This window comes from Larimichthys crocea, unplaced genomic scaffold (assembly GCF_000972845.2).
Source record: "Larimichthys crocea isolate SSNF unplaced genomic scaffold, L_crocea_2.0 scaffold408, whole genome shotgun sequence".
Lineage (NCBI taxonomy): Eukaryota > Metazoa > Chordata > Actinopteri > Sciaenidae > Larimichthys > Larimichthys crocea.
The window spans coordinates 60,604-185,940 of record NW_020855331.1 but is presented as its reverse complement, the minus strand read 5'-3'; the positions used below and the strand labels follow the sequence as shown (position 1 = coordinate 185,940).

General features: G+C 40.5%; 3 protein-coding genes across 8 annotated transcripts; 1 reads left to right on the top strand and 2 right to left on the bottom strand.

Moving 5' to 3' along the window:
• The first annotated feature begins 15,646 nt into the window (after positions 1 to 15,646).
• On the top strand, positions 15,647 to 53,061 carry efhd1 (EF-hand domain family, member D1). 6 transcript variants are annotated; one of them, XM_027276513.1, is made up of 8 exons: positions 17,780 to 19,298; positions 19,471 to 19,561; positions 20,160 to 20,512; positions 20,610 to 20,804; positions 20,948 to 21,109; positions 21,306 to 21,497; positions 21,721 to 21,941; positions 22,113 to 22,260. In XM_027276513.1, exons 2-8 carry the CDS (start codon positions 19,537 to 19,539, stop codon positions 22,138 to 22,140), a joined length of 1,176 nt encoding a protein of 391 aa, XP_027132314.1. In that variant the 5' UTR covers positions 17,780 to 19,298; positions 19,471 to 19,536; the 3' UTR covers positions 22,141 to 22,260. The 6 variants fall into 6 exon arrangements, with proteins under 6 accessions (XP_019109940.2, XP_027132313.1, XP_027132314.1 ...); XM_027276512.1 differs by having other exon boundaries at positions 17,778 to 19,561; XM_019254395.2 differs by lacking the exons at positions 17,780 to 19,298; positions 19,471 to 19,561; positions 20,160 to 20,512; ... (3 more) ...; positions 21,721 to 21,941; positions 22,113 to 22,260 and adding exons at positions 15,647 to 15,930; positions 48,869 to 49,016; positions 49,303 to 49,437; positions 52,433 to 53,061.
• A 13,675-nt stretch (positions 53,062 to 66,736) lies between these two features.
• Positions 66,737 to 76,418, bottom strand: kcnj13 (potassium inwardly rectifying channel subfamily J member 13). The gene is made up of 3 exons (XM_010755068.3): positions 76,240 to 76,418; positions 71,162 to 71,724; positions 66,737 to 67,614 (listed from the first exon to the last, which is right to left on the bottom strand). Exons 2-3 carry the CDS (start codon positions 71,676 to 71,678, stop codon positions 67,040 to 67,042), a joined length of 1,092 nt encoding a protein of 363 aa, XP_010753370.1. The 5' UTR covers positions 71,679 to 71,724; positions 76,240 to 76,418; the 3' UTR covers positions 66,737 to 67,039.
• A 26,946-nt stretch (positions 76,419 to 103,364) lies between these two features.
• LOC113745071 (uncharacterized protein K02A2.6-like) lies at positions 103,365 to 107,017 on the bottom strand. Its single transcript, XM_027276511.1, has 5 exons — positions 106,501 to 107,017; positions 105,849 to 106,129; positions 104,582 to 105,798; positions 104,374 to 104,410; positions 103,365 to 103,433 (listed from the first exon to the last, which is right to left on the bottom strand). The coding sequence occupies exons 1-5, from the start codon at positions 107,015 to 107,017 to the stop codon at positions 103,365 to 103,367; spliced, it is 2,121 nt and encodes a 706-aa protein (XP_027132312.1).
• Positions 107,018 to 125,337: the final 18,320 nt, after the last annotated feature.

The window sequence follows — 125,337 nt, the reverse complement described above, 5'->3', positions numbered from 1 at the left end:
AATTTATTAAAATATCTCAAAATATTGTTTAAATGTGCAAAAATCAGTGCTCTCAAAAAATTCAAACAGTTTTTTAAAACATTGTTTTCTGCGCTACACGTGACCAAAATGTTGCTGTTATTTTCAGCGCAGCACGCTTTACAAACGGCACCCCATATATATATAGTTACACACACACACACACACCCCACCCACCACACACACACACACACACACAACATATTATATATTCAGGAAAACCCTCATTGTCACCTCTACATTTCAGGATCTGTTATTATTGACACAGATTAATTGTTAAAATATAATATTTCATAATTTATATCATCAGTAACGTGTGCACTCATTTGTAGCTGTAAAACACTCAGCATTAGAAATAAATACTCGTGGTTTGGTGCTTACATAAGGCTGTAAACATTTTATATCATCACTTTAAAAATTTATATACGTTGTTTTTGGTGCCTGTTTGTTTCCCAGATATATTGTGTGTTGATGAGGGTGTATACGAGACATTAAATTAAAGAAATTGTTAGAAAGGCGCTTTATTGAAGTTCAGTCCATTCCTTTAGACATAGACATAGACATATATACATAGACGCCGCATTGAGGCGGTTGGTCGTTGGTGCGCGATACGTCAAGGGTCCGCCTATATAGAAAGGCAGGTCTGCCCGTAAACTATCAAGGAAATGGACGAGACTTATATAAGCGCCTTTCTACAAAGTTCTTTAAGTAATGTCTCTTATACACCCATTCACACACAATCGTCGGTTTAGACGACAAAAACTTGGGAAGAAAATTAAATAAACATGTATGATACATGACGCGTTAGGATTTCCATATAAAACAGACAAAAGTGAAACAAATGAACTCCGTCGCATATTTACACATGTAGAAGAGTTTTTGGGAGCACATAAACCAGGAAAATGACCACATTGAGCCAAGAAACGCCACTGTGCGTCTGTAAGCACGTAACAGTTGTGTATGTTAGTGATTTGGTGGTTTTGTTATTTATATTATTTTTATATGAACTTATTAATGGGACATCACATCACAGAGGACTGTCTACTCCTTGCCCCTCCACAAATAGACCCTCTTGTTGATGTATTACGGCTCATTACGACAACTCTAACTCTATTGCACCTCTGAAAAAGGAGACAATTAAACAAGAAGGCTAGCACCATGGTATACCCAGCCAGACTACTAATTCAAGGGCAAGGCACGTAAATCTGAACGCAATATGGCTGTTCGCACTAAACTGGAAGAAGTAAATCCAAATGTTAAATGTAAAATCTAAATGCTAAATCTAAATCTAAATGCTAAACTAAATGTTAAATATAAATCTAAATGTTTAAATATAAATCTAAATCTAATGTTAAATCTAATCTAAATGTTAAATCTAAATCTAAATGTTAATCTAAAGCTAAATCTAAATGTTAAATCTAAATGTTAAGATAAATCTAAATGTTAAATATAAATATAAATGTTAAATCTAAATGTTAAATATAAATCTAAATGTTAAATATAAATCTAAATCTAAATGTTGACGCTAAATGTTTTGGGTGAAACTAAATATTTAGCTAAAATGCAAATTCAAATGCTGGTAACAGGAAGTGCCAAAATAAAAGCTCGAGGAGGTCAGAGCGTGTTTATAGTGGCAAATAACGAATAAACCCATCTTATCCGGGGAAATGGACTCTGGACATGGATTATCGTGATAATAACTGCCTAGATGAACAAACATGTTTTGGAGAAAGTTTATTTGAAGAGTACTTGAGTTTTTATTGTCACTTTTATGAAGGGTGCGGGACTATGACCTGTAGCCACTATAGCCAGCCACAAGGGGGCTCACTTTGGCTGATCTGTCATTTATTGACATGTTTGCAGAGGTATGTCCGACAGTACAGTTTACAGGGGTGAAGGCGGGCGGGTGTAGACGATCCTACACCGCGAAAATACAGACAGTCAAAGTGTTATTAGTTATTATCATGATAATACTTGTCCAAGAGTCCATTTCCCCGGATAAGATGGGTTTTATTCGTTATTTGCTACTATAACACGCTCTGACCTCCTCGAGCTTTTATTTGGCACGTCCTTACCGGCATGTGAATTGCATTTTAGCTAAATATTTGTTTCACCCGAAACATTTAGCTTCAACATTTAGATTTAGTATTTAGATTTAACATTAGATTTATATTAACATTTAGATTTAACATTAATTTATATTTACATTTATATTTATATTTAATTTAACATTTAGAGATATTTAAATTTAATTATATGAACATTTAAGATTATATTCAACATTTAGATTTAGATTTAGCATTTAGATTAGCATTTAGATTTTACATTTAACATTTGGATTTAAATATTTAAAATATCTCTAAGTTCACAAATATTGGTTCTAAATGTGCAAAAAAGTGACTCTCAAAAATCAAACCAGTTTTTTAAACATTGTTTTTGCTAAATGTGACAAAATGTTGCTGTTATTTTCAGAGCGAGACGCTTAACAAACGGCACCCCCATAATAATATATATATATATATATGTGTTGGTGTGTGTGTGTGTGTGGTGTGTGTGTGTGTGTTGGGTTGGGTGTGTGCATCACAGTAACAGTAACTCTAACACTCAGCATTAGGAAAAATACATATGTTGGTTTGGTGCTTACATAAGGAATAAACATTTATACATCACTTTAAAGTTACATAACGTTTTTTTGGTGCCTGTTTGTTTCCCAGATAGATTAGTGTGTGGGATGTGAATGGGTGTATAAGAGACATTAATTCAAAGAAATTATGTAGAAAGGCGCTTTATGAAGTTAGTCCATTTCCTTGATTAGTTTACCGGCAGATCCCCGACGCCAATATGGCGGCGCCGTTTACGTTATCCGACCAACGACCCAACCCGCTCAATGCCGGCGTCTATGTATATATGCTATGGTAGCGTCTGCTCAGACGGAAGGATGTCCGCCCTGCGCTTAAATTACTATGTTTCACCAGCCAATAGGGAGACACTAGAGGGTGGCCCAATCTTTTTCAGCGGCCGCAGGGGCGAGTATGGCTGTTTTTCCTGCGGAATTGGAGAGAGTGTTGTGTCGCGGACTAGGAGGAGCAGACGTCGTAATAAAAACGGAGAGTAAAAGTTGATTTGAACAGTGTATTTTAAGTACTGTCATTGGATCAGTAGATGGTGGGGGTATCGGCCGACGGCCTGTATAGGTCCGGTAGCGGTACCCTAGCGCTGCTGTTTCGGTACGCGGGTGTAAAATGGAGGGAAGGAGGTAGACGGAGACAGGCTACAACAGTAGGAGATGAGTGAAGAGGACTATGAGTTGATAGAGGGGAAGTGAATGGGCAGCACGTTGGGAGAGGAGGAAGGAGTAGAAGGGCAAAGTGGGAGAAAGAGAAAAAGGAAGATAAAGATAGTGTGGACGGCACGGAGAGTGAGGGGCAGGAGATGAGGTAAAGAGTGGGAAAGAGAGTTCACTTAATGTAGTGGTGAGATTTGAGGGAGAGGGGGAATAAAGAAAATGGATCCATTAAAAATCACAAAAATAATCAGAGCACAAGTAGAAGTTAAGTATGCTAAAGTGTTAGGAGATGGGACTTGCTAATTGGGTGTAACACCGAAACACAAGTAGAAAAAGCTCAGAAAATGGTGATGTGGGAAAAATGAAGGTTACAAAACAGTGAAAGTTGGAGGAGAAGAGAAATGGTCGGATTAAGGGAGTGATAACAGGGGTTCCCCTGGTATCAGTGTTAAAAGATCTAGTGGGAAATCTAAGAAGAGAAATACTACAGTTAAAGATGCTAAAAGAATGACGAGGACCTGGAGAAAAAGAATCTGAAACAGTAGTGGTAGATTTTGATGCAAGAGATATCCCAGAGAACTTATTTTGGATTTGTAAAATATAATGTGAGAGAATTGTGCCAAAACCAACGAGGTGCTTCAATGTCAGGAAATGGACAATATTGCTAATCGATGCAAGGGAAAAGAAGGTGTGGCTAGGTGTGGAGGGGACCATGAATATGGGAAATGTGGGACGGGTGTGAAACCAAATGCTGTAACTGTGGAGGGAACATAGTGTAGCATACTGGGGATGTGAGGCTTATGAAGAGAGAAATATGGTGCAACAGATAAAAGTAAATGAAAAAGTATCCTATCTGAAGCTGCCAAGAGAGCGGGACAGGGGAATTCAGTGGCAAGCAACAGAATAAAGAGAACAGAGTGATTTGAAGTGACAAGTATTGTACAAGAAGTTAAAAGAAAATGTTGGAGGAAAAAGAGGTTGGTGACATTCATAGCAGGAGTCATTAAGCGACCGCAGATGTTAATCTAAACAGAAAGATACAGATTATATCCAAAGCACAATACATCATCTGGATATTAGAGGTATAGTGGGAAGGGTGAGTTGTGAGTGTTCCAGGCCAGTCAGAAACATCATTATTGGGTAATAGTATTAATGATAATCCTTCAGTGGAAATGCAAGAAGCTTAATTGGCTAATGGTCAGGAGTTTAAAACAATTCATCTATAGTCAGCAGGAAAAACCAGACATATTGTGCATCCGGAATCTGGTTAAAACCAAACTTAGATTTCATATTAAAAGGATATGTGGCAATCAGAAGAGACAGGAGAGAAGGGACAGGAGGTGGATGTATCACGTTTGTAAAAGAGGCATTCCACAGGGTTATTGATATTGGAATGAGATGGAGAGTATTATAATAGAAGTATGGATAGGAAAGAGGAACTGGCAATAACAAATTTTATAACCCATGCAGACAGTTGGACATTGTAAATTGGAAGAAATGGAAGTAAAGCAATGGGAACACAGTGTGGTGTGGGAGTTTTAATGCTCATAATACACTATGGGGGAGTGAGAAGAATGACCGCAAGGGGAGATAGGTGAGGAATTGTTGGATGGGAAGAATCTGGTTTGTGTGAATGATGGGAAGAGGGACGAGGATAGATGTAAATACTGGGAAGGAGTCGGTTTTTAGATCGGACAATGACCAATGCATTAGCTCCAATATGTGAATGGAATGTATACAAAAAGGGACTATAGGAAGTGAACCATTATCCTAATATATAATAGAATAAATATAACAACAGTACAGGTCAGAGAAGAGAAAAGGGGGTAGATGGTTAGTAGATAAGGCTAATTGGGATGAATTCATGAAGGAAGGGGAGGAAAATCTGTCTCAGATTAGTGATAATATGGAAGTGGAAAGGATTAAATATTTAAAATATCTCACCAAAATTGTTTCTAAATGTGCCAAAAAAGTGCCGCTCAAAAATTCAAACCATTTTTTTAACATTGTTTTTAGTACAATGTGACAAAATGTTGCTGTTATTTTCAGAGCGAGACGCTTTACAAACGGCACCCCATAATATATATAGTACACACACACACACACACACACACACACACACACACATATATATATATTCAGAAAACCCTCATGTCACATCTACATTTCAGGATCTGGTTATTATAGACACAGATTAAATGTTAAATATAAATATTTCAATATTTATCATCACAGTAACAGTGTTACACTCATTTGTAGCTGTAAACACTCAGCATTAGAAAAATACATACGTTGGTTTGGTGCTTACATAAGGAGTAAACATTTATAATCATCACTTTAAAAGTTATATACGTTGTTTTTGGTGCCTGTTTGTTTCCCAGATATATTAGTGTGTGTGTGAATGGGTGTATAAGAGACATTAACTTAAAGAACTTTGTAGAAAGGCGCTTTATGAAGTTCAGTCCATTTCCTTTTAGACATAGACATAGACATATATACATAGACGCCGCATTGAGCGGGTTGGTCGTTGGTCGCGATACGTCAACGGGTCCGCCATATTAGAAATGGCAGGTCTGCCCGTAAACTAATACAAGGAAATGGACTGAACTTCATAAAGCGCCTTTCTACAAAGTTCTTTAAGTTAATGTCTCTTATACACCCATTCACACACATCGTCGGTTTAGAGCACAGAAACTCTGGGGAAGAAATTAAATAAAATGTATGAATACATGACCGCTTAGGATTTCCATATAAAACAGACAAAAGTGAAACAAATGAACTCCGTAGCATATTTACACATGTAGAAGAGTGTTTGGAAGCACATAAACCAGGAAAATGACCAAATCTGAGCAAGAAACGCCACTGTGCGTCTGTAAATGCAGTAACATGTTGATTGTATGTTAGTGATTTGGTGGTTTTGTTATTTATTTATTTTTATATGAACTTTATTAATGGGACACTCACATCACAGAGGACTTGTCTACTTCCTTTAGCCCCTCACAAATAGACCATCTTGTTGATAGTATTACAGGCTCATTACAGACAACTCTAGACTCTATTGCACCTCTGAAAAAGGAGACAATTAAACAAAGAAGGCTAGCACCATGGTATAGCCAGCAGACTCGTAAATTAAAGCAGAGGCACGTAAATCTGAACGCAAATGTGCCACTAAACTGGAAGAATTTCATCTAGTCTGGCAAGATAATCTCAAAACATACAGGAAGGCTCTCTGTAATGCCAGAGCAGCCTACTACTCTTCATTAATAGGGAGAATAAGAACAACCCCAGGTTCTCTTCAGCACTGTAGCCAGGCTAACAGAGAATCACAGCTCTACTGAACCATCTATTCCTTTAGGTCTAAGTAGCAATGATCATGAGCTTCTTTAATGATAAAAGTTAACTATTAGAGACAAAATCCATCACCTCTGCCTTTAACAGTCATTGATCTGCATTCCGATACAGCAAGTTTGGAAACAGCTGTAAACCCTGATATGTATTTAGACTCTTTTTCTCCATCGACCTTCATCAAATAACTTTAATATTCTGCAGCTAAGCCGTCAACCTGCCTCTTAGACCCCATCCCAACCAGGCTGCTCAAGGATGTTTTACCTCTAGTCAGTCATTATTTATTGGATACGTTAATCTGTCTTTTTATCAGGATATGTACCACAGTCCTTTAAGGTAGCTGTATTAAACCTCTTCTTAAAAAGCCCATCTGACCCAGAGGTGTTAGCCAACTACAGACCGATATCAAACCTTCCCTTTCTGTCTAAGATACTTGAGAAAGCTGTAGCTAATCAGCTGTGTGACTTTCTCCATAACAACAGTCTATTTGAGGATTTTCAGCCAGGATTTAGAGTGCATCATAGCACAGAGACCGCATTAGTCAAAGTTACAAATGACCTCCTAATGGCATCAGACAAAGGACTCATCTCTGTACTTGTCCTGTTAGATCTTAGTGCTGCATTTGACACCATTGACCATCAAATTCTTTTACAGAGACTGGAACATCAAATTGGCATCAAAGGAACCGCCCTAAGCTGTTTAAATCGTATTTCTTAGATCGATCTCAGTTTATTCACGTCAATGATGATCCTCCATGCATACCAAAGTTTGTCATGGAGTCCCACAAGGTTCTGTACTCGGACCACTTCTATTAGGTTATAGATGCTTCCTTTAGGGAACATTATTAGGAATCACTCTATCAATTTTCATTGTTATGCTGACGACACCCAATTATATTTATCGATCAAGCCTGATGCAACCAATCAGTTAACTAAACTCCAAGCATGCCTTAAGGATATAAAAATTGGATGACCTACAATTTTTTGATGTTAAATTCAGACAAAACTGAGTTCTTGTAATTGGACCCAAACACCTCAGAAATCTCTTTCTAGAGACTTAGTTACTTTAGATGGGATCACCCTGGCTCCACTGTAAAAAATCTTGGAGTTGTTTTTGATCAGGATTTGTCCTTTAACGTCCATATAAAACAAGTTTCGAGGACTGCATTCTTCCACTCACGTAACATCGCTAAATCAGACGCATTGTCTCTTCAAGCGGATGCAGAAAAACTGTCCATGCATTTGTTACTTCAGGGCTGGACTATTGTAACTCTTGTTATCAGGCTGCTCTAATAAGTCTCTTAGGACTTTGCAGTTAATTCGAATGCTGCTGCACGTGTTCTGACACGAAACAAGATCAGCGATCACATCTCTCCCATTTTGGCTTCCTTGCATTGGCTACCTATTAATCTAGAATAGAATTTAAAATTCTTCTCCTTACTTATAAAGCTCTTCATGGTCAGGCACCATCATATCTAAAAGAGCTCATAATACCTTACTACCCCTCTCAGGATGCTGGGTTCCTTGTGGTTCCTATAGTCTCCAAAAGTAGATTGGGAGCCAGAGCTTTCAGCTATCAGGCTCCTCTTCTGTGGAACAAACTACCATTCTGGGTTCGGGAGGCAGACACGGTCAACACTTTTAAGAGTAGACTTTCCTCTTTGATAAAGCCTATAGTTAGGGCTGGCTCAGGTCATCCCTTAGTTATGCTGAAAATGCAGTCACATCTACCCCCCCCCCCCCCCCCCCCCATGTCTCATGTTACTAACCAAACTTCCCCGGAGTTTCTGTGCTCGTCGTCCAGCAGGTTCTCGTGGATCATGGCTGCTGCTGGGATCCTGCACGACGTCCACTACGCATATTATTACTGTCATTATTGCTACCATATCTGCTACTGTGGTCATTTTATCATTCATTGTAATTCATTGTCATTTTGTCAGTTATTGTAATTGTACAATATGTTTGTGTTAATTTGTCCTGTACACGTGACATCCATTGCACGTCTGTCCGTCCTGGGAGAGGGATCCCTCCTCTGTGGCTCTTCCTGAGGTTTCTTCCACATTTTTTCCCTGTTAAAAGGGTTTATTTGTGGGCAAGTTTTTCCTCACTCGAACCGAGGGTCTAAGGACAGAGGGTGTCACTCCCTGTACAGATTGTAAAGCCCTCTGAGGCAAATGTACTTTGTGACTTTGGGCTATACAAATAAAATTGATTTGATTTGATTTGATCAGCCAAATAATAAAAAAGGTAAATAAATATATGAGCTGTGCAAAGAGCATCTGCCTTACATCAAGCTAACTGCTCGCCTGACTGCAGGTCAAAAGAAGGTGGTTCCCCCAGGCTGAGGCTCAGGCCTAACTCTGACCTTAAATTCTATGATGACATGATAAATGAAACAAGTGAATGTCTGACAAAACACATTTAATGAATTATTATATAACATAAAATGAAACACTGTTTACCTGTTTGCCAGGCTGTTGGCCTCGTCAGGCTGTTTACTTGAGGCACAAGCTGTCCAATCAGGTTAAGAGAAGTGAAATAGAGTGGAAACCAGAACTGTGCAGAGCACCCAAAAATGAGGCAATCTGCTGACCTTCAAGACATTTAACTGTTCACACCTGTTTACAAAAACATTCATAACAAGGTCATAACAAACTGGAAAGCTACAGAGAAAAAGTCAAAGAACAATTGGTGGCAGTGGTTCGATCTCATACGCTGTGAAGAGTCAGCGGAACCCTGAGTAAATGAAAGGTGTAGGACGTGGAAGAGCCTGTTCGGCAAGAAAAGCCACCCTGGCAGACATGGAGGAAAAGACAATGGAGTTTGGGCCACCACCAGATGGAGCCACAGCTGCAGAAGGGGGAGAAGAACCAGTGGTACGACCTAAGGTGGATATGGTCACTGGTGACAGTGAAGAGCTCTCAGAACTAAATTTTTTTGGAGAAATGAGAGAATTCATGCGTTGTTCTAAACAGACTGAAGCAGTTCAGCATCAAGAACATGCTCCCCCACCAACCGATGCTGCAGGATGCCATGTTGGTGATCCGAGAATAGCTGATTTTAAAGAAGGTGAAGACCCAGAGAGTTTCTTTGTTCGGGAATGGATGAAGAACTGTATCCTATGAAGCTATTAAATCTGCAGTGTTAATGAAGTACAATGTAACCGAAGAAACCTACAAACAACATTTTTGGAGCACTGCTGTGCCGGTGGGAGAGACAGTCAGAGAAACATACAACTGGATTAAGGAACTTTATATATGATGGATGCGACCTCAGAGCCGCACAAAGGAGCAGATTGGTGAAGTCATCATCTTGGAGCAGTACCTCCGGGTGCTACATCCTGATATCCGCACCTGGGTTAAGGAACACAATCCCCAGACTGGAGAAGAGGCGGCGGACCTGGCAGAACGCTACACAGCTGATCACCGGGAGCCCTTGAAGAAAAGAATGACTATTGGTAAGCCAAGGTTTGGAGAGTGCAAACCTTGCAGTTTCTCTGTTATGGACAGTGTGGACACTGGGGCCGGTAAGAATACTGCTCATTCCAACTTAAAACCCAACTACTTGGTATGTTTTTACTGTCAGCAACCGGGCCACAAAGCTTCAGTATGTCCTTTGAAAAAATTTAATCTGTTGAATTGTGTGCTGTACCTCGTCCTGACAATGATAAAAGTAATGTTAATGGTACTGGTATGACTCCACACAAACATGTAGTGGAAGTGACAGTTAATGGGAATGTGGCAAAGGCTTTTGCTGACACCGGTAGCTCCCAAACTTTGGTAAAATCCAACTTACTAAACAATGCACATGCTAACTTTGAGCGAAGTGTAAATATCACGTGTGTCCATGGATGTTAGAAAGATTATCCAACTGCAGATGTGGTCACTGAGGTTGAAGGCCAGGCTTTCCTGTTAACTGTTGGAGTCCTAGATCACCTAGTCTATGATGTGATCCTTGGTGAAGATTTGCCCATCTTAGACAACTTAGTCCAACAAAACTCTGTAGCATACGCCTGTGCTGTAGTTACCCGCTCTGCAACCAAATGGTTAGAACCACTTCCAGATGCAGATGATGGTTTGTATGAAGAGGTGGGTAGGGTTAAGAAAACAAAGCGACAACGACGCCAGGAGAAGAACAGACATATTGGCAAAAGTAAATGTCCTGAACCTGCTCTCCCTGTAACCCCGCTAATAGAACCTCCCTGGCAAATCCCAGACAACTTCAGAGAAAGCCAGATGAATGACTCGTCTCTAAAACCTCTTTTTGCTAAGGCACGTGCACTAGAAGAGAACTGAGGGGGTTGAGTAGTGTTATTGGGGATCTATTTGTCATAAAAGACAATCTTTTGTATTTGGCTGACATTGACAAACCCAGACTTGTTGTTCCAAGAGAGTATCGTCAGATAATCTTACATTTGGGCCATACTGTTCCGTGGGCTGGGCATTTAGGGCAGGCCAAGACGTACGACCACACTGTTCAACGTTTCTATTGGCCAGGTTTGTACAAAGAAGTACTGAAGTACTGTAAAACGTGCCATGAATGCCAGATTGTAGCACCCATCAAAGTTTCAGACAGAGGCCAGTTACAGCCATTACCCATCATGAGTGTGCCATATGAGAGGATAGCAATGGATATAATTGGTCCCTTGCCAAAAAGTAGTAGTGGACATAAATTTTCCCTCGTCATATGTGATTATGCGACCCGATATCCTGATGTCTATCCTCTGCGATCCATTCAAGTCAAACATATAGTTCGGTGTTTAGTGGAGTTGTTCTCTAGAGTTGGCATCCCAAATGAGATCTTAACAGACCAGGGTACAAACTTTATGTCACACCTTATGAAGTCACTGTATTCTCAACTCCACCACCCTGAAACTGATGGTCTTGTTGAAAGGTTCAATGGTACACTGAAACAAATGTTAAGGAAGTTTATTGATGACACTGGCAAAGACTGGGATAAATGGTTGCCTTTTCTTTTGTTTGCGTACAGAGAAGTACCCCAGGAAGTACCTATGGCAGACAGGTCAGAGGCCCCTTGGACATGCTGAAGGACAACTGGGTGGCTGGTAAGGCGACATCAAAGACAACCAACATCATCTCCTAAATTCTGCAGATGAGACAAACTGGAAAGCTACAGAGAAAAAGTCAAAGAACACATGCAAGATGCTCAACATAAACAGAAGGTATGGTACGACAAACATGCTCGTGACAGAGAACTGAAAATTGGACAAAATGTTTTGCTACTGCTTCCTACAGGACCCAGTAAGCTACTGGCTAAGTGGCAAGGCCCTTATTCTGTTGCCAGAAAGGTGGGACCTGTAACATATGAAATCTTCTGTCCTGACAAACTTAAACACAGAAAATTGCTTCATGTAAACCTGTTAAAGGAGTACCAGGAAACAACCAAGACACAGGTCGAGAGCGTGTTCTGATGCTCTGATGATCAGTGGCGTCAACTGGGTGAGCTTAAACAACTTTTCCCTTCACTATTCTCAGAAAAACCTGGATGTACTGATGTGATAACGCACTAAATTGTTCTGAAGGACCCTAAACCTGTCCGCCTGAAGCCTTACAGAGTTCCAGAACGAATGATGGAACCACTGAGAAAGGAGGTCCAGATGATGCTTGACATGGGAGTCATCTAGAAGTGAATGGTCAAACCCTATTGTGCTTGTTCCCAAGAAAAATTCCACTCAACCATGGTTCTGTTCTGACATGAGGAAACTGAACAGTATTTCCTGTTTTGACACCTATCCTATGCCACGTATTGATGAGCTGTTGGAAAGACTAGGGAAAGCCAAATATATCACAACCTTGGATCTATGTAAAGTAGGGCTGCTCGATTATGGAAAGAATCAATATCACGATTATTTTGGTCAATATTGAAATTACGATTATTCAAATGATTAATTTTGAGTTTCACAATGCATTTATCCAGCATTTCTCTCTATTTCAAAAAAACACTGTTATAGATTCTTTATGCAAAATATTCAAAATGAAAATACATTTTGGCTACAAATATGTACTTTACAGCTGTTTTGCGATGTATAAATCATTAAATCAATAAAATAAATATACTTCATGGAACATTAAATAAGGCATAGAAAAACATAAATGTATCCAAAATAAACTATGGATCCAGCTGCTCTGCAAATTCTCTGTATTTATAGAACAAAATAAATATAATAATAAGCATAAGCATCAATAAGCAATAAGCATCTTTATGAAACCCTCACCCTCGACTGTATTAATGGGTTGCATATCTTTAGCTAAGAAATATCCAATGGCAGCTGTTAGGCCCTGTTTACACGTACACAGGTATTTTAAAAAACTGAGACATTTCCCTTCGTTTGTATCGATCTTTTACACTCAAACGGTGAATTCGCCTCTGAAAACAAATTGAGTGTTAGGCAGCTGATGCGCCAAAAGTGTGACCAATGTTTACCTTTTGCTATGACGATGATCATGGAAGCAGCCGCCCATAGGCTTGGCGTAGTTATGATGGCGCTCGATGGCGTATTTATGCGGGTTGATGTAAACGAAAACATTTTTGAAAACGATGCTATGTGCACGATGTTATTTTGGAAAATGGAGGGAGGGAAATATTCGTTTCTCAACATTCCCGGCTATGTGTAAACATAGCCTAATATCTTGTGCCTCTCTGAACTTGTCAGATAAGGAGTCGTATTAAACAATGTGTCTGTGATCGATGACTGAGTTTGCGTTGACGTCTTGCTGGTTGTGGCACTGGCTTTGTCTTTTTGTTTCTTTACTAATTCATTGTGAGTGACTTTGTGCTTTTGTTTGAGATGGTTGAATAAATTTGTAGTGTTACCAAGAGGAGCAGCTATTACTTTGTAGCAAATCTTACACATTATGTGCTGCTGCTTCTCGTCGGATTCTTCTCATTCGCTTTCAGTCTCACTCACTGTTTTTGAACACCAAACGACACACCTCTTCACTTTTCAGCTGCGTGAGGGAGTATGGGCTATCCTGTCAGTCAGTGGGGCCGCGTGATATGGAATATATTGCGCATGCACGTCTCTCAAAAATTGTGTAATGAAAAGTGGAAAATAAATCGTTTAAACTCGATTATATGATTTTTGAGATCGTTTGACAACAAAATCGAAATCGTGATCAAAATTCGATTAATTGCACAGCCCTAATGTAAAAGTTACTGGCAAGTGCCTCTTGACCCAGCTTGTAAAGAATACACAGCTTTCCAGATTCCAGGAATTGGTTTGTACCATTACACCGTGCTACCTTTTGGTCTTCATGGGGCACCTTCAACCTTTCAAAGATTAATAGACATTGTGCTTAATGATTGCTCCAGGTTTGCAGCTGCCTATCTTGATGATGTTGTGATTTACAGTGAATCGTGGGAGTAGCACCTGCAGCATCTTGAGGTTGTCCTGACCAAGATCCAGGGAGCTGGACTGACCCTGAACATGAACAAGTGCTCTTGGGCCCAAGAGGAGGTGAAATACCTTGGATATTTGGTTGGCCACGGACAAATAAAACCGCAAGTAGAAAAGGTAAAGGCCATACAGCTGATTCCAAGACCGCTGACCAAAAGCAGGTGAGATCCTTTTTGGGACTTGTGGGATGGTACAGAAGATTTGTTCCTCATTTTGCTACACTGGCAGCACCACTCACTGAACTAACAAAAAAATCAGTCTCTAAAGTAATTTGGAATGATGAATGTGAGAATTCCTTCCAGACCTTGAAGCGACAGATCTGTCAAGCTCCTGTGTTGCAGACCCCTGACTTCACAAAACAATTCCTTGTGCAAGTTGATGCCTCTGGTGTGGGATTAGGAGCTGTGTTAGCCCAGGGAAGGCCAGGTGAGGAAAAACCTGTCCTTTTCCTAAGTAAGAAGCTGTTCGACTGGGAGAAAAATTACTCAACAGTGGAAAAGGAGGGACTAGCTATAAAATGGGCTATTGATTCACTGAAATATTATCTTCTGGGAAGAGAATTTGTGTTGCAGACGGACCATAGACCCTTGAAATGGATGCACTCAAAACAGCATCAGAATTCAAGAATCCTGCGTTGGTGTCTAGCCCGCCAGCCATACCAGTTTACCATACAGCATTGTCCGGGTAAGAGAAACCTTATTGCTGATTATCTGTCACATTTGCCTGACCTGTGCAAACCAGAGGGGGAGGAGGTGTGAAATGTGAGGAAGTGCTAACTCCCTCACTGTTTGCTATATACATTTTCATCGCTCACAACTAAACAATGGTTTGTTTGTCACCTGGTTCCAATCCTCTGTGCTTCTGGGCATGGGAGTAAAGAGGGAGCAGGCCTCTATAGGTACCCTTTTATGGAGACCGTTTTGGAACTATATAATTATATATATATATATATATATATGTTGAGAATGATTTTTGGGTTGGTTAGTAGTTTTTTTTGTGGAATGGTATGAGCAGAGTAGCACCTCATTTGTCTTTGTTAAAAGACCTACTTTGTTTAATACAAGAATAAAAGTCAACCTGTCCTGTCCAGCGTGATGTTTTTGTGATCCTGCATCTCCAATCAATCAATCAATCAATCAATCAATCAATCAATCAATCAATCAATCAATCAATCAATCAATCAATCAATTTGCACATAAGGATGTGATAAAATACGTTTTTTAAGCTGAACGTTTTTTATTGTTCTTTGTCTTTTCAGCAGCTCCCATGTTATAGAGAATTAGCGCCACCTTCTGGATGAACCTCAATCCCACAGTTTGCTGCTTTTCCATCTTCTTGAACTGTGAAAGAAAAAAAAAGCTGCACACTGAAAATCAAATGGCGATCACAGATCTAGAAATAAAACAAAACATAATACTACAGAGAATGTGTGCGCTGCTTTTATTCTGAAAAAGGGAGACCGGAAGCACCATTCCCTGGGTCGTGGGTGTATCGCAGGCAGTTTGACTTGGAGCGGCTGTCATCCTCCTGTCAGGCTCCATTCTCCCCGCCAGCCTCCGTGAGCATCGTCGCATCCTCAGCATGGCATCTGAAGAGCTAGCTAAGAAGCTGCAGTCGCGGCTAGCCGCTACGCAGGAGGCTGAGCCGAGGCCGGAGCCCGAACAGAGCCCGGTCCGACCCAAACCGCAGGAGCCCGAGGCAGCCTGCGGCGATTCGTCCTCCGAGTTGTCAGCTAAACTGACCCGCAGGCTGGACATCAACGAGGGCAACGCTGCCCCTCGACCGACCCGCGTCTTCAACCCGTACACGGAGTTCAAGGAGTTTTCCCGCAAACAGATAAAGGACATGGAGACGATGTTCAAACGGTAAGGCTGAAGCCAAGCTCTCCTTTGTCTGTCCATTTGGACAAAGGTCCGACATGTTTACGTGTAGTCGTGGAAATTGGGACTGAATGAAGCTCATGATGAGATTAAAGTGTTCAGGTGGACGCACTTGCTGTCCTCAGCACAGCTGACTGAGTCAAGCTGACCCACTCATTGCTCACTGCAGGCCCTCTGAACGATCAGCTGGCATTGTGTTCTTTTCTTTGTACACTTCGACCGTCTAGTGTTGAGTTGTGATCCGGGGAGAACCCTCAGGGCTGTGCTGCAGCTGAAGTAGGAAGACTGAACCGTACAGGCCAGCATCAGCAGTGAGACTGAGGTGTTTGGGTTTATTGACAACCTCAGCTGTCCAATATAATCTGAGCACTTCACTGGAAATATTCTATGGAGTCCCAGATAAGTCATTAAAAGACTAAATATGAGTACATACCACAACACTTTCTAGATCTACAATATTCATCTAGAATATTTAATGATGCCGGTCACATGATGACTTTTAATAAAGCATATAATAACTTTAAGATGTTTTGCTAAACAAGTGAATGTTTGGCAAATCAAATTGAATAAAATATTAAATAAATATAAATAATAAATAATGTGTTATTGAAATAATTCAGTTTGATGAAAGATGACATATTGTCATAGACTGAGGGTTATGCACATCCCAGTAAACAATGCAGTAAAGAATAGTCTGTCTATTTGCAGTGAAGCAATTAATGAATCATTTAATTATTATATAATATAAAAAAAAAAAACAAATGAAACAAAACACTGTTCCACTGTTGCTGTACCACCACTGTTTGCCAGGAAACCACTCCCACCAGTAAAGTGCACGTCCAGTTTTGGAGAGCACCCAGAAATGAGACAATCTGCTGACCTGCGTGTGTGTTGTAGGTAGGTCCAGCTGGACTTGGTAAACAACATTTAGTGCAGGTTGAAGTAACTCTCTTTTTCAAATATTTCTGTACGTGTGGACTGAGTTGATGTTCAAAATGATCAGCAATACAAGAGGAGCTTGACTCAGTTACGGTATCTCTGAGTCAGCATTAATGAAGTGACTCGTAGTTGCAATGATCACGATTATGGCCAAAATGATAATCACAATTGTTTTGATCAATATTAAGATCACAATTAATCGTTGATGTTCAACATTCTAACATTTATTTTGTTATGTCACAAATCACACTCTTTAATGCAATCTGTCATGTATGAGTTACGTCAGAATATGAGATTTTGGGCATTTGTGTGCTACATTCCTGCTGATGTACAATTTTTTGCATTAAAATTACAGGTCAATTTAGGTGATTAAACAAGTGAAGTGTGTTGCTTTTAGCCGTGGTGACTGGCTGTTAGTTTTCAGAGTGCTTGATCTGAAGTGGAGTTTTCGATGTACTCACATTTTAAACGTCAATATTACAGTCAGTCATGTTCATTTCATTGCAGGAAGCCAAAATATTAAATTCATTGTGCAGCCCTAGTTTTGATGAAGTGTTTGTTTATGAGTTGTCCAGGAGTCAGGTCAGTGCTCGGTGCTGGCTAGCTTGACTTATGCCTTGTCCTTTTTTTCCCCAAAGTGATGTCACATAATAGAGAGTGATGTCACATGATCACAAGGAGTACTGCTGTATTGAATATCAGCACGTCTGTAATTTATTTGTAACAAGGCCACATGCTGACGTTTACGACAGCTGTGGTTAACAGTTAGTTAACAGTAACTAGTGACAACAGATTATGATTATTCTTTGTTTAATTCATTATTTATTTGGCTCCACTGCAATGCAGCGATTAGTCCACTAGATGCAACTAAATTCTACACACTGGACCTTTTTAATATGAAATATGTTCATCTTTGTGGTGCAAAGTCTGTGAAAATCTAAGATAGATGATGACCATTAATGTAATGGTCATTAGAACATCTGTAAAACAAAGTAGTTTAAAGTCCCAGTGCTGTTGTACTCTATATCAGCACTCATTGAATGCCTCTTGTGCAAGAGTCTTGTGTTCAGATTACTTGGTAGGAACTAACTGGCGCCTAACTATTGATTAGTCAGAGTAGCTCTCGATAGTGTAACATACCAGCTATTTGAATCCCTCACCCTTACAACAGTGATTGACAGCATATCAGTCTTAATCATTGGGCACAGGGCAAACTAACTGGGTGATTGCCCTAGACCAGCACGCATAACACTTTCTATTCCAGGCTAGCAACAAGTTTGGCTGTGAGCCATCCTCAGACATGGTACAGCTCAATGCTAGCACTACTACTAGACTAGAGTGTAGCACATAATTTACAGCTGCAATCAAAATGATTCAACCCCCATTGCAAATTAGGTTTATTGGTAAAATTTTTAAAGCTGTGTGCAATAATGAACAGTTTAAGTAATTCAATAAAACTACATTATTACAAGGGTTTGCTCCAAATTCATGACTACTGCAGTCTTAACCTGCAGCGTGTGGAGGGCAAGATGGATTCAATAAAGTACAGGGTTCTCGCCAGCGCTTTATATGGTTGCGGCCCGCTACGCTAAAATTTCAGACCGCAACGGCAATTTCCCCCCCGTTACGTTATTTTTAATATAGCGTAACGGCTGTTTTCAGTTTTCGTCACCATCGTCAAAAGTTTTTTTTTTTTCCTGCGCACTTCAGCAGTTTTCAAGGTGTCAAAATCAGCTGACGTTTGCTTGGTGCTGTCTTCCTACAATGGTGTAGCCGACGTTTGATGAACCTACACATGCGTACTCTGCGCTGTTGATTTTAGGTTGCTAGGAGACAGATGCCTGGAAATCAGTTCCCCGAGAGAATGAGAGGGAAAAAAACGACAACTGAACTCCCGCTCGATTCCCAGTGATAGCTTTCTTTTGAGCTGGACTTTGAGCTGGACTTCGGTGAATGTCATAATTATAACAATGAATGACGGACCCCCTCGCAAAAAAAGAGACATTCGTTCTTTCTTCATGGTCAGAAATGTAAGTGCACCAGTTATACATGCTTTCCATCACGCTTGAAAACTTAACCAACACTTTGATGAATGGAAACGTCTACCTTGTAGGCAGGTTTAGCAATGACAGGACGTAGGCCCTATCGGATGATTTTTAGTGCTAATTTAGGCTACTGGATCCCACTGTGGCTGACATTAACACACTAGTAATCTGCCTGCATGCCATCCATCATTATATTTCTATAAGGAGACAGACACAAGAGAGGTTGGAGCAGATGAAGGAGGACAGGTCATAGAAGGTAGTGGAAAGGAGATAGGCGGAGATAAACGAACAGAGGATAGCGGAGGAGAACCCGCTGTTGGAGATAGAGGAGGAGATGGAGGAAGACAAGCAGAGGCTGGAAATTCACAGGTGAGAATGAGGTTAATGAAAGATATTTTAGTCATGGGAATCAGCTCCAATGTGGCAAACGTGATCAAGCCCAGGGCGCAAATGTGGCCAGGACCGGCGCTGATCAAGCCCATATGGCTTTTAATCGGAGAATTAACAGTGGTTACAATCAAAGTTACTCCCGTGTAAACAGAAGACGGCGAACCAAAAAAGGAGAAAATCGGGAATCGACCCGTTGTGGAAACAAGAATTTCCCTGGATGGAAGTGTCGTCGGATGGAACCGGTATGTTAAAGTTTATTTTATAAACCTTTGAAGGGTACTTTAAAAAGTGATGGGTGGGCCTTATAAGGTAGCCTACAACACGTTAATGCTAGATAAAATCGATTGGACAAGGATTGACAATTATATGATGAAATCATTTGTTTACCTGTTATGTGTTGTGTGGTTCAAACACGCGACGGCTGGAGTACAAACTAAGCCTACTGTGGAAACTGCACTGTGCGCATCAAACGGAACTCGCATTGATCTACCTTGACCAAAGGAACGTGCGCTTCCCCTAGTGGCATAGATCGGTATGGTCACCCATAAATGTAAACACATTGGATCACACCACATAGTTTACCCATTCATATGCCCTCGTTAAGCTTTGTACCAGCCACAATAAATAAATAAATAACAACAAAAAACTATGAAATGCAATTTATGGGAATAGGTTTTCTCGGTTTATAAAAAAAAACATCAATATTTCAGTCTCTGAAGCACACAATAGCATAACATAAATTAAATTTTAAAGCTAAGACCCTCATCTTGCACTTGAACATTCTTTAACGTTCAGCTCTAACATACCAACATTTTAAATAATACTTCCTTTTGTTGTTAGGGATGTTTTGCACCTACTGTCAAGACCATCCGCCACCAAAGACAAGAGGTGTAAGTGTCTGGATGGATGTGCCATGCACAACTATCATCAAGCACAGTCTGGTCAGGCATGAGACCTTACAGGGTCACACGGAGGCCAAGGCCAGGTTTGACTCTGCCAAGGCTGCAGAGAGGACTGGTGGCATCGCCCAGGCCATGAAGAAGCAGGTGAATCTGGAGAGGTCGGCATTCTTGGCAGCATTAAGGGCCATGTATTGGCTAACAACAAATGAGATCCCACACACCACTAACTTCTCCAGCCTTCTCGACATGATGAGAGGACTTGGGCTATCTTATCTTTCTCATCTGAACAAGGTACTTTAAGTTTGTAACAATATTTGAGCCCTAAGCCCTATCTTATGCATTATAATATGTATCATAACTGTTGAAGTTGTCATTATTTTTCTTCTAGGCTGGAAATGCACATTATACATCAGAGGAGATCATGCAAGAGATGGTGCAAGTTCTATCTGATGAGCCCAGACAGCACATCTTCAATTCGATGAGAAAAAGCCGGTACTTTAGTCTTCTAATCGACGAGACAACTGACATCGCAGTTGCAAAGCAACTAATTATCTATGGTCGATACCTCACAGAGACACACGAGGTTAGCCCAGTGCTCTTGCCAGTAAAACCATATGTTTTGATAACATATTATGAAGACATCCATAGCTTTTAATCATTCAGTTTGGAATTTAAAAAGTCTCCTCATAATGAAATATAATTTTCCGTTTGTAACTTATTCATTAGGTGAGAACGTCATTCCTAGCCATCCAAGACATTGCTGATGGCCAAGCAATCACAATTGTGGCTGCCATCAAGGCGTTCCTGAGCTCTGCGGACTTGGACATCAACAAGATGGCAGGGTTTGGTTCGGATGGTGCAGCTGTCATGGTTGGCCGAAGAAATGGAGTAAGTGTCTGCAACATTTATATGATGCTACTCTCCACACAGTAAAACAGCAGTGTTAATTCTACACTTGGAGAGTCAATTTAACACAATAGAGTGGATTTTGTCCCACAGTACTCTGTAAGTGATGATTTAACACTGATTTTTTTCCTAGATGTCTTCAGTATGCATGCTGACATACAATAACTTTTGTTGATAGGTTGCTGCAAAACTAAGAGGTGACAACCAGAAATTGGTTAACATCCATTGTATAGCACACCGGCTGGCTCTGGCATCTGCGCAGGCAGCAGATGGAATAACGTACCTCATGAAATTTAAGGACCTCATAGGACAACTCTACAGATTCTACGAATTCTCCCCTGTGCGGACCGCTGGGCTTAAGAATATTCAGGTAGGCAGCATACTTAGCAGCAATCTTTCAAACAAAGAAGTAAGCTTCTTCCCCATCTTTGATTATAGTCCAACCGTATATGCATACCAGCAATAAGTAGGACTTTTGTAACCACTATCTGCTGTTAAAGTTTTCATACATCTTAAGCTGGAACAAAAATCAGAGGCACACAAATAATGCTGCATGTACTTATCCCATTAATGAAATCTGCTGTTTCTTTTAGGATGTCCTCAACTCCCGGGTGAAGTTGGTGCAGGCAAAGGATGTGCGCTGGTTGTCACATAACCAAGCAGTGATTGCCCTGAAGAGGACATATGCGGCCGTGGTAACAAGCCTGGAGCACGAGGCAACGGAGAGGAACGAAGCCACGGCAAGGGGGCTGGCAACATTCCTCACGACGTTCCAGTTCACCGCCACATTACTCATGCTATGCGACTGTTTCAGGTACATTTCTTCTCTGTTACTTACTCACCCATTTTAAGAAGACATGAACTTCATTCATTACTTCATAAAACCAAAAAACAACCATGTTGATTGATTGTTAAATTGAGTGAGTAAATCACATTATTGAAATTGAACAGAATGTTAATGAAAGATCTGTAACTTTTTCTGCAGAGAACTGAAGTTGACTTCACTCATATAGATGCCAATGTAACTGCCACCATTGAGGCCTTGAGGACGCTGAAATCAACACCTGGCAGCAACTTCAGGGACCTGGACCAGTTTTTGAAGGACAGCTCCACCGTTGCCAACATCCGATACAGCCACGCACAGATGGATCAGTTCATGAAGAGTGTAAGTGGCTAGTTAATTTGGAAATAAAAACTGATGGCATGGTTCAATATGTTTGCAAAATTATTTCTAATATTGAAATTCTAACAATTCTAAATTCTAGATCCACCTGCCTTTCCTGGACAACATTATTAAAAACCTACAGGAAAGATTCCCTGATGTCATGCTGCTGTCTGCCTTCAATATATTTAACCCCATTGAGGCAGACATGGACCAACAGCATAACCTGCAGGTATACCTGGTCCTGTTTAAATAATTATAAAAAGCACCTTTAAAGGTTACATTCTTGATCTTGTCAAGTTTTGGGCATTAGGCACCATAGCTGCTAGTCATCCGGCTTATCTGCAATGTTTATTTTTCAGCTACTCTGTGAGCACTACACAACAGAAGTTGCAGGCCTGGAAGAGGTCAAAAAGGAATATAGCATGCTGACCACTCTGCTCGAGTCCCAGTACAATGCCTTGACAACAACACAGGTGCTACAAACGGTACAGAAGGTTCATGGTGACACCATGCCAAACCTGGCCAAGTTGGCAGCAGCCATGGCTGTTCTGCCAGTGTCAACAGCTGGTATGTACATGACTGGCTTGTCCAATGTTCTAACTGCATTGTCTAACTGTTTGCACTGTTATAACATTTGTCCTTTTGAATTTTCAGATTGTGAGAGGGGCTTTTCCTCAATGAAGAGGGTGAAAACTTCTCTGAGGAATCGTATGAAGGAGAGCACTTTAAACAACCTCCTCATGATTTCGATGGAGGGCCCTCCAGCAGAGGAATTCAATTTTCATGCAGCCTGTGATTCCTGGGCGGGAATGGCTAGGAGGAGATTAAATGTCGTTTAATAGTTTTCATGCCATTGTTTTTCATCCTTAAGTTTACATTACAGTTGATATTATATATTAATTATTTATTAAGGGGGCTGGGTGTTTGGCGCCATGGGTCCCAATGGATTGCATCAAGTGGAGCTGTTTTCTTGTTGGCTGGCTGTTTTATCCACTTGCATTTATCTGTTCTGTTGTTGACACAATTTAGGACAATCTTTTGTCTCATGTCTCTAATAATTGGTTGGTAGGTTATGCTCCCGAAATAACATGATGCTCACGCATTTCTTAATTTCTTAATAGAATAAAACGTGTATTATCTCTATTGTTTGTGTCTGAGTTTACATATCTTTTGACAACACCCTTTGCAGGTAACACAACGCCAAGATCCAAAGATGTAACAATTTTCCACTAAGTATATACAACATAAAAAATGCAATTTATTCCCTCCAGGTACCTCAAATATGGCCCATTTTGGGCACAATTTTTCAAAATTTTCGCATCAAGGAGGGGGGGTCGGCACCATCCCCCCGCTCGGTCGCTACGCTCCCTCGCCTTACCCCATTACTCTAAAATAAAATCCTGGTGAGAACCCTGAAGTATCATGAGGTCCTAGAAGGAAACGTCAAGGCATCTGTGAGGAACTGTATGTAATAAACAGTAGGTTTCATCTTCTAGTCCAGTATCCTGGAAAAGTCCATATATAGTGTTGACTTATTAGATGTTGGTGGCATGAGCTGATTCTGGGACTTCATATTTACAGTTATCACGTGTTGGAGTGCCTTTCAACCAGAGGATAAGACAACTGTTCTCTTTGGCAGTTTCCTCAGGGGCTGACCCTGCTCCATGTGACAATAGTATTTTTTTGTGCATACTGCTGGAATCTCAGATCAAGGCTCTTTTGTTTCAGTCCAAACTGATCACTCATGTTTTTTCATGCTTGTTCAAAATAAATCTGGACGTGTCATTGGAGCAAAAAATTCTTACAAACTAACAAAGTACAAGTTTCCTATTCATTTAAATGGGTGTATTGTGTTTAGGCTGCAGTGCTGTGGGGCACAATGTATGTGGTGTAGAAAGTTGAACCAGAATCAATGTTTGGAGAGACACAGCTCAACATCACACTGCAGTGGCCAATCCTACTACAGACCAGTCAAACTGCTTCATAGTCAGCCGGAAATGTCACTGAAACCTGGCTTGCAACCCAGTTTTATTCTGGCAACCCTGGTTTAATTCATGTACCTAGCTTCTTCATATGTCCAACATTGATCAGCAATCTGCCTGTAAACATGCCAACAACATTCCATCCTACCTTTTATTCTGGAATACCCAAAAAACTCCTTCTTGAACTTGGGGAAGCTGAAAGTCAATGTTAAATGTTATCAGGTCACCCATCACTGTTCACTTTCTAGTTCCATTTTGATTCACAGTGAAGTCACATGAGAGATTTGGAGACCTCTTCTGTGAACGGCTGTGAACAGCAATTCAGTTACTCAAACTATAAATCAAAATCTTTGTCTCATTTATATTTCAATATTTTTCAATTATCATCCTGATCCTGAAAATGATTATGGTCAATATTATTTTAGTTTATTTCTAGTTTGTTTTGGCATCATGTGGCATGTAACTGGTTTCTGTTTACTGTCCACTATCTGCACAGGTCACTCATTCAATTTAATTTAGTAAAACAAAAGATCTGATGACTGTGCTTTAGATATCTGGGGCCCTCAAGCTTCTTGTCCTTTGACCTTTGCCCCATTAGATTTGGGTTGGTGGTTTGTCAGATGATGGTGTCGTTTCCTGAGACTGTCCTCATTAAGTGTGCCTGAAAGCGCACACTATATGTTATCCACCGCGCTTATTCTGCTTATTGAGTGTGCCTGAAAGAGCACATTCTTTAAAACCTCTTGGGCTTATTCTTCTTCCGCTTATTCGTCTTCCGTTTCTTCCGTGTTTTTTTCGGTTCGCTACTCTTCCCAGGGTTTTGTTGCACATACACAAAACGGGTATCAAAACGACCGGCTTGGCCGGGAATCGATTGCTATGACTTTTTTAAGCGTTTCGGCAAACGGTTCTGCCAAAAATGGCCAAAAATCACGCCAAAAAATGAATGGGTGTGTATGTTGTCCTCACTGCAGTGTAGCAACTGCAGCTATACAACTAGCTAAACTCTTCCTTATTAATGAAGACGTGAGTCGTAGTAAGCTTTTGTTGCTCTTTACTGTGGCTCTTTCTCTCATTGTACAAGGTCAAGTGAAAGGAGTGAAAACTGTAACAAAGACAAATACAAAATTACCATTTAGCTCTGTAACCTGCTTTTCTCATGTAAATAAATGTAAATAAAATGTTTTAGTTACAAACAAATCAAATGCATTTTTTATGTAAAGAGTACTTTTTAAAGTAACTTATGAATGTAACTATGAAATTATTCACTTACGACGTTGCCTCTGTGGCGTTTACAGTGATGAAACACATGCGGTTGAACACAGAAATGTAGCTGTGCACATTCAGCTAGCCTCCTCAAATTATTGACCCAAACAACCTGAAAACCCGGAACATCCCAGCTCAAAAATGGCCCTTCAAAATAAAAGATCCTTCAAAATAAAAGTTCATTCAAATTTATGCCTGAAAGGCAACACAGTGTGTATTGCGAGAACTTTCGAGAGCTGGAGTGCGTGATGTCATTACTAGAGTGGAGAGGAGCGACAACGATCAGTGAAAAAATAAAACGTATTCGACTACCGTGGCCTCAAATGCACCACTACAGACACGATTTATACATAGAAACGTAGGAAAATTTGTCGTCTCACTCACATTCGCCTGCTAAAGCTGTCAGATATATCGTTTTGGCAGGAGACGCAAATATGCGGCAGCAGCACCCATTGGCAGCCTTATACGCTCCCATGTTAAAAAGGTGGGAAATTTTCTGGAGGAAAGCAGAAGTAACCTTTCTCTGATTGCTAATTGCTAGCGCGTCAGCGCATCAGTGATAACATGCTAATGTTAACATGCTAATGGTAACATGCCAATGTTAACTGCTAACATGTTAGCGCATCACCCGCTAGCAATTAACATGTTAATGTTAATTGCTAACATGCATAAGCCACTAAGAATGAAATACATGTTAATGTTAACATGCTAATGTTAACATGTTAATGGTAACATGCAAATTGATAGCGCATCAGCGCTAACATGGTAATGCTAACATGCTAATGATAATTGCGGCCGCGTAAGCGCTAGCTGCTGCTGTGTCTAAATAAACATGTTAAAAATGACTATTTGAGGTGTGCTTTTTGAATACAGACCCCCAGCAACAGCCCACTCGTCAGTCTCAAAATTTCTGCGGAAATTTTCTAGTATTGAATTTGCTGAGCAGTGTCAGTAATAATGTATGGGGGTGACGGGGCCAGAGTCATGCACACTCAAAATTTCTTTAGAAGTTTTCTAGTTGAGTGTGTGTGTGTAAGGCGCACACTATATGTTATCCACCGCGCTTATTGAGTGTGCCTGAAAGCGCACACTATATGTTATCCACCATAAGCTCTTTATTATCTCTCGGGCTTATTCTTATTATTGAGTGTGCCTGAAGGAGCACACTCTTTAAAACCTCTCGGGCTTATTCTTCCGCTTATTCGTCTTCCGTTTCTTCTGTGGTTTTTTCGGTTCGCTTCTCCTCCCAGAGTTTTTGTCGCACATACACAAAACGGGTATCAAAACGACCGGCTCGGCCGGGAATCGATGGCTATGTCTTTTCTAAGAGTTTCGGCAAACGGTTTTGCAAAAATCCAGAAAAACGAAGCCAAAAAATGAATGGGTGTGTATTGCGAGAACTTTCCAGAGCTAGAGTGAGTGATGTCATCGCTAGAGTGGAGAGGGGAGAGAACAATCAGTGAAAAAATAAAACGGATTTGACTACCGTGGCCTCAAATGCCCCACTACAGACACGATTTCTACATAGAAACGTAGCAAAATTTGTTGTATCACTCACATTCGCCTGCCAAAGCTGTCAGACATATAGTTTTGGCTCCATACAGGTTAATTGATCGACTACTCCCCACCAAAGCCTCATATACTCCCATGTTTGAGCCGAGAATTTTCTAGAAGACGCAGGGAGAAATTGTGCTTTCTCTGATTCCTACGGCCAAAGTTTATACAATTTTCGCCTGAAACTTGGAACAGACATTATACACAAGACGAGCATTCTTCTGGTCATTTCAGATTTAGGTTTGATGCATACCTTATAGGTTTTTTTTGGCCACCTTCGAGGGGGATCATTCAGACATATACTGTGCATCTCAGTGGGACAGACAGGCTGCAAGCAGCACCTGTGACTAATTACTCTGACCTGCAGCTCACCCTGGTTGCTTGGCAACATCAAGCATGCATCTCTCACAAACACAAACACATAGATAGAGAGACAGACACACCACACACAGGCAGACAGACAGGCAGACACGCGCACACACACACACACACACACACACACACACACACACACACACACAGACAGAACAAGCACACATGCAGACACATGCACGCACACAACAACACACACACAACACACACACACACCACAACACACACAGCAAGAACAAGCAGTCTCTAACTGACATTCTAACTGCTATCAACTGCTCCCCTGATTAGGCTGCTTGAAGGAAGAGAGGGGGGAGGGGCCACCAGAAGCCGACCGGCAGCCATTTTAGTAGTTCTTGGCACTTAATTTGAACTTGTCTGTCTAAAATGGCAGACAGAGAGACAGCAGAGCAGCTAGCTCGTTAACATGCTAATGATAATTCCATTAGCCACTAGGAAATACATGCTAATGTTAACATGGTAATGCCAACATGGTAATGGTAATTGCTAGCGCATCACGTTAACTGCTAATGCTAACATGCTAATGTAACACTAATGCTAACATGCATGTTAACATGCTAATGCTAACATGCTAATGTTAACAGGTTTAAATGCTGACATAGTAATGCTAACATGCTAGCACATCAGCGTTAACATGCTAATGTTAACATGTTAATGTTTAACATGTTAACATGTTAAGCTAACATGCTAATGCTAACTGCTATCCCATCAACGCTAAAATGCTAATGCTAACATGCTAATGCTAACTGCTAATGCTAACTGCTAGTCCCATCGTTAACATGCTTAGCTAAATGCAAATGTTAATGTTAACTGCTAGCTAAAACTGCTAATGGTAATTGCTAGCACGTAAGCACTAGCTGCTCCTGTGTCTAAATAAACATGTTAAAAATGACTGTTTGAGGTGTGCTTTTTGAATACAGACCCCCTGCAACAGCCCACTCGTCAGTCTCAAAATTTCTTTTCTAGTACTGAATTTGCTGAGCAGTGTCAGTAATAATGTATGGGGACGACGGGGCCAGAGTCAGGCACACTCAAAATTTCTTTTTAGAAATTTTCTAGTGTGCCTGAAGGAGCACACTCTATTATCTCTCGGGCTTATTGGAGTTGCCTGAGCACACTCTTTAAAACCTCTCGGGCTTATTCTTTATATCGTCTTCCGTTTCTTCCGTGTTTTTTTCGGTTCGCTTCTCCTCCCAGAGTATTTGTCGCACATACACAAAACGGGTATCAAAACGACCGGCTCGGTCGGGAATCGATGGCTATGTCTTTTCTAAGAGTTTCGGCAAACGGTTTTGCCAAAAATCCAGAAAAACGAAGCCAAAAAATGAATGGGTGTGTATTGCGAGAACTTTCCAGAGCTAGAGTGAGTGATGTCATCGCTAGAGTGGAGAGGGGGGAGAAAAATCAGTGAAAAAATAAAACGTATTCGACTACCGTGGACTCAAATGCCCCACTACAGACACGATTTCTAAATAGAAACGCTGTCTGACATATAGTTTTGGCTCCATACAGGCTAATTGATTGACTACTCCCCACCAAAGCCTCATAGACTCCATGTTATTTTGAGCCGAAATAGAGAGACAACACACCACACACAGACAGGCAGACAGGCAGACACGCGCACACACACACACACACACACACCACCACACACACACACACACACACACACACACACCACAGACAGAACAAGCAACCATGCACGCACACACACACACACACACACCAGCAGTTGGAGAGCAGACGCAGTCTGTAATCCCACCTGACGCAGGTTCACTTTTCGCTAAAGCTCTAAAGGAGCAAGAGGAAGCATGTTCTGGACACGGTCTTAATGTCAGGACGGAGAAAACAGAAAAGTGGATAAACTGGGAAAAAAGTGATTAAAAACTCGAAAAAACCAAAGGAGGAATCTCCCGGACGACCACGACCTGCAGGAGTGCAGTTGAGGATTCGCTCGGGTGAAGAATCGCAGCGGTGAGAGATCGCCTGCTGTGCTAATGCTAAATGCTAAAACGCTAATGCTACAAGCTAAACGGCTAAGTCCGTGAGCTAACCACTAGCCTCAATGCTAATATCGGAGCGCTAGCTCCGGGGTTAATCAGCACTGCTAGTCACACAAAGTATTGATGAATAAGCCTGAGTGTAACAATTTTGTCTAGCTTTTTACTTGAGTTATGGTGTGCTATGTGTGTGACTGTGACCATATTTTGTTTATTTTAAACCATTAAGTTATGGTTTCTTATGTGAACATTAAAGAGTTTACATTGGTGGTATTGTGTAATAATAATGTAATTGCTATGTAAATAGCATATATATATGTGATGGTACTGTTAGAAAAATAATCATTTGGTATCATAGTATACTTATAATTATTTACCTTTTGCTACTGAGAAATTGTGATCTTATTTTGCAATACAAGTTTAGTTAAAGCACTTATTCTCTAAAGAATATAGAGACAATTTAAAGTGATTCATAGTTTAAGATCTGAGAAATTTAAGTAATATGTTCTGATCCTACTTATGTCACACACCAAGTATTGATGAATAGCTCTGATGTAACATTTTGTCTACTTTTACTTGAGTTAGGGTGTGCTATGTGTGTGACTGTGACCATATTTGTTATTTTAAGCACATTAAGTTATGGTTTCTTACTGTGAACATTACAAGAGTTACATTTTGGTTATTTTTGATAATTAATATGTTAATTGCTATGTAAAAGCATATATATATAATATAATAAAATATATAATGTATAGTATGTGATGGTACTGTTAGAAAAATAATCATTTGTATCATAATACTTAAATATTTACCTTTTGCTACTGAGAAATTGTGATCTTTTTGCAATACAAGTTTAGTTAAAGCACTTATTCTCTAAAGAATATAGAGACAATTTAAAGTGATTCAAGTTTAAGATCTGAGAAATGTAAGAAATATGTTCTGATCCTACTTATTGTAGGTCAGGTCGTTTGAGGAACCCTGGATTTCGATAGAGCCTGTCTGAGGACGGGCCAGAGAGGACGGTGATGGCGACCGGACCCTGGAGGACGTAGATGTTACACCGCGGAATTGAATCTTTTTGCTCACTTTCACATACACACACACCCACACATCGTGTGGCTGGACTGACACCTAAGGTGCAGATTATAGTGAAGTGAACAGAACAATAAGAAAAAACATGCGCAGCTGCGAAAAACTTTTTATATTTTTGTTTATTATCTTCTATACCTACCCGGTAAGGCTGTTGTATGTATTTATGTGGTTTATTATTCTCCCCAGCTTCATATTAAAATGGGGAGCATTGTTCTCATTACAAAAAGAGCCCAGTGTCGTGTCGTTCATATGTGCATCGGTTGGTTACACCTCGGCTTTGTAGCCGAATTTAAATCTTCTTGTTTTCTTATTGGCCATTAGTCCAAGTTATTATTATATTCACTAATACTTTTTCTGCTTCAGAAGGGTTAACTAATATTAACTGTTAGCCCCATCAGCGTTAAATGCTAATGCTAACATGTTAATGCTAACAGCTAGTGCTAACAATAGTAATGCTAACATGCTAGCACATCAGCGCTAACATGCTAATGTTAACATGTTACAGCTAACATGCTAATGCGAAAATGGTAATGTTAACATGCTAATGTTAAACTGCTAGCGCATCAGCGCTAACATGCTAATGCTAAAATGCTAATGTTAACATGCTTATGGCTAAAATGCTAATGCTAACATGCTAATGGTAACTGCTATCCTCCCATCAACGCTAAAATGTTAAGTTAACAGCTAATGCTAACATGCTAATGTTAACTGCTAGTCATCAGACGTAACATGCTAATGCTAAAATGCTAATGCTAACTGCTAGCTAAAACTGCTAATGCTAATTGCTAGCACGTAAGCACTAGCTGCTCCTGTGTCTAAATAAACATGTTAAAAATGACTGTTTGAGGTGTGCTTTTTGAATACAGACCCCCTGCAACAGCCCACTCGTCACTCTCAAAATTCTTTTCTAGTACTGAATTGCGAGCAGTGTCAGTAATAATGTATGGGGACGACGGGGCCAGAGTCAGGCACACTCAAAATTTTTTAGAATTTTCTAGTTATTCGTTATTCGACCCGTTTTTTGTCACGCTACTCTCCCCCAGAGTTTTTGTCGCACATACACAAACAGTATCAAAACGACCGGCTCGGCGGGAATCGATTGCTATGTGTCTTTTTGCTAAGAGTGTTCGCAATGTTTTTTCGCGGATTTCTGGAAATTTATTGCGAAAAAATTTCCCAGGGAATGAATGAGGAGGCCCGCAAAAATTATACATTTCAACCGCATTTTCCAATCACAATGAACTTCTGCTTGGCATACTTTCACAGAGGTATCTTCGTTAATACTTAAAACGTAGGTATGCTTCCCCTTATTCTTCCAGGTATTCACTAAACACCTCATCGACAGCTTTTACCGTTTTTAAAATATCAAGGCCTCAAAGTTGAGCCGGTTGTTTTAGTCAAATTTCTGGGTTTTTAATGGGTGTGTATGTGGCCAGAAATGTTTGTGCTAGAGTGGGTTGGCTTCATCAAGCTGATGTGAGGAGCAGGGAGAAAAAATCAGTGAAAAAATAAATGGATTCGGACTACCGTGGCCTCAAATGAGCCATACAGACAACGATTTTACATAGAACCGTTAGCCAAATTTGTTGTATCACTCTCATTTGCCTGCCAAAGCTGTCAGACATATAGTTTTTTGGCTCCGTACGCCGCTCATTTGATGACTACTCCCCCCAACAGCCTCATAGACTCCATGTTAAAAAAGGAGGGAATTTTCTGAAGAAGGCAGAAGTAACGTTTCTCTCTCTTGCTCCTGAGGGCACATTTCTTCATTTATCGACACAAAACGAATATGTAAAACGATCAGGAAGGTCTCATCGTGCCTCAGGTTAAGCCGGTTCAATGATTGGAATTACGGTTTGGCCAGAAGTCCTTCCTTTTCGAGAGGAGTTCTCAGCATTTTCTCTCAGTCTCTAAGTGACATTCTAACAGGTGCAAACTGCTCCCCTGATTACAGTTGGTCCTGGTTGCTTGGCAACCTCAGGCTGCTTGAAGGAAGAGAGGGGGGAGGGGCCACCAGAAGCAGAGCGGCAGCCATTTTAGTAGTTCTTGGCACTTAATTTGAACTTGTCTGTCTAAAATGGCAGACAGAGACAGCAGAGCAGCTAGCTGCTAATGATAATTACCATTAGCCACTAGGAATTAAATACATGCTAATGTTAACATGGTAATGCCAACATGGTAATGTTAATTGCCAGTGCATCAGCGTTAACATGCTAATGTTAACATGTTAATGTTATCATGCTAATGGTAATTGCTAGCGCAACAGCGTTAACATGCTAATGCTAAAATGCTAATGTTAACATGCTAATGCTAACATGCTAATGATAACATGCTAATGCTAACATGCTAGCGCATCAGCGCTAACATGCTAATGCCAACATGTTAATGCCAACATGCTAATGCTAACGTGCCAATGATAAATGTTAGCGCATGAGCGCTAACATGCTAATGTTAACATGCTAATGTTAACATCCTAATGTTAACATGCTAATGTTAACATGCTAATGTTAACATGCTAATGTTAACGTCATAATGAATACATGCTAATGGTAACATGCTAATGTTAACTGCTAGCGCATCAGCGCTAACATGCTAATGTTAACATGTTAATGTTAACATGCTCATGCTAACTGCTAGAGCATCAGCGTTAACATGCTAATTCTAACATATTAATGCTAACATGCTCATGCTAACTGCTAGAGCATCAGCGTTAACATGCTAATGCTAATATGCTAATGTTAACTGCTAGCGCATCAGCGCTAACATGTTAATGCTAACATACTAATGGTAACATGTTAATGCAAACATGCTAATGGTAACTGCTAGCCCATCAGCGCTAACATGCTAATGATAACATGCTAATGTTAACATGCTAATGCTAAAATGCTAATGCTAACATGCCAATGCTAACTGCTAGTCTATCATCGTTAACATGCTAATGATAAAATGCTAATGTTAACATGCTAATGCTAACTGCTAGCTAAAAATGGTAATGGTAATTGCTAGCACGTAAGCGCTAGCTGCTCCTGTGTCTAAATAAACATGTTAAAAATGACTGTTTGAGGTGTGCTTTTTGAATACAGACCCCCAGCAACAGCCCACTCGTTACTCTCAAAATTTCTTTTCTAGTACTGAATTTGCTGAGCAGTGTCAGTAATAATGTATGGGGACGACGGGGCCAGAGTCAAGTACACTCAAAATTTCTTTAGAAATTTTTCTAGTTATTCTTCCGCCCTTTTTTTGTCACGCTACTCCTCCCAGAGTTTTTGTCGCACATACACAAAACGGGTATCAAAATGACCGGAACATGTGTGCTATGACTTTTCTAAGAGTTTCGGTTTTGCCAAAAATCGCCAAAAACCACGGCAAAAAATGAATGGGTGTGTATTGCGAGAACTTTCCAAAGCTAGAGTGAGTGATGTCATCACTACAGTAGAGAGGGAGAGAAATAAGTCGTGGAAAAATTAATTTGTAAACTGCGACTGTGGCCGCAAATGTGAAGCTACAGAAATCATTTATAGCTAGAAATGTAGGAAAATTCAAGTGATAACACTGTTGAAGCTGTCAGATATATAGTTTTGGCTCAAGACGCGAAGATTCGGCAGCAGCACCCATCGACACCCTCATAGACTCCCATGTTAAAAAGGTGGGAAATTTTCTGGAGGAAAGCAGAAGTAACGTTTCTCTGAATTGCTCCTAAGGACACATTTCTTCATTTATCGACACAACGACTATATACATGTTCAGGAAGGGCTCAGCCTGCTTCAGGTTAAGCCGGTTCAATGATTGGAAATACGGTTTGGTCAGAGATCCTTCCTCTTCGAGGGAAGGTCTCAGCATTTTCTCTCTGTCTCTGTCAGGATTTCCAACTGACATTCTAACAGGTGCAGATCAGCTGCTGCTGATTAGGTCCTGGTTGCTTGGTTGCTAATGTTAATTGCTAGTGCATCAACGCTAACATGCTAATGTTAAAATGCTAATGCTAACATGTTAATGTTAATTGCTAGCGTATCAACGCAAACATGCTAATGGTAACATGCTAATGCTAACAGGATCTAAGGACAGAGTGTGTCACTCCCTGTACAGATTGTAAAGCCCTCCGAGGCAAATGTACTTTGTGACAAATAAAATTGATTTGATTTGATTTAACATGCTAATTGCTAATGTTAACATGCTCATGTTAACATGTTAATGTTAATTGCTAGCACATCACAGCTAACATGCTAATGTTAACATGCTAATGTTAATTGCTGGTGCATCAGTGCTAACATGCTAATGCCAACATGTTAATGTTAACATGCTAATGCTAATTGCTAGCGCGTCAGCGCATCAGCGTTAACATGCTAATGCTAACATGCCAATGCTGACATGCTAATGTTAACATGCTAATGTTAATTAACATTAGCCACTAAGAATTAAAAACATGCTAATGTTAACATGCTAATGTTAACATACTAATGCTAACATTCTAATGTTAATTACTAGCGCATTAACGCTAACATGCTAATGCTAAAATGCTAATGTTAACTTGTTAATGTTAATTGCTTGCGTGTAACCGCTAGCTGCTCCTGTGTCTAAATAAACATGTTAAAAATGACTATTTGAGGTGTGCAGGAATTTTCTAGTACTGAATTTTCTAAACAGTGTCAGTAATAATGTATGGGGGCGATGGGGCCAGAGTCAGGCACACTCAAAATTTCTTTAGAAATTTTCTAGTTGTTTCTGTTTTTACTGGATTTCCCCCAGAAAAAGAATCTAGACATGCTTGGATTGGATCTGGCTGCCATGAAGCAGTAGGAAGTGTCGTTCTGCAGTTCATCTTCTGCATTTCAACACAACCTGGTTTTTAACCTCCAAACTTGTTTGTCATGTAGGAGGTCCAGTTACCCCTGTCTCAAATCTCTTTAGTTTCACTTCTTTTTCTGTACTGATCCCATTCACACAATTCACATTCCCATGGGGGATCCACCACCTGGTGACCCAGTTTTCCTCCTGTCAAAGGTTTTGGCTTAAAGGCATAGCCTATTTCAGCTTTCAACATATCATTTACTTTAACTGATGAAGAATTTTGAATCATTAAGATTAAGTGACAAACCTTTTTGATGGGTTTATGTTGATAGGTATTTGAGAAATAGAAGCCTCTTTTTTCACGCATTTCGAATCTACAATGTGTGGCTTTGTTGCAGTTCACATCAGAGAGCTATCCGAGCTAAGCTCAACTAAATGGGCCATACTGGGGGAGATGCAGAAGAATACTAGCAGAGAAAGTGAGTTCCCTCGTGCCAAAAGCTCAGGCATCTATAATTAACAAGGAAGCTGCAGAACAATGAGGCTCAGTTTAGACTGTTGCAAGCAACGTGGCATCCATTCCTTCTCAAATAAAGTACTAAACCTCTTGATTGATTTGTGTTTTTCACGTCTTGTCTCATAGTGTCTTATAGTGACCCATTTATTGACTGTAGACATATCTGTATTGGTGTAGGTGTTATCTGATTCATGTTAATATGAAAACCGTTTTTCTTTGAGAATGTAAGTACAATGCAGAAAAAAATGCTTGTGGTAGCATAAGTTGTGCTTTACAGCAGCAGAGTAAGAAGCAGCTGTCAGGCTTAGCAGTGTCAACTGGTGGTGTCAACATTATGAAATTATTTAAAATGGTAATGAATATTTGACTTAAATATTTGTTTAACGAAGCTTCTGACCTTTTACATAATCAGGTGAAAAATTGGTGCACATTGAAAATGTACTATATTGGACACCATATTGATAATCTGTGAATATTTAAATGTGTGCAAGCAAGTTGCCAAATGTCTTTATGAGAAATTTTCTTCATTTGAATATGTTGCTCCTGCCCAGCTGTATTTTCAAGCATCTACAGTACAGGCCACCTAGTGGCTAAATTCCACCGCAAGGATGTGACTTGCTCTGTGTGTGCCAAGGCCACCTGTGCTAATCATGGCCATTGAAACCCTACCAGAAGCACAGTGGTCCATTTCAGAACAGGCCCAGATCGGGCCTCTGCTCTGCTCTGCCGAGAATACGTGGCTGTTCTATTTTTGACGGACGCCACGAGCAGCTCAAGCTAGCTGGATGTCAGGCACAGAAACAACATAGAGAACCTGGGTCAATTTTCAAGATAAAACACCCTCTGCAAACTTCTGACCATAAAAAAGCAAAAAAATGAAACATTTAACTATGTAAGATATTTACATAGTTATCAGAACATAAAGTAAGAAAAATTACCAAATGCTTCTGAAACAGTTCAAACAGTGTTGCATCCGCAACTTGACAGAGACGTGCCTGGTGGGGTTCCTCCATAAATACGGTGCAAACTTTGTTAATCAGCATGTTAATCAGAAAATTAGTTGAATTATTCATTCAGACGCTTGTTAAATTTTAAATGTTTTTTACTCACTAAGTAAGTCTCAAGCAAGAAAAAAAGAATGACACAGATACTGTATCAGATTATTCAGGGCTAATGAACAGAACAAGGGTTCATAAATATATGAAATAAAAAAGGTTGAGGCATGTAAATGACCCGTATGTAGTAAAGAGCCTTCCTCTGTGGCCAAGACAGTAAAGCCAGATAAGCTAACTGCAGCAGGGAAAAACCCTGCTTTAGTGTGCCTGGAATTCCCGCGCCCCAAGAGCCAAACTTGTCCATGGATGCTTTGTGTTCCGAGGACTGGAATGCTGTGGCAGGATAGGAGGCTCTCACAGTATCTATAATTTGTCCATAATGCAAATAAAGGATTGATTTGATCACTTCCAACAAGGATACATTTGGTTACAATAATTACAATTTCAATTAGTTAATAGAATTCAACATTTAGGCCCTAGTATTTAAATTCAGTACAACTTTTGGCCCATCGTGTATTTAGGAATGTCAAAGGCAGATGATGAGTTGTTGGTGCAGTTGTAACATCGCTGACACAAACACACTAATCAGATGGTAATGTCATGATGGCTGCAACAAAAAGTCTCTTCATATACTGTGAGTTTCAGCTGTTTACACAAAAGAATGGAGTGTAATGTTAGCATAGTGAAAAATGTGACTTTAAGAGTGAGGTTCACATCTCTTTCACTTTTTCAATATTTATACATGACCACAACCTTCAACCTCAACCTGTACTTTACTTGTGCCAATATGATGTGATTCCATGACCACCATGTTTCCTAACCTTAGTTTAGATTGGTTCAGACAGTCAGAGCAGATTTGCTTTACATTTATGCAATACATTTAGTCTGATAAGTCTAGTACGACAGCCTCTTTTAACAGAGAATAACATGGAAGAAACCACAGGCAGACAGACAGACATTGTGTGTACAGAATAGACTACCATACCAAAAATTACAGTATATACAAAATATGTTGACAAAACTACAGATACAGGGTCTCATCTCAATCTATTGCCCTCCAGAAAAAATCTTTTAATTGATGAGCAAGCAGCTGACAGAAACACATGTCCAAATAAATCTCTCTTCCTCTCTAAACCTGTTTGTAGACCTCTTTGACTCTTTAACATACACTTATGTCAGGATACTTTTCATATTATTTACAGAGACTACCCCTCAAGAACACTGCGCTCTCAGAATGCTGGGTTCCTTGTGGTTCCTATAATTTCCAAAAGTAGATTGGGAGCCAGAGCTTTCAGCTATCAGGCTCCTCTTCTGTGGAACAAACTACCATTCTGGGTTTGGGAGGCACAGTCAACACCTTTAAGAGTAGACTTAAGACTTTACTTTTTGATAGAGCTTATAGTTGGGGCTGGCTCAGGTCATCCCTTAGTTATGCTGCCATAACTATTAGACTGCCGGGGGACACTCTCTCTCTCTCTCTCTCTCTATCTCTCTCTCTCCTATGCAGCACTTTCTCCCTCCTTTAAATATGGTTGTAAGAGCCAATTTGAGATTATTTATTGTACAAAATTTATATTTTGTTCATTTTCTTAGTGTGTTTGCTCGGTGTTAGATGAAAATGTAACAACTGGAGCTGGTAAGGTATACATATATCATATTTTGTTTGTTTTTTCTGGATAGAACACACACACACAAACACACGCACACACACACACACACACACACACACATACCTATATGGGATGGCTTAGAGGGGAAATTATGAGTTGATTGGGTTTTATTTTCTGTGCAGAGACCATCTAGAAATGTCATATGCACAAACGGAAATATTTTCTGCAGCACTCGCATTTGACCACTAGATGGCAATGGAGTAGCTAATTCACTTCAAGCTAGCAAAGCCATGTGACTGACTTACATGTGGAAAGGTAAATTATTAACTATTTCACTACGGTTAACACCCTTAATTTTGTGGAATCCTTGTTGATACATTTTTATATAATTCAGAATTATTAAAGTTAACAGAGGAGTAACTAGTCTAATAAGATGTATAGGTATAGATTTATATCTCAGTAGATATTGCTGCAGTTGCATTCTTTTGTATGAAGTTGTTGTGTATTGTTGCAAGGAAATATCTGCTATAATAAGACAGCTGAATGATCTGAGGTTTATATCAATGTAGGTTATAATTTTTTTTCAGTATTATTCAAGTGTAGGATAAGGAATTAAATGGTGTTAGCTAAACCAGATATAAAAGTTAAAAGTCGGTCCCTAATGACAAAATAAAAGCTTAGTGAACAATGTGTACTAATCTAATCTAATCTAATCTAATCTAATCTAATCTAATCTAGTTCATCAGCATGCTTTACTATGAAATATCAACTTTAACAGTACATTGGGCCTGTGTGTTGTACTGTATACAAACTCTTTGCAGGTCACTGTTTAGAGTTGAAACATGGAATAACTTTGTCTTTAATACCATTGCATCATTTCAGAATGCAGAGGACATGGACACATGTCTGATGAGACCAACAATGTCATACTCAAGGCACTAAAGGAGGAATTTAATGTTCCTGTAGCAGAGAGATCCAAGACCCAGCGCTCTGCACTTTTTCAACTGTGGCAGAATAGGAAGCATTACTCACACAGGAGACGTAAGCGCCACGTAACGGCTGCAGCGCGGTTTAGCTCCGTCCTCTGCCCGGCGGCAACTCACACCAGGTCACACGAGAATCCTGGACGTATGCAAGACCCCGCGATAAACGGTGTATAAAGTAAACAACAACAACCAACAGCTGACTTTGCTTCTCCGACGTGGAAGAGATTATGAGTGATGTGTGAGTGCGCTCATTGACTTGTCTGGCAGCGATCAGCTCCGGTGACCGCGGCGCAGCCTCCTTAGTGAGGATGGTCAGTCAATTACATTTAATGGAAAATTGGTACCAAGTAAGTCAACTATCTCTGCACTTGTAAATAAGGCTCTTAAAAAACAAAAGGCTCTAGTGTAAGAAAATTAAACCTATACCTTCGGGAACAGTACTTGGGAATCAGCCGAGCAAGTGTGAAAGACATCTTGGACAGATCAAGATGTTACCAGCTCCATAAGGCAACAATCCGGAACAAACCCTCACCAAAATCTATCATGGCCAAAGCAGTTCAAGATCGACACCGGGTAGACCTTGTTGACATGGATTAATGGAGGGTAAAGTATGGCTGAGTCACATTTAGGAGTTCAAAGGTGCTGTAAGAAAACTTATGGAGTCCTTACAAGTAAAAAACATTCAGAGCTCTCCATACCATCCCCAGAGCCAGGGTAGTGTGGAGAGAAGCCACTGTGTCCTAAGGAAAAAAATGATGTATGACTTTGTCCAATATCAAGAAGGAGGAGTGAACTGGGTTAAGCGGATTTATTATGGAAGACAAAGTCACGCATTGTCCAATCGCTTAACTTCTTCCCAAGAAGATCTTGAAGAACACTGCTCACCAGGCAACAAAACACAGCCCACCCAAAAGCAGAGGCGCTTGAGGATGAACGAAACAGGATCAGGAAAAGGGCACAAAAAGCAACACAATGCTGCATACGTCGACAGAATCAGTCTCTGTGTACAGGCTACGTGATAATGTGTTGGTCAGGGTCAAGAGTGTCCATCACAGAGTCTCACAGAAACTATTTGTGATACCAGGTGTTGTGGCAAGGAACCTTAAGTTGCACAAATACAAGTTTGGGTTTAAAATGCCAAATAGCCCCACTCTACCACACAAAAGTGGTTCTCCATTTGTGATGTGACCAGTATGACAAGACTAGAAGAAAATCAGCACTTAAAGTCTCAGCCCAAATCAGTTCAACAAATGAAACTGCGAATACCTTACACACACGAGGACAGATTGGAGGAGTTTGAATCCTCAAACCTGAACATTCACTTTGACCCGATCCTTGATGGAAACCAATTTGCTGCAATTTCCGATCAATTGGCCACTATTGGAATTTTCTGTTCTGCAGAAACATTGCATGAAGAAATAGTTGCCGGCCTAACATTTAATCCATATGGAGTGGATAGGACACCCCTTTCGGAGTATGTTAAAGGGACATGGGGGGAATATTTACAGAGGATGGCACCACATGGTACATACAGTGACCACCTAACTCTTCAGAGAGCATCCCAGATTTTGAATGTTCAGTTCCTTATTGTGTCAACTCTTGGTTTGGATGCCACCTTGGTAATATCACCATCTGGTGATTACTGTGAAAACCTGCCTCTTTTAGTTCTTGGACATTTTGCTGAGGGACAGGGGGAACATTATGTAAGTTTAGAAGGATCTATTCCGGCTTACATGTTTTAAGTGAGAACTGAATCGTTTTCCCTTGAGAAATGTTTGAATGAAATGTTTTCCAAGAAATAAATGTGGTAAATTAATTTGACATGGCAGCATCCAACAGAGACACTGACATGAAATTTAGAATTTACATATCTAAGCAAATGATCAAAATTCTAAATATAGATTTTGTACAACAAATTCTTAAATTGGCTCTTAGAATATTTAAGGAGCGAGAGAGTGCTATCCACCATATCTACTTTTGATGAGCAAACTGCACAAAAAATGCAGTCCTATTTATGTATTATTACATTATCGGCTGCATTTTTTACATTTCAAAGGATTTTTTTTATTGCTGTGCCAATAACATAATAACCAGCCAATAACGTAATAACTTATTACATTATTGGCAAAATGTTATTATCTTACTGGCTCAAAAACTTTATTACATTATTGGCAAGTTATTACATTTAAAATGGCCAAAATTATTACGTTATTGGCCATTATTACATTATCGGTTGCTACATGAACCCTTTCATGATTGATTAAACTTTTTGCAGTATTTCTCCAGGCACTATGAATTTTGGATGGGTTTCAAAATGTGCTGATGTTATATTAGGCTGATTGTTAATAGAACTATGTATATGTACATACATGTACATTTTCAAGAGCTGCAATCAAACAGTGACTTGGTTCCTGGCCTGAACAGATCAGTCTCACTCACGGGTCAGCTGGCCTGATACTTCAGTATGTATTCTCTCTCTCTCTCTCTCTCTCTCTCTCTCTCTCTCTCTCTCTTTCTCTTTCTCTTTCTCTTTCTCTCACTCTCTCTCTCTCTCACTCTCTCTCTCTCTCACACACACACACACACACACACACACACATACACACACACACACACACAGCTTCTATAAATAAATGTCCTATAAGACATAAGCCTCTGTGGGCATCGCCATTGGCTCATCCAGTTGGTGATTACAGCTGTCTGACTGGCTGTTTGAATATCTCACAGTCACATGCAGTCATGACTTAGGTGAGTTTTAAAGGGGAAATATTTTTCTCTTTGTGTTGTTGTTTGGCAGTGATAGACAATGTAATACAGTCAGAGATTTGACCAAGATGACATGAAGGTGGAAAAAATGCATGAGTACATACAGACAGATCACAAAGAATGGTTGGAAGATATCCTGGGTATATTGAAGCTGCTGTATAGTACAGACCTGGGTGGACTAGGGTCTGTTGTGTGCACTGTGAGTATTAGATGTATGGAGCTATTTTTGTCTCAAAAATAACCGTAAACGCACAGAGAGTGATCTACAAATGTTCCTTGATTTGCACACGTGTTTTGCTATCCACAAATACAAATTTCTAATTCGTAACTTGTATTTGTAGAATATATTTCCTATTTGTAAAAACAAAAAAGCCATTTGTGAAACTGAAAATTCTGTTTGTGAAGCGTGATTCTGCATTTGTGGATCACCATTCACACACACGCTTCTCTATTCACACACACGCATCTCTTTCCTCAGTTAAGCTTTTTTGAGACATTCCTGCCGAGATCCGCAAAGATCCACAAACAAATATTCGGGATTCACAAATGGCTGCCCTCCTCACCACTAGGTGGCAGCGTTGTTCTATGTTGTTCTATGTGTACATTGAACGTTATATTTATTCAGCTTTCTGGCCGTAAAAACAACATTTCAAGATATATCTGGCATTGTCTGAGGACATTTCTAGCGAGAAATGTGCGTTTTACTCTCTAAATCTATGTTGAATGAAAGCAAATTGTGTTTTATTAGTCCTCTAGCGATAATTTATCGTCATGGTTACCATAGTGTAGCAGCTAAATGCTTTCCGGAGCATGGATCGATTACATCCATGTTCTGAGTCTAAATCCCTGAGGCCGATCGACCGTGATGAGTTCTGTATTTACCTGCTACACTATGCAGCCTAACCCTGTTACATCCAGAACATGGACGGAGGAGTCTGCCGTCGTTGTTATGGTAACCATGATGATAAATTATCACTAGAAGACAAATAAAACACAATTTGCTTTCATTCAGCATAGATTTAGAAAGTAAAACATTTACACTAAAACATTTCTCGCTAGAAATGTCCTCAGACAATGCCAGATATATCTTGAAATGTTGTTTTTACGGCCAGAAAGCTGAATAAATATAACGTTCAATGTACACAGAGAACAACACTGCCACCTAGCGGTGAGGAGGGCGGCCATTTGTGAATCCCGAATATTTGTTTGTGGATCTGTGTGGATCTCGGCAGGAATGTCTCAAAAATGCGTAACTGAGGAAAGAGATGCAGATTGCAGAATCACGCTTCACAAACAGAATTTTCAGTTTTACACATGGATTTTTTGTTTTTACAAATGTGAAATTATTTTACAAATACACGTATATTTGTAAAAACCAAAATACAAGTTATAAATTAGAAATTTGTATTTGTGGATAGCAAAACACGTGTGCAAATCAAGGAACATTTGTAGATCACTCTCTGTGCGTATACGGTTATTTTTGAGACAAAAATAACTCCATATAGATGTGACATGATAGATTTGAAAAGCTACTTGAATTCTGGAAGAGCTGTCCTTTGATATGTAATTGATCATGTTTGTTGTCTGTGTTGTTTCATGATGGGTGTGACTTTGTGTTGGAACCAAGTGATTTGGTGTTCAAATCAAATCAAATCAAATCAAATCAAATCAAATCAAATCAGATTTTTATTTGTATAGCCCAAAGTCACAAAGTACATTTGCCTCAAAGGGCTTTACAATCTGTACAGGGAGTGACACCCTCTGTCCTTAGACCCTCGGTTCGAGTGAGGAAAAACTTGCCCACAAAAAACCTTTTAACAGGGAAAAAAGGTGGAAGAAACCTCAGGAAGAGCCACAGAGGAGGGATCCCTCTCCCAGGACGGACAGACGTGCAATGGATGTCACATGTACAGAACAAATCAACAGAGACATATTCTACAATATACAATTAAAATGACTGACAAAATGACAGTGAATCACAATAAATGATGAAATGATTACAGTAGCAATATCGTAGTAATAATGACAGTAATAATATGTGTAGTGGACGTCATGCAGGACCACAGCAGCAGCCACGATCCACGAGCTGCTGGACGACCGGGGAAGTTTGGTTAGTAACATGCATTAATGAGACATGTATGTTTATAGATGGTAAGAGGGAGGGAGAGGGAGAGGGAGAGAGGGAGAGAAAGAAGGGAAGGAAGGGAAGGAGAGTCCCCCGGCAGTCTAATCCTATGGCAGCATAACTAAGAGATGACCTGAACCAGCCCTAACTATAAGCTTTATCAAAAAGTAAAGTCTTAAGTCTACTCTTAAAAGTGTTGACCGTGTCTGCCTCCCGAACCCAGAATGGTAGTTTGTCCCACAGAAGAGGAGCTTGATAGCTGAAAGCTCTGGCTCCCAATCTACTTTTGGAGACTATAGGAACCACAAGGAACCCAGCATCCTGAGAGCGCAGTGTTCTAGAGGGGTAATAAGGTATTATGAGCTCTTTTAGATAAGATGGTGCCTGACCATGAAGAGCTTTGTAAGTAAGGAGAAGAATTTTAAATTCTATTCTAGATTTAATAGGTAGCCAATGCAAGGAAGCCAAAATGGTAGAGATGTGATCTCTGATCTTGGTTCCTGTCAGAAACACGTGCAGCAGCATTCTGTATTAACTGCAAAGTCCTGAGAGACTTACTGGAGCAGCCTGATAACAAAGAGTTACAATAGTCCAGCCTTGAAGTAACAAATGCGTGGACTAGTTTTTCTGCATCCGCCTGAGAGACAATGCGTCTGATTTTAGCGATGTTACGTAAGTGGAAGAATGCAGTCCTCGAAATTTGTTTTATGTGGACGTTAAAGGACAAATCCTGATCAAAAACAACTCCAAGATTCTTTACAGTGGAGCTGGAGGCCAGGGTGATCCCATCTAAAGTAACTAAGTAAGTAAGTCTCTAGAAAGAGAGTTTCTGAGGTGTTTGGGTCCAATTACAAGAACTTCAGTTTTGTCTGAATTTAACATCAAAAAATTGTAGGTCATCCAACTTTTTATATCCTTAAGGCATGCTTGGAGTTTAGTTAACTGATTGGTTGCATCAGGCTTGATCGATAAATATAATTGGGTGTCGTCAGCATAACAATGAAAATTGATAGAGTGATTCCTAATAATGTTCCCTAAAGGAAGCATATATAAACTAAATAGAAGTGGTCCTAGTACAGAACCTTGTGGGACTCCATGACAAACTTTGGTATGCATGGAGGATTCATCATTGACGTGAACAAACTGGGATCGATCTAATAAATACGACTTAAACCAGCTTAGGGCGGTTCCTTTGATGCCAATTTGATGTTCCAGTCTCTGTAAAAGAATTTGATGGTCAATGGTGTCAAATGCAGCACTAAGATCTAACAGAACAAGTACAGAGATTGTCTGGTGCTCTTTGTCTGGTGCCATTAGCAGGTCATTTGTAGCTTTGACTAATGCGGTCTCTGTGCTATGATGCACTCTATATCCTGACTGAAAATCCTCAAATAGACTATTGTTGGAGAACTGGAGAAAGTCACACAGCTGATTAGCTACAGCTTTCTCAGTATCTTAGACAGAAAGGGAAGGTTTGATGGTTGGGATGGGGTCTAAGAGACAGGTTGATGGCTTAGATGCAGAAATTATTAAAGTTATTTGATTAAGGCCGATGGGAGAAAAAGAGTCTAAATACATATCAGGTTTTACAGCTGTTTCCAAACTTGCTGTATCAGAATGCAGATGAATGCCTGTTGAGGGCAAGAGGTGATGGATTTTGTCTCTAATAGTTTTATTTATCATTAAAGAAGCTCATGAAGTCAATGCTACTTAGTCCTAAAAGAATTGATGTTTCAGTAGAGCTGTGATTCTCTGTTAGCCTGGCTACAGTGCTGAAGAGAAACCTGGGGTTATTCTTATTCTCCTCTATTAATGAAGAGTAGTAGGCTGCTCTGGCATTACGGAGAGCCTTCCTGTGTGTTTTGAGATTATCTTGCCAGACTAGACGAGATTCTTCCAGTTTAGTGGCACGCCATTTGCGTTCAGATTTACGCGTCTCTTGCTTTAATTTACGAGTCTGCTGACTATACCATGGTGCTAACCTTCTTTGTTTAATTGTCTTCTTTTTCAGTGGTGCAATAGAGTCTAGAGCTGTCAATAATGAGCCTGTAGTATTATCAACAAGATGATCTATTTGTGAGGGGCTAAAGGAAGCAGACAAGTCCTCTGTTACATTGAGACAAGGCATTGAATTCAATGCTGAAAGAATCACTTCCTTAAATTTGGCTACAGTACTATCAGATAAACATCTGCTGTAGGAGTTTCTGCACAAAGGCTTATAGTCCGGTAGTATGAACTCAAAGGTTATTAAAACATGGTCAGACAGAAGAGGATTCTGTAGAAAGACAATTAGATGATCAATTTCAATGCCATATGAGAGAACAAGATCAAGAGTGTGGTTCAGACAATGAGTCGGTTTATTTACACTTTGACAGAAGCCAAGTACTAAGACTATCATGGTTGTCCACATGAATGTTAAAATCACCTACAATAATTACTTTATCTGTTTTAAGGATCAAGCCTGATGGAAATTCAGATAGAAATTCAGAATAAGGACCTGGAGCTCGATATACTGTAACAAATAAAATTGGCTGCAATGTTTTCCAGGTTGGGTGAGTGAGGCTAAGAACAAGACTTTCAAATGAATTATAATTTAGTTTAGGTTTAGGATTTATTAATAGACTTGAGTCAAATATGGCTCCAACTCCACCACCTCGACCAGTACTTTGAGGAATATGAGTATTACAATGGCTCGGAGGAGTGGATTAATTTAAGCTAACATATTCATCCTCCTGCAGCCAGGTTTCAGTGAGACAGAACAAATCAATATCATAATCAGATATTAATTCATTGACTAAAACAGCTTTAGAGGACAAGGACTGTTGGAGATGTTGATTTAGTTTTTATTAAGTTTTTATGATGAACTCCTCTTCTGTTTGTTTTATCTTTAAATAATGTAGGTGGACGGGGGACAGACACAGTATCTATACTAAAGGACTGGGTGGGCAGCTGCTCTAATGGAGGCGCAGAGAAGCGTGTAAGGCTGCAGCTCTTCCTTTCTGGTCTCAACTCTGGGTTGTCGACATGGTTTTGGTCAGCTAATAAACTTGGCCATATTTCTAGATATGAGAGCTGCTCCACCCAAAGTGGGATGGATGCCGTCTCTCCTAATCAGACCAGGTTTTCCCCAGAAAGGTGTCCAATTGTCTATGAAGCCCACATCGTTTGCTGGACACCACCTCGACAGCCAGCGGTGAAATGACGACATGCGGCTATACATGTCATCACTGGTCACATTGGGGAGGGGACCAGAGAAAACTACGGAGTCCGACATCGTTTTGGCATATTCACACACCGATGAAACATTAATTTTAGTGACCTCCGATTGGCGTAACCGGGTGTCATTACCGCCGACGTGAATAACAATCTTACTGTATTTACGCTTATCTTTAGCCAGCAGTTTCAAAAAAGATTCAATGTCGCCCGCTCTGGCCCCCGGGATGCATTTAACTATGGCTCCCGGTGTCGCTAACTTCACGTTTCGGACTATGGAGCTGCCAATGACCAGAGTTGGCCTCTCAGCAGGTGTGTCGCTGAGCGGGGAAAATCTGTTTGAAACGTGGAGGTGGTGGTGTACCGTGGGCTTCAGTTTGGGGCTATGCCTCCTTCGAACAGTCACCCAGCCTCCCGGCTGCTCGGGAACTACCGGGGGACGGCTAGCTGAAGCTACCTGTGGCTGTACCGCACCGGCTACAGGGGACTGGCTAACTATCTGAGCTACTGACTGTTCGGTGGTGCGGTACCGTGCCTCTAACTCACTGACCCTCGCATCCAGAGCTACAAATAAACTACATTTATTACAAGTACCGTTATCACTAAAGGAGGACGAGGAGTAACTGAACATGTGGCACACAGGGCAGGAGAGAGCAGGAGAGGAGAGAGGAGGGGAGCAGAGAGAAGCCATTACTATCGCTAGTTAGTGTGGCTAACAGAAACTGGTGAAACTAGCAGATTGTGGTTACTAGAGTTAAGAGACCTGTTCGTGCACAGACATAACAAGTCTAAGGATAGTGCAGAGATAAGTAGATAGTCGCTGATGTGAGAAATATACAAAAATCTGTTTAAGTCAGCAGGGCACACCGTGGCAGTAACATCGATAACCGGAAGTGACACAATACATTATCGCAAAGCATGTCGTCCGACTTGAGGGACTGAGGTAGTTGAGGCGGGATGTGTGAGAGCATGTACAGAATACATCATGTTCACATTGGGTTTCCATAAAGACTTTGATCAGTGCCTTATCAGGGGTTATCAGGTAGGGGTTCAGGAGTGCCGGAGAAAATTTAATTTTCATGCCTCTAGTTTGAATGTCCAATCTGTTCTTTTTTCTATTTTTTTGCATTTGTTTTGGTGGTTTGGAAAGAGTTGTTGGATGGTTTTAACTTTAGTAGTTGATGCTCCTTACCCAGTTGGACCTAACACTTTGTGGGTTTTGTGGTTTGTAGGTATGACACTGGTAGAGACGGCTTCATCGATCTGATGGAACTGAAACTGATGATGGAGAAGCTGGGAGCTCCACAGACCCACCTGGGCCTCAAGAACATGATCAAAGAGGTGGATGAAGACTTTGATGGCAAACTGAGCTTCAGAGAGGTGAGAGTGTGACTTCAGTGGGCTGTTCCTGTTACTATACTATGTGACTTTTAGTGGTGCTTATACATATCAAGATGGCTAAATCTAAACTTCAATAAAGATGCATGCAAAGATGCATCAGCATTAAAGATGTGGTCATAGATAGTTACTCACACAAAGCCCTTTTTAATACACATTATTTAACTTCAGTCTTTGTGACAAACGAGTGGTGGAGAAGGCCAAGCTCGGAGACATACATGTGTATGTCCATGAATAGATCAGAGAAACTTTACTGATCTTCTCACAGTTCCTGCTGATCTTCCGGAGAGCAGCAGCTGGAGAGCTGCAGGAGGAGAGTGGTCTGATGGCTCTGGCCAGACTGTCCGAGATCAACGTCTCCACTGAGGGAGTGATGGGGGCCAAGGACTTCTTTGAAGCCAAGGTACTCTATGTTTGTGCTGTATGTTGACTTGTCTGACATTTACATCTTCAGCCGTGTTTTCACTAGTGGTCGACTGATATGTTTTTTTAATAGAAGTCACAATACCACAGTGTAAAAATGTCACTGTCAAAATTGAAATCCTCACTTAAGTGAATTAAATAAATTCATTTGTGGCTGTGACTCAGGTGGTAGAGTGGGTCGTCTAGTAATACGAGGGTTGCGCGTTGATTCCTCCAGTCCAGTTGAAGTGTCCTTGAGCATGATACTACTTCTTATCTCCCAGCTAATCTAAGAATGGGAAAAGACATGGAGTGTGGGTGGAGCTGAGGTGGAACGAATCAAGCCGGGGTGCTCAAACTAGGCAAACCACCTGTAATGGCACCCTGGCTTACAGTTATGCTGATTGACAATCAGCATAACTGTAAGCCTTAATATAATTTGAACAGGTGAGTTGTGTAAAAATTCACCCTCAGTACAGTTGTCAAATTAGCTATAGAGACCAAAACTGTTTTTGTATCAGGCTGTAAACATATTCATTTCTGCTGTGAAGTTATACATTTTAACATTGGGTTGTTTGTGGCTCCTTCGATCCCCTCCAGTCTGCATGTCGAAGTGTCCTTGGGCAAGATAGTGAACCCCAAATTGCTCCCGAAGGCTGAGCCATCGGTGTGTGAATGTGTATGGTCAAACAGCTAATCAAATCAAATCTAATCAATTTTATTTGTATAGCCCAAAGTCACAAAGTACATTTGCTTCAGAGGGCTTTACAATCTGTACAGGGAGTGACACCCTCTGTCCTTAGACCCTCGGTTCCAGTGAGGAAAAACTTGCCCACAAAAAACCCTTATAACCCTTTTTAATGCCATCAGTGTATGAATGTGTGTGAATGGGTGAATGAGATACGTACTGTAAAGCGCTTTAAGTGGTCGGAAGACTAGAAAGGCGCTATATACTGTAAGTACAGTCCATTTACCATTTACCATTTAGTCAGCCCCAAGTGGATATTTGAGGAGCTGCAACGCATTAGTTGGTGCTGATTGATTGATCTCTCTGTTGGGTGTCTGGAGCCTGATGACATCTTATACACATAGGGTCGACATCATTATAGATTTTTGAAATCCTAACTTGAGTGAGATGGGTACAACATAGGATTTTGCACTGGATCAGGTCTAGCACAAATAGATGAGGAGTGAACCTGACCCAAAATAGCATCCCACAGCCCCTCTGAGATCTCCTCCCCTAGATCCTCCTCCCATTGGGTTTTAATTTTATGCTGCGGGGTTAGCTGCAATAAATACATAAGACTATAAATGTGAAATAGCACCCTTTATGGTAGGAACTGGGGTTACAAAGGCGTCAATTAGAGAGGCTTCTGGGAGACTTGGGAATTTGGGGCTAAGATTGCAGATGAAACTACAAACTTGAAAAAATTGCAAGAAACACTGCCAAGGCAAATGGAACTTCTCAGACAGTTGCTGGAAGGATGCAAATGTACCAGAAATATACAAGTCCCTAAATGTCTTGATGCCGTAGTCAGACCACAAAGAAAATGCCACATCAATCAAGGAAGGTCTGTAGACCAAAATAGCGTCAAAATTAAAGTTTTTAAAATGGATTGCACGCATACTGCAACTCTGTGATAGCTTGGTTGTGGGAGCTCAGGTTTTGTTGCATCGGTTCAATTGCCTGTCTAAACTAGCAAGACAACAAGTATATTTTGCCGCAAATGTTCCCTTTGAGCTGGTCTAACATAGCCCCGAAATGATCCAAACTAGGTGCATGCTCGGGGTCAGTAACCTCCTTCAGTGGATATGCGGGCTCTCTTGAGGGAGAAGCCTTAGCACAGCCTGTGCAAACCAGGTTCCACTTGCAGCTGCAATTGTCGGCTGAGATTCACAAAAAACTCACAGAAACCGTCCAAAAACTTTTTCCAAAAGAAACTGTGTTAATTGGTTAAAATAAACACAAACTTGAGAATGGAGACACGTTCTACATCCTCCGTGTCCAACAGCGCCCCACAGCAGCAAATATGTTCTGTATAAAATCTGATCCAGTTTTACTTAAGTCACTGAATAAAGTTATAAAGTTTTGCTTTTGTACAGTAATGAGTGAGGCCCGACCATAGATGACTGTATCTCATTCCTCAGAATCACTCATAGACTGTAGGTGGCGTCAGAGTCAGTGTTTTATTGGATGTTAAATTAGTACACGCCTCAGGATGAGTCATCAACAACTTTTTATGCTGAAATATCATTAAGTATTCATGGAATATAATTTATTGTCTTCATTAAGATGTAAAACTATCATGTAGGATAGATCATAGGACTGTTTTTGCAATTTCAGTATTGAGGATTGTGATATTTATAACTTCAGAAATCACCTGAACGGCTCAGAAATAGCTCTGTGGCTACATTGCATTGCATTAGAAAAGTTTGATCTGAGAAAACAATGTTTGCAAAATAATTGATTTATTTTTTTTCTAAAAAAAATATATATTTGGACAGAAAGATGGCTGGTATTTAGTTTAGCCTTAGCCATTTAGGAGCATCTTTGAACATTATTACTTACATTCCATTTATGATTACTTTTTACAGACAGAATGTTTGTATTTTGCAGCTTTTATTGTACTGCACAGAACTTTGCAATTCAAAGCTGAAGGCTGAGGGTGAACAAGCAAAGACTTTAAATGTATAAATTAAATTGACCATCAGGTTAGTGACAAAGGTCCCTAAAATGCGGATGTTCTGGTATAATAGCTCTATATGCATCTTAGAAAACCTAGGACATGGACAGGTGTTTATGTACCTATCATTCAACTAAACCCAAAACCAACATCATCAAGTCGAAGAAGAAAGATTTGCAAAGTTCAAGTGTTTAGTTGAGTAGTTACGAACGTGTACAGTGATAAAGATAAGACAACTTTTAGATCACTTTAACAGGCAAAGTTTAAGGATTTGTGCTAATGGGAAGGAACACTCATTTCTTGTGTTACCAGATGCAGGCTGCATCTCTTGGCAGCAAGTTTGAGGCTGAGATTCGAGAAGAAAAAGAAGAACGGAAGAGACAAGAAGTGGAGAAAAAACAGAGACAAGCCGCCTTCAAGCAGCTGCAGTCCACTTTCTGCTCATGACCCACCACAGGAAGCCAATAACACGAAATGCACAGTCAGTGTACTGAGATTTTAGAAATAGCTTCACACTTACACTTTAACCAATGCCAACGCTCAGAAGTTGGCACTTTATAGCAACAATAGAAAGATGAATTAAAGTAAGTATTCACTAAAATACTTGAAAACACCAGATAAGACATCACAGGGGAAGATTATTTATAGCAAACTGTTCCAAACTGTTTCATAGAAAACGATAAGGCTCTTCAGATGTGTCAGGAAATATTTAGCAAACTAAACTAAATTCATGGAAATATATATTTGTGCATTTCTGTGGATTTTTTCTTTATACACCTCTGTACAAAGAACCTTCTGTTTTCACCTCCAAGGGATTTTTAACTGTGTTTAGGCTTCTATTGAATATGTCCTGCATATGCTGTTTGTGAGGTGTTTTTAATTTCATGTTCCAGTTTGGCCATGCTTTGTGTCATATGATCTTGTTTTTATTTAGAATAAATGAACAACCTATTTGCAACCTACAACGTAATAGGAATAGTGTAATAATAGATAATAACTGTATCTTAATTGTATAATAATAAGAAGTATTAACACCACAACCCAACATTAGACAGGTCGTACTGTGATTAGCAGTATACAGTGTGTAGACTGAGACAGTCTGGATCAGTACATCCCTCAAAATCCACTCAACTGTGAACTTTCAAAATCAGGGAGGTTATCCTTTTTTTTAAAATTAATATTATTTCCTTTTTTTCTGAGAGTGACATGAAGGTGCTAGCCTCATGTCTGTGTGTTAGGTACAGAGCTGGAGCCAGGTTGTGGTTAGCCTAGCTTAGCATGAGGAGAGCTAGCCTGCCAACGCCTCTAAAGCACATATCATATCTTATTTGTTTAATTTGTAGACAAGCCCAAATGTGTAAAAAAAAAAAAAAAACAATTTGTAATTTTTAGTTGCGCTCACATGCCGGAACTTTCTTTGTGAACACCTGTAGTTCAACATTCATGTAATTCGCCCTAAAACCTTTCATTTTCATTTTCACATTTACACTCAGGTCCATAAATGTTGGGACATCAACACAATTCAAATCTTTTTGGTTCTGTACACCACCACAATGGATTTGAAATGAAACAAACAAGATGTGCTTTAACTGCAGATTTTCAGCTTTTATTTGAGGGTATTTACATCCAAATCAGGTGAACGGTGTAGGATTTACAACAGTTTGTATATGAGCCTCCCACTTTTAAGGGACCAAGTAATGGGACAATTGGCTGGTCAGCTGTTTCATGGCCAGGTGAGTGTTACTCCCTCATTATCCCATTTACAAGGAGCATATAAAAGGTCTAGAGTTCATTTCAAGTGTGCTATTTATATTTGGAAACCCATCAGAGAGATAGCAAAAACATTAGGTGTGGCCAAAACAACGGTTTGGAACATTCTTAAAAAGAGAGAACGCACCGGTGAGCTCAGCAACACCAAAAGACCCGGAAGACCATGGAAAACAACTGTGGTGGATGACCAAAGAATTCTTTCCCTGGTGAAGAAAACACCCTTCACAACAGTTGGCCAGATCAAGAACACTCTCCAGGAGGTAGGTGTATCTGTGTTAAAGCCAACAATCAAGAGAAGACTTCACCAGTGAGTGAATACAGAGGGTTCTCCACAAGATGTAAACCGTTGGTGAGCCTCAAAAACAGGAAGGCCAGATAAGAGTTTGACAAACAATATCTAAAAAAGCCTTCACAGTTCTGGAACAACATCCTATGGACAGATGAGACAAAGATCTACTTGTACCAGAGTGATGAGAAGAGAAGAGTATGGAGAAGGAAAGGAACTGCTAATGACCATACTGATGGCATATCACCTCATCAGTGAAGCATGGTGGTGGTAGTGTCATGGTATGGGCATGTATGGCTGCCAATGGAACTGGTTCTCTTGTATTTATTGATGATGTGACTGCTGACAAAAGCAGCAGGATGAATTCTGAAGTGTTTCGGGCAATATTATCTGCTCATATTCAGCCAAATGCTTCAGAATTCATTGGACGGCACTTCACAGTGCAGATGAACAATAACCCGAAGCATACTGCATGGCACACCGTGGTGAGGTCAAGCTGGGTTTTTGTTATGTCTTGTCATTTCCTGTTTTATTTTGAAAGATAACTCTCCTCTCGTTTCAGGTCACTTGCCCTTCCTCATGTGTCACCAGTCTGATTGTCTTCCCCGCCCTGATTGTTTCCACCTGTTCCCCATTTCCCTCATGTGTGTATATATAGTCTGTGTTTCCCCTTGTCCCGTGCCGAAGTGTCTTCGTACTTTCTGTCGTCGCACCCAAGCCTTTCCACTGCCTCCAAGCCTGTTCCATGTGTCCTTGCTTTGTAAGTTTCTTAGCCATAAGTTCAAGTGTAGATAGTATTTTTGTAGCCTGTTTTCGTCCTACGGGATCGTTTTCTGTTTGATTGTTTCTTTCTTTTTGATAAAGTTTTTCATCCTCCGGGATTGTTTTTGTTTCTAGCCAGTTTAGGAGATTAGGTCATAAGATATAGATAGTTCTGTTTCCTCCTCATTTTTGAGTGAGTGTTTTTGTTTGATAAATTTTATTAGTTTATTCCTTCCCATTTTGGTGAAGCGTTTTTCTTTCTAGTTTAGTGTTTTTCGATTTTCAGAGAGAGTAGCAGAGTTTAAGTTAGAGTTAGAGTTCTGGTCAGTGTAGCCATTTTTGTTGTAATTTTGTAGACTGTGTATCAGCAGCCCCGAAACAATAAAAGGTTCTTCCAAACCTGCATATGCCGCATCTGAGTCTGCCGCTTTGTTCTGGGCCTGACACTGCAAAAGCAACCAAAGAGTTTTTTTTAAGGCAAAGAAGTAGAATGTTATGCAATGGCCAAGTCAATCACCTGACCTGAATCCTAATGAGCATGCATTTCACTTGCTGAAGACAAAACTGAAGGGTAAATACCCCAAGAACAAGCAGGAACTGAAGACAGGAGATGAAACCCAGTGTCTGGTGATGTCTATGCGTTCCAGACTTCAGGCTATAATTGACTACGAAAGATTTGCAACCAAGTATTAAAAAGTGAAAGTTTGATATATGATTGTTAATTTGTCCCATTACTTTTGGTCTCCTTTTTTTTTTTTTTTTTTTTTTTAAAAGTGGGAGGCTCATATACAAACTGTTGTAATTCCTACACTGTTCACCGGATTTGGATGTAAATACCCTCAAATTAAAGCTGAAAATCTGCAGTTAAAGCACATCTTGTTCGTTTCATTTCAAATCCATTGCGGCGGTGTATAGACCCAAAACAATTGGAATTGTGTTGATTGTTACAGGAATTTTAAAGAAAAACCCTTAAATAAGGAGGATCGGATTCAAGCATCAAAGTTTAAGTTGAATTTATTGTTCTTGTACAAGAGGAGCGTTTAACAGTGCAACACACTAAAGGGTTACAGAGAAAAAGGCTCCCAGAGGAGCGTTAACAGTTGGTTCTTATACATTTTCCTGAAGATGGGCTGTCTCAACCTCTGTAAATTGTTAACAGTCAATTTGCATATAATGCATTTAAACAGCTTTCTTCAACATATCACCTAATGAGTATCCAGTATGTCCCTAATCTTGATGTCACCTCTCTGACCTCTCCCTAGGCCCCATTCTTTTCTCACATCCCTCTATTTATACATTAACCTGAACCTTACCTTACCCTGCCAGTCTCAGGAAAACAGCAATAAAGGGAAGTGCCCTAAGGACATATAATGTAAGAACAAACATTGTATAAGTTAAAACATCTAACTAGCTATATAACCCAAATTTTTATAACATTGATGTCCCAATATTCATGGACCTGACTGTATGTATGGAGACACAGCATGTTCAATACTGAGCTTTAGCGTTGTTGGTGGTTTTTTTTTCTTCTTTCTTTTACTTCTGACAGAGCCAGACTGTTTCCGCTTGCTTTCAGTCTTTATGCTATACTAGACTTGACTCCAGCTCTGAACTTTACACACAAACATGACATTCAAATCAGTCTTCTAATCTCTCTCTCAGAAAGAAGGCTAATGAAATTATTTCTGTTTCCCAACATGAGCACACTGCTTTGGTTTAAGCATGCTTCCCTGTTCCACCAGGGTTTCTTAACCTTGGCTCGTGATTCTGTTTTTAGGCTCTAAATTCTCATGAATGCAGACGGCTAATAAATTGTTGAATATGATATAGTTTAACAAGCATAACAGCATGCAATGCATGCAGTGCAAATGTATTATATAGACTAGAAATTCTAATAGATTTAACATCAATTTAGTTTATGTTCCATGTAAAATAGATCAAATATAAATCTCAACTTAAAGCTGGGAGTCTTGAAAAATAGAAATCAAACAAGTAGACCTGCAATCCCAACTGTCAGTATGATGATGGTCCTTCATCTGAGGGGAAAAACATAATCTGCCCCTTTTTAATGTGACCAGTCATTTACATGCTTAATGTTTGCACTGTCGCTAAGTTAACATTTTAATACTGAATACATAAGAAGGGATCAGAATGAATGTCCCAGTCCACACACAGTGGACCGATGAGGCAGTTTTCCTTACTTTTGGGACTTCTGGGTGATCTCAGTCAGTGTTACTGATGACTACTGATGTACTGATCAACGAAGGGATTCAGAGATTCAGCTGTGGCTTGGTATGGCAATGCTCAGTAACAGTATGCCACAAACTAAGACATGTAGCTATTCCCAGCAGTGTTAATTTCGTCAGACGAGACGAGACGAAATATGTTCGTCAACGAGCCTTTTTCCCTTGACGAAGACGAGACAATGACGAGACGATACAATGTTCTAAAAACACTGACGAAAAATGTGCCAATGTGCGTTTTTGTTGACGAATAAAAACGAGACAAAAATGTCATGCAAGAAATAAAAAATGAACAAAAACGTCCTCCTTGTTTTCGTCTAGAAAGTCCAGTCCTGCTGTCGTGTTTGTGCCAGCACTTCTTTTACTGTAGCAACGTCACGGCCACACGTTTGAATCCTCTTGTTGCTCTTGCACCTGTGACTGGAAACAAACAGCATGCAAGAGAAACACGGCATACGGACAGACAGCGCAATCTAGAGCATGAAACGGACCTTAGAAGTCAGGACTGACCCGGCCCGGCCTGTTTTGATTGACAGCTTTGTAGAGCCCGAACCAGATTGCAGCCTGACGTTATTAAAATGTGTGCATATGGCATAACAGTCAAGAATGAGTCTAGCAATTGGTATGTTAGTTGTGGAACACAAGTGCACTGGAATTAATAAACAAAACAAATATTCCTGAAATAAATAGAAGACTAAAATGATACCCTGTGTTCACGTTTGACTAAAACTAGACTCAAATTTTGAGACTTTTAGTCACCTAAAATATGACTAACAAAAATGATTTGTGAAAGACTAAAAGTGACTAAGAATGAACTTTGACACAAGACTAAGACTAAGACTAAATTGAAAAATGGCTGACAAAATTAACACTGATTCCCAGAAGGAGCAGTTCACTTTGCAATGAGAGAACAAAGTCCTGGTGCTGCACTCAGTGGACTGAGTCCTGACTACAACTTCATCCCATCAGTCCAGCTGCCCAAAAAGTACAAAATACATACTTTTTTCCCTGATGTGATCGCATTCTCTAATATGTGCTCTACAGCTCGGTACAGTGATGAAATACACAGGCTGGTGGTTACCCACTTAACATTAAAGCACAGAGCTCAGCCTATTGTCAAGTCTAATTTAACTAGTCACAGAGTAAGTAGCTTTGCTACGTTGCTGTGTGACTAGCATTAGCGTATAGGGGGGATTATGATACTACTGATTGTGATACCAGATTGTGATACTGTGAAAACTGCTCAATATTTTAGGAAATCTGCTTATTAGCTTTCTTTCTGTGAGATGAGAAGATGGATATTCATCTCATGTCACTGTGCTGAGTACAGAGCTGGAGTCACAGTGTACTTATCTTAGCTTAAAGGCTGTAAGCAGGGGGAAACAGCTAGCCTAACAATTAGCCTCTGTCCAAACTGAAGTACCTCTAAAGTTCACAGACATTTTTTTATATGGTTTGCTGTTTGTGTGCACATTAAAAAAGTTCTATACTTTGTGGTTGTAGTGAGTTCTGTAGACACTGCAGTGAAAGTAAAATGATTCTATATATCTGTTCATATACAGATTGAACAAACAAGATATGACATATTAATTTATGAACATAAGATGAACGTTAGAAGAGCCTGGCTGGCTGATAGTTTCCCCCGCCTCAAGTCTTACATTAAATTATGCTAAACTTGTCCTGATTCCAGATCTGTACTTAAAACACAGACATGCGATCATATCATATTATCATCTGACTCTCAAAATGAAACTTATATAAATTGGAAGTATCCTTTAAAAGCAGTGGACAGTCAGCAAGAAGTAGCTCTGGTTAAACCTTTTGAAGCACTCTGCACTTTCCTCAGTGAGGAAACATATATGTTACTCTGCATTTGTTTGTCTTGACATTACTCAGCAGTGTTACTAAATGTTAGAAGGACAGTGGCACAAATACGCACCACATCCACAACAAACCTAAAAAAATGTCATATCTATGTCTAGCACCTGCTCTGTCCCACACCTGATTCACTGCATATGTCAGAGTTTGTCAGCTCAGACTATTTGGGGTAAATTAACAGATGTACTGTATTGATATGAAAATGAAAGTAAAATGAAACATAAATAATATACAGCCTACAAAGCTGAAACATTTATTTGTATAACATATTACAATGATAAAATTAAATTAATTCTAAACTAATAATGACAAAGCACTATGTGTAATTAATTTGGAGCTCCAAAACTGTCAATATTGGAGTCTTAAGCAAAAGCTGAGAAACCCTGACACTAAGCTATGCTTAATGTTCGCATGCATCTGTAGTAATTTATTTAAGTTGTAGCATGTTCAAGTTATCATAACAAAACTATTCTATGTATCACCTTCCTCTCTGGTATTTGTTGTGGAAATTGACAATGTATTTTTTCATAAATAAAATAGCATATATTGTTATTTGTTTTAGCAGAGACCTATAAGTTGCCAAATATAAAAAAGGTCAGTAAAATCTATTTTTGGTCACTTGTAAAGATATTGTGTTGTTATACTCCCCGTTAGAATGGAAAAGGAGAAACACTAATAAAAAATATTAAATCTGTCTTATCACTCATGAACGTGCCTTTGAAACATTATTGGAAAATCATTCACTGTTCATACATATTGACAGTCCTTACACAATCCCTGATATCCATTGCTTATACTGCTTATCCTGTTTAGGGTCACTGGGGAATGGAGCCTATCTCAGCATGAGAACAGTAACAGTGCATTGCATGCTCTGGAGTGTGTACAACATTTCAGTATCCAGGTTGGAGGAAGATGAAACCAGTTGAGTTTGGAGTACAAACACCTAATAACATCAATGAAATTTGACACTGAGTTGTTTTTTGTGTTGAGTCACACCAAAAAGTTTGAATAAACGTCCCAAAAAGATTTAGTATTTTTAAAACTGAATTAACATGATTATTCCTGTGCAATTCATTCAGTTTTATTCAATTCAATTTTATTTATATAGTACCATATCATAACAGTGATATAATATACAATTCATAGTAAGTCTATCACCTTATTTGATACTAAATTAGCAGCAGAACTTACATAGCTAAGGGAATAGTGTGAAAGGAACCCAGAATATTCTCCAGAGACGACCTATTCAACTGGTGAGCCACATCCAGACTGCATGTAACATCCAAGTGGCCTAACATACAATAAATCTGATCTGACTAAATAAGTAAACAACATACAGTGTATGGAACTAACTGACGAGTGAGCCATGAATCTTTGTGTGACTTGAATTTTTTAATAAATCACACCATCACACCTGCTCCATGCTTCACAGTGGGAACTACACATGCAGATACCGTTCATTTTCTGCATCTCACCAAGATATAGTGGTTGGAACCAAAAATCTCAAATTGGACTCAGAATCAGAAGTACAGATTTCCACTCTCTCCTTTTTCTTGTTTTCCCCACAGTAGTGGTTTCTTTGCAGCAATTTGACTGTGAAGGTCTGATTTACGTGATGAGCACGTGACTGGAGAAGCTACAGTGGCTGTCACTAGACAAAAAAGGTCATCGTTGTGTTAGTGTATTTGTTGATTTTCACTAGCTGGTCTGCATGCTAATAAAAGTTAAATTAATAAGATTAGTGGTGTACGCCTAAAAGGCTAATGATTAGCATTTATTTAGCATTTAGTCTGAGCAAGCAATAGTTTTTGTGGGGTTTTTTCTATTCACAGTCAAAAACTGTAATGTAACTAAGGAACAGAAAGGAGAGGGGAGAGAAGCAGAGGTGAAGCAGCAAAACAAGAACAGTAGGAAGAAGTGGCCCAGGGAGTAGTAACCAAGGTATGTATTCATAAACGTATTGTAATATCATTACCAGTGTTGGGAGTAACGGCGTTTAAGTATAACGGCGTTACTAACACTGTTATTTTTTCAGTAACGGAGTAATCTAATTTATTACTTTTCTCATACTTGCAACGCCGTTATCGTTACTGAGAATGTAATGTGGCGCGTTACTACAATTAGGTTGAATGAAGCGCGAGGTGCACTGCTCTTTAGCGAAGCTATTATACTTCTCTCCATAGACATACATACATAGACCCCGCATTGAGCGCTGAATCATATGTCGACGTCGCCACCATATTGGATGTGGCAGATCTGCCTGTAAACTAATACCAGGAAATGGACTGAACTTCATAAAGCGCCTTTCTACAAAGTTCTTTAAGTTAATGTCTCTTATACACCCATTCACACACACTAATATATCTGGGAAACAAACAGGCACCAAAAACAACGTATGTAACTTTTAAAGTGATGATTATAAATGTTTACTCCTTATGTAAGCACCAAACCAACGTATGTATTTTTCTAATGCTGAGTGTTTACAGCTACTAATGTGTGTAACACTGTTACTGTGATAATAAATATTGAAATATTTATATTTAACATTTAATCTGTGTCTATAATAACCAGATCCTGAAATGTAGATGTGACATGAGGGTTTTCTGAATAAAGAGCACTAACGTATACATACATACACATACACACACAACACACACACACACACATATATATATATATATGTGTGTACACACACACACATATATATATATATATGTGTGTGTGTGTGTGTGTGTACATGTTCATCAATGTGAATATAAAAACAATTAATCAAAATCAGTTAAATGTAAACGTTGCAGCTGTAAACACTCAGCATTAGAAAAATACATACGTTGGTTTGGTGCTTACATAAGGAGTAAACATTTATAATCATGACTTTAAAAGTTACATACGTTGTTTCTGGTGCCTGTTTGTTTCCCAGATATATTAGTGTGTGTGTGTGAATGGGTGTATAAGAGACATTAACTTAAAGCACTTTGTAGAAAGGCGCTTTATGAAGTTCAGTCCATTTCCTTGTATTAGTTTACGGGCAGATCTGCCATTTCCAATATGGTGGACCCGTTGACGTATCGCGACCAACGACCAACCCGCTCAATGCGGCGTCTATGTATATGTCTAGGCTTCTCTCTACATTATGTCGTCTCACACATGCGAGGTGCGTTCAGCGACCATCGGAATGACTATGATGCCTTCATCAACGTGGGAAAAATGGAAATTCAGCGGAAATATAATAAAACTAAATAGTATTTCTTTCAAGAACAAATTAACCGTGATTAAAACAACATGGGCTTTCTAACAATATAAATGAAATAATAATTATACTAAATGGAAATTCTACTGGAATATTTTAAGGATATTAAATAAACATGTACTTTCTTTGAAAAAACATGTCTACAAATTTATTCTAGGCTATTTATGCAATAGTAAAAAAAATAGTGAAAAATTTAACAACCGCATTTCATATTCGGTTTCGGTATTCGGCCAACCATTTAATTTTTATTTGGTTTCGGCAGAAAATTTTCATTCAGTGCATCCCTAATTGTAGAACATAAAAAATAATGTCAGTTACTTTGCTGAGTAACTAATTACTTTTACAGTGTGGTAACTGAGTTACTAACGCAATTACTTTTTGGCAGAAGTAATTTGTAACTGTAACTAATTACTTTTTAAAAGTAAGATGACAACACTGATCATTACATTCTTACCTGGTCACAGCGCAATATGACCAACACCAATACAATACACAGAGGTATTTACATAGCACTTTGTTTTATATATGTGGGCACCTGTGGCTCAGGAGGTAGAGTGGATCGTCTACCAATCAGATGATTGACTCGATCCCCGGAGTCTGCATGTTGAAGTGTCCTTGGGCAAAATACTGAACCCCAAATTGCTCCCGAAGGCTGCGCCATCAGTGTATGAATGTGTGTGAATGGGTGAATGAGATATGTACTGTAAAAGAACTTTGAGTGGTCAGAAGACTAGAAAGGTGTTATATAAGTGCAATCCATTTAACATTTATATGTACAATGTAACTTACAGCGATGTTACTGAATCATTATATAAATATCAGATATCATGCAGCAATATTTTAACAATAATTAGACATGTTCAATTGTATGTTTACAGACACAAACACATGCATCCAGGAACATCCAGGCACTGGATTTTTATATATACAAATACCTAGGTGTTTACCTTAACAATAAACTGGACTGGTCAAACAACACAGACAACCTGTGTGCAGGACTGTTAAAAACCTTCTGTAAAACTGAGGTGGCATCTGTATTATTCTATGCAATTGTTTGCTGGGGAGGGGGAAGCTCGGAGAGAGACAGGAAAAAACTCAACAAACTGGTTAAGAGGTCCAGCTCTGTCCTGGAATGCCCCCATAGAGGAAGTAGGAGAGAGGAGGATGCTAGCAACGCTATGGGGACCTTAAACAGCTTCTTCCATAACATACTACTACTGCCACCATGTAAGAAGGAGCACTACCACAGATCCTTCATCCCAAGAGCACAGAATTATGATTATTTCACATAGAGCTCCAGATAACATTTTACCCTGATATTCCAACAAGTATACAAGTGGATGTGAGATTGCCATAGTTATGAATGCAGGATTGTCATTTGCATACAAATTGTGTTTATTAAATGTAACACACATAGATTTTCAACTGTGCAGAGGTGGACTTTAAACATGTGAATTAGCAAGTGTTTATATTTTGCGTAACTACACTATAACTGCCAGGGCTCGTATTACATCCATGCAATTGTGACATCAGCAGAATACACATGAACTTCTTCTCACTGCTTTGTGCTTTTGCTCACCGTTCATGATTTCTACATGCAAATACATTTGACAGTATAAATAAAGTATGCAGCTTAACTTTTGAGATTCCCTCAAAAGATAGACTTTTAGGTTTTCAGAGGGGCCCTGGTATTTTGGCATATTTAGCCTGCTGTGTTCAAAAATTTAAAATATAAATGATAATATTACAGTAGAAACAAAGCATTCATGTTAGAGCTAGTTATTATTTTTAGTTGTAGTGTGTAGGTCAGTCAACAGCTGGATCCAACTGCATATTTTGAATTGAACAAAATTAAAGTTATTTTAAATAAAATATGAAGGCCTCTAGTTTCATGTAGGTAAAATCATGATAATGCCCAATAGTTCCATGACAGTGTGTGCTTTCGCCACAAGATGATTCAGATGTGTGTTCTTAATATTCTACTGAACAGTTCAGCTTGATCATGTCTGTCAATGCTACATAGGCCAGTGTGAATTGAAAAGCATCCAACAAAGATGAGATGGAAACGAAAGTTAAATGTCTGACAAATGATGGTAAAGTCTTTGTGGCTTTGACTTGACAACAATAATCACAAAGATGGACAGTACAGATGGACAGATGTGTAGTACAGCCTTACACCAGCAGAGAGAAGCACATCCTCCATTCAGCACAGTATCTTGGTACCATAGTAATCATGAAGTAGCAGTAAATGTCACTTCCAAGCTTGTTTAGAAAATATTTATTTCATGTAATGTACACTGTACAAACTGCACTAAAGCATGTGAGATACATTGAGATCTCATCCGTCACAATCACATTTTGTGGAAAATTTCCTCTCTTATGTCTGAAGTCGCAACATGATTTCTTTTAAACCACAGAGATAACAGCGATGCTTTTCATGTCAACAGCCTTTAAAGGGACATTTCTACAACTTTTTGACGTCTTTCTAATTTCTAAACTTACTCTAAAACACTAAAGACATTTATTATGGTACAAATGAACATAATACATTTATTTCTGCTTTGCATAATGATTTAGGCAATGATTTTTCATAATAAAGTCATGAATCTATGAATCAATCAGCAGCATCAACATCATTCTATTAGTCACTACTGAGTCATATGTCTTTTTCTGCAAGTCAGTCTAATATTAGCTCACTTTAAGTCATGGATGTCTTTGTTCCAAAAGGCTTCCAATGAGTAACCTTAGCAGCTTCATATTGACAGAGGAATTACAACCATCTGAATGTTTGTTGTGATTGTCAGTTCATGTTGATAGTTTACAGTGTAATCCTTTAGTTGCTAGTCCACAAACATCAGTAGAGGAAATCATTGATCAGTAACATGAATGCCCTTTTATACAAGAGTCATCGCATTCTGTCCCTTGGTACTTTTTTAACACTTTATACCATTGAAACCTACTAAATCCATATTCATTTTTACAGGGCTGGCACTGAGGCATGTCTTAATTTAACTTCTCCTATGAAGTGGATGTTATATCAAGCAATCAAAGTGAATATTCACCTTGAATAGTAAGCATTTACTTTTAACACATTAAAATCTGACATATTGTTAAACTATGAATTGGCATAGTTTAACAATATGTCGGAGTTAAGTTAATTATCAAATGCCATCAAATCTACAAAAGGTTTAAGGACCATAACAGTGTTTGGATGGTTTCTGCAATTACCAAATGTTAGCATGCTAACACACTAACCTAAGATAGTAAACACAATCTGCATTTTACCGTTGAATCCAGATGTCTGGATTTCACATGTTCAGATAAACATGGCAGTTTTATATCAACCTTTAGCCTCTTTTAGGCTCGACATGAACACATTATATATGACACAAGTCCAGGATGGTTTAGTCCTATCAGTGGACATTTGGATTCAGCCATTGTCATTACTAGCAAACTAGCATGCTGACATTAGCATTCAGCTCAGCTCAAAGCATCACTGTGCAGACAGTGCCTCTAACGTAGCTGTAAACACAGGGTTGTCCAGGCAGGCAATGGGTTGTAATTACTTCAATATACTATAAAATTAGCATGCAGCACTGCTATCACCACACCATTATGACTATAATGACAGGAAAACACAGTGTTACTATTTCAAGTACAATAAGAATCAGTGACTCCCTGCTAACTCAATTCAAGTGTGACATAATGTGTTTTTAGGAGGCTTATCACCATCTGCCAGGTGCCAACCCTGTAATTTCCATGCATCATGCAATGGTCTTACCCTTTACATTTTTTTCATACTGCCTGTTAACCTTTGGGCAGACATGTATCAGACTTGAATGTGGTACTTCTGAATTTGTAGTTTATAATTTAAAATTGCCCACAATACATGGTTTAATTTGAAATGTTCTCAACTTTTATTATTAAGTTCAAAAAAGTAAAGTTGAATTGATCAAACCAAATTTCAGTAAATTTAGGTATGCACATTTAAAGTTCAAACTGTGATGGCAGAATGCATTTCAGATTCATTCTCCAAATCAGACACAGCTTTTTTGAAACACTACAGCCAAACTGCCTTAATTTGAGCATAGATAAATCTCTCATAAATGTTTGTTGTTACGATGATCACATAAAATTTTGCACATAAGGGGTTTTAGAAAAAACAAGTCAGGAATATTCAAATACACATTGGGCTTTAAGATGATGTTTATTTTTCTTAAAGCTACATTTAGCAATATTTTTTGGCCGCTTTAGGGTACACGACTGTCTTTAGAGATTTTTACAGAAAACAGCTGCCGACCTGCCAAATTTGCTAAAACACACACAAAAAACTGTAACATTGAATATTATATATATATTATATATAATTATAAAATATTGATTACTGAAACTAAACTGGAACTGAATTTGAAATTGATTGTGCCACCACAAATTAGATAAATATTTTCAAATATAGCTGGATCAAAGTCATCTTACGAACACAACTGAACTGGTAGGAAGCCAGTGGGGGATTTTACATTGAATGCTGCACGAGGGGCTCCATTTGAATGGAGGGAGGCGTTGAGGGTCCACAGCAGCATCCATGTCTGATATACATTTAATTTAAAATTATTTAATTTAGTAAATCTGAATTTATGTTTAAACAAGTACTTCCAGACAAAAATATCTGCCCCACTGATACCCTCCCTAGTTATCCCTCAAAAACCTATGAGACCTCCCCTTTAGCATCCTTACTCCATCCTGTCACTGCCATCACCATTGATCTGCACTACACAGTCCTTGTTCAAAGGCTCCTTTGAGTGGGCTGTATCAAAATTCTGGGTGCTCACCATGTATCTCCCTCGAGCATCCAGCCCCAAGGCGGGGACAAAGCGGCGGTCAAACTGGATTTCTTGGCGTAAGTACGAGGTCTTCTTCTGGCAGGAGTCTCCAGTTCCCTCCTGTAAAGCTGACAGGAAGACCACCAACTCAAAGTGCTTAGCCATGCCTTCACAGAGGGCGGGATAGAGGGGGCTACGACGATCTAGGGGGTGGTAAAAGGTCAGTGGGAAGATGAAGAAAGGACAGGGCTTCTGGCCCAGATGATCCAAATGGAAGTCCAGAGATGTCTGATGCAGGGCTTGACCTTCATGCTCCTCATAGAGCACAGCACTCACCTTTACATCAACCAGAGGTCGCTGCAGCAGGTTGGTGGCTCGTAGCATGAGGCATGTCTGGCCTTGGTGTTGGCCCACTACTGCCTGGGGGCTGAATTGAATGGCTCCTGCTCGCTTCTGAGGACGTGCAATCTTGGCTACAAATGCACCTGAAGGTTAAGACAACAAGACTTCAATGTAATAAAATGAATAGCAGATAGCAACAAAGGTAAAAGCACAAAATGAACCAGGCAGCAGATAAAGTTAACGTTCACCATGAATGAAGAGTCTGTATTGTCCCCATATTTGATTGATTCACAATGGCTGATTCATTACATTTCACTCCTGACTACGATGGAAATCTTTTTACCCAGCCTGCCAAACTTGAGCATTTAGCACAGCTATTAACACTTTTGCTTTTATATTTTGCTTTTATCTTTTGTTAAAATGGAAAATTGTAATGGTATGAAAAAAAACTCAGGAACAAACCAACCTTCTAACATATGGGGATAATAATAATAAATGTGTGTACTCATATGGAACTTTATTAGCACATTGCTCCATTAATATAACGCTATTATAACATTAGGAAATAATAACTTTATTAGCACATTGCTCCAACAATATAACGCTATTATAACATCAAACACTGTCCGTAACGCCAAATCAATGGGAGCCCTGAGCTTGTTTCTTCCTGACAAAGACACCTGAAGTGTGTTGCTTATGTCTAGTCTACTCCTTTGCCTTGTTTTGGTGGCTGTCACTGCAGAAAACCCCGCTTCACATAGATAGGATGTTGGAAATGGCAACAGGGTTTTCAGCGCTGTGTTAGTGATCTCTGGGTATTCTGCCATGACTTTAATCCAGAACACCGTCAGAGTTGTTGTCTCAAACACTGTTTTAAGGCCGCCGTCATTTGCGATCTCCAGCAGTTGGTCTTCTTCTTGCACGGACATGCTGGATTCAGCTGGTTTGTTGACAAATGGGTCACGTACCCATTCCTTGTTCGTTCATGGGTCCGTTGAGGTTGGGAAGTAGCGCTCAAACTCCTTTAACAGCAAAGACAGGTGATCGTGCACCAGCTTGGTGAGTGAGGGCGTAGGCTCAGTCTCACACAAAATCCCCGCTAATGTTTGAAACATGTCCAATATGCCTCTGTTCACGCGTCGTCCCCACAAATCCAGTTTGGCTTTAAATGCAGCTACTTTATCTGCCAACTTAAAGATAGTTGTCATTTTTCCCTGGAGTGACAGGTTGAGTTCATTGAGCAAGCTGAATATGTCACACAAATAAGCCAGTTTTGCGACCCATTCCTCGTCACTGAAATGTGCTGCCAGCGGTGACTTCTTTTCTGAGAGAAATCTTTGCAGCTGCTCTCGTAGTTCAAACACTCTGGCCAGTGATTTCCCACGAGATAACCATCTTATCTCTGTGTATAAGAGAAGACGTCTGTGCTCCGCGTCCATGTCCTCACAGAGCTGCTCAAACAGACGCGAGTTAAGCGCGTGTGCTTTGATGTGGTTAATAACTTTAACAACATCATTCATTACGCTGTTTAATTCTGGTGGCATTTTTCGGCTTGCAAGCATTTCCCTGTGAATGATACAATGAGTGGATTCACACTCAGGTGCAACCTCCTTAATCCGAGTAGTTAATCCAGACAGCCATCCGGTCATGGCAGCAGCGCCGTCGGTATATATGCCGACACAACAGGACCATTTCAGTTTTCCTGTTATGTAACCATCCAGCGATTTGAACAGTTCTGCGGCTGTGGTGTTGGTTTCCAATGATAGTGCACATAACAAATCCTCATGCGCATCCTCCTGATAAATATATCGCACATAAACAAGCAGTAGCGCTTTGTTGTCAACATCTGTAGATTCATCAACCTGGAGTGCGTACCACGGTGATTTATCAATCCTCTCCAACAACTGTGTCTCAATGTCTTCCGCTATTTCTTCAATGCGCCGAGTCACTGTGTTAACCGACAGAGGCACCTGTGATATCTTTGTAACAGCATCCTCTCCTAGAAGTTCACGGCAAATGTCTTTAGTGGAGGGCAAGATCAGTTCTTCACCAATAGTGAATGGCTTTTTAGCCTTAGCAATGCGATTAGCCACTAAGTATGATGCTCTAAGTGCATTTTCATTTACTGATGTGGTGGCCCTCAGTAATTTCTTCTGTCCTTCGTGTTCATGTTGTTTTCTTTCAAAATACTCCAGGGGCTTGTCTTTTATTCCTGGGTGCTTGGACTCTAAGTGGCGAATCAGTTTTGAAGGCTTCATTGCCTCATTTGAGAGCCGGTCGCCGATAAATCCATACTTCAAGTAGGACTCCTGGTACTGTCTGCTAAAAACTTTCTTTTTCTTGGAAGTAGGCTGCTCTTCTCTCTCTTCATTGTGCCTTTTCCCTTTCGCAAAGAAACTTTCCAAAGACGCCTGTTTCTTACTCATTTTGCTAGGTTAAATTTTGGTGCGCAAGTGAGGAGAATACGTCATTTCGAAATAAAAAAACGTTTCAAAATAAAAGACCGCTCGACTTAGACTGGGACTACAATAGAGGGGGACTTACTACTCTATCTACAGTTGGTAGGAGAAGAAGAAAATATTAAGTATGAATGCAAATAACAAAAGAGCGCGGAGAACATGTAGTAGGCATTGTAGCTTGTTGCCCGTGAAATCCGATGAGTCAATTAAAAATTATCAACCCAAAAATAATTAACAACTACCTCGCACAATTAATTATCTTTTGTAATTTACATTTATACTTAATATTTTCTTCTTCTCCTACCAACTGTGGATGAAGTAGTAAGTCCCCCTTTATTATAGTCCCAGTCTAAGTCGAGCTGTCTTTTATTTTGAAACATTTTTTTATTTCGAAATGACCGTATTAAATAAAACAGAAATAACTAATTAATTCTTGTGCGGCCCGGTACTGATTGATCTACGGACCGGTGCCGGTCCGCGGCCCGGGGGTTGGGGACCACTGTCTTAGATGACCTTTCACATTGTTTAAAAGCAGAGCTGTTTTAAAAAAAAAATAATAATCTTTAACATTCTTTACTTAACACAATTTCAAAGTAATAGCTTTAAGACCAATGTCATAATAACCTACTGTGTCATCATAGTCTTGGATCCTTCCATGTAAATGCAATATCATGCAATACCCATTTTGTCTTAATTAAAAGCTTTGAAACAATGAACTATTTTCAGTACACTTGCTTCATACTGGATCAGTATGGATTCATAAACCTTCACTTCTCCATTCCCAATTAAACGCTTATTGGGCTGAACATTAAGGCCACTCCGTAACACAAGGACAGATTTTAGGTTGATTTCTGTTAAATTGTGTTTCCTGAAGCTCGGCCCTTTGAGGTTGTGGGTAGGTCTTAGGTCAAGATATGGTTTGGTCACCCTAACTGGACGTCAGGTAAGGGAAGGTTTATTTGGTGTTAAGAATCACAAGCTTTGATTTATGATTGATGGAAGGGGAAAGACAAATTGATATGGAAGCAGAGACTGACAAAACTCATACACCTGTTCTTGTCCTTGAAGACTAACAATCCCCACTGAATGCAATGTTCTGGAAAAATAGCTTCTTAATATTTGGTCAATACAATAATTAGCTTAAATTGTGACTCCCATTGTCCCTTAGCTTAACTGTGATCTCAGAGTGGATATTTGTGGACAGAAGGTTTTAGCAATAGGGGAGTTGTACCTGTGATGAATGCTTCCAGCATGAGCCCTAGGAGCATCTGCACAGCTAGCAGTGCTATTGCACTTGGGCAGTCCCCACTGGGGAACATGGTGCCATAGCCGATGGTCAGCTGTGTCTCCAGTGAGAAGGAAAAGGCCGCAGTGAAGCTGGTTATGTGCTTCACACAAACCACATGCCCCTGTGGGGGGGCATCGTGATCCTGGACAGCCAGGTCTCCATTGAGATGGGCCAGCAAGTACCACAGGGAGGCAAACAGCAGCCAGTGAGCAAGGAAGGAGGCACAGAAGGCCAGTAGGACCCATCTCCAGCGCAGACCAACCAATAGTCCCCACAGGTCTTGCAGGGCAAGTAGCCAGGCTCTGCCTGAGGCCCCACGCCACAAGCCTGAAGTACACAGAGGAGGACGTAGTGCACAATGTCCATCTTTGGTGACCAAGCGCTGGCGGGGTGGAGAAGACAAGAGAGGAGAGGAGGAACCTTTGCCACCCAGAACACTACTGTTGGATTTGGTTGTCATGGTTGCAAATGATTCACAAGCAGGGTAGGTCAATGTGAAGATGATCCTGAAATGAAATGATAAAAGAGACATGCATTGTGGGAACGTTTGAGGAACAATATTCAGTCAATGCTTCATCCCTGTGTTTCCAACATTGAAGTAGATCTATGATGTGCTAGCCTAGCTTAGCACAAAGACTGAAAGCAGGAAGGATACAGCTTAGCTTAGCAAATTCAAAAGTGAAGTTCAGACAGTTCAATTCAGGCATTTTACATTTGCCTTTAACTACAGATTTAAATATCTCAACAACTGTTCATACCTTGTGCAAGAGGGACATCCTGCACATTGACCACATTTTTTTTATTCTCTCAACCCAGATTTTTAAAAATGGCAGCCCACAAAATGACTCTGTGGTTACTTGGTACAAATGATTTGCTGATTGACTGCAGATGAAAGGATGTCAGAGGGAAAGGATATTTTGCATTGTTCGAGTGTGTTTGCGCTGTGTTGTAGATGATAACAGTTTCACCTTGCATCACTATGACAGAATCCTGTCTACATTGAGTGGGTACCAGCTGCAGTGGAAAATGAAATCATGTAAGTACCTGGTTGAGTCGAGCTGAGCCGAGCTGTAACATTCAGTGGAAAACACAGCTTAAGATAGTGAACATGATAAACATCAGTGTGTTAAGCTTATCATTGTGAGCATGTTAGCATTGCTGACATCAGCATTTAGCTCAAAATACTGTTGTATGCTTTGCAGAGCCTCTAGCATGACTGTAGACTTTACACCCTTTTTCATGGGAAGGTTCAAGTGAAGTCATGAGTCAAAGTCAAGTTAAAGTCTTTTTGACTTTGTAAAATAAAATCTAAAGTCAGATTAATGACTTGAATCCAAGTCATGTGACTTAACTCCACACCTGTGCATTCTTGATCCCGAAGGGATAAAACCAAGGGAAATTTGCCATTCTGTAGCAGCAGCAAACGGACCACCTTTACACTTTTAGTCTCACTTTAGACTTATTTCAGATTTGATGGATTGAGGTTAGTGGTTATTCTAGATTAAGCTGCTGCCCTGGATGCACACACATGAAATTGATATCTATCTCATCAATAGTAAACAATCATATTTCCTAAAATGTGAAACTGTTTCTTTGAATCCAAAGCTTAAGTTGTACCTACAGGATCACCATGTATTTAATTAAAACAGCATGTACAGTATGTGTGTAGGACTAGAGAGCACCAGATGTATGTGAAGGCGCTCCTGACAGGCAGACAGCTAGAGTCCTGTCCTCGTCAGAGTTTCTATTTCTATGTCAATATTGTTGCCAGGAGATTAGAGCAGGTCCCAGCTGGGAATCTGTCTGAGGAACACAGCAACATGCAGAGTAGGAATGTGTCTTTCATCTGCAGGGAGCTTTAAACTTACTGCACTGCATGGCTCTCCACTCATCTTGTTCACCAATTACAATATATATGTATGATTGTTTTACGCATGCATTTACTATGCACTTGGAACTGCTTTTGATGCACTTGCTGTGAACTTTACATGGCTTTTAAATAGAAAAAACAGAGATAATGAAAAATTGAACAGAACTATAAATCCTTTGTCAGGGCATAAGGAGTGAAGTTAAAATTTTAAAGTTTGATAACATCACCCAGTAGCATTGTTTTGGAAGGTACACACACAAATGACAAAAATTACATATAATGAAGTACTTGATACTTTTCTAACTCATGTTTCAATCAGTTTAAACCTTAAAACACCAATGACTAAACTACTCTAAGTTATTAAATAAGACAATCAACATCAGACCACTTTATGTGCTTATCTGTGAAGCAAACACCAACCAAGTGAGGACTAATGTGGGACATAAGCTAAATTAACAGCAGGGGGAAAAAGGAGGGTGTTGGGTAAACGTGTAGTTGTTTTTGCTAAGAAGTTTGTCTTTATGCTGAGGCTGGGTGAAACAGCAGCCTGTTCGTCACATGAGAGCCATGTGCTGGCTGAGGCTTCATTGTTCTGCTTCTCAGTTTGTCAGAGCTGTCACTCTGTCAGTTGGGGTGTTTCTACACAATGTCACCAATGCTGCAATGCTATGCAATGCTTGCAATATAATGTAAACAACTTAAGATATACACATAGGTCTATTTCTATTGGCCTTTATTTGACAGTGACAGCTTGAAGAGTGACAGGAATGTGGGGAGAGAGAGATGGAGAATGACATGTGGGAAAGAGCCACAGGTCAGATTTGAACCCTGGGCTGCCGCGGCAAGGGCTGAGCCTTTGTACATGGGCAGATGCGCTACCAACTGAGCTAAACAACACCACATAGATCTATTTCAACATTATAACATTATTATGTAATGTAATGGAAAATGTAGAAGCACATCTTGTACAATGAGTAATTTTGCTATATATGAAAATGTTTTTTGTAAATACATGCTTTTTAAGGCAGTTTTTCAAAAAGGATGAATTAATACATCAGATAGTTTATCTCTTTGATTAACATGTATTTGTATGACAAATAAACATAATATAGTGTTGTATGTATTGTTATGAATATGAACTCTGTATAGTATATTTAATTGTACTGTATTGCCTAAACCTATGCTGTAAGTACACATTTTAATGATGTATGATTCTTTACATTTTTATGGCTTCAAATTGTAAAGATGAATGAATTGTTCTTATGTAATACAAACTGCTGAGTGACAAATACATGTGTACATTTTCACTACATATTAACATTTTAGCTGTAAGTTGCTTTAACATTACAAACAGATGACACAGCAGGTTGAAAGTGCAACATTGTCTCTGTGTTCATAAATTACATTATACATTACACTGAATTTGAGGAATACATTTATGACGAAAAATAATTGCAGCCTGGATTATATTGCCATGTTTTCCTGTTTGGGAAGTGTCTTTGTGAAAAAGTAACACTTTTACTTCAGGTCACTGTTGACTCATATTATTTATAATATTTAACCAAGACCACCTCATTCATAACCTTAACCTTGACCCTGACCTTGACCTTAGAGAATGTTGTATGGAAACAAATGTAATGCATAGTTAGTGAATGTTTTGCATTTCAACTACAACAAAATCAGTGTCTTTCTAATTATATGTCAAATAAAACTTGAAATCAGCTTGAATTCAAAGTTAAGATAGAAGATAATGGTGACTTTGCACATATGTTTATTGAAAACGTTTGCCATCTCATTCAGTGTAATTTTGTGGGCCAGTATGTTCTGTACAATATATTTCCTACAATATTTCCCTACAGTATGTTCCCTACAGTATGTTCTCCACAGTATGCTCCCTACAGTATGCTGTCAACAGTATATTCTCTTCATTATGTTCTCTACAATATGTTCCCTACAGTATGTTCTCTGCAGTACGTTCTGAAATAACTTTACTCATGCAAATCAATAGTTTATAAACCAAATTATTCAGAGACAGAATAGTGACACAGAGCTTGCTGAAAGTTAAAGCATAAACCTTTAAAAACAGATCACACCCAGGTCAGACATTCCAATCGTAGCATATCCAGTTTTTGTATGCACAGTTTGACAGAGTTTATGTTAAAAGCAGTGTATGAATTATACTATTTTTTTTTTTCAAATAATATTGTGAACTATGTTCGTAAATGATCCCAATAAAAAAACAATATGTTTTCTCAAGTACTGTGCTTAAGTATACGTTTTGATCATGCTTTGCTTGAATGAGATGTTCCCTGACTGTCTCTTTGTTTACTCTCCCATATATATATTTTTGATACTTGACTATGTGTAACTATGAACATGACCTCACTTTTATTTAAGTAAACTTTTGAATCCATAACTTCACGTTTGAGTATTCCAGAAAGTTTGACTTGAACTTAATGATATAATTATATAATATAATTAGAACTTAGTAATATAATGATGTTAACAGTTTTTTTCCTACATGTGAGTTGTTCAGATGTATGACAATGCAAACAAACAGCACTTTGTGTAACTTCTCTTCAGAGCGGAGGTCCCTGGGGCTGGGCTGGGAATTAGACTTACTGTAGTCATCTCCTAGTAATGATGGATATGTGTGACACTGCCTAGTAAGCCATTTTCCCATTTCTAAGCTGGCTGTGCTAATGTACAAGTTAAGAGAACAAGTGGAAATGTCTCTTTATCGACAACTCGGAGGGGTGCCAAAGGGTTTATGTAACATTCAGTCTGCAGCTGTTCACTTCGTCTATTCCCTGTTAACGCTACTTTATTACACATCAGGAATAGAAAAACAAATCTCATCTTCTGTATTTCATTGTAGTAATAACATGTAGGTATGTTATCTTGACTTTCAGATACATTTGTGTATGATTTTAACTGATAAAAAATAAGTTAGGAAACAATTTCTTTACTTTGTAATTAACAAGCCATAAAATGTCACTGATTCATTAATGTCACAGAACAAATCCTGCTTTGTATTATGGTGACAACATGTAGAATAACAGGCTCCTTAACAGATCAACAACACTGATCAGACCACAGTTGATCACTCATTGTGCTAGTATCAGGGCCTTAGCTCGGAGTTTGTACTCACCTAGAACTGCAGTTACGGCTAAACAAGGGCCCTATGACCTTTTCACCTAAGAGCTGTCAAGTTAGCAAAGGGGTCAAGGCAGTTGGAAAGAGTGCCACTAGTTCCTTGGAGGACAGTGTAAAATCCCAGAGGAGTCCCGAGCAAAGACTGATAGTGTTACCCCAGAGAGGTTTTCTCGGTGTGGGAGCCGGACTGAGCGTGGCGCTCTCTGCTCCTCCGATCTGCAGCCTCCAGCTCTGGGGCGAGGATGATTCAATTGGTCACATTACTCTGCATGGAGCCTATTAGTGTTCCCAGAAGACAGAAGACAGAGGGAGGGGGGATAAGAACAACACCTTGTCACAGTTCATTCAAAGAGCTGCTTGTTGCTGGTTGGTGTCCCGCAGCTGCTGCTGTGAGAAATTGGGTTTGTTGATAAGGCATTGCAACTCTGTGTGTAAAAGTGTGAATATATGAATGTATTTGTCTGCATCCTTGTGTTTTGTCCCCATGTTTTCTTCTTTCTTTATACATGTATTTTCTGAGGATACCTGTCATAATAGTAATACATCTTAAACGCTTAGTGAGAAAAATATAACATTGTGCACTTTCATTTCATACACATTTTCCTAAATTTCAATCTGGCATTCTGTGGAAATGTTTGGAATCTTTACTTTAATTTCAAATAAACATCTGTGAGTTTGAAGTATGTTTGCAGCCAAGCATTGTTGAAAATATATGGTACTCGTTTTAATTTGCACTCCTCCACCACTGTGTCACCTCAGAATAGTTAACATATTAACTAGGAAGTTACAGAGAAATTATTTGTGTTGACAAAAGAATAGTAGAGCTACATGACTGGAAGTTAAAAGTCAACACTATTTTTTGAACCCCGAGCAGCAGGACAGCAAGGTTGATAGGTCCATTAGTCCATCCAACACTCTATCCATTAGGGTATTCATGAAATCCAAGAAAACTTGATTTCCTTTTTTAATAATAATAAGAATAACAAATAACATCTAGTAAGTAGTGTCAAGGTTTAAGGACAGACGAGGCCTTGTTAATCACCCTGTTCAGTTCTCTCTTGCTTCCATCCAGATCTATTCACTCTGTTCTGCTTGTTCAGGACAAAATGTATTTTCATGCACAAATATCATCATTCAACAGGTTACCTCTAGTAAGGAAATTCACCTTTGAGATTTTAGTCTTTTACTTTATTTTATGATGATCAGAACAATGAGGATGATGACTTCAAAACACAGACATGCTTGCAGTCAGTCACATTAGATCATTGCAGTGTTGGACATTTATGTGAGTGATGGCCCCTCCAGTGGTCTGACTGGTTCCAATGGAGTTGGCAGATGACAGTGTCAGAATGTGAGACATTGTAGCTGTTTTACTGTAGCCTTGCCTTCATTCTCTCTCATTAGTCTGAAGAGTAAGAGATGGGTCATTCACCTACTGCTGGGACATGTCTCACCACTTTTCCACTAATCCACCCTCTCTCTCATGCCCTCTCTTTTGTGTAGTTTTAATCCAAGGGGGGACATTAGAGCTTTATGCACATGCAAGACCATGCGACTGCCTGTTCACTCGGTGTATGTCTCTGTCCTTCTTATCCGCACCTACAAAGATAATAAAATCCTTTCACACGTATTCAGTGTAGCAAGATCAAAGTTATTATATATAAGAAATATTATATTATAAATATAGATTTTTCTGGCCACTAGAGTACCACTAGTTCCTTGGAGGACAGGGTGTAAAATCCCAGAGGAGTCCCAAGCAGAGACTGATAGTCCCTCCAGAGAGATTTGCTCTCTGATCCTCCGATCTGAAGCCTCCGGCTCCAGGGCAAGGATGATTGATTTGGTACCTGGACCTTACTCTGCATGGAGCCTTAAGTGTTCCCGGACAACAGAATACAGAAGACAGAACAACACCTTGTCACAGTTGAGCACAGTGAGCAAGCTAGCTAGCTAACTTTGGTCTATGGTGAATTGTAGATCGATTGTATTTGTATATCGCCTTTCTAGTTTTCTGAACACTCAAGCAATTTTATACTACCTATCACATTCACATGACAATGACTGCCATGCAAGGTGCCAACTGCTCATTATAACATACCAAAGATTTTTCGTGGGGAGTCAAACTCAACTGCAATTCTTAGAAAAGTGATTACTTTTTAATGAGTGTGTACATTGTCTAAGTATAAGAGGCAACCATTTATTTATTAAGTCAAAGTCGAGGCAACTAAATAACCCTATGAGTTAATGGTAAATGGACTAATTACTTACATCTTCCTAGTCTCCTGACCACTCAAAGTGCTTGTATAGTGCGTATCTTGTTCACCCATTCATACAATGATTAATGGTAAATGGACCATACTTTTCTAGTCTTCCGAACACTCAAAGCACTTTTACAGTACATATCTCATTCACCCATTCACACACATTCATACACTGATGGCATTGGCTTCCATGCAAGGTGCCAACTGCTCATCAGTTTGAGGAGCTAACCATAGATACACATTTACACAACAATAGCGCAGCCTTCAGGAGCAATTTGGGGTTCAGTATCCTGTCCATCTTTCCCTCATGCAGACTGGAGGAGCCTGGGATCTTATCAATTAGTGAGGGGCCCATTCTACCTTCTGAGCCACAGCTATGGCACCTATGTTTATTGCCTTAGGCTGCAATTACTGTGGGTATGGTGGAGAGGAATTCTGTGTTTGTTAAAAAGGGGCCATGGACCCAACAAGCAACACCACTCCATCAAACTGTTACCAGTTATGCATTACTTGTCATCTCAAGCCTTACCAGCTATTACTACTCAGGAGCATCCACCATTTTGAGACTCCCCACAGTGGACCCGAAGCCATTTTCTGGGCAACATGTCAAGTGTTGTGGGTTCCCCCTTCAATGTTCCATGGTTTTCTAGCAGTGACAACAACTGTCCCTCTGAGATGAGTCAAGGTACAACTGTTTAGAGGAAGAGCTAACCTTCCATTCTCTGTGTTTCCTTGTTCTTGCCCTATCTATCAGGATAGACAAGTGTCTTTAAGACAGATGGTTAGAAAGGACTGGCTGCTCCCAGCCGTCCACTAGTGGTCACTCTCTTCTGCCTTGCTCTTACCAGAAGAAGAAATTGCACTAATGTGAGCCCTCTGGGTACGGAATCTTCATTTTCTTTTTCAAAATGATTTATTAAATACAACTCAGTTTAAGCAACACTTAGCACACCAACACCAGACCCCTGATCCTAAATACAAACAATTTAAGTCAGTTTTGTTGTCCTCTAAAAAAAAATATTTTCACTTCACAGGACCCTTTCTCTCTGAAAAGAAGATTAATTATCTGGGTCAACTTGAGACCTCCACCACTCCCCTTACACCACACTGGACTAAACTCACCTCAGCTTCACCCAGCCACTCTATCTCAGAGTATTGTGCCAGTGCAAGGCGCCCCCGCCTGTGTTTGCTGTGTGAGAGTTGTTTATGTATCTACGTTGACCACGTGATCCTGATCAGTCTTTAAGTTAGTATGAAGAAACCTGTGCGCTTCCAACTACTGTTTGGGTAGGTTTCTCAGTGCAGGCGCAGTACTAAAATGAAGTCTGGAGATAAGTCTGCAATGTGAGGTTACGGTTTGATAGCCATTTTTGAAAGTGACTTAGTAAGTTGCATATGACGAGTCAACAATGACTACACACAATCATTAGCAAAGCACTGTCTTTATTTACATGCATGTACATTAGCATGAAAAAAAGTGTGGAGATAAGTCTGCAAAGTGAGGTGACATTTTTTTTTTAAGTATATTTTTTTGGGCCTTCTGTGCCTTTAATTGATAGGACAGCTGAAGAGAGACAGAGAGAGGGGGAATGACATGCAGCAAAGGGCCGTCCAATGCGGGATTCGAACCGGGGCCAACTGCACGGCGGACTGTAGCCTCTACACACAGGTCGCCTGCACAACCCACTATGCTACCGACCACCCCAGTGAGGTGACATTTTGATCACGTTTTGAAGGTGACTGGGTAAATTGCGTCAACAATGACTTGACTTTACAGAGCAAAGCACTGTCTTCCTCTATTTACGTCCGTGCGCGTGCATGAGTGCGTACGCACGTACGTGGGGGGCTTGTTGCCAGCCTCTTGATGGAAAGTGAATTAGCCCTTAAACAGCGGAGGGATGCGTGGTGACGTCACTCGTATGCGGGCGCGTGAGTGCGTGTGTACATACGTGAGGGCTTGTTGCCGGCTTGTTCAGGTATAGGTGCGTAGTGACATCACATGCGTGTGTGCGGACATACGTGAGGGACTTGTAGCCAACCTCTTGGTAGAAAGTGATTTGACCCTTAATGATGGGGAATGCGTTAGTTGGCAGAGGGAATGCCGAGCACATTTGATTGTATTGTTGACTCTTTGTTAAACTGCACATGACGAATAAATCTGAAACATGAATAATTACTGGGCATAGGCCTACACTGTACGATTTTTGAAAATCTTACCATCACACACTGTACGAGTAATCGTCTACGATGTACGGTGTTGAAATCGTAGTCCAGATTTTACCCGAATTGGTTGATGTGAGAGAGAGTCAAACAGAGTCATTGAATATCCTTGATCAAGTAAGCATTTATTCAGTATAGCAGAGATCTCTGGAGATCACACTACAGAGCATACGTCTGTTAAAGCCAAACGCCACGTGAGATCTGACTAACAGTTGTAACTAAATAGATGTATATCTTTTTTTTCTAATCACTCCCCTGGCTGTCACCTGATTCGTCTCAGCTCATCTGCTGTCGCCCTGCTTACGTCTTACTAGCATGACTTGGTTAAAGTTGTCTATTCCCTACAAGGACACAGGGGAATGGCTCAGAGAGGAGATGGTTACAATTGTAGCTTAATTCCACATTCTCTAGGGCGGGAGGATACTGAGATACACAAGTGACAACTTCACCTTAATTCAGCCTGAGTTTAAAATCATACATTATTCCAGCAAAGCATTAGTACATTCTGCATTGTACTGCATGTGCCCTCCATCCACAACGGCCAAAGCTCACACTGTACGGTCCGATCATCGAACATGACCAGAGAGCTCACACTGTGCGGGTGAAAATGGCCCCTCTGCCCCTGCTAAGTGTCCTGTCTATTGACAGCGGTCAATAAAGATTTATTTGAAAGCTCCGCCGCCAGTTATTAGCAACATGCTAGACAAAAAGAAGAAGGCTGCCCTATTGATTGCTGCAGTACTGTGCGCTGAAAGTTCTAAAAAGAAGAGGCGCTGGCGCCTCTGGACTCGGAGATGGCTCAGCAAACGTGGACAGTACGGGTTGTCCATTTTACAGCAGGAATTGGAGGTAAGCCTACTTTTAACTTGATAACAAACGCTACGCTAAAATTCCCGTTATCCACGTTTTGACCGTCACTAACAACAGTTTTAATCAGGGTAATCAGGGTATGCCTCCATATTTTCATGCAACCGACGCGTCGCCGTGGTGACTCACTTTGCACAGGCGCACTGAGGGAGAAATGCTCCGGTCGGCTCGGGGCTCTGCATTGTGTGAAAGAATTTGTCAGCTGACCAAAATTTCTGATTTGTCAGAAATTTTTCTGATCGTCCGACGGTGGTTATAGTTACCCCTCTGTACACTGTATGGAAAAAGACGCCCGACGAAACGGGAAATTGGGCCAGCTCGTGTGTCTCAAAACTCGGGTCAAAAACGGGCTAAAATTGTACAGTGTATGCCCGGCTTGACTTGATGGCGGAGGACTACGCGATAACGTCATGCATGAGTGCGTTCGTACCTGCGTACATGAGGGGTGAGAGGTGATGACCTTTGACAGCAAATGCGCGGCAACTGAGAACATGACACGCTGAGCATTAAGTTTTGATTTGCCCCGTAAGATTTTTACAACAAGTGATTTGTGAAGAATACTTATCGGTTAGACATGATGAAGGCTGGCCGTCTGTGGACCTCACAGAAGCGCGGTGACGCTACTACTGCCTGCTGGCTGCGACTGGCTGGTGTTGTATTGTGGGGCCGGTGTAGTCAGGACCATGGCGTCAGGCATGAGTTGTCTCCAGAGGCTATGAGTTGGAGAACTGAAACGATGGACTGTCATTGAAAGTCTCGTCTCTCGTTCTGAAGACGGAGGTGAGCTGACAGGCACGATGAATTCAACAGGTGGATTAAAGTTGTCTTACATGTTGATGAGAGATGAACCGGGTGGGAAACAGACCATGAAAGACGCTGAGTGGAGGCTCGCTGGATTGACTCGCTTCTTAAACGGCTTTTGGTTTACAGAAGAGACTTGTGCACGGAGGCCAGGACATGTTTTCAGCTTCTGTTGCTGGATCTGCTGGCGTGTGTCGATGGAAACTTTGGACGTGGTCGTCCTGATTTCGTCCGAATAATATCCCCGATGGAAAAGCAAGACGAAGTCCATGTTCATGATAAGGCGAGTGAATCAATGAAGTTACTCGTAGACTGATTGGTAGCTCACTTTCCTGAATGTAGGTGGTGTGGCGTGTTTCCAGGTCGTGTGTGGAATAAGAGAGCGAAGAGAACCAGAGGGTTAGGAGGGTATTTATAGGACTGTCGGAAGTGGCACGGTTGAGGTGTGGTCCGGCTCCTGAAATTATGCTTTAAGCTCCAATCAAGGATTATTCTGTTCTGGCAGTTAGCCAACAAGCCGATAGCTAACAAGAATAAAATGAAGAAAGAGTGGGACTTTTCTTCCATGAAACTTTACTTGAACTCATTTCACTTCTTTTTCATCTCTCATTTTCATTCTATTCAGATCCGTAAAAGAACGTATTTACTCAAATCAAAGAGTCAGTAAGGAAAATTAGAGCAGTATTGTCTTCTCTTTAACTATTCATAAAACTACAGATTGGCCAAATCCCTCAATTTTTTATTGAGTGTGCCTTAAAGAGCACACTCTTTAAAACCTCTCGGGCTTATTGAGTGTGCCTGAAAGAGCACACTATTTAAAACCTCTCGGGCTTATTCTGCTTATTGAGTGTGCCTGAAAGAGCACACTCTTTAAAACCTCTCGGGCTTATTCTCGTCTTTATTCGTCTTTCTTCTGTGTTTTTTCGGTTCGCTTCTCCTCCCAGAGTTTTTGGCCCACACACACAAAACGGGTATCAAAACGACCGGCTCGGTTGGGAATGGTGTGCTATGACTTTTCTAAGAGTTTTGGCAAACGGTTTTGCATGCTTATGATAACATGCTAATGTTAATTGCTACTGTTAACATGCTAATGCTGATAATGCTAATGTTAATTGCTATTAACATGTTAATGCTAACATGTTAATGCTAACATGGTAATGTTAACATGCTAATGTTGACATGGTAATGCTAACATGCTAATGGTAATTGCTAGCGCATCAGCGCTAACATGCTAATGCTGACATGCTAATGTTAACATGCTAATGTTAATTGCTAGCGCATCATCGTTAACATGCTAATGCTAACATGCTAATGTTAATTGCTAGCGTGTCAGCGCATCAGCGCTAACATGGAACACTATGGTAGCCTCAAATGCACAGCCGCAGACATGATTATACAATCAAAACGTAGGAAAATTCCAGGTGGTCGCAGTGATAACACTGTTGAAGCTGTCTCTGTTATAGTTTTGGCTCGCTACGTGCTAATTGATCGAGTACCCCCCTCCACAGCCTCATTCACTCCAATGTTATTTTCATAAGAGATCTTTCCGGAAGGAGGAGGCTGCACCTCTGCTTTCTCTGACTCCTACAGCCAAAGTTTATACAATTTTCGTCTGAAACTTGGCAAAGACATGATCCACGAGACAAGCATTCTTCTGGTCATTTCGGATTTCAGTTTGGACACCTTATGCCATGTCCTATGCCATCTCTTCGAGGGACTTCATTTGAAGCTTTTGTGTCAGAGGGTCACAGGGAGAGGGACTGAGCATGCGCAGATGTCACTAATTACTCACACACACACACACACACACACACACACACACACACACACACACAGAGGCACAGGCACAGACTGACACACAAATAAGACAAAACTCCCCCAAGACTCCCTTCAAAATAATAGTCCCTTCAAAATAAAAGACTTAAAACTCTTCTTAACAGCTCTCACCTACTTCCACAAATTTTGGACTACAGAAATATAAATTATATCATGACATTCAGCTCATTTTACTTCTGCACTAACCTTCTACAATCATTCTACACTTTAAACTACTTCTCCTACTACTACAGATTAAAATACAAAGACATCGTACAAACTTCAAATCTTTCTACAGACCTACAATTTAAACTACTTCTCCTTTACTACAGATTAAAATACAAATACAAATACATCATACTATTAAACTTGTATTCAACTTTTTTTTTAGATTCAACTCATTTAGGACATTTCTACAGACACAAGCATGCACACACACACACACACACACACACACACACACTGTAACACACACAGACACACACACACACAGACACAGTAACACAGACACACACACACGCACACACACACAGACACACTAAACCAGGGGTCGGCAAGTAAGTTTGGACCCGGGCCAATTTTTTTTCTGACAATTCCATCGCAGGCCATGACCATGCGCGGGGGGGGGGGTTGCGTCCTGATTGGCTGAGTGAGAACCGCACGTGTATGATAATTGTACTTACTTTGCGGATTTCGTTTACGCCCACTGCGTCTGTCATGAAACAGGCAACCTGCCCTGGCAACCTGCCGTAACTAATGTATACAGAAGCGCAGATCTGCCGCTGATGTGCATTCACATCCATATTTGATATTTGAGCCGACCTTGTTTGGTTTTGTTTTTTTCATTTAATGAAACACATTTATTCACGTTGTCCGTTGCATGAGGGCCACAGGACACTTTTAATTTCCACAGGTTACAGCGCACTGCCATTCGTGTTCCAACCTGTGCGTCAAGTAAGAGGCTGCGAGGATGTTCTGGCTGCTGTCACGTTACTTATCAGCTACTTTTCAATAAATGTTGTGAAATCTGTGAAATTGTTGTATTTTGACAGGAAACATGAGGTTTAAAATATATTTAATATATATATATATATATATATATATATATATATATATATATATATATATTACATATCTACATTCCGGTTCTTCCGTGTTTTTTTCGGTTTGCTTCTCCTCCCAGAGTTTTTGTCACACATACACAAAACGGGTATCAAAACGACCGGCTTGGCCGGGAATCAATGGCTATGACTTTTCTAAGAGTTTCGGAAAACGGTTTTGCCGAAAATCGCCAAAAACCATGCCAAAAAATGAATGGGTGTGTATTACGGGAACTTTCCAGAGCTAGAGTGAGTGATGTCATTGCTAGAGTGGAGGGGGAGAGAAAAAGTCGTCGAAAAATAAATTTGTGAACTGTGACTGTGGCCGCAAATGTGAAGCTACAGAAATCATTTATAGCTAGAAACGTAGGAAAATTCGAGGCGGTCGCAGTGATAACACCGTTGAAGCTATAAGATATATAGTTTTGGCGTGACACGCAAATATGCGGCAGCAACTCCCATCCTCAGCCTCATATACTCCCATGTTAAAAAGGCGGAAGTAACGTTTCTCTCAATTGCTCCTAAGGGCACATTTCTTCATTTATCGACACAAAACGACTATGTAGACAATCAGGAAGGGCTCATCCTGCTTGTGGTTAAGCCGGTTCAATGATTGGAAATACGGTTTGGTCAGAAATCCTTCCTCTTCAAGGGAAGGTCTCAGCATTTTCTCTCTGTCTCAGGATTTTCAACTGACATTTTAACAGGTGCAGATTAGCTGCTGTTGATTAGGTCCTGGTTGCTTGGCAACCTCAGCCTGCTTGAAGGAGGAGAGGGGGGAGGGGCCAGCAGGCAGAAGCCGAGCGGTGGCCATTTTAGTAGTTCTTGGCACTTAACTTGAACTTGTCTGTCTAAAACGGCAGACAGAGACAGCAGAGCAGCTAGCGTGTTAACGCTAGCCTTAAAGACATGCTATTTGTTAACATTAGCGACCAATGCTAAAATTAGTGCTAATTAACATTAGCCACTAGGAATTCAATACTAACAAGCTAATGTTAACATGGTAATGCTAATTAACATTAGCCACTAGGAATTAAATACATGTTAATTGCTAACAAGCTAATGTTAACATGGTAATGCTAATTAACATTAGCCACTAGGAATTAAATATATGGTAATGTTAACATGTTAATGCCAACATGCTAATGTTAATTGCTAGCGCGCCAGTGCATCAGCGGTAAAATGCTAATGTTAACATGTTAATGTTAATTGCTAATGCTAACATGGTAATGCTAACATGCTAATGATAACATGTTAATGTTAACATGCTAATGTTAATTGCTATCGCATCAGCGTTAACATGCTAAAGTTAACATGGTAATGTTAACATGCTAATGTTAACATGCTAATGTTAATTGCTAGCGCATCAGCGCTAACATGCTAAGGATACCATGCTAATGCCAACATGCTAATGTTATCATGCTAATGATAATTGCTAGCGCATCAGCGCTAACATGTTAATGATAACATGTTAATGCTAAAATGCTAATGTTAATTGCTAGTGCATCAGCGCTAACATGCCAATGATAACATGCTAATGATAACATGCTAATGTTAACATGCTAATGTTAATTGCTAGCGCATTAACGCTAGCTGCTCCTGTGTCTAAATAAACATGGTAAAAACTATTTGAGGTGTGCTTTTTGAATACAGACCCCCGGCAACAGCCTCAACAGTCTCAAAATTTCTGCAGGAATTTTCTGGTACTGAATTTGCTGAGCAGTGTCAGTAATAATGTATGGGGGCGATGGGGACAGAGTCACGCACACTCAAAATTTCTTTCGAAATTTTCTAGTTCGTCTTCCTTTTTTTTCTTTCTGGTTCGCTTCTCCTCCCAGAGTTTTTGTCGCACATACACAAACAGGGTCAAAACGACCGGCTCGGTCGGGAATGGTGTGCTATGACTTTTCTAAGAGTTTCGGCAAACGGTTTTGCCAAAAATCGCCAAAAACCACAATCAAAAAATGAATGGGTGTGTATTGCGAGAACTTTCGAGAGCTAGAGTGAGTGATGTCACAGTTAGAGTGGAGAGGAGAACTCAAAACTTAGGAAAATTCGAGGCGGTCGCAGTGATAACACTGTTGAAGCTGTCACTGTTATAGTTTTGGCCCACTACACACTAATTGACTGACTACTCGCTTCCCACAGCCTCATACATTCCCATGTTATTTTGAGAAGAGTGTGTCTGCTCAGGGGACAGAGGGAGAGGGAGTGAGCACACGCGCGCACACCTGTGACTAATACTCAGACACTCACACACACACACAATGACACACAGACAGGGAGGAGAGGGGGGAGGGGCAGAAGGCAGAAGCCAGCAGGCAGAAGCCGAGCGGCGGCCATTTTAGCAGTTATTGGCACTTAATTTGAACTTGTCTGTCTAAAATGACAGTGTCAGTAATAATGTATGGGGGCGACGGGGCCAGAATTGAGTGTGCCTGAAAGAGCACACTCTTTAAAACCTCTCGGGCTTATTATTATTATTGAGTGTGCCTGAAGGAGCACACTCTTTATTATCTCTCGGGCTTATTATTCCTCTTCCGTTTCTTCCGTGTTTTTTTCGGTTCGCTTCTCATGGTAATTCCTAGCGCATCAGCGTTAAAATGCTAATGCTAACATGCTAATGTTAACATGCTAATGCTAACATAGTAATGATAACATGCTAGCGCATCAGCGCTAACATGCTAATGCTAACATGCCAATGCTAACATGCTAATGTTAACTGTTAGCCCATCAGCACTAACATGCTAATGGTAACATGCCAATGCTAACTGTTAGCACATCAGCGCTAACATGCTAATGTTAACATGCTAATGGTAACTGTTATCCCATCAGCGCTAACATGCTAATGTTAACATGCTAATGTTAACTGTTAGCCCATCAGCGCTAACATGCTAATGCTAAAATGCGAATGCTAACATGCTAATGTTAACATGCTAATGCTAACATGACAATGCTAACATGCTAATGTTAACTGTTAGCCCATCAGCACTAACATGCTAATGGTAAAATGCCAATGCTAACTGTTAACACATCAGCGTTAACATGCTAATGTTAACATGCTAATGGTAACTGTTAGCCCATCACCACCAACATGCGAATGCTAACATGCTAGTGTTAACATGCTAATGCTAACATGACAATGTTAACATGCTAATGTTAACTGTTAGCCCATCAGCGCTAACATGCTAATGGTAACATGCCAATGCTAACTGTTAGCACATCAACGCTAACATGCTAATGCTAACATGCTAATGCTAAAATGCTAATGTTAACTGTTAGCCCATCAGCGCTAACATGCTAATGCTAACATGCGAATGGTAACATGCTAATGTTAACATGCTAATGGTAACATGCTAATGTTAACTGTTAGCCCATCAGCGCTAACATGCTAATGGTAACATGCCAATGCTAACTGTTAGCACATCAACGCTAACATGCTAATGTTAACATGCTAATGCTAAAATGCTAATGTTAACTGTTAGCCCATCAGCGCTAACATGCTAATGCTAACATGCGAATGCTAACATGCTAATGTTAACATGCTAATGCTAACATGCTAATGTTAACTGTTAGCCCATCAGCGCTAACATGCTAATGGTAACATGCTAATGCTAACATGCTAATGCTAACTGCTAGCCCATCAGTGTTAACATGTTAATGTTAACATGGTAATGATAACATGCTAATGTTAACATGCTAATGCTAAAATGCTAATGTTAACATGTTAATGGTAACATGTTTATGTTAACTGTTAGCCTATAAGCACATCAGCGCTAACATGCTAATGTTAACATGCTAATGTTAACTGTTAGCCCATCAGCGCTAACATGCTAATGCTAAAATGAGAATGGTAACATGCTAATGTTAACATGCTAATGCTAACATGCGAATGTTAACATGCTAATGTTAACATGTTAATGTTAACATGCTAATGTTAACTGATAGCCCATCAGCGTTAACAATGCTAATGCTAACATGCTAATGCTAAAATGCTAATGTTAACATGTTACTGCTAACATGCTAATGTTAACCGCTAGTGCATCAGCGCTAACATGCTAATGCTAACATGCCAATGCTAACTGCTAGCCCATCAGCGTTAACATGCTAATGGTAACATGCTAATGTTAACATGCTAATGTTAACTGTTAGCCCATCAGCGCTAACATGCTAATGTTAAAATGCGAATACTAACATGCTAATATTAACATGCTAATGTTAACATGCTAATGTTAACTGCTAGCCCATCAGCGTTAACATGTTAATGTTAACATGCTAATGCTAACATGTTAATGCTAATATGTTAATGCTAAAATGCTAATGTTAACATGTTAATGCTAACATGCTAATGTTAACTGCTAGCCCATCAGTGGTAACATGCTAATACTAACATGCTAATGCTAACATGCTAATGTTAACTGCTAGTCCATCATTGTTAACATGCTAATGCTAAAATGCTAATGTTAATTGCTAGCACGTAAGCGCTAGCTGCTCCTGTGTCTAAATAAACATGTTAAAAATGACTGTTTGAGGTGTGCTTTTTGAATACAGACCCCCAGCAACAGCCCACTCGTCACTCTCAAAATTTCTTTTCTAGTACTAAATTTGCTGAGCAGTGTCGACGGGGCCAGAGTCAGGCACACTCAAAATTTCTTTAGAAATTTTTCTAGTTTCTTTTGAAATTTTCAAGTTCCTGTCTTTCGTCTTCCGTTTCTTACGTGGTTATTTTGGTTCGCTTCTCCTCCCAGAGTTTTTGTCGCACACACACAAAAGAGGTATCAAAACGACCGGCTCGGCCGGGAATGGTGTGCTATGACTTTTCTAAGAGTTTCGGCAAACGGTTTTGCCAAAAATCGCCAAAAAATGAATGGGTGTGTATTGGGAGAACTTTCGAGAGCTTGAGTGCGTGATGTCATCGCTAGAGTGAAGAGGGAGAGAAAAAGTCGACGAAAAATAAATTTGTAAACTGCGACTGTGTCGTCTCACTCACATTCGTCTGCTAAAGCTGTCACATTTATAGTTTTGGCGTGACACACAAAGATGCGGCAGCAACACCCATTCGCAGCCTCATACACTCCCATGTTATTTTGAGAAGAGTGTGTCTGCTCGGGGGACAGAGGGAGAGGGAGTGAGCACGCACGCAGCCCCGGTCCTGGCCACATTTGCACCCCCCCCCCCCTCTAGATTGTCGCCTGGGATCTGTCTGTCCGCCGCCCCTCCTCCGCCTTGCCAAACCCCCGCTCCACTAACATGATGAGCGGTATAGAAAATTGCCAAGGTTTTTTTCTTTTTCGGGCGCTCGTGCGCCCCTCACAGAGACTGCGCCCAGGGCGGCCGCCCACATTGCCCATAGCTAAGACCGGCCCTGCACGCACGCGCACCTGTGACTAATTACTCAGACACTCACACACACACACACACTGACACACGGAGAGGGGGAGGGGCTATTTTAAAAATAAGAGTCAGAAGGCAGAAGGCAGCAGGCAGAAGCCCAGCGACGGCTATTTTAGCAGTTATTGGCACTTAATTTGAACTTCAGTCTAAAATGACAGTGTCAGTAATAATGTATGGGGACGACAGGGCCAGAGTCAGGTACACTCAAAATTTCTTTAGAAATTTTCTAGTTTCTGTTTCTGCTTTGTTTGTACCACCTGTAATCACTGATGAACCTGATATTAGAGGTTCCAATGTTTTTCAGTGATCAGTGGTCTAAATATTTTCTGTCTCTTTCTGTCACTGTTTTGCTGTTGAAAGGATGAGTTTAAGGGGCAAGGAGAGCGTGATTTACATATAATCTTCACACTAAGGTAGACATTGTCTCTTCTCTAGAGATCCCCTTTGAATCCTCAGATGGTGGACACACTTTTGACACTTGGACATTTCTTTCACATATCCATATTCATGCATTGACATATTTGAACTTTTTGAATCTACTGTCTATCACACACAAAGAATTCGACTGGAACTGTTTCTCTCTGCCGTTGTTTTCACCTAGATCTTATATAAATCAACACAGTTTCTTGGCTACAGAGATTATTGAAATAACCAACACAGTAAAATAATGAGGCCCTGCTACCAGAAGATGGAGCTATTTTACACCAAATAACTCAGGACTTGCCACCTCGGAGACGGAGTGTGTGCAGAAACAACAGAGCTGAAATCATGAGTGACAGTGCTCATTTATTGTACTTTGTACAGAAAGAAAAAAAAAACTGTTTCAACAAGCAAAAGTTAAAGCAATGTGGATCTGTTTTGTTGTACATTTCTTTTAAAGTGAGTCTTGAATATAATACATAATACATGTTTAACCATTAAGCTGCAGTGTAAAGTTCTGCTTTAAGTATTTATTTCATGGTAGAGCCAAATAAAAACATCTGTGTATGAATATGTGTGTTATTTACATTTTGTGGACAAAGTAAGGAATTATTCAGCTCAATTCATGGGCTATGAGTATCAGTGAATATCACTATCTTGTTGGTGTGCACGACCACAGATGTCAGTAGTGTGATCAAGAATCCATATTCCTTACATGCATTATTTAAATGCAGTGAGCATTTCATGTTTAAACTGTAAGTGGTTTTCATAATCATCTAAAATTTGATTGATTTTACTTTTGTTTTATGAGCATTAAATAATTTGGCTGTAAGAAATGTAAAAGTTGACATTTCACATATTAACAATACAACAGTTATCCTAAATTAAAGTATTAAAGGTTATATTGAAAATCAATATTGACAGAGTTAAAGCTGTACAGTCATGCATATGTTTTATAAACTGTGTTATGTTACACAGGCTAGGTTTTGGATACTGGATTGAATTTGATTCTCTCCCTGAAGAGGGAAAAAAAAATTCTGGGGAAAATATTTTATTTTATGTATGGTGCACCAAGTTCAAAAGACATTTAGTTAAGACATTAATTCAAGTAAACACATTGTGGTGTCCAATTCAATTCATTAATAAATCTAGATTAAACTAGTCCAGTGTGCACTTATCTTCCAGGTGGGTTACAATAAGGTGATTCATCAAGTAAACTACCACCAAGTTCAAACTTTGTGTACTCTGTACTGAAAAAGGCCTATGGTGTCTTTACTACTTTTCTCCTTATTTCAGATTGAGTCCTGTAACTTCACCTTTATATTAGAGATACGTAGTTTTATTATTTTAAAGCAGGCCGCTGGGACAGCCTCATCTCATTCCACAGAGTTCCCTCAACCACTAGAGAGCTGAGCAGACAGAGGTTATTGATTTCTGTAGACAGAAAAGGGAAAGTGTTGAGATGAAAGGCAAAACAATGAAACAGAGAAACTTCTTTCATGTTTCAAGAGAGAGAAAAACCACAGTCACAAACTAAAAGACATCTTTTGCTAAATCTATACTAAGAAGACCTTCCACGTCTACGTATATTTATCCTCACTATTATCTGAAGTTTTGTCAGAGCTAAAATCCTGTATGTATCTGTGTGTGTGTGTGTGTGTGCGTGTGTGCTGGAGGTAGCTGCTTCCTGTGAATCAGATCCAGAGACAGCCTCTGTGGTAAAAAGCCATTTAAAGCCACAGAGCTGATCTTATATCAGCTGTTCTCTACATGATCTGCTGGTACAATGTTTCAAAGTGTGAGGCCATTTGACATCATCATGGTCTAGTGTGGAAGTCCAATCATGGCCATGAGTTTGGAAAGAAATATAAAATCTTAACAGGTTTCTGGAGACAGATTTTCCTGTATAGAAACAGTTTTCCTTTCCTGTCAACAACCTGATGAATATTTTGTCGATTGCTGGATTAACTGCCATTTTTGTGTCATGCTCCTCTTGTTCATCAACCAAATCCCAACAACAAATTAATTTTAATACACTTCTAAGTAACACTTTCTATTGTGTAAAATTCATAATTTTCACTTCTGCTACTTCTAACTTAGATGATGAAGATCCATTCACTTCATTAATAATAACTTTTCATGGTAAGAACTTGAATTTAATGAGAATCAGAATCAGACTCATTGCCAAGTAGGTTTTCAAATACAAATACAAAAACATCAATAATAAGAATAAGAGCAAGAACAAGAATAATTCGATGTGACTTTTCAACTTCACTACAATGGATGGTTTGATCTGATCAAAGTTCATCTGTGATAGATGTTGGCAGACAGATAGTTCATATAATCACTTGGCCTAGATATTCTTCTGAAAGTTTTCTAACCAAACGTTTACTAGTTTGTTAAAAAAAAAAAAAGAGCCAAAAAACAAGGTCAAGATTAAACTCAATTACAAGCACCAGATCATTCATGAGTACAGGACCAATCACTCTTTTAAAAGAGTTGATTTCTTAAGAACATGACAATGGTGAGATCTCACGATTATACAGAATATGATCATAAGAGTCTTGATTGTTACAGCAGTGGAGTGACCCTTAAACAGCCCGGACTGGGAGAAATATGATCCTAGTTCCGAGCCTACGGTCAGCTGAACAGGTTCAGCTCAGCTCATGCTGGTGTTCAGCTGAATTATTTAGCTTGTTGCTTTGGCTACTGTCTATGGCAGGCAGGGTGGGTTGAACATGACTGCTCTACAGAAAAGAGAGTGTTTGAGTATTGTTTCCCTGTAAAGAAGAATTAAAGCTCAGTCTTTGACTCTGTTGTCGTTTTGTCTATCAGCTGGCCTTAAATCAGCCTGAAATCATGAATGCTCATGCTCCCCAGGCAGATATAACACTTATAAGTTTTACAAATTGAAAAAACAAAAACTTGTTGTGCTTCCGTGCCCTCTACAATGACACAGTGTACAGACACACTGATTGGCAGGATGACACCATCTGTCCAGCACTATAACATAAATATAAAAATATAGGTTTTTAGAGAAATACTTGATTTTTTCTGTTTGCAGAGAGCCTGCATGTCCCATTGCAAGTCATGGCTGTTCACAAGGTTCATGTTTTGGCATAGATGATTAGATCCACCCCCAGTAACTGAATTACACTCCAACAAGTGACCAGTATTATGTTCAATTTCTAATATTTATAACAAAGAGATTTCATGGAAATAGGTTCAGATTTAAGAAAGTTAGAGATGATTTTGTATTAGACCTCGACTATGCATGTCAAATCGAACATGGTGTCTACAGTATGTAGTTCCTCCTCATTCACTTTGGCACGGCAGCTCCCCCTGAAGCCTGGGGGTGGTTTGTCCTGGGGTGGCAGATCACTGGAAGGGCTGCTTTGTCCCTCCAAAATTGTCGTGGAGACCAGGGGGTGGGTTTGGTAGAAGTGGCTTAAGAGAGTGATTTGAGCAAGATTTTGACTTGTGTATATAGGGATGGGAATCGAGAACCGGTTCTTGTTGAGAACCTGTTCCGTGCATTTCAATTCCATGGAATCGTTTAGCAGTTTATCTAACGATTATCTTATCGATTCCAGAAAGCACAAATTATGTTACCTAACTTCCGCAAGAAGTTACGCACGCTCGATTCCAGCAAGCACAACTAATTACGTCTTGTAACTTACGCAAGTTTTGCACGTGCAGTGCAATCAGTAGTAAACAATGTCACCCACTCGGTTCAAACGCTCCAAAGTTTGGCTGCATTTTACCAAAACAGATGGCAACAGGGCGACTTGCAATTATTGCAAAGTGGAGATAACAGCGTCGGGAGGGAACACGACGAACATGCAAAAACATTTGCACACACAACATGCAATATTTTTAAATGAATGTCTTGTTTTTGACACGCTTCGGACTGGAGATTAATCTCAACTTAGCAGCAGCAGCAGCAGCAGCAGCCAGGCTATGACCACCTCTGCGGTTACTACGGAAGGTAGTTATACATCGTTACTATTATCTAGGCTGTGGGCCTCTTTTGACCTCGCTGTTGGTTTTGTAAGGTCGTGATACTTCTAACTAAACAAAGTTGATGCTGATGAAACAGTTTGTTCTCCTTTTTTGCCCAAATGAGAATCGATAAGACAATCAATAAAGAATCGAATCGTTAAGCAAAATCGATAATGGAATCAGAATCGTAAAAATGTTATCAATTCACATCCCTATGTGTATATCCAAACTACCTACTGTAGCTTTAAGGTTAAGAGTACTTCTTACAAACAAACAAGTAGTTAAAGGTTCAGAGTCTAAGCTTTAGTGACATACATGGTAAAATTGTAGACTGCAACCAACTCACTTACTGCTTGCCTTCCTAGCGTGAAGGAAAAAGTATAGATGGGTGCGAAACCTAAGGAAAACATAAATGGCTCTATCTAGAGCCAGTATTTGGTTTGACCATTCTGGAGATACTGTAGAAACTTGGCAGTCAACATGATGGAGGATGCTCTCTCTCTGTAGATCTTAGTGGAACTGTTGGGTCTCTGTAAATAATATTGTAAAGAGTACGGTCTAGACCTGCTCTGTATGAAAAGAATTTGTATTTTATTTATCATTTTATGATTATTTTGAGTATTTATGAGTTTGATCTCAATGAGTTATTTTTGTTTACCATTATTTTATACATTTTTCCTGTGGAAATGACCTTCCTGCACTCTGCCTTTTCCATACTGTACCTCCTGGGCTTCTTTAGCCCCTCCCCTCTGCCCTCACAGTGCCGTTTTGCATTGCTGAGGGAGCAGAGGTGCAGAAGAAGAGACAGAAGGCGAATAATATGTTTTAATGTCTTCTGCAGGGGCAAATAAACGCAGGAAACTCAGTCATCTTCCTTCATGCCCCAACCACACACCAGATACAATGGCCCTATATAAATAAAACTGAATTGAATTGAATTAAATCTTACTACATCATAACAGTGCCCAGTGTCCATTTTACTAATTTAAATATCTTTAAAATAGACAGAAGTCACCTTTTGACATGACCTGTCTATGAACGCTGTTGCTCTTCTTGCACTGAGATTTACAAATAGTGATGCTATTTTCAGAGGAACTTCACAAGGAACTTTTATCTTAACATGATCTGAAAGGAAGTTAAGGTCAAAGTGCAGTGTCACTGAGGTCACAGCCATATTGGCAGATTAGACCTGGTCTAGACAAATCCCCCTTATCTCTTTCCCCACTGGTGTTGGAATGCATCTCATATGGTCACAATGTGGAGGCATGTTGCTTTGACATGCTACTGAACTGACTGGCTCAGGCATAGCAGCATCCTGTGAGAGTGTGTTGAGAATGCATGACTGTTTTCATTGGTCGCTGTGCTAAGACAACTGTCATTGCTTCACTGCATTAAAGAATATCACAGTTATTCAGTCTCTCTTTTAGTGTAACAGGCCCAACTCTTTTCTCTCAGACTCTTTCTAACTGTCCCTCCTGTTCTGCTGTGAAATGAGAACCCTTGTTGCTGATTCTAATGAATGCTGGGTAATCTGACCGGTGACTCTCCTCAGATCTAGACACTGCTTCTTTATGTTGCTGACAAAGCTGCTAGCTTGACATTTGGTCATGATTGAAGCAAAGTGCTGCTTTGATGGCGAGCTTACATCTACAATAGAAGGTAAATCATAATGAGCTATTACAACCAGTCATAACAAAGATCACGTCCATAAAACATCCTCATATTTTACTGTAAATGGATACTGTGAAAATTTACAATACGTCAGGCTAAATGGTGCTAAATTGTTGTCAAAGTGAGCAGGACAAGAGTTTTAATATTAATAATATGAATAATAATACTTGCCACAGGATGAATCTTTGCATTTTTGGTGACCCTGTGACTTTCTTGACTGTTGCACAATAACAACAATAAACTGAGACTACTCAGAATTTGGCCTAAATATTGGACATTAAAACTAGCATACAAATAACAATATATTCCTTTACAATATATAAGCTTTATATATATTATCCACAGCATCACAATATTACCCATATTGTGTGTATATTATATTGCATGTTTATCATATTTGTGTGTATATTTTTTATTTTATATTTTATGTTGTGTTTTTTTGTTTTTTTCCTCTTCTCCCAAGTATTTTTTATTGTGAGATTTCTTACCATTTTAAAGTGACAAACAACATATATACACGCAAACACACACATAACAACAACAACAACAACAACAACAATAGTAATAAAGTTTAAATAATGCTAATAATAATAATAACCGAGACAATAACATTAATAATGAAAATAAATGAATAAATAAATAAATACATTTAACTTTGGCACAAACTATAACAGACACAAAAAAAATAAATACACACACAGGCTTGACAGAGTTGATTGTCCACTGAAATGCACCAAATATATATATATAAGATTAGATACTCTAAGAAGGGGGTCAACTACAGTTTCAAGTACTCCAGGATAGGTCTCTATACACCATAGAATTTCTGTAAGTTGTCAGGTATCTCGTATCTCAATTTTTCAATATGGAGAATTCCTACCAGCTCCCTCAGCCAGGTGTCAAACCTGGGTGGTGAGTCGGATTTCCACACTTTCAAAATACATCTCTTTGCTATGATCATACCATAGGCCACCATTGTGTTAACATTCCCACCCATCTTGACCAAAGTGTTAGAGATGCCAAATAAAGCAATTTCAGGATCAGGCTCCAGGTTTACTTTAAGTACATGGAAATACCATCTGAAAATTGAGGGGGGGGATTTGGGGAAAGATCTTATGCAGCCTGGCCTTTGAATAGTGTAACCTATGTATGACCTTGAATTGGATCAACTGTAGCCTAGCATTGACTGAACAATAGTGGATGGCATTCAGAGCTTGTTTCCATATCTCGTCTTGGATTATGATGTTAAGATCAGCCTCCCACATTTGTTTAAATTTAACAGCAGGTTGTGCAAGTTTGTAGGAAAAAGTATGGACCATCTTTGAAATCAACCCTTTTGCTACTGGTGGACCAAGCAAGAGCTTAAAAATAGAGTTTTCTTCTGGCAGGGATTCAAATGATGGAATGCGTTGTCTTATGTAGTGGCGGACCTGTAAGTATCTTGGCAGGTCATATTTCTTTTGTAATAATTCAAATGAACAAAGATGTTCATTAACATAAAAATCTTTTATGGACTCCATTGCTTGATTATGCCATATGGAGGCATGCACTGATGTCTCTGGAAGTTCACAAAATTTTCTGATCTGCATCCAAATTTTTACAGTATTAAATATTGTGTAGTGCTCTCCCCTACAAGACTGTCTTGTCCTTGGAGATTAAAAGAGATCTGCCTTGAGGGAAGTATTTTGAGGTAGGCTTTGTTCTATTGCTAACAGGATGGTATCCCATTCTGTGGACCAGGGGCATCAGCTTGTTGCCAGTAAACCATCGCTCTACAGTTAGCGGCCCTGTAATAATGTAAAAAACATGGTAGACCTAAGCCTTCAAATTCCTTTGGCTTTTGAAGATGTTGTTTAGAAATTCTATGTGTCTTATAGCCCCTGATGAATGGTAAAATCACAGAGTCAATCATTTTGATCCCTCCATGAAGTTATATTTAAAAAGTAACTATGTTTTTTAGTGAGTTTAACCCCTAGGTATTTAGGTATTTATTTGATTCTCTTAACAGTGTTCTTAAAAGTGATGTTTTAACTGACGAACCTTCTGTTGAAAGCCGGCCCCCTGTTGATTGTTCTTTTCATTTTGAGCCTGTGTCTATTTCTGAGGTCCATAGTGCGCTAAAAAAATTGGACTCTGCTGGTCCAGATAGTTTGGATCCATTTTTTAAAAAACTGGCTGCTGACTTAATTGCTGAGCCCTTAACTAATATGTTTAATCTAAGCCTCAGCACAAATAAATTTCCTAAAGTCTGGAAATCAGCGTTTGTCCTCCCACTGCTAAAAGGAGGCGAACCCTCAGTTGTTAATAATTACAGACCTATCTCCAAATTATGTATTCTGGCAAAAGTGTTTGAAAAATTGGTATGTGATCAACTGAAGGATTTTTTGGAATCTTGGAACATTCTAAATCACCTTCAGTCAGGTTTTAGAAAACATCACAGCACCACTACTGCTGCCCTAAAAGTCCTAAATGATGTGTTTGAGGCTTTGGACTCGAGAAAGTTCTCTGTGGCTCTGTTTATTGATCTGTCTAAAGCATTTGACACGGTGGATCACAATCTCCTTATAAAAATTCTTGGCAGGAATGGTGTCTCCGAACAAGCTGCCTCTTGGTTTGACGATTATTGGCCAATAGGACACAATGTGTTCAGATGGCTGGAGTTAGCTCCACCTTTCTTGAGGTCACAAAAGGCGTACCTCAAGGATCAGTACTAGGGCCCATTTTATTCACAATTTACATTAATGATTTGTGTGCAAATATGTCAAATGCCTCATACCACCATTATGCGGATGATACTGTCATTTATTGTTGCTCACAATCAATTCATCAGGCTTTTCAAATTTTACTTTTGATGCAGTGCAAATCCGTTTGGAGAAACTAAAACTGGTTTTAAATGCTGATAAATCTAAATTAATGTTTTTCTCAAATTCATCTGTTCCCATAGAAAATATCCCTTCAATCAGAACTGCCCGGGGTGAAACTCTAGAGCTAGTCACCAGCTATAAGTACCTGGGTTTCACTATTGATGTGGAGCTCTCATTTATATTGCATATCAAAAATTTGATATCAAAACTAAGGGTGAAGCTCGGTTTCTATTACAGAAATAAATCATGTTTTTCTCTCAGAGTTCGGAAGCTTCTAATATTAGCCACTTTCCTACCTGTACTTGATTATGGCGATGTTGTATATATGTCTGCGTCAACCAGCTGCCTTCTTCCCCAGACTCCTGTGTATCACTGTGCTCTACGGTTCATCACTGGTTGTCGCCGCCTCACCCATCACTGTGAACTATATACAAAAGCTGGCATGCCTTCCTTGGAGATGAGACGCTACACACACTGGATAACTCTGGTGTATAAGGCTCTTCTTGGCTTAACTCCTACTTTTTTATGCACTTTCCTTCGGAAAACCGAAAGCCGCTATGCACTTCGCTCAAGTGATTTTCTACATCTTGCTGCGCCTCGAGTCTGAACTGAAACAGGTAAAAAAGCTTTCAGTTTCTCTGCCCCGTCTTCTTGGAACGCCCTCCAATGCGAACTTAAAATTGCAGAACTTCTTCCTCTGGAAGCATTCCGCTCCATCTTAAAAAAAAGACAATGGAAATCATTTAAACAGTGCCTATGCTTTTAAACTGGTAATGTATCTATAACTGTTACTGTTGTTTGTCTGTTTTTTACCATTATGACGTGTGCTGCTGCCTTTCTTGGCCAGGTCACCCTTGTGAAAGAGGTCTTGATCTCAATGGGTTTTTTTATCTGGTTAAATAAAGGTTATAAACACTGTTTTTTGAGATGTTAAACTTGGTTGAGGTCACGAACATGGGGTCTAAATCACCTGTGAGCAACAGAAGATCACTTTTTTGCCAGTTTATGGTGTACCCTGATACCTTACCAAACTCATTTATCAAATCATGCAAGTACAGGACAGATTGTTCAGGGTCTGTTAAAAAGATAGCAATGGCATCAGCATAAAGTGATATTTTATGACTAATACCGTCAATAATGATAGGGTTAATAAACTTATTTTCCCTTATACTAATTGCCAGTGGCTCGATGGCCAGTGCAAAAAGTAATGGTGAGAGGGCTCTCTCGAACGGAAAGAAATGAGATCTGTTTATGGTTAGTAACAATAGAAGCAGTTGGGTTAAAGTAGACCATCCGTATCCAGGAAACAAATGTCTCTCCTAGGCCAAATGACTCCATCACTCTAAACAGGTATCCCCACTCCACTTGGTCAAATGCTTTTTCGGCATCCAAACATAACAATAGCCTGTTTCGAATCTGTAACGTATTTGTAATACATCATATTTATTAACCATCTTGTATTGAAAAAAGAATATCTGTTCGGAATGAACCCATTCTGGTCACTATGAATAAGGGATTCGATATAGCGGCTTAATCTGTTGGCCAATATTTTAGTGAAAATTTTGAAATCCATATTAAGCATAGAGATTGGATGGTAAGAGCCAGGGTTTGTGTCATCTCTGTCTGGTTTAAATATGAGAGCAATGTCCGCATTATATAGTGTGGGTGGCAATTTTTCCATCACAGTGGAATGGGACAGCATTCTGAGTAGGAGTGGAGATAACTGCTGTGAGAACTTTTTATAGAACCCTGGCCCGAAATCATCAGGCACAGGGGCCTTTCCACTGGCAAAAGATTTAATAGAACCTATCACTTCATTTATAGTTACTTTCGCATTCAGAGCCTCTCGTGAAGCGTTGTCCAATTTAGGGAAAGGAACATTTTTAAGCCAAGAATTTATATCACCCTTTGCTTTTGATTTGTATAAATCTTGATAAAACTCTACAAAACGCTCATTTATTGATTTTGGATGAGTGAGTTCATCTCCAGCACCTGATCTAATTCTAAGTATTGCCCTACTATTTTGCTGCCCTCTAAGTTGACGGGCTAGCAGCGTTTGTGGCTTGTCCCCAAGCTCAAAATAGCGTGTCTGCAGACGGGACAATTGATCACTGACTTGTTTTGTTAGGGTTGTATTATACTCATATTTAAGGTTAATAATTTCCTGCAGTGTTTGATTATTGTTGTTTTTTTATATTGTGTCTCCAGTTGAGATAACTTGCTATCAATTTCAACCAACCTTGAGTTCCTTGATTTTTTTAACGATGCCTCATAAGAAATAATGTGACCCCTCATAACTACTAGCGTTTCCCATAGGTTTGAGTCTGAGGTATCTGAGGTGTCATTAGTATTTAAAAATTCGTCCAATTTATCTGACATGTATTTACAGAATTTTGCATCATTAATCAAATAAGGACAGAACCTCCAAGTCATTTGTTGCTTTTGTTGCTTGAAATCTAAGTTAACACTAACTGGAGCATGATCTGAAATAACAATGTTGTGATATCTGGTATCCAGCACGTTTGATAGGAGCTTAGAGTCTAATAGAAAAAGATCAATGCGTGAATATGAGTTATGCAGTTTATCAAAAAAGAATACTCTCTATCAGTTGGATGTTGCAATCGCCAAATATCCACAACATTGTTTAATGAAATAAGGTTATTTAAAGTGACTGATGCATTTGAAGGCCCTGCCTGTTTTTTTGAAGACCTGTCTAGATGCCAATCCAAGCTCGCATTAAAATCTCCAGCAATAATTAAGTTTGTGTTTGAGAGACCTGGGAGTTTATGAAATGTCTTACGAAAAAAGCCTGCATCGTCGGCATTTGGGCCATAGATGTTAAGCAGACTAACGTGCATAGAATAAAGTTGTCCAGTTACAATTAGAAATCTGTCATCACTGATAGTTTTTATATGTTGAAAAGCTATATTCTTTTTAATTATAATGGCTACCCCTCGTGCCTTGCTAGAAAATGTGGATTGAAATATGTGTCCCGCCCAGCTGCACCTTAAACGAGACTGCTCTGATGGTATAATATGAGTTTCCTGTAAAAACACCAAGTCAGAAGATAAAGATTTTAAATGAATGAAAACCTTTGCTCGTTTAATAGGATGTCCTAATCCCCTTACATTTCAACTTACCATAGTAACCCCCTTACTTCCACTACTATTCACTGGCAGCATGACATTAAGACAGATACTGCTTGGATAGTGGACACATTAATAGCCTCAGACAGAAATGCAGAAAAACATACATATATACCGAACGTGTACAACGTCCCACCCTCCCCCCTATACCACTTTCCCAAACAAAGTAGGAAATAACCCTGGTTAAACATACTGTTGAAGGGGGAAGATCTAGCATCTCACTTCCCCTCTGATATGGAGATCTTATAAGTGAATCACCCACATTGAAGTGCATACTGCAATTATTGTAAAATAAATATTCAGAATGAAAAATATTATAGATCCTGTAAACATTTAACAAAGTAAGCATAATTCAGGCACTATGCAGGTATTGTCCTGAACTATTGTTACATGAATTAGAGTTTGAAAGCAGCCATAAGAGCGGCCTTAGTCATTTTTGGGCATAGAAGTTGTCCATGGTTATCAGCACTCACAGTCTCTCCTGGGACAACCTTACTTAGCCAGATTGTCTGCAAAGTTCTCTGCCTCCTCCGGTGTGTTAAACATTGAAGGGACGTTGCTATGGGTAATTCTCAGGCGAGCAGGGTAAACAAATCCCGTGCGAAGACCAGCAGACTTGAGCCTTTTCCTGGAGTCATCAAAGAGTTGATCAAATCAAAATCAAATCAATTTTATTTGTATAGCCCAAAGTCACAAAGTACATTTGCCTCAGAGGGCTTTACAATCTGTACAGTGAGTGACACCCTCTGTCCTTAGACCCTCGTTCCAGTGAGGAAAAACTTGCCCACAAAAAACCTTTAACAGGGAAAAAAGGTGGAAGAAACCTCAGGAAGAGCCACAGAGGAGGAATCCCTCTCCCAGGATGGACAGACGTGCAATAGATGTCACGTGTACAGAACAAATCAACACAAACATATTGTACAATTACAATGACAAAATGACAATGATCACAATGAATGATGACCACAGTAGCAGATATGGTAGCAATAATGACAGTAATAATATGCGTAGTGGACGTCGTGCAGGATCACAGCAGCAGCCACGATTCACGAAAACCTGCTGGACAACAGAGCACAGAAACTCCGGGGAAGTTTGGTTAGTAACATGCATTAATGAGACATGTATGTTTACAGATGGTGTGAGAGAGAGAGAGAGAGAGAGAGAGAGAGAGAGAGAGAGAGAGAGAGAGAGGGGAGAGAGGGGGGGGAAAGGGGGGGGGGGGGGGTGAAAGAGAGGGTTTTCGGTAAGGGAGATGTGACTGCATTTTCAACCAATACCGTGCCTGGCTATGAAACGGGCTTGTGTAGGACCCAAATGCAGCACAACAGCAAGGGATACTTAGTAATGTTCTTTATTGAGGAACTCACAGCAGGCGATATGGCAGGTGAGAGAGAGGGAATAAGTCCTGAGTTCAATCGGAGAGTCTGTGGCGACGAACTGGAGCAGAGGGGCAGACTGCCCGGGGAAACCTCCAAACAGCCAGGGAAACAGGCAGACAGACACCAGAAACACTGAGGCAGAACTCGTGGTTGGGGACGAAAAGCTGAGGTGATTACCGGGGCAGAGACAGACGAGCAGGTCAAAGGCAGGCAGGGTCGGCAACGGGAGATCAGTCCGGACAAAAGTGCTGGAAAGACTTGCATGACGCGAAGAACAATCTGGCAAAGAGTGTCTGGAGGTTGGTGCTTAAATACAGGGTTGATTACTGATGAGGAGCAGGTGTGGGAGGCGGGAGAAACCATGGTGACTGATGAGGAGGCGGGGCTGACAGGTGAGTCCTCAGATGAAGAGTCCACAGAGGACGATGGCGGGTCCACCTCGCTAGGGCCGGGGATGGGTGGGGCACCAGAGGCGCTCAGGCGGGGGTTATCAGTGGACGGGCGTATCCAGGAGGGCTGGTCCGGGTGCTGCCGGTGGAAGTCAGTAATGAGCTGAGGGTCAAGGATGTAGCTGGCGGGGACCCACGACCTCTCCTCTGGACCATAACCCTCCCAGTCAACCAGGTACTGGATGCCCCTCCCACGGCGACGAGAGCGGATAAGCCGTCGCACCGTGTAGGCTGGGTCTCCATTGATAAGGCGAGGTGGCGGAGGAGTCGGGGTAGCAGGAATCAAGGGACTCTCCAGAACCGGCTTGATTTTTGAGACATGGAATGTGGGGTGTACTCGCATGGACCTGGGAAGCTTGAGGCGGACTGCAGCAGGGTTGATGACCTTCTGAATTTCGTAGGGGCCGATGAACTTGGGTGCCAGTTTCTTCGAGTCGACCCGGAGTGGTAGGTCCCGGGTTGACAACCACACCTTCTGTCCCACTTGGTAAGCAGGAGCCGAGGTGCGGCGACGATTGGCCAAGGCTGTGTAACGGCCCACCGACCGCAGGAGAGTGGATCTGGCCTGGGACCAGGTGCGGCGACACCGGCGGATGAAAGCCTGTACAGAGGAGCAAGAAACCTCCCTCTCCTGGGCTGGAAATAGGGGTGGCTGGTATCCATAAGCACACTGGAACGGGGAGAGACCAGTGGAGGAGCTGAGGAGTGTGTTATGGGCATATTCTACCCAAAGCAACTGCTGTGACCAGGACGTGGGGTCACTGGAGACCATACACCGGAGAGCCACCTCCATCTCCTGGTTTTTCCGCTCCGTCTGGCCGTTAGATTGAGGATGAAACCCGGATGACAGGCTGGCCGTGGCCCCGATGAGAGAGCAGAACTCTCTCCAAAAGACCGAGGAGAACTGCGGTCCTCGGTCAGAGACCACATCGACTGGAAGACCATGGAGCCAGAATATGTGCTGGAGGACCAGTTCAGCAGTCTCTTTGGCTGAAGGGAGCTTGGGCAGGGGAATGAAGTGGGCCATCTTGCTAAACCGGTCTACCACGGTAAGGATAGTGGTGTGTCCTTGAGATGGTGGTAGACCGGTCACAAAGTCCAGCGATATGTGGGACCAGGGACGATGGGGAACTGGAAGCGGGAGCAGGTGAACCAGACAGAGAGGCTGGTGGGAAGGATTTGTTCCGGTTGCAGACAGGGCAGGCCTTGACAAACCCCTGGGTGTCCAGGTCCAGGGAGTCCCACCAGAATCGGCGCTGAAGAACCTCCTTGGTCCTCTGGATGGCAGGTGAGGTGCGTGTTGTGGGCCCACTGGAGCACCTCAGAACGGAGGTGGGCCGGGACGAAGAGCCGGTTGGGGGGACAGGCGCTGGGACCTGGTTGCTCCTCCAGCGCCGTCCTAACTCTCTCCTCAACCCCCATGTAAGGTGACGGCCAGGCGAGCAGAGGAAGGATGGTGTCGCTGCCGTGGAAACCTCTTCCTCTTCCTTCAGGAACTGGCGGGAGAGGGCGTCAGGCTTACGTTGCGGGTTCCCGGGCGATAGGAGAGAGTGAAATTGAATCTGGTGAGAAAGAGGGACCAGCGGGCCTGTCTGGAGTTCAGTCTTCTGGCTAACCTGATGTATTCTAGGTTCTTGTGGTCCGTCCATACGAGAAATGGTTGTTCGGCCCCCTCCAGCCAGTGACGGCCACTCGTCCAGTGCCAATTGACCGCCAGAGCTCCGATTTCCATGTCATAGTTCATTTCTCGCGGGAGTCAGGCGTCGAGAGAAAAAGGGCGCAGGGTGGAGCTTCTGGTCATCAGTAGCCCGCTGAGACAGGACAGCCCCCACCCCGACATCAGAGGCGTCTACTCTCCACCACGAACTGTCTCTTGGGGCGGGCATACGCAGGATAGGCGCAGAGGTGAAGCGATTCTTGAGGGTCTGGAAGGCATCTGTGGCGGCGGAGGACCAGCTGAAGGGAGACTTTTGGGAGGAGGTGAGAGCTGTGAAGGGGCTGCCACGGCTGTATCCCCGAATGAAACGACGGTAAAAATTGGCGAACCCCAGGAATCTTTTGTAGCTGCTTCCGGGAGTCAGGAACAGGCCAGGCGGCGACGGCAGAGACCTGGGCGGATCCATCTGGATGCTCCCTGGCCGACAATGTATCCAAGAAAGGAGACTGATGGATGGGAAACTCGCATTTCTCTGCTTAACAAACAGCGAGTTTTCCAGGAGCCGTTGAAGAACCCCCTGAACATGGTGGATGTGGTCCTCCTTGGTCTTGGAGAAAATTAGAATGTCATCCAAGTAGACGAAGACATGCTTGTTAAGCATGTCCCGGAGCACGTCGTTGAGCAGAGCCTGGAGACGGCGGGGGGCGTTGGTGAGGCCAAAAGGCATCACCAGTATTCATAGTGTCCAGTAGGTGTGTTGAAGCTGTCTTTCACTCGTCGCCCTCCCGAATTCGCACCAGGTGTAGGCGTTGCGGAGGTCCAGTTTGGTGAAGATGGTAGCCCCCTCAAGGATTCAAAGGAAACGAGATGAGGGGTAGGGAGAACGATTCTTCACTGTTATGTCGTTGAGGCCTCGGTAGTCGATGCAGGGCCTCAATGATTTGTCCTTCTTCTCGACAAAAAAGAACCCCGCTCCAGCAGGGGAGGATGACGGACGGATGATGCCAGCCACCAGGGAGTCGTTAATGTAGTCCTCCATGGCCTTCCTCTCTGGAGTGGACAGGGAGTAAAGACGACCTCGGGGAGGACTGGTGCCGGGTAGAAGATCTATGGCACAGTCATATGGACGGTGAGGAGGCAAAGAGGTCGCCTTCGCCTTGCTGAAAACCTCCCTGAAATCGTGGTACTCTGGCGGGACCCCATCAGATCAGGAGCCAACGTGGTGCAGGGCCTGGACTGAGGAGCGGAGGCCTGCTTGAGACAGACTGGGTGACAGGCCGAGCTCCAGCCCAGAATGGCTCCCGTCGCCCAGTCATGTGGGGTTGTGGCGCCGAGCCAGGGATATCCCAAAATGAGCGGGATACGCGGAGGATCCAAGATGTGAAACGTGATAGTTTCGTGGTGGTTGCCGGAGAGAAGCATCTGCACTGGAACAGTTCTGAGGAGTGACGGTCCCAGCAGGTGGACCGTCCAGGCGTGTGGCGGGACAGGCTGAGGCAGCGGAACCCTTTCTATCTCCAACTGCTGGGCCAGCTCTTTATTATAATGGAGACGTCGGCACAGAGTCAATGAGACGGCAAGGGAGTGGAGCCCCCTTAGCAGCAGGCGACCATGGCAGAGGGGGCGTTTCTTAGGGACAGTTCAGAGGTCGGACTCCCCAGTACATCCCTCGCTACTGGTGAGACCTGGCTTTTGCTGGATACCTGGAGACGAAGTGTCCGTCTTGTCCACAGTACAGACATAGGTTGTGTCTTTGACGACGCTGGCGTTCCTCTGGTGACAGATGGGGTTCTGCCAACCTGCATAGGTTCTGAATCTCCCTCTGAGGTTCAGGCCGGGAAGAGGATACCTCCGGTACTGCACGGAACTGGGAAGGAAGAGGATGCCCAAACCGTCCTCGCCGTCTCTCCTCCCGCCTGGCCTGGATGGCGTCGGTCCACCCCGCGTGTGAGTTCGATGAGCTCGTCCAATGTGGCAGGGAGATCATATGACACCAGCTCGTCCTTAACATACTCCTCAAGCCCCTGTAGGTAGGCGTCGCACTGGGGCTCGGTGTTCCATTTACTCTGGCAAGCCCTGGTGCGAAAGTCAATAGAGTAGTCAGCCAGGGAGCGGTCCCCTGGTGGAGGTTCAGGACCGCCCATAGCTCTGGACCCTGGGAAGGTGGGCCAAAACCTTCCGGAGCCAGCAGCGAAGTCTCTGAAGGAGCTGCAAGCAGGAGTTTGACGTTCCATTCACGGTTCCCCACAGGCGGGCCCTCCCCGTGAGGTGATTAATGGTGAACGCCACTTTGGCCTCCTCAGAGGCGAATGTGTGTGGCTGCAGGGCGAACAGGATAGAGCAGTTCGTAATAAACGGATTACAGATCTCTGGGTTCCCCGCATAACGTTCCGGAGCCCCAACTCGGGGTTCAGAAACTGGACCAGGTGGCGTTGGTTGGAGTACGGCAGCAGGCGCTGTTGCAGGTAGGTTCTGGCCCATATTCCGTGAGAGCACAGCAGTGAGCTGCTGGATCTGTGAAGCTAATGCTTCACAGATGTCTGCTCCTGGTTAGCGGCAGCCTGTTGTTGAGTGACAGTAGCCTGGCGTACCTCGGCTGCGGTGGAAGCAAGCAATGCCTGTTTGCGGGAGATGTTTCTCCACCCTCCAGGCGTAGCTCTGGCGAAGCGGTGTGTGCTGGGTCCATGCTGGGGCCAGATTGTACTGAAACGGGCTTGTGTAGGACCCAAATGCAGCACAACAGCAAGGGATACTTAGTAATGTTCTTTATTGAGGAACTCACAGCAGGCGATATGGCAGGTGAGAGAGAGGGAATAAGTCCTGGAGTCAATCGGAGAGTCGTGGCGACGAACTGGGAGCAGGGGACAGACTAGCCAAGTAAGGATGACCTGAGCCAGCCCTAATTATAAGCTTTATCAAAGAGAAAGTCTTAAGTCTATTCTTAAAAGTGTTGACCGTGTCTGCCTCCCGAACCCAGATGGTAGTTCCACAGAAGAGGAGCTTGAAAGCTGAAAGCTCTGGCTCCCAATCTAATTTGGAGACTATAGGAACCACAAGGAACCCAGCGTCCTGAGAGCGCAGTGTTCTAGAGTGAGTAAGGTATTATGGCCGAAGATTTTGTAAGTAAGGAGGAAGAATTTAAATTCTATTCTAGATTTAAAGGTAGCCAATGCAAGGAAGCCAAATGGGAGAGATGTGATGTCTGATCTTGGTTCCTGTCAGAACACGTGCAGCAGCATTCTGAATTAACTGCAAAGTCCTAAGAGACTTATTAGAGCGCCTGATAACAAAGAGTACAATAGTCCAGCCTTGAAGTAACAAATGCGTGGACTAGTTTTTTCTGCATCCGCTTGAGAGATAATGCGTCTGATTTTAGCGATGTTACGTAAGTGGAAGAATGCAGTCCTCGAAATTTGTTTTATATGGACATTAAAGGACAAATCTGGAGCTGGAGGCCAGGGTGATCCCATCTAAAGTAACTAAGTCTCTAGAAAGAGAGTTTCTGAGGTGTTTGGGTCCAATTACAAGAACTTCAGTTTTGTCTGAATTTAACATCAAAAAATTGTAGGTCATCCAACTTTTTATATTTGAGTTTAGTTAACTGATTGGTTGCATCAGGCTTGATCGATAAATATAATTGGGTGTCGTCAGCATAGCAATGAAAATAATAGTGATTCCTAATAATGTTCCCTAAAGGAAGCATATATAAACTAAATAGACGTGGTCCTAGTACAGAACCTTGTGGGACTCCATGACAAACGTTGGTATGCATGGAGGATTCATCATTGACGTGAACAAACTGAAATCGATCTAAGAAATACGATTTAAACCAGCTTAGGGCGATTCCTTTGATGCCAATTTGATGTTCCAGTCTCTGTAAAAGAATTTGATGGTCAGTGGTGTCAAATGCAGCACTAAGATCTAACAGGACAAGTACAGAGAGTCCTTTGTCTGATGCCATTAGGAGGTCATTGTAAATTTACTAATGCAGTCTGTGCTATGAGCACTCTAAATCCTGACTGAAAATCCTCAAATAGACTATTGTTATGGAGAAAGTCACACAGCTGATTAGCTACAGCTTTCTCAGTATCTTAGAGAGAAAGGGAAGGTTTGATACCGGTCTGTAGTTGGCTAAGACTCTGGGTCTAGAGTGGGCTTTTAAGAAGAGGTTTAATTACAGCTACCTTAAAGGACTGGTGGTACATATCCTGATAATAAAGACGATAATCGTATCCAATAAGAATGACTAACTAGAGGTAAAACATCCTTGAGCAGCCTGGTTGGGATGGGTTCCCTAAAGAGACAGGTTGATGGCTTAGCTGCAGAAATGATTAAAGTTATTTGATGAAGGTCGATGGGAGAAAAAGAGTCTAAATACATATCAGGGTTTACAGCTGTTTCCAAACTTGCTGTATCGGAATGCAGATCAATGACTGTTAAAGGCAAGAGGTGATGGATTTTGTCTCTAATAGTTAACTTTTATCATTAAAGAAGCTCATGAAGTCATTGCTACTTAGACCTAAAGGAATAGATGGTTCAGTAGAGCTGTGATTCTCTGTTAGCCTGGCTACAGTGCTGAAGAGAAACCTGGGGTTGTTCTTATTCTCCTCTATTAATGAAGAGTAGTAGGCTGCTCTGGCATTATGGAGAGCCTTCCTGTATGTTTTGAAATTATCTTGCCAGACTAGACGAGATTCTTCCAGTTTAGTGGCACGCCATTTGCGTTCAGATTTACGTGCCTCTTGCTTTAATTTACGAGTCTGCTGGCTATACCATGGTGCTAACCTCCTTTGTTTAATTGTCTCCTTTTTCAGAGGTGCAATAGAGTCTAGAGTTGTCCGTAATGAGCCTGTAATACTATCAACAAGATGGTCTATTTGTGAGGGGCTAAAGGAAGCAGACAAGTCCTCTGTTACATTGAGACATGGCATTGAATTCAATGCTGAAGGAATCACTTCCTTAAATTTGGCTACAGCACTATCAGATAAACATCTGCTGTAGCAGTTTCTACACAAAGGCTTATAGTCCAGTAATATGAACTCAAAGGTTATTAAAAAATGGTCAGACAGAAGAGGATTCTGTGGAAAGACAATTAGATTATCAATTTCAATGCCATATGAGAGAACAAGATCAAGAGTGTGGTTCAGACAATGAGTCGGTTTATTTACACTTTGACAGAAGCCAATTGAGTCTAATAGAGAGATAAACGCAGTACTAAGACTATCATTGTGGTTGTCCACATGAATGTTAAAATCACCTACAATATTTAATAGTTGATGCTGTTTCATAATCTCAGCTGGAAAATCCAGAAAGATATGGATGCGCTGACCTTCATGCATCAGAGGGGATTGTTGATATTTTATGTATTTAAGTAAGAATAAGTATTAAATACTGGACCACTGAATGATAACTACTATTTTTGCATGTATGATTTGTAACAATAATTATGGATGTAGTTAAATTTCATTTCTTTAATGTATTTTGATTTGATTCATTTAAAATTAGTTGATGAATGAATTGGTTTACTGCACTTCAGTTATTTAGAACACTCTGTACCAGTTGGTATTCGCACCATCCAAAGGGGAAACCCGTTAGGGGAAAAACACAACCATTGTCATGTTAATTCATTCTGTTCAACAGTCTTCAGGCAGCTTCTAGAGTTTTCTGGTGGGACTCAGACTTCAGATCTTGTTCTTTGAAGAGTTCTGTTTTGCATGTGATCTAGAAACTCTGTTATAGAAAGGATTTCCCACTCTTCTGTCATCTTTAACTTTCTGTTGACTGCTCTCAGCTGCAGGGAGAATGAATGTGGCTTTGAAAAATAACTTCATTACAAGTTACTTTTCTTGAACAAAATCCGAGTGACATACTGAAATAAGTCAGTTCAGAATGGAATAATTTCTTAAACTTTTAAATGTGTTACTGTTTTGCATCTTCTGCAACTTTTTGATTCTATGATTATCAGGACAGAATACTGCTTTAACAATTCTTTTTATTTTAGGCAGTAAAGTCATTTCCTTTTGTGTGATAGTTGATCGCATGCAAACATTCCAGAGAAAAAAAGAAAGCAAAGTGAAGAGAAGGCATCTGTTCCTCATCCTGGTATTAAATGAGTGGAAACCTATTTGTGGAATGAAAGAGCAGCCAAAGCTGGAGGGCGTGCTGTGTGTGTGTGTGTGTGTGTGTGTGTGTGTGTGTGTGTGTGTGTGTGTGTGTGTGTGTGTGTGTGTGACTGACTGACTGACTGAGAGAGGAGACAACGGGAAAGAGTGGAATAACGTAGTTTGCCAGTCCACTGAGCCAGCAGGAGCATGGGTTGCTTTATTTTTCATCATCTTCCTGGGCTTACATTCTGTCATCTTATATTTATGTGCACACCTCCCTGTGGTCTGTTAGGTTGAAGAAAAAGTCAGAAGACCAGACATCCCCATATTTGAACTATTTTATGCACATTAGTTTCAAAACATAGCAAGAAGGAAATCAGTTAATCAGTATCCTAAAAGAGATTAAAGATCAATCTCTGTCAAACATAAACACCAAGATCTGAAACCTTCAAACCTTCTAATGTCATGGGCCTGGAACACTTAAAGTCTTTTTGTCATTTTGGTGTGACACAATTTTTTACATTTCCAATTAGCCTACTGAAATAGTGTAGCAACACTAATGCACATTTATTTAATGTTTCACTGCAAGATGGGTCTAATTCAGTGTCAGATATCAATATGTGATGAATGCAGACTATGGCTAGAAAAATATCTGACCAGAGAGATATTATCGGCTAAACTCATCTGCAGCAAAACAAAATAGAAAAAAAATAGTTTCAGTCTAGAGTCCTAACACTTCTTGGTCATTTCACTTTCATCATGTGTTTTATTCCAAAAAGGGCACAAAATTCTGATTGGTTGGTTTGCAGTCATGTTGGAGAATTTATGTCACACCTGTCAAGTTACGTTTTTGTCCTGTCTCCATGTTTGTCTTGTGACTTCCTGTTTTATTTTGGAAATTAACTCTACTCTCGTTTCAGGTCACCTGCCCTTCCTCATGTGTCACCAGTCTGATTGTCTCCCCTGATTCCTCATTGTGTCCACCTGTTCCCCATTTCCATGTGTTTATAGTCTGCGTCTCCCTTTGTCCTGTGCCAGTGTGTCATGTCCTTTGTCTTGAGCACCAGCCTTCTTGTCACAGTGTAGTCAGAAATATTCTTGTAATCTAGTTTTTTTGTTTGTTTTCTTCTTGTTCCTCGTAAGAGTGATTTTTTTTTTTTTTTTTTTTGTTGGCCTTCGCCTTTTGTAGATAATCTTGTAGTCTAGGTTTTTGTTTTCTTCTATTCCTCATTAGAGTTTTTTTTTTTTTGGCCTTTTGCAGATAATGTTGTAGTCTAGGTTTTTGTTGTTTTCTTGTATTCCTGGTTAGAGTGATTTTTTTATTTTTTATTTATTTATTTTTCTCAAACACTTCACATAACAGAGATGAAGTGTTCAAAAATAAGGAAAGAACAAAAGTGTAGGAATGTACATTGAATTTTTCAACTGTTGCACAGTTCATCCATCACCTGTACACAGTACTCTTGGCCATATTGGATGTAGATCAAAGTAACTGTGTTGAATAATTATAACCAGAGCTGTGGTCCCACTCAATCCAGCATGATGAAAATATGAAATATATATCAGGTCAGCCAGGTCCAACTACAATTCCAGGACACTACATGAGGCATTTTGCCATATGGACCAAATAGAAAGGGAGCTGAAATGAAATGACCTCAGTTCATGATGCTGACAAACCTTCAGCATCCTCCACCTGCTCTGACTGAGCAAGGTGCCTTGTGGTGGCTAGTGTCTGCTCATGCAGGTTGCCATATAGTTTACAGCTCAGTGTTCAAATTTCAATCAATCAGTCAAATTTTATTTGTATAGCCCAAAAGAAGTTCACCATAAAAACTTAAACTAAATAAAAATTAAATCAACATCTCCAACAGTCCAAAATAAGAGAATTAAATATGGACTCCATAATATCAGGTCTTTGTCCTCTAAAGCTGTTTTAGTCAATGAATTAATATCTGATTATGATATTGATTTGTTCTGTCTCACTGAAACCTGGCTGCAGGAGGATGAATATGTTAGCTTAAATGAATCCACTCCTCCAAGTCATTATAATACTCATGTTCCTCAAAGTACTGGTCAAGGTGGTGGAGTTGGAGCCATATTTGACTCAAGCCTATTAATAAATCCTAAACCTAAACTAAATTATAATTAATTTGAAAGTCTTGTTCTTAGCCTCACTCACCCAACCTGGAAAACATTGCAGCCAATTTTATTTGTTACAATATATCGAGCTCCTGGTCCTTATTCTGAATTTTTATCTGAATTTGCAGAATTTGCATCAGGCTTGATCCTTAAAACAGATAAAGTAATTATTGTAGGTGATTTTAACATTCATGTGGACAACCATGATAGTCTTAGTACTTGGCTTCTGTCAGAGTGTAAATAAACCGACTCATTGTCTGAACACACTCTTGATCTTGTTCTCTCATATGGCATTGAAATTGATCATCTAATTGTCTTTCCACAGAACCCTCTTCTGTCTGACCATCTTTTAATAACCTTTGAGTTCATATTACTGGACTATAAGTCTTTGTCCAGAATTTCCTACAGCAGATGTTTATCTGATAGTGCTGTAGCCAAATTTAAGGAAGTGATTCCTTCAGCATTGAATTCAATGCCATGTCTCAATGTAACAGAGGACTTGTCTGCTTCCTTTAGCCCCTCACAAATAGACCATCTTGTTGATAGTATTACAGGCTCATTACGGACAACTCTAGACTCTGTTGCACCTCTGAAAAAGGAGACAATTAAACAAAGAAGGCTAGCACCATGGTATAGCCAGCAGACTTGCAAATTAAAGCAGGAGGCACGCAAATCTGAACGCAAATGGCATGCCACTAAACTGGAAGAATCTCGTCTAGTCTGGCAAGATAATCTCAAAACATACAGGAATGCTCTCCATAATGCCAGAGCAGCCTACTACTCTTCATTAATAGAGGAGAATAAGAACAACCCCAGGTTTCTCTTCAGCACTGTAGCCAGGCTAACAGAGAATCACAGCTCTACAGAACCATCTATTGCTTTAGGTTTAAGTAGCAATGACTTCATGAGCTTCTTTAATGATAAAATTATAACTATTAGAGACAAAATTAATCACCTCTTGCCCTCAACAGGCACAGATCTGCCTTCTTACACAGCAAGTTTAGAACCAGCTGTAAAACCTGATATGTATTTAGACTGTTCTCCATTGGCCTTAATCAAATAACTTCAATAACTTCATCTAAGCCGTCAACCTGTCTCTTAGACCCCATCCCAACCAGGCTGCTCAAAGATGTTTTACCTCTAGTTGGCCCTTCTTTATTGAATCTGATTAATATGTCTTTATTATCAGGATATGTACCACATATTACATTAAATTGCATATGCAATTGGACCCAAACACCTCAGAAACTCTCTTTCTAGAGACTTAGTTACTTTAGATGGGATCACCCTGGCCTCCAGCTCCACCGTGAAGAATCTTGGAGTTGTTTTTGATCAGGATTTGTCCTTTAACGTGCACATAAAACAAATTTTGAAGACTGCATTCTTCCACTTATGTAACATCGCAAAAATTAGACAAGCGGATGCAGAGAAACTAGTCCACCCAGTGGAGTATAGTTTCCAAAAGTAGATTGGGAGCCAGAGGTTTCAGCTATCAAGCTCCTCTTCTGTGGAACAAACTACTAACTACTACTACTACTACTACTACTACTACTACTACTACTACTGAGGTACTTGCTATACAGAATATCTCCATTTAGAATTTTAGATAAGATTATCATTAATCTATATGCAGTATTTTAATGGTGAAGGTGAAGTTAATTAGTAGTTTTATTAGAGTTAACTCATGATAAGCTGAAAATGTTATTCTGATAAATAACTACTATCTCTAGTAGCCAGGGTTCTTGCTGTCTCTCAAATAAATGTAGTGGAGTAAAAAATCCAGAAATACCAGAGGCCAATAGAAATATATAAAGAAGCATAAAATGTGCCTAAAGTGACAAAATGGGACTTTTGATTTATTTACAACTGATAACAGCTGCAAAATGTATCATACCTCTGCCATTAGTGCACACAGGGTCTGACAACTCAGCTCTAAGTGGTTTATGCATTTTTTTATGAGAAACTTCTTAACCACTGTTCAGTTTGTCTAACCAAAACATGATCCAGCTAAGTTCCATGTGTCTGATTGTCTAAATATAGACAGGCTACTCTGAGTCTAGTCATTTCTGACTCTCTAAACTCTCTTGCTGTCTGCTTCACATTTACTTTGTTCATGAAGACGAGCCATTTGGAAACCAGATTCACTCTCTCTTTCCAGTTATTTCAGACATGGGTGAGAGAATGTGGTTAAATATGGCAGCTTAAAGCAAAGCTGACATGTTTGCATTTGATAGTGTGTGGGAGGGGTGTGGCAGTAATTCCAACATCTGTATGATCAGTGCCCACACTGAGAATGTGAAGAGGAAGAATGTTGAAGTGGAAAGTTAGACCAATCTGTTGGGTGAAAAACTCAAGTAGAGGATGGGGAAGTCTTTTCACAAATACACTACTAATCACCAAAAAGACACAAAAGAAGTGTAATGTACCACACTGACAAAACTTTTTGTGGAGTAAAAACATTCTCTTTATGTTTTAAGGGAGAGGCTATACTTCAATATAGTCCTTTCTTGGCACTAGAATTCTAGTGGTTAGTGGTACAACATCTTGTGTCACTTCCACATCATTTAAAGATGTACTAGTAGGTTTTAGTGGCATCACGGAGTGAAATTGTAAACCGACTGAATGCCCTTCACCTCACCCTGTTCCTTCAAGTGTGTAGGAGAAACTGTGGATAAACACAAAACAGGCAAAAACAGACAAAACCCCATCTAGAGCTAGTGTTTATTTTTAGTAGTCTTTTCTTGACTACTGTACAAACAGGGCAGACTCTGTGGAAGAAGACCTCAGCATCTGTGGAGTAACAGAAATATAATGATTCTTTTTTAAAAATTATTCACTAATAAAGGGCGGCAGTAGCTCAGTCCATAGGGACTTGACTTGGGAACTGGAGGGTGGCCGGTTCAAGTCCCACATGGACCAAAAATATGGAAGGTGGACTGGTAGCTGGAGAGGTGCCAGTTCACCTCCTGGGCACTGCCGAGGTGAACTGCACCGACCCCCCTCCCCCCCCCACCCCAACAGCACGCTGGCCGCTGGTCTGGCTGGCTGCCCATCACTCCACCATCTCTCTCCACATTTGCATGTCTATGCCCTTGTACTGCGTGTGTGTGTGTGTGTGTCCAGGTTAAAATGCATGTAAAAAATAAAATAGAGTGAAAAAAGAATTTCCCCATCGAGGGATTAATAAAGTATATCTTCTTCTAAACATAGTTTTGAATATTGTATTCCATTTCCAATAAATCTGCTTAAATGTTGCATACAAAATTTTTTAATCAGATTTTAACTTTAACTTTGGGCCACAATAATGTTACATTCACTCATGGCAGCACTGTGCCTCTACACACACAACTGTGTAAGCAAATATACACCGCCTTTAGCTTTGATTACGGCACACATTTGCTGTGGCATTGTTTCGATAAGCTTCTGCAATGTCAGAACATTTATTTCCATCCAGAGTTTTTCCGGCAAGATCTTATATTGATGATGGGAGAATCACACCGCTTACTCTCTGAACCTGAACCACTCATTTACAATGTGAGCCTGATGAATCTTGGCATTGGATTCATCTTGGAATATGCCTGTGCCTACAGGGAATAAAACTTCATTGATGGCAAGACCTGGTCATCCAGTATATTCAGTTAGTCAGCTGACCTCATTCTTTGAGGACATGACATTGCTGAACCTAGACCTGACTAATTGCAGCAACCCCAGATCATAACACTGCCGCCACAGGCTTGTACGGTGGGCACTAGGCATGATGGGTGCATCACTTCATCCGCCTCTCTTCTTACCCTGATGTGCCCAAGATGATGGTTCACCACCATCCTTCCAGGTTTTAATGATGTGTTGGACAGTTCTTAATCTGATTGTAGTAGATTCAGAAATCTCCTTAGTTGTTTTCTTTGCTTGATGCAGGCCAATCATTGACGCCTCTGAAACTGATTAACATCCTTTCCATGAGCAGTTGGCACCTTGCATGGCAGTCAATGTCATCAGTGTATAAATGTGTGTGTGAATGGGTGAATGAGATATGTAGTGTAAAAGAGCTTTGAGTGGTCGGAAGACTAGAAAGGTGCTATATAAGTACAGTCCATTTAGCATTTACATCCACTAGATCCATACACATCCATACATCCCCACCCAAAAACATCTCATCATGTTTCAAAAAATGCCTCAGAGGGCTTTACAATCTGTACAGGGAGTGACACCCTCTGTCCTTAGACCCTCGGTTCCAGTGAGATGATCACAATGAATGATTACAGTAGCAGATATGGTAGCAATAATGACAGTAATAATATATGTAGTAGACGTCGTGCAGGATCCCAGCAGCAGCCACGATCCACGAGAACCTGCTGGACGACTCCGGGGGAGTTTGGTTAGTAACATGCATTAATGAGACATGTATGTTTACAGATGGTGAGAGAGAGAGAGAGAGAGAGAGAGAGAGAGGAGTGAAGTCCCCCGGCAGTCTAATCCTATGGCAGCATAACTAAGGGATGACCAGAGCCAGCCCTAACTATAGGCTTTATCAAAACTCTTGATGACACATGCAATCATGTTCTAGCCCTGTAGGTGGGAGGTTTTTGTTTCTTGTCCCAGAACTGCCTCTATGTACTGAGTATGGGATCTGTGCTCTAAAATTAACTACCCAGGCAAAGTGGGGGTGTTACCCTTCCAGTCACCCCTGCCCATACACTACTCAGCCTCTGAGCCATGAACCTGTCTCACTTTACTGCACTTGGTTGGCATGAGAGTATCTGCAGGGGTATTGCAGCATCCTGGGTGATGAGCTACCCAGCACTGTTCAATGGCTGTGTTAAGGTGGTATAAGAGATTGTTATCTGTTATGATGGTGAACTTTGAAACTGGTAGTTAACCTCTAAACTCTTCCGTATCCACACACTTAAGAGCAAGCAGACCAAGTTTCATACTGTTGTAGTAATTCTTCTCCGCATTACGCAGTCTCTGATTGGCATACACTATTAATATTTCCTTCCTGCCCTGTTGATATAAAACTGTGCCTAATACCAAGGTACTGGCATCTGTCTCAACAGTGAAGGGAAGAGGGAAGTCAGCATAACCAACAAATAACTAAGAAGCAATGGTGAGTTTCTCTTTCAGTAGCTTGAAGGCTTCCTGGCACTTTGTGGTCCATAAACTTCCAGCTGTTTAGACTTGCATACACTGGTGTTTCTGACATATGCATTCACCATGTCATGTAGAGCATAAGCTCTATATTATATCTATCATGTCCAATTAATGCATGTTACTAATTTAGCTTCTTCCCTGGAGTTTTTCTGCCTTTTTATCATACAGGTTCTGCTATGAAATTGGGCACTTTAATACAGGCGTTTATGGAGACTGACTAACTTCTGCAGCCTGTCTCAAGTGGACCCTCAAAGAATTACAGTTTTAGCACTTCAGCATTGACTTAATTTCCCTGCACCGAAGGTTGCTGCTTGCCTGAAAATATGAATTGTTATGTTTTTTTAATCTTAGAATGAGCCATGTTCCTACAGTAGCCCCAAATAGACATAAAATTCATGCTTTTTGAGTGTTTTGTGGTGACGATAGTTTCTCCTTCATGCTAGGATGCTAGGAAAGAGGTAGTGAAACGTTGTCGTTGCAATAAGCAACTACACCAATAGGTTCCACTAAGTCTTACACATTAGACCTTAAACTTTCAGTTAGTTGTGCAAAGAAGGGTGTTCTTGATAAAGATTTATGTTATGTTAGATACATGTTGAATTATATTTTATGTAATCAAAGAAGCTAACATGCATCAGCTCCAGTCACCAACAGTATGGGGACATGGTGATTGTTTGGGTTCAGTCTGCTACTGCAGTCAGAATTCTGGTTCTGATTAAAGATATACTGTCATCTCATCATGTGAAGTAAAAAGAATTACCTGCACTGAAGATGATGTATAAGCCTTAGTGTCTCTCTCTTTCTCTCCTACTGTCTTACTGAGTGTGTGTGTACTTTATGTGTTGAATGTGTGTACAGTGGGGTCACGTTTTGGGTTGCACTCTGAGAAATGACATGCCACCTCAGCTTCATAAAAAACTTGATTGTTTCCAGGGGAAAACTGAGAGTGCTAACTGACAGGTGAGGATGAGGGAAGCCGGGTTATAGTCCCTCTGTTCTCCTTCCTGCCTGACCTCATTCTAGCCTGTAAAAACCAGCTCCCACTGAGGACACACTCCATTTTTGCTCACCACCTCATTTAGGTTTTATTTGATTTTTTCATGAGCTTGTAAGGCTGATTTACACCGCTATGCCTTCCAGCAAGACAGTTTTACAACACCATCGTATACCAAAGTACTCTAAAGCATTTAAGACATTACACCCAAATATCACTTCTACTGTTACCTCCCCTAGTCATCTGCAATCCTGGTTTTACCTTCAGTGGCATCTTTCCTTCACCTGTAAGCATTTCTCTTTATTGGACCTCTGTGTGATCTCGACCTTACTGGTCTTTTCCTTGCCAGTGAATTGCCACCCATAAATACCAATCCAATTTAATAGTATCCTCTCTAACCAGATCCTGAGGCACTCAGCATGCATGGACACATGCACGCACACACACACCATGAATGGTCAAGGGTCATGAGGCTCGTCAAAAATAATAATAAATATTCTCGGGAAAATTCAGTAATTCAGTTTTTCAGATGTTATGCAGTAGATATGTTTCAATACAGACCAAAATGTTGGACAGGAAGAAGTAACTGACCTGCTAACTATCTGTGTCCTCAGGTACTGAGACTAGAGAATACATCTTCAGCCAGATTCATCTAAAGTACAGTAAAGGATATATTCAAACACTGCACCTCTGCCCATTTGTCCTAGAGAGACGAATGATCCACTTCTGAGTTCATGAAGCTATTTTGGTCATTGAGAGCTGCTCCAGTTTTTTAGCATCTCTCTAATAGTGAGTGAGACATTAGAGTTTCAGGGGCTCTCTGAGGACAAGATGAGTTCATATTGAATATATATCCCCAAGAGTTGACGAGGAAGAATTAAATTAGGCCAGTCCGTCTCTGCTGATACACTGTAGGCCTGACCTTTCTACTGATGAGTCCTGGAGTTTGTAATCTGCAGCTCTCAAACTGAAAAAGGCAGAAACTTGTGGTATGTGTGTGTGTGTGTGTGTGTGTGTGTTCTCCTACTAATATATCCTCCCTGATGACGTCTTTGTATTTTGCATGAGAGTGCGGTTAAAGAGTATCTGGTGAGGCAGGGGAAAATGCAGGGAAGTGGAATGACTTGTGTGAGAAGAGAGGAAGAAAGTTTTGAGAGGGAGAGAAAGTGACAACAAAGATTAAAAAGCAGGAGTAGGAGAAAGGCAACAGACGTGTGACAAGGAACAGAGAATCATTGTTCTGACTTCAGCCACCACTCATTGTGTGTTTGTCTGGCAGATTAGAGTTTAAATGGCCACAGACGAGGTGAAGGCATTTGTGTACCATCCAACAGCCTGAGTTAAGTTCCAGATGTCTAACAACAAGGTGAAATGTGTAGCTTGATGAGCTTGAATAGAAAGTGAACCTTTTCCCCGTTTTCCCTAAATGTGTTTTATTTATTCCTCATGTGTACTCCCTCTGTTGTTTTAGCCCAATTACTACAAATCACATGTCACTGATGACTCTCCCAAAGGGAATTGCTATTGAAGTTGTTTCCCACTTTCCAACTCATTTTACTTATTTCCTTATAATTCATAAAAATGAAACTAAGAATCAAGCTCCAAAAGCTCCAAAGTCTTAGGTTGTTTTTAAGACTCTGCTTCCAGTGATTAAGCTAGGGCAAAGAGAGCCACAGAGGACATGCCATGACTTATTTTTTATTAAATGTGTCTTGATGTAAAAGACCTGATAAATGTATATTTTCCTATATATATAGGTTGAAATAAAGAATAGACAATAACAGTTTCTAATAATCTAATCTAAACCTGATGCTGTCTCCTGTTTTGATTATCCATGTGTGCACATTCAACACATATAATGCAGATTACCCTGTCTTTGTGTCTTTGAAGTTTGGAACATCTTCTGGCTAACTCCTCCGCCATGTACATAAACGTGCATATGTACAGTACCCTCCCTACCCCCTCAAAAACCATGGTGTAATTCAAATACTGATCAGAACTGAAACATGCATGTAAATGTAAACAAGTGTATAAAATATTATATATTTATGTAACAATGCTTGAAAATAATGTAGGCTTCCAGATTATTCCAAATTAGATCTGTAAATATCTGTATAAAAGAAACAGAGTAACAGTTATTCTTTGTTTCGAGACAGACATGTTGCTTTTTTAAAATGATGTGAATGAAAGTAGGGCTGGGTATATAGCTTCGCTAAAGAGCAGTGTATGATGTATTTCTTGCCTGTGTTTTTCCTATATCCTGCATCGTGGGTTTATTGTGTGTGAATGAGAAAAGGTGAGCTTCTCCACCAACTTACCGTCCAAGTTGGATGCCGTGTTGTGTTAATTATTATTTGTAATATGTTGACGCTACTTTATATTGTGTTAATGCTCGGCTAATTAGCTAATCACGCCGTCAAAGCTATAAGCCTCGTGTGAGGTATTTGTTTACATAAGACATGCATATCTTTCAGTACAGTCCTTTAGCCAGTATTATTATTTGTGCATTATGTATAGCTCATGCTATTCTGATTGCTGTTTGTATTTTATTATAGAACCACAATAAATCTCCATAAACACTGGACATCTGCCTCCGTCCTTTAATGGGGACACCCCCATACACCTTGCCGCTATAATTCATCAGTCCCACCTGGAGCAAGCCCGTGTCTCCCTTTTTTATTGAATTTCGAATGTTTGTTATTAGGGCCCGAGCACAGCGAGGCCCTATTGTATTTCGAACGCTGAACGACGTTGAAGAGTAAATCGCATTTTCCACAGCCCATATCCCCCCCAAAACTCACGAAAATTTGCCTACCCCCCCAATGTCAGCCGTAAAATTACGTATTTTGGAGGTCTCACACATGCACGCGCGCATACGCCTCCACACCTAGGTGCGCGTTTTTGCCGGTGCCCCTCGCCAGGGTTTCGCCCACGTGCACGAAACTTGGTGGGAGTATGTAACATGCCCAGACGCACAAAAAAGTCTCTTGGTGCCCCAGGCGACAGTGAAGCGTACGGCGTCCAAGTTTGCTTAGATTTGGCCTTTTCCCGTTTTTGCCTCATTTCCAGGGGTCGCATTTGAACGAACTCCTCCTAGGGATTTCATCCGATGTGCTTGAAACTTGGCGTGTGTGTTCTCAAGGCGTCCACAATGAAAAGTTATCAAAATCACAACTTTTTATCAGAGGGCGTGGCCGTGACGGTGCGTCAAAATGGACGCTGCCGATTTTTTCACAAAAAAACAAGACTCCATTGACTTTCAGGCTGATTTTCGGGCAAAAGTGTGCGGCTATCATATACTTTGTCAGAGCTGTCTGAAACTTGTTATGTTTGTTAAGACCAATATGATGCACAATTCGGCTGCATAATTAATGAGGGGGCGGGGCAAAAGCGCTCTATAGCGCCCCCTGGAATTTTGTTTTCAAACAGCACAGTTTTGGACACAGAATTATGAAACTCAGACACTTTGTTCAACATGGCAGGACCTACAAAAAAAGTCTCTTGTCCAAAACTGTGGGCGGGGCTGTTTGAAAGAAAAAATCTGTGGCGAAGGCACCGAATTCAATGTGAGCTCATATCTCAGGAACGCTTTGGCGAAACGGAACCAAATTTGATGTCATGCTTCGAGGCACTGTCCCTAGTCCAGGAAACAAATATGGTGTCATTTCGTCTCTAGGGGGCGCTATAATTAGCAAAACATTGTTTCAGAGCTGCCAACTTTTCAAAAAATCTTGGAGTGAGATTCTGTCGGGGTTGACCAAAATTTTGCCCCAGACGCCCCTCACGCCCCGCACACAGCCACATATGCGTTTTACCCATGTTGTGCATTCTGGTGGTTTGTTGGGCCAAAAGCCACTGATAGAGGCGGCCTATTAGAGATGGACAAGATTAGTTACATTATGTGAAGCAAAGACAGCTGAAGGTCCACCCCAAGACATTTTGGATCAAGTAGATGTAATTTTTTGCATTCAAGTGGATTTTTGGGTGGCATGCTAAAGATGTCCAATACCTTATTCTTATTCATGCTCATCTGATCATGACTTGTAGAGCTTTCTAAACTTGAGCTGAATATTTTCCCTAAATGACTGTACCCTAATATATCCTTAATATAGCCTTATTATAATATAGCCTTAATATAGGCTTATTATATTACAGGATTGTGTTTAAGTCGGTATTGAAATTGTGATTACAGTCAATGGTATTCCACTAATTCTTCACTGAAAATGTAAGTATATTTAAGTATATTTAAGTATATTGTTAATTAAGAACATTAAAAATGACACAAGATTAGTTGGGGAGAAATAATTTTCATTATTCAAAGCCCACAAACAAAACAAATAAAGTGCAACAAATAAAGTGCTTCAACTTTAACACTATTAATAAGTGCTTTAAAATAACACAATGGCTCATAAGCATAAGCATTTGTGGGCAATGTTGTACTGGCCTGTGGCCTTCTTGGAGGCCTTGATGATCTCTGTAGGGGGCTCCCATCTGAAGCAGGGTTCCAGGTTGGCCATCTTTGTCACCATTATGGAGGACAGGGTGCCATCCAGTGCCAGGCTATTTCTTGTCTTGGTCTTGTTCAGGCCCACCATTGAGAACACCCTCTCCGCATTTGCATTGGAATGGGGCAACACCAGGACCAGCTTGGCGATGGCAGAA

Coding starts and splice junctions, on each gene's coding strand:
- efhd1 (XM_027276512.1), top strand. CDS start 19,537: ATGGAAGTGTCGTCGGATGGAACCG. Junction 19,562..20,159: donor AGTGTCGTCGGATGGAACCG/GTATGTTAAAGT, acceptor TTTTGTTGTTAG/GGATGTTTTGCACCTACTGT. Junction 21,498..21,720: donor CTGGGCTTAAGAATATTCAG/GTAGGCAGCATA, acceptor TGTTTCTTTTAG/GATGTCCTCAACTCCCGGGT.
- kcnj13 (XM_010755068.3), bottom strand. CDS start 71,678: ATGACAACCAAATCCAACAGTAGTGTTCTGGGTGGCAAAGGTTCCTCC. Junction 67,615..71,161: donor GCTGGAAGCATTCATCACAG/GTACAACTCCCC, acceptor CTTAACCTTCAG/GTGCATTTGTAGCCAAGATT.
- LOC113745071 (XM_027276511.1), bottom strand. CDS start 107,017: ATGCCTTTTGGCCTCACCAACGCCCCCCGCCGTCTCCAGGCTCTGCTC. Junction 105,799..105,848: donor CTGGACCTGGACACCCAGGG/GTTTGTCAAGGC, acceptor CCTTCCCACCAG/CCTCTCTGTCTGGTTCACCT. Junction 104,411..104,581: donor GTGGACTCTTCATCTGAGGA/CTCACCTGTCAG, acceptor CGGACTGATCTC/CCGTTGCCGACCCTGCCTGC.